General features: G+C 33.8%; 5 protein-coding genes and 1 long non-coding RNA gene across 12 annotated transcripts; 2 read left to right on the top strand and 4 right to left on the bottom strand.

Annotated features, from left to right (window-relative positions):
- Nucleotides 1–659: 659 nt before the first annotated feature.
- LOC125682531 (solute carrier family 52, riboflavin transporter, member 3-A-like) lies at nt 660–16,390 on the bottom strand. Of its 6 annotated transcripts, none has more exons than XM_056159454.1 (4): nt 16,068–16,390; nt 10,525–11,799; nt 6,316–6,386; nt 660–1,073 (listed from the first exon to the last, which is right to left on the bottom strand). In XM_056159454.1, exons 1-4 carry the CDS (start codon nt 16,143–16,145, stop codon nt 1,055–1,057), a joined length of 1,443 nt encoding a protein of 480 aa, XP_056015429.1. In that variant the 5' UTR covers nt 16,146–16,390; the 3' UTR covers nt 660–1,054. The 6 variants fall into 6 exon arrangements, with proteins under 6 accessions (XP_056015429.1, XP_056015433.1, XP_056015427.1 ...); XM_056159458.1 differs by having other exon boundaries at nt 16,206–16,368; XM_056159468.1 differs by lacking the exon at nt 6,316–6,386 and adding an exon at nt 4,551–4,599 and having other exon boundaries at nt 938–1,073.
- A 7,836-nt stretch (nt 16,391–24,226) lies between these two features.
- Nucleotides 24,227–29,526, top strand: LOC125675944 (uncharacterized). The gene is made up of 5 exons (XM_056159445.1): nt 24,227–24,481; nt 25,745–25,827; nt 26,878–27,607; nt 27,938–28,044; nt 28,433–29,526. Exons 1-5 carry the CDS (start codon nt 24,298–24,300, stop codon nt 28,817–28,819), a joined length of 1,491 nt encoding a protein of 496 aa, XP_056015420.1. The 5' UTR covers nt 24,227–24,297; the 3' UTR covers nt 28,820–29,526.
- A 109-nt stretch (nt 29,527–29,635) lies between these two features.
- On the bottom strand, nt 29,636–31,377 carry LOC130048108 (THAP domain-containing protein 1-like). The gene is made up of 3 exons (XM_056144291.1): nt 31,207–31,377; nt 30,800–31,041; nt 29,636–29,816 (listed from the first exon to the last, which is right to left on the bottom strand). The coding sequence occupies exons 1-3, from the start codon at nt 31,375–31,377 to the stop codon at nt 29,636–29,638; spliced, it is 594 nt and encodes a 197-aa protein (XP_056000266.1).
- Nucleotides 31,378–33,900: 2,523 nt separating this feature from the next.
- LOC125682720 (uncharacterized) lies at nt 33,901–63,544 on the top strand. The gene is made up of 7 exons (XM_056159436.1): nt 33,901–34,011; nt 38,493–38,578; nt 38,708–38,801; nt 49,887–50,063; nt 60,236–60,321; nt 60,463–60,556; nt 63,289–63,544. The coding sequence occupies exons 1-7, from the start codon at nt 33,933–33,935 to the stop codon at nt 63,528–63,530; spliced, it is 858 nt and encodes a 285-aa protein (XP_056015411.1). The 5' UTR covers nt 33,901–33,932; the 3' UTR covers nt 63,531–63,544.
- LOC130053015 (uncharacterized) lies at nt 40,847–44,376 on the bottom strand. Of its 2 annotated transcripts, XR_008801448.1 has the most exons (4): nt 44,191–44,376; nt 42,340–42,507; nt 41,827–42,013; nt 40,847–41,535 (listed from the first exon to the last, which is right to left on the bottom strand). It is a non-coding gene; the product is annotated as an uncharacterized LOC130053015 (long non-coding RNA). The 2 variants fall into 2 exon arrangements; XR_008801454.1 differs by having other exon boundaries at nt 41,827–42,507.
- A 4,521-nt stretch (nt 63,545–68,065) lies between the features above and the next one.
- LOC125682736 (A disintegrin and metalloproteinase with thrombospondin motifs 18-like) lies at nt 68,066–105,339 on the bottom strand. The gene is made up of 24 exons (XM_048923346.2): nt 104,710–105,339; nt 90,205–90,262; nt 84,405–84,745; nt 81,725–81,884; nt 80,926–81,149; nt 80,643–80,726; nt 80,265–80,424; nt 79,873–79,978; nt 77,857–77,994; nt 77,581–77,734; nt 77,335–77,430; nt 76,270–76,418; nt 76,028–76,091; nt 75,034–75,145; nt 74,612–74,739; nt 74,300–74,423; nt 73,855–74,099; nt 73,514–73,655; nt 73,272–73,398; nt 72,211–72,418; nt 71,768–71,953; nt 71,475–71,681; nt 70,232–70,379; nt 68,066–69,598 (listed from the first exon to the last, which is right to left on the bottom strand). The coding sequence occupies exons 1-24, from the start codon at nt 104,782–104,784 to the stop codon at nt 69,486–69,488; spliced, it is 3,549 nt and encodes a 1,182-aa protein (XP_048779303.2). The 5' UTR covers nt 104,785–105,339; the 3' UTR covers nt 68,066–69,485.
- Between the last annotated feature and the right edge of the window lie 15,219 nt (nt 105,340–120,558).

The following is a 120,558-nucleotide window of genomic DNA, read 5'->3' as shown; positions in this document are numbered from 1 at the left end:
ATGTCTGTAGACACCCAGACTGTAAATTAAATGTCTTTATACACACACCCTGTACATTTTAAAACAAGTCTTTTTAAAAACCTATCTTGGAATAAATAGATAAATTTAAAAGAAATAATGGGGTAAATGGTGTTTTTCAACATTAATATGAAAAAAACAAAATTGGCTATTTTTAGACATTTACCAGCATTTTAAAATGCTTTAGGCAATACATCTGAATCTTAATTATTTTGATCATGTTAGAATGCTTAAAATACAAAATATAAAGTCAAAAGCATTTTCATTTCATTTCTTTATACATGTAACAAATATGGGAGTTAGATATGCTATATTTTATGGAATTGAGCCTTTGAAAATGCTCATTATTAGATCAGGTCTGGTTACCATGGTAACGAGCACTCAAAATAATAAACTAACTTTGTTATTCACAATGAGATACACAAATATACTCATAATTAAAAAAAAAATGCATATCTGGGTGTCATGCGTTTGAACATCTTCTGATTCTTTGGTTTTTACAGAGAATAACTCTTAAATGTCTGTATACACACCCTGTACACAGTTTCTCTGTGGTGTATGTTATAGTTTTATTAATCAAAACATGTGTACAGTATGGAGAAAGTACATACTGTGCAAATAAAAGACAAGTCAACAAAATATTTAGCAAGCATTATCTTTTCAGATCTATATATCTAGACATAACAGGCAAACACAGTAGCACTCCAAAATATTCCAATCTGTAAACAAATATAAAAATGCAAATAATGTTGAGATTTCGATTTCTTATGGCAGAGAGTCCAAAAATGGTCCCGTTCATCACATTAACTGATTTGGTCTTTGATCATTTATAGGGGGAGGGGAGGTGTGTATGATCAACTTGAACAATAAGGAGCACTCTTGAACATCACCCACACGTTAATCAAAAGATAAAACAGTACTGCTCCAAAAAAAGACCCCACTTGCTGCATAACGCCAATCCACATCAATGCTCTCTGCCCATGTGATCTAAAGATGGTTGCTATGGCAACTTTGGAATATGTTAACAGCAGTCCTCCTAGAACCCATACAGTAACCTATAAAACAGATAACAATGAGTTGTAGAACTTACATCACAACTCCAACAGAATTTTAAGTACATGATGCATTTTCATTTCTGCAAAATTATTTTGTTATAATGCATTGGCGAATCCAGAGGGCGGGTTCCGGGGGTTGGAACTGCCCCCTTTCTCTGAGACATCTATATAGTTTTTTAACATCATAATGCTAATCTGTAAGCAATCATTTTTCATCTTCAAGTTAGATATTACAAGTCTCTTATTAACTAACACTGAATGATATACATGTACATATATTTTTTTATCAATTCAGTGCCGTTTTTAGATCATCTCTCTGGAAACCCCCTTTTCCAAATCGCTGGATCTGCCTCTGTAATGATTGTCAATTATACCTTCATACATTTCCTTAATTGGATTAAAATGGATTGCCACACTCATATGGATCTTTTTGCTCATGTATAAACAAAGGAATTGGATTTGAGGCAAATTCTGTGAATCACGCTAGCAATTCACAGGGAATTTGCCTCAAATCCAAATCCGCTCACATTGATCATGAACAGCTCAAAAGTGCTGTTCAATTCTTATATTTATATTAATTTACTAAATCACCGTTTGTTATATTTCTTCTATAAGTCATGAAATATTTTGCTGCATAAAACGAACTCCTAAGATCCGCCTATGTCACAGTCGTATGGTGACGTACCTCAAAACACAGACATGACGTCACATTTCGTCTCACCCTGCCTTTTATCAACATTGCACGGTGCACTGTATTTTGGAGCTAGGAGACCACAAGATTGGAATAATAATCAACATAAGTTCACAATCTTAATCCAAGGTGTGACTTTGCGAGATCTTTTTAACACATGTTGTATTTTTAGCTCTTCTGAGCCAAAGGCTCAAAGAGCTAATGCTATGGCCATTTGTGCGGTGTGCGTAAACTTTTTAGAAAAAGGGCTATAACTCAAGAACCCCTTGGCCAATTTTTTTCAAATTTGTTACAGGGTATCATTGGCCCAAGGGCTTTCATACATACTAAATAGAGGGATGTGACCCTTTAACAAGGGGAGATAATCAGGAAAATACAAACAAAAGTAGTGGTTGCTAAAAAATCTTCTTCTCAAGAACCACAGGGCAGATTATCACCAAACTTACACATAAGGATGAGGATATGTTGTAGATTAAAAATTGTTCAAGGCATTACCCTGGGGCAAAGGGCGTGGTCTCAAGGTCACTTCAAAGTTGACCTAAATTTAAATTTTTTTTAAAATTCCTTAAATCTTAGATATTTTAGTCATTATAAGGACTAGGATCATCAAATTTTGACAGTTGATGCATCTTAGGACCTTGTGTCAAGTTGTCTCAAAAGTAGGTCACGGTGACCTACTTTTTGAATTTTGCAGGTATTTATTTTAAAATTAATTTTGATGCATATCTTGGACACTTTGAAGCCTATGATCATCAAAACTTGTCAGTTGGTGGATCATGGGACCTTGAAATGCGTCAACTGAAAAATAGGTCACCGTGACCTACTTTCTGAATTTTATGGCTTATCATTTATAGATATATTTTAAGTTGTTATTTCAAATACCGAGAGGTTTAGAATCATCAAATCTTGTAAGTTGATGCATCTTGAGGCCTTGAAACATATTTATAAAAAAAAAGTAGGTCACAGTGACCTACTTTTTGAATTTTGAAGATATTCAAATTTCACATTTTCAATTTTAGATGCATATTTTGGGCACTGTAAAACCTTGGATCATCAAACTTTGTCAGTTGATGCGTCTTCAGTCTTCGGTTTGTGTCGACCAAAAAGTAGGTCACCATGACCTACTTTTGGTATTTGACAGCTAAATTACTATATTTCAGACACTATTTGACCTACAATCATCAAACTTTGTCAGTTGATGCATCTTGAGTCTTCGGAGTGTATCGACCAAAAAGTAGGTCACTGTGACCTACTTTTGGCATTTGACAGTTATATTTATATATTTCAGTCACTAATTGCCCTACAATCATCAAACCTTGACAGTTGATGCATCTTGAATAAACGGAGTGTGTCGACCAAAAGTAGGTCACCTTGACCTACTTTTGGAATTTGACGGCTATATTTATATATTTCAGATACTATTTGACCTACAGTCATCAAACTTTGTCAGTTGATGGGTCTTGCATGTTCGAAGGGTTTCTACCAAAAAGTAGGTCAACTTGACCTACTTTTGGAATTGGACACCTATATTTATATATTTCAGATACTATTTGACCTACAGTCATCAAACTTTGTCAGTTGATGCGTCTTGCATGTTCAAAGGGTGTTGACCAAAAAGTAGGTCACCTTGACCTACTTTTGGAATTGGACGGCTATATTTATATAATTCAGATACTATTTGACCTACAGTCATCAAACTTTGTCAGTTGTTGGGTCTTGCATGTTTGAAGGGTGTTGACGAAAAAGTAGGTCACCTTGACCTACTTTTGGAATTTGACGGCTATATTTATATATTTCAGATACTATTTGACCTACAGTCATCAAACTTTGTCAGTTGATGGGTCTTGCATGTTCGGAGTTCGCTGACCAAAAAGTAGGTCACCATGACCTACGATTGGAATTTGACAGCTATATTTCAATATTCAGATACTAATTGACTTAAAATCATCAAACTTTGTCAGTTGATATTTCTTGGGTTCTCAAAATGTGTAAACCTTTTTTTGAATTCTTAGGATTTAACTAAAGATTTAGAATACTAAGAGGCTAAGAATAGAAATGGTGGGGTTGTACAATTTATCAGAAGAGCGATTCTAGGCCCTTGGGCCTCTTGTTTGAAATCATTACGCTCTCTCAGTCACATGCCTTAAACTAGTTCATAATCCGCTCATAGTCAATATGAACGGATTGTGTCGCATGCTGAAATTGGTTGGTTCATAGAGAAAAATGCGATTTGTAATATAAATATATGTATACAGTAGACAAACAGCAAGTCAAGGCATATTGTTAACATAGCTAGCAGGTTTGGTGATTTCAAAAGTAAGCAAAAAGAAATCCTTGAGAAACACAATTTGGCTCAGTTTATGGTATTTATTCAATCTCATTTTAAATACAATATATAAAGAAAACAATGTATGCAATTAGTATTTAAGCAGAAACAAACAGCAATAGACGGTATTTGTTTTGGTATTGTAATTTATATCATTTGAAATAAGATTTTTCGTCTTCCTAGAAATAAGGCCAAAAAATGACTTTCAAAAATTTAGTTTGTCAACTGAGTTTTCTAGCTTTATAAGATGTTATCTCTTTGCAAGACCTGACCTCATGGACAAAGTTAAATATATTGTTGGATTTTCAGATTCCATGAAATGATGAGAAGAAGTACACTCTGGAAAAGCATCAAATAAATTCCAGAATTTAGTAAAAGCAGCAGGTCTTCAGTCCGTACACTTAATTTGCAGAATGCAATGTAAAACTGCTGCAAACTTCACACTTGATGATATATGTACCAGTATCAGAAGACTCACTCATGGTCAATGGTCATTCTCTACCAATTATCTAATGTATATAATGAACAATGAAAATTAAAACAAAACAGGAAATGTTTGTAAAACATATTTGCCCCCCCCCCCCCCCCCTTTTACTCCTTAGGATGTACCAGTGTACCAAGTTTGCTGTCAATAGAGCAAAAGATTCTTAAAATATACAATATATATAGTGTTGAAAAATTTCATAATCGATAATCGGTCATAATCGGAAGAACTGTATCGATCAATGATCGATGTAATCGGTATTTACATGTAGTTAATAAATGTTTATTATTTTTGGAGTTATTTCTATTTAGTTTTATGGATATGTGCAGTATACACACTAGCTGGTGTCACTGAATTCCCACTTTTCAATGTGGAGTCCACTCTGACTCTCCCCTGCACATGTCTCGATCGATATAAAAGTGAAATTTACAGTCAGACAAATCTCAGATTAGATATTAATTAGTGTACAGGCAACAATCGATTATGAAAAATAGAATTGACAACCTGAATCGAAGAGCCAAAAACGATTGACAATCAATTGTCGGCGACAATCGTTTCATCACTAATACAATATATTACTATTTCCGGTTTGACCCTTCTCCTTGTGATGTATGTACCAGTATATCAAGTTTAGTGTCTGTCAAGCAAAAGGTTCCTATGTCCAGAGTGGATTGACCTTTAACCTTTTGACCTGAAAGCCAATAGGGGTCCTCTACTAAAGTACTTATAAACAAACCACATATGAAATATCATTATGATCAAGTGAATGGTTCTCAAGATATTGAGTGGACATGTGGTCTTACTGACCAGCATACCGGCAGATCGACAGTACGTGCAAACCAATATGCTCATGGTATTGGAAGCTTTAACCTTGATAATTTGATGTTTACGTATAATATGGAACAATATCATTGGATTTTGCTTTAATGTGATGTCAGATGCCAACACTGTATAGTAATTATAGTTCACATAGTTAAAAGTGTAAGTGTAACTCAATCTGTATCGGCATTTCACTGGAATCTAGAGAAGGTTTATTAAAAAGAGTTTTTCCTGTATATATTCCTATGTTTAACTTTGCACCCCTCCTGCATGTCCTGTGGCCCCATTGTTGGTCCACTGTTCAGGGTCACAGTTCGAACAAACCTGAATCTAAATTATTAAATTAAATGGATGGATTGATAGATAGGTATTTAAGTAAATACCCGGTAAATAGATAATTCTATCTATCTGTATATCGTGCAGTGAAGAAATTAATCATAATACATGTTACATAGCTTTCTTACTGTAGTAAATAGGGCTATATGGATTGTGGATATCAGTCTGGATAGCTCAGTGGTTAGAGCATCTGACTAGTAATGCAGGGGTCCCGGATTCAATTCCTGGTCAAGCCAAAGATTTTCTCCTCTCTCCTATATACACTACACTTACAAAATGCTGGCAATTCTGAAGCAGTGGTTCTTAAGAAAAATCAATTTCAGACACCCACCCTATGTTTGGGAATGTTCATCTTTTAAAAATTATTTCCCCTTTAATGAGGGCATGGCCCTTCAACTGAACAATTTGAATCCTCTTTACCAAAGCTAAATTTGACTGAAATTTGTGAGAAAAGATTACCACAAAGACAGACATCATACAAAAATCCATCAGAAAGGCTCACTTGCCCTTGGATCAGATGAGCTAAAAATATCAGATGGACGGGTAAGTTACTTGCTGAAAATGCCTAGATGTTTAGTTGTTTTACTTATTTTTCTGCGATGTCGTCTGAAAATATTTCAATAGCCACAGTGAACTGTCAGGGGCTGGCAACTCCATCTAAACGTAAAGATGTTATTAATTACTTGAAACAAAAGCGTTTTTCTATTATATGTCTACAAGATACTCATTTTATTTCTGAATGTGAACCATATATTGAATCACAGTGGGGATACAAATGTATTTTTAATTCTTATATGTCAAACTCAAGGGGTGTGTGCATCTTGTTCAACAATAACTTTGAGTTTAAAATTCATGGTATAAAAAGGGATTGTGAAGGTAATTTACTTGCACTTGATATGACAATTGAAGAAAACAAAGTAACTCTTATTAATATATACGGGCCTAATACTGATAACCCTCAATTTTACGAAAATGTACGAAATATTTTCTTGGAATATGACAATGAGTATTTTATTCTATGTGGCGACTTTAACCTCACATTAAACCCTTCACTGGATACTTATAACTATTGTGGAATCAATAATCCCAAAGCACGTGCTAAAGTTCTAGAAATCATGAACGATCTACAACTTTTAGATTACTACAGAGTGCTAAATCCAGATAAAAAAGCTTATACATGGCGGAAAAAAAATCCCTTAAAACAAAGTCGCCTTGACTACTTTCTTGTATCTGATAGTTTGTCAAATTTGGTTGAAAACTGTACCATAAAGCCAGGATATAGATCTGATCATTCTGTTGTTATTCTTGAATTAAAATTTAATCCCTTTACAAGAGGGCGTGGCCTTTGGAAATTTAATAACAATTTATTAACAGACAAAAGATATGTTATGACGGTCAAAGAAACTATTCAATCTGTTACTAGCCAATATTTGGATAACATAGATAATATAAATTTTCAGTGCAAAAACGATATTGATGAAAGTTTATTTCTGGAGGTTTTAATGATGGAAATTAGGGGAATTACTATATCATACTCAGCATTTAAGAAAAGAGAAAAAGACATCAAAGAAAAGAAACTTTTAGATGAAATCGAAATTTTAGAGTCTGACTCTCCTATTGATTTTGATATTCTAGATGAGAAGAGAGCAGCTCTTGAAAACATTAGAAAAGAAAAGCTACAAGGTCACATGATAAGGTCTCGTGCACGTTGGATAGAGGAAGGGGAAAAACCTTCAAAATACTTTTGTAATTTAGAATCTCAAAATTATTTAAATAAAACTATCAAAAAAATTCAGTTGGATACTGGTACAATTTACAAACAGTCAGATATATTAGAAGGTGTCAAGAAATATTATGAAGCCTTATATACTAATAATGATTTTAACTTAATTAATGTCGACCTGGAAAGCATCATCTCAGATTACAATTCTCCCAAGTTAGATACACATGCAACCAAAAAACTGGAGGATGATATTGAAGAAGCAGAGGTTCTTAAAGTATTAAAAAATATGATAAACAACAAATCCCCGGGTAGTGATGGTTATACAACTGAATTCTTTAAAAAATTTTGGAATGACATTAAATATTATGTTGTTAGAGCTATTAATTGTATATATCATAAGAGGGAACTTCCTATTTCGCAAAGACTAGGAATCATTTCATGCTTACCTAAAGGGGATAAACCAAGACAGTTTTTAAAAAACTGGCGACCAATTACACTTTTAAATGTATTATACAAAATTATATCTGGTTGTCTCAGCTTTAGAATTAAACAAGTTTTGGATTATATAATATCCGATACACAGTCTGGTTTTTTAAAAGGTAGATATATAGGGGAGAATACTCGATTTATATATGATATTATGTCATACACTGAAAGAAATAATATCCCAGGCCTTCTAGTTCTCGTTGATTTCGAAAAGGCCTTCGACTCAATGTCATGGTCATTCATATATAAAGTTTTAAAGTATTTTGGTTTTGGGGAAAACTTTATTCAATGGATAAAAATCTTAAACACAAATTTCAGAGCCTCAGTTTTACAGAGTGGCTTTTTATCTGAACAGTTTGATATACAAAGGGGATGTAGGCAGGGTGATCCCATTGCACCTTATTTATTCATCCTATGTGCAGAAATTCTTGCAATATTAATTAAACAAAACAAAAGTATAAAAGGCATATGTATAAAAAACACAGAACACAAAATATCGCAATATGCAGATGATTCTTCACTAGCCCTTGGCCTTGACGGATCACCTGAATCGCTTTTAGCAGCTCTAGATACGATAGAATTTTTTTCCAGTTTTTCTGGTCTAAGGATTAATTCTTCTAAAACAAAAATTGTTTGGATTGGTTCAAAGAAATTTTCAGATCAAGTTTTTCACCATACAAGATGGAAATTAGATTGGGGATCAACAACTTTTAATTTATTGGGTATTAATTTTTCAGTTGACCTTACAGAAATTGAAGATATAAATTTCGGAATTCAAATACCAAAAATCGTTGCTCTTACTGAACAGTGGAAAAGAAGGATTCTTCCTCCCATTGGGCGGGCTACTGTCATTAAAACCTTGCTTATTCCAAAATTGAATCATTTGTTTATATCACTTCCTACTCCAAAGAAAGAAACAATCTCTTATTTATAAAAAATTATTTTTGAATTCCTATGGAAATCTAGTGTAGATAAAGTTAAGAGGTCTGTGATAACACAAGACTATCTATCGGGTGGTATCAAGATGGTTGATATAAGCAATTTTATTACATTATTGAAATGCTCTTGGATTAAAAGGCTTACTAGGTCCAACTGTCAGAAACCATGGATGAATATTTTTTTTGCCATGTATGGAAATGATATTTTAAAGAAATTATATGACTTTGGAGATAGTTCTATTGTGGAACAATTATGTGTTAAAAGCAATGTTTTTTGGAAGGATGTTTTTAATGCTTGGTTTTTTTATTTGAAGACTAGTCAAAATCTTCCAAATATTAAAAATAATTTTCATAATATTCCAGTGTGGTACAATTCTAATATTAGAATTGCGGGAAAACCTGTGTTTTATGAGAAATGGTATGAAAAGGGGATTAAAGCTGTTCAAGATTTTTTTGATACTGATTGTAACTTTCATACCATAGAAAAATTTCAGTGTTTATACAATCTTCAAGAAGTATGTGTAATGAAATACAATAGCATTATTACTGCAATTTCAAAATATTTAAAACGTCTGTCAATTGATAGACACTCAACCAAACAAAATGTTAATCCATGTATGCCTATATTTTTTGAACCAGTTTTATTACATGAAAGATGTTCTAATATTATTTACAATATTTTAAATGCAAAAGAAGATATCCCAACTTCTATGGGCAAGTGGAAAACTGAACTATCTTCATATGGAGTAGATGATATTTCAGTGCAAGATGTGTTTAAAATTTGTTTCAAAACATCTAGTGATTCTTCTGTTCAGTGGCTACAGTTTAGAATTTTACATAGAATTCTTCCTGTTGGTTATTATTTGAAAAACATTAGTGTTAAAACAGATGATCTCTGTAGATTTTGTACAAGTAATATTGAAACAATAACACATATTTTTACTTCATGTAATAAGACCCAAACATTGTGGAGTGAGTTAAGTTTTCATATATATAGAAAAATTTCCAGAAAGAATTGGTTTTAATGTGTCAAATATAATATTTGGTGAAATTCCACTGTCTTTAAATAATAAAGCTATAAACTTTATAATTCTATATGCTAAACAATACATATTTATCTGTTTAATGCAGAATAAAGAACCAAATCTTGTTGGATTACTATGTCACTTAAAGTTTAAATATCATGTAGAGAAATATGCTGCAATTCAAGCATTTAAAATACATAACTTTGATAAAATATGGATGAAGTGGGAAAATATTTTTGCAATTGATTAATTATTACTACATGTACTTATCATTATTTTTAGTACATGTATTATTGTTATTATTATTACTTTCACTATTGTACAGCAAGTAACCTAAACCACAGGGAGATGTATGCATGTATGAAAGGTATGTTTGTGTAAGTGTTTGATGTATTGTATGTAACCAAAAAAATAAATAAATTATAAAAAAAAAAAAAAAAAAAAAAAAAATATCAAAGGCAAGACGAAGGCTTGGTCATTCAGTATTACATGCTAGAAAAGGGTCACTGAAATGGTTTTTGTGACCAAAATTGAATTATTTTTTTTTCAAATTCTAAAACTGTCTAATTAGAAAATTATAAAAGTATGAAAATAACCAGTTATTGATGAGTTCATGGACTTACAATGAGAGCCTCTCCTGCCTGTGTTCCTACTAGTAAGGGAGTAGGACTAGCAGCCGCTGTGTACAGGATAATGGCTGCTGTCACAGACCCCAGGAAGGACAGGAAACTGATAAAAATGCTGGAGGAGGCTGAATGGAACATCGCAATAAAACAGGCCACAGGATTGGAAATGTTGAACAGAGCTGCTGTTAAGTGGTAGGCTGATATTCCATAAGGCATACATGAAAATGTCTGAATGGATGGTAAGATACTATTTGTGAGCGAATTTAGGAAGGCTGTCAAAATTAGGAAGTATGCATATTGTGATTTAGATATTGGCTGGATTTCTTTTATTGTTGTAACTTCATTATCTGATGTTCCGGATATGTCCACATTTTGACGTTTTCTGCCTTTCTTCACCAGTTTGGATGTTGATAACCCTATAGTCGCTGGGTCTGAAAAAGTTATCCTCCCCGAGTTTTCACCGTTGGTAAGTTCATAGCTGCTCTGAAATTTGTCATCCTCTGAGGATTCCTCTTCATCATCATCATCTGAAGCATACTCTTCCTTGTAATATGGAACATAATTCATAAGTGTAAATGCGATGCCACTGGACAGGACCATGGCAAACAAAAAGAAAAAGAAATCACGCACCGGGAAGTTTGGTGGGTTAGATTTAGGAAACACATGGTATGTTGTTATATTTGTTGTGGTGTTGGTGGAGGAAACGTTTACACAGGACACAGATCCGCTGCCCTGACCCAGTGCTACCAGACTAGGCAACATACCACTCATTCCCTCCCCAATGAAATAGGCTGTCATGTATTCCGACTTAAACTTCACCATGAAGGGCAGAAAGACAACCGATGTAGTGCAGTCCACTAAAGCTAAGAAAAATTGTAGCACGAGAAGCACTACGCTCCTGTTCTCCCCCGCTACATAAGCAGTGGTTTTCCAATAAAAAGCTAGAAACAAACATGCTAAACTCCCCACTCCAAGAATGACATAAGTCACAAGTTTGTTGCTTAGTTTGCCAGGTGCACACAAGTGAATAATGGTCACGAAGAGCGGTCCTATGTTAGCAATTTGTATTATGATGGACAAGTAAGAAGGCAGGTTCCAGCCCTCCGGAAGACCCTCTGTAATCATTACTGGAAGTTCTACCCATAATCCATTGATGTCTACCCATGATCCTATGCCAAAAATGATGACTGTAATATACACAATGACATCTATGTTTCTGCACTTGAACATCCTGGACTTTAGTTCCGGATTTTCTGTTTGTGGTATGCTGCTCTGAAAAATATCAAAAAAAAAGGTTATAAAATTGTATATATATACATGCAGTCCATGTAATTCATTTTTCAATAGTGAGAAATTCAACTGTTAATTTGTGGTAAATAAAAATTCACCTGTATACAAAAAATATGTATATAAAATCCAGTAACTTTTGTGTTTATGCACTGTGTTTTCTGACACAAAAAAATCAAGTATTTTACTTCCACACGTGTATAATACATTACATATACTGTACACCATCAACTCTCCTTTATCATGAACACCAAAATAACATTTGAAAATAAATAGATATATTTACGTAACCTGTCAAATGCCATGCACAATTGTGCCAAATAGTGAAAGATTCAAAACCATAACATGTACATGTAGCACAAGGCTGGGATCACAGTAGGTACATACTAAATATGTTTTGCATTAAAATAAAGCACATAGAAAAATTCTTAACAATTTCTTATGAAAATCAACTGTGTGAACAGAAAATTCATCAAATCAATACATGTAAACAAGCAATCTCATGTAGTGTACATTCAAGTTTGTATGTTACACCTCATGACACCAAATTTTGGTAGAGTGTATTTTGAAATAGAAGCCAGCTTCTAAATCCAGATTGTTCCTGTAAAGCCAGATTCTAAATCCAGACTGTTCCTGTAAAACCAGATTCTAAATCCAGACTGTTCCCATAAAACCTGGTTCTAAAACTAGACTGTTCCTGTAAAACCAGATTCTAAATTCAGACTGTTCCTGTAAATTTAAAGCCAGGTTCTAAATCCAGACTGTTCCTGTAAATTTAAAGCCAGGTTCTAAATCCAGACTGTTCCTGTAAATTTAAAGCCATATTCTAAATCCAGACTGTTCTTGTAAAACCAGATTCTAAATCCAGACTGTTCCTGTAAAGCTAGATTCTAAATCCAGACTGTTCCTGTAAAACCAGATTCTAAATCCAGACTGTTCCTGTAAATTTTAAGCCAGGTTCTAAATCAAGACTGTTCCCATAAAGCCAGATTCTAAATCCAGACTGTTCCTGTAAAACCAGGTTCTAAATCCAGACTGTTCCTGTAAAACCAGATTCTAAATCCAGACTGTTCCTGTAAAGCCAGATTCTAAATCCAGATTGTTCCTGTAAAACCAGATTCTAAATCCAGACTGTTCCTGTGAATTTTAAGCCAGGTTCTAAATCAAGACTGTTCCCATAAAGCCAGATTTTAAACCCAGACTGTTCCTGTAAAGCCGGGTTCTAAATCCTGACTATTCCCTGAGTCGTATCAACTTGTGTTGCCCTTTGAACTCAGGATCACAATTCACAAATGCAACATTTCAGGAGATCTAGATTTTTTTGTGTTAACTTTAATATAGCAGCATAACAAAACACAATGACAATATCTATTTAACAATTTGAAATATTTTGTTTAATCATTACTAAAACACATAAACATTTATTATGTGGATGTTGTATAACTACTTGCAGATTGCTGATCGATCTAGATTTAGATCATGTATAGATCTGTTGCTTAGCTGTTTTCTAGTAGAAAGCTCTACAGCATTGTATGGACATGTTTAATCATGTTATTTGCATTGTACAAGACAAATATTTTACTGCACATGTGAACATGCAGGTTATTCATGCATAGGAAGGGAGTGAAATTTTAGGGCACTTCTCTAGTGTGACTTGGGCTAAGAAATTGTTCAACCTAGACATGTAGACTCAGGATTTTTATAAAAGAAAACAAAGAGATCATGAGGTCAAACAATTTGACACTAAATGAAAGTTCTTGTCACAAGGAATAAACATGTGAAATATGAAAGCCCTAGCACCAAGCCTTCAAAGGTTATAGCTGAGATTAAAGTTTTTGTGGACAGACTGACAGACCAAAGAGCTATACTCCCCTCTGGCCTCATCTCTGATTAGGGGGGTGGGGGACATTTTCAACATATTTGCATTTGTTAATATTATTTTATACTTTTATTTCACCTTAAAAATTTAATATTGCCTATAGACAAGTTCTTTTGATAATTATGTTCTGTACAAATGAAGAACTTGTCCATGGGCAATTGAATTCTTTAGGTAAAATAAAAGTATAAAATAATATTAACTAATGCAAATATGTTGATATTGTCGATCATGAATAAACCAAAAGTAGGTCAGCATTTTTTAAACAGATACCCCTCTAGTGAGAAAGGACATTGATCACTAACATGCTTCAATTACAGCAAAGTTAAAATCGATAGCAAAGTGCCGAATCTAATCAGACGCATTGAATATGAAGAGCGAACGTGCAATGCCAGTGATGAATTGAAAGTTTGTGACATTCAGTGAGAAAAGAAAGTACTTTAACTGCAATGATAACGATAATAAGCAATCTGTATCTACAAAGCATGCAAAGTATCACAAAATGAAAAGAATCCAAAGGTATCTCAAATCATGGGAGGGAACTTGGTCATGGCTTTATTACGATAACCAAACAATATATTTGAATGAATGGATTGAATAATATAAAAGATATATAATTTCAAATAATTATGTCTTAATTAAGGTAGGGCAAGTGTATTTTATGGTAAGGCAAGTAAAATTGGTGTTTCTTCATACATGCCAACTTTTGATAATCCCCATGGGGGATTTTGCGCGCGACGACCTTTTTTCAACGCTCAAAATTCACGACATTTTACCATGAAAATAAATATTTGTCTTTTCAAATAAAATATCAATCTAATCATTATACATGTATCATACATTAACACAACATCAAATGTGTTTGACCATTAACTTTAACAAAACTATAAAAAAAAACAACACACACACACTTTGAAAGATATTCATATTAAAGTATTTTATTAAACATGCATGTTAAAAGCATCTATTCAGCAAAAAAATCCTCTCCAATAAGTCACATACATATTATCAAATAACTTAAAGTTGCATCCTTTTACACCATATACACATTGACTGGTCTATATATCAAAATTTTAATTAAAGCACATGCATTTAGGTACGACTACAAAGGCGATCTTGGTTGTCTGTGAACATGGGCTTGCAGAGTCTGGTGGAACAATCTGCATTGCAACCAGAAAAGGAGTGATCTGCCCTGCTATGAAGTTTGCGAACAAAACCTTTGCACCCATGACATCTGAAATAATTACCAGGAAAAAAACACATCAAAATATACGTTTTTACTTGTAAATTAAGGCTACTTGCTAATATAAAATTCAATACAGACTTGTGCGAATTACGCATCACAAAGTCTATTGAATACTACACTATATAGACTATGTAATACATCGCTATAGACAGATAGATTCGGATAGCCTATATTATTATAGTTGGAAAAACATATATTTGACGTACCTTATTGCATATTTTGGATGCTGTCTGCGAGAGGCAAAAATCGGGACTGTCCGATTGTTTGGTGGTGACACTATTACCGTTGACATTCACGTTTATGTAAAGGATATGTCAATTTGAAAACCATCTTCCCGATTAATTACTATCAAAACATGCTTCGCACTGTCCAATAAGCACCCCGACACAGGCAGACCAGGTAAATTACATCACCCCGATACCATGCGACACAGGTAAACAAGCAATGGCTGACTATTGTCCCGATTTCTGATTGGCCAGTTCAGAAATGACGCGGGATTTCAAATTCCGGTTGGAAATGGGGGTTTGTTGTGGTAAAATGGGAGATATTTTTAGAAAATCGGGATTTCGGGGTATTTTTGCAATCCCGATCGGGATTTGCCTTTTCAATTGCTTCAAATCGGGAGAATCCTGCACAAATCGGGAAAGTTGGCATGCATGTAAATTCTTCCTGTTTCAGAAATCTTATTTGTCTACCCCTATATATAGGAATTACGATAGCTTGGGTTGGGTAAGCTAACTAAGCTTGGGTAAAATATTCTCTGTCAAACCTATAGGAACTATAGTAATGGTCAGTGACACTCTTCTCCCTTTCCCTGAGATAAAATAATAACCTTCAGGCTAAATCAGACATGGAATATCTGTAAACATTTGGTTGTCAAATTTCTATTAGCTCGCTATGCTCGCGAAGCTCAGTGGTAGTATTTATGCCCATTTCTCATATATTTCTACTTTATTGATAAAATTGCCGACTCCTGTGATGAAACACAGGAACTTGTTAAACACATTCGCATTCATCGAATTGTACCAGTGATACTAATAATAAAACATTAAAACTCTACCTCCAACTACAAAATTGCTAATTCTCCTTCTACTAATTTCCCACCATGAATATGAAAGACAATCTACTCACAAAATATACGTCATTGTCTTGATCAAAGGTCATCTTATGATGCAATACTTTTATCGATTCTCTTCCTCTAATAGACATGTTCGTGGTTGTGTGGTCTCAATTGTTAAACTCAGTATGCAGTTTGATAGGCACACTTACCCAAGTGTAACATGTTTCACCACGCGATCTCATAATTTAAACCTCTGCTAAATCCGATTTTCACGTGTCCATGGCTGGCATAAGGTTGACATTTACATAACTTAATTTTTTTTTTAATCCAGGAAAATCGGAAACACGTCCTCGTCGTTTGCAGACAAATAAAGCCGGATCGGTCAGGCCAAATAATTCCGATATAATTCGTGTGGTAATGTATCTGTCTGATGCCACAGGTGCTTGGGTTTAGAACCACCACCACCTTCCCCTGAATAACCAATATGAGTTGATTTAATTATTTTTTGCTGAAAATCTCATTAATGCATGTCAACACCCCCCCCCCTTTTCAGGTTAAAATAATATGCACGAGGAAATTATACAACTTTTTGTTTCACATTTCTGAAAAATATTTAGAGATACTGAATTTTACACCTTTACCATAATTATACATGTTTTGCCAAACTTTAGATATACAAAAAACTTGGATATTTGCAAAACACCTGTCTGCTACCAACATTAAACACTGCACAGTACAATGGAACACCACCTAGGCTAACCTCATCGAATGTGTATGTTGATTTTTAAAAATCAGGGTGATATAAGAGACATATATCTCTGATGCTATACAATGCTACCATAGATAGAACATCGTCAAGCGAGGCATAGAATGCAGAAAAACTATTTCTAGAAGTAAAGCAGCGACTCGGTATTTTTGTAAATGCATGGATAATATTTACGTATAATAGTTTGTGATATAAAGCCTAGGTACCACCGATGTTCTTTAGTTACACTTTGATGGAGAGGGCTTATATATGGGCATTGTGTCTGCTGTCTAATCCTTTTTTTATGTATGTATTTCAGGGCCGTAAATTACATGGAGGCGGAGGAGGCAGCTGCCTCCTCCAACTTTTGAGCCAAAAAAAAATAAAATTTAAAGTTCATTAGAATTTATGTTGTTTCCAATAACTAAGAACATGATACCTCCCTTAAAAAGCATTCCAAATCTTTCTTTTAGAATGAGTTAGTCAAGTAACATCTTAGAAGGCCCTAGAATCAAGGATTTTGCACGAAACGTGTTCAGTGTGCACAAAATGTGCTCAGCGTCTGGGGGCCTGGGTGGCCCCCAGACCCCCGCCTAATTTCCTGCCTCCTCCAAATTGAAGGTTAATTTACGGCCCTGGTATTTTCTATATATACATACCTGAATAAAATATTCTTCAAATTCTAAAATTAGATGTTAGATATCCTTGCATACAGAGTGGATTTAACATCTAATTTCAATTAGATTGGGGTTTTGTTTTTGTTTTTGGTTGGTGTTTTTTTTTGGGGGGGGGTGATTTTTTTTTTTTTTTTTTTTTTTTTTTTTTTTGGTTTTTTGGTTTTTTTGGGTTTTTTTTGGTTTTTTTAAAATACGTAACCCCTAAAACTTGCGACAAGTAGTAAACAGATATAGGTTTCAAGTAAAAGATCATGATTTCTAGCTACATCCTGGAGACAAGGTAATTCAGTAAATGTCTGTTAAAACTGAGAATATATATTTTTGATGTACAACGCGTTGTACGTCTAACATCCCCCCCCCCCCCTTCCACCGAATAACATGTACATCATGGATGTAGATTTATTTCAAGTTGCCAGTTAAAATCAAGAATAATGACTTATACCACGGGCACTTGTTAAGGTCTTCCGTAAGAACGGAAGACCTTCTACTGATTGTGCTGGTTCTTATTATTCTTAGGGGTTTTTTTTTTTCTTTTTTCTTTTTCCTAGACGCTAACTTTGAAGCTTCACATCTCGCTCATTTCTTCATGGATTTTGCTCAAATTTTCAGGGTTTATAAACTTTACAGAACAATTTTAAAATCATGTACTACATGTCAGAAATTTCCTTCTGTTCACGAGTTATTCCCCTTTGAATGAAATTTTAGGGGCTTTGGTTTCCAGACAAAGGCTCCGAGACTGTATAAGCTTGAGCAGAAAATGCATTAAAAATGAAAAGTAGGAGTATTGTAGTTGTGTACATCGTTTTTGGTTTTTTGATTACAGCGTTCGAAATGGTGGTTGACAGGGTTAAAAAATTAGGACGCCTAAAGGAGCAAAAAATTACACATATTTTCCTTTGTATCTTTTAAACTAAAAATATTTTGTTAAGACGTGTAGAACAAAGGTTGTGCAAAATGTTAAGAGCTTTCTTTTGATATCCCTAAAAAGGGCCTGGACCTTTCAATTAGGGATCTGGGGATCTTCAAAGTTTTCGCTTTATAACTCAAAAACGGTAAATATTTCGATATGGCTTTCGCTGGAAAAGTTGTTCTTTAACATCTTATTGATCTCATACACATAATATTTTGCTCGAGTATTGTGTTATATATGAGTAAAAAGCTTGACCTGCAAACAGGTAACCGTATCATTGGGTAGGTGAAGGGGGAAAAATATGCGTATAACTTAAATAAACTTGATTTAATTGATAAATGTGACTTCATGAAATGCTAATATTCTTTTAAAATAAGGTTTTAACGTGATCTATGGTTCCTTTAAAAATCATCTATCGACAACTTTCTTTTTTATTATTTAGTAGCTTTAATATAAACAATCGTTCCAAAGAAAAAAAGAAGAAAAGGTTATCTCTTCTACGTTTGTTATTAAAACAACGATATATTTAATTGAAGAAACAAACTTTCAAGCATAGAATAACTCAGTCATTAACTACACGCATCTTACATACACCGCGGAGTTTGTTTTTGTTTACAATTACGTAACCGCCTCGAGGAACCATCGCGTGTGAACCAGGGCATGTACACAAAGTAAACATCAATTGTCGTCCTAAATATAACACAGAATGTTATGTTTTTTATCATATTGGATTTTTAGAATAATTCAGTCTTTCCGGGGATGTATATACTTGTTTATACGTCCCTGGTCTTACATTTGATTTGTTTTAAATTCAAAACTCTAGAGCATTGAGTCAGGCATCAATTTTAAAATCTGCAATTTAATATACAGTTCGTTTCTCAATCATGTCTAATTGAATGTGTGTTTAATAGCGGAGATTCATCGCTGCTGGACTAGCGATCTGTGATTTCACACTACTTTAACTGAACACACAAGCTTTACTCAAATTCTTCGTTGTGAAAAAGAAAATGAATACATTTTACAAACATAACGAATTATTTCTGAACATGTTTTGAAATCAATAGTTTATAATCATGATTAAACAAAATCTAAACATGCCTATAGAATATTCAGAGACCCATGGCCGACCAGTCTCATTTCAAATGATTTGTTGTTTTATTGATTAAAAACAATGACTTTGATTAAACATTGATTCAGAACTCCTGGTCCAAATTATGTAACTTCGACACGTGCCTCTGGCGTGAAATTCATACGCGACTTTTGTGCGCACTGTGTACATAATATACCTACATGTATTTACGCAGATAGATATTAAAGTTTAATAAAATATTCAAGATTTGAGAGCAATTTATTTGATTTGTATGTATAAATAATTCAAACTCGATGAATTATTCTCTTTAGTCTGAATATTATGCTATCATAATTTTGTTGTATGATAAAATATTGGTAACAGCAATAAACCTTTATTGTATGTCCTGAGCCATAAATTTCATAAATTTAAATAGCAATTTTTTCTTCATTATTGGGACTGAAAAGTTAAATGCTGAAAGAATTTAATACCACATACACGTGCGCCTCAAAAGACTGATTCGTGGAATGAGATCATACACGCATGTACTTGAGTAGTATAAATTTATTAAACACCTTGCGATAAAAAATTATAGGACACCTTTATTCAAAGTTCAAAGTTCAAGGTTTTTTTATGTCACACAGCTCCGACGGAAGACCTCTCGTTGCTTTGCAACGAGCTTTGCTCTAGTTTCTGTATATAAGTTATGACGTCTGTAAATTAATAATAACACTATCACAGATGTCATAACTTATACACAGAAACAAATGCCTGTGAGTTATACATAGGCATTTTGTCTATTTATTACATGCTCTAAAAAGTATATGATCCATTTAATAACATACATGTATATACTTGTACCAATTAAATCTAGAAAACAAATGCTTGCAATAATACTGAACCAATATAAATCGTACTGAGACAAAACTTGATATTTACGCATCAGATAGGAGCAATGAAAGATAACGGATGTTACCCACCATACGTACATGTAGTGTTATAGAGTAAAAATGACTTGTGTTCATATCCTCAAGTACTTAACAGTAGATAAATTGTCAATTAACAAGGACATTAATACGAACAATTCAAATCAGACAACAAACCAAGGAAAGGTAACAGATGTTTAAAAGGCTTCATTTTTTTATACAGAAAAAAGATATATCAGAGAAATATATTTTAAACAGAAATTGAAATCAAATGGTCAAAATTCAGAATTATTACGATTTTGAACCAAGCCCGATCGAAATTATAAAAAAAAAAAGGAGTCATTGAGAACATTGTAATCAAAAAACTAAATTCCCTTGATGTAAAATAGTTTAAAAATTAACTGAATTTACAAAGGAAACTAATTTCTTGATGAAAAGTGCATACAATTAACAACAATATGATTATTTTAGTAATTTCTATCAATTTTGATCGGGATCGGTACTTTTTTCTCTCATTTGAATATAGTGATATTATCTGAAATTTTGTCATTTCGTTTCAATTTCTTTTTAAAATATATTTCTTCAATATATCTCTTTTCTAACTGACATGTTCTTTTTTGAAGATTTTATCCGCAGATTTAAAATATATCAACATTTGAAATAATGTTTTCAATTTTCATAAATTATATTTTTTTCTAAAAAATTAGAACGTTTAATTATTTGAGTCTTTTAGGTATATATTTTTAGTAGTTCATATCATGCATCAAATCACAGCGAAATTTGGATTCTGGAATCTCTTATCTGCAAATAAAACACCTTTTTATAATTCCAGGAAAAATCACCAAAAAAAATCATATAAAATAATTGAGACCATGTATCACTCTTTCGATTATAAAACCATCCTTCATAAGGTGTGTTTTAACGAGTCATTAAAAACATTTGGTGTAATGAGCTACCTTAAGAATTTATCAAGCGCTATAATTGAAATATGTTGCGCTTTTCAAATGAATTGATGACATTAGCATTTGAATTGATGCACGCTTCAATTCAATTCAAGATAGCAATAATTTAAAGTAATACGTGCATCAATTCAAGATAGCAATAATTCAATTTAAAATACGTGCATCAATTCAAGTATTAATGTCCCTGTTATAGTGGTTCTGATGACTCATTCATTAAAGATTAAAAGCTTTCTTTCTCAAAATGCATGTTTATAACATGTGTGCAGCTAATTATAGATTAATTCATCTTTTCAAAACCAACACTTTAAAAATCAACGAACTAACATATTGATAAGAGTAAACAACCCCACCAACACAGAATACGTGTAAATAAATCATGTTTTACCTCACAGTCAGTTTCAGAATACGTGTAAATAAATCATGTTTTACCTCAAAGTCGGTTTCAATATCCATATAGATCAACTGTTATGGTTCCTACTTTTAAATGGCTTACTCGACCTTATGAAAGAAACCCACTTTCGTCAGGAGATGGTACAATCTGGGGGGTTGAACGTCCTCAGTCAGGTGGTTATTGCTTTAACATGTGTACACATACCTACTTAATGTGATGGACAGATCCTAGGAATGTTAAATACACACAAGAAATGATCAAGATTCTGACACCGTTAAGTGAGGTCAAATTCAGAGAGAAGTCGTAATTCCGAGACTTAATTTCTTTTGTTGTAATAATGAGATAACATATATCGTAAATGATGTGACTTTGTCGAGTCGCATTTTAACGAGATAAAAAGTCGTAAATGCGATTTTTTAAAAGTCGTAAATTTAACAAAATGAGAGAAACGAGATTACTGTCGTAATTACTATATAAAAGTCGCTATATCCACCCAGGAAAAGTAATTATTACGATATGAAAAGTCGTTATTAGGACTATAAAAGTCGTAATAACGAGATCAAAAAACGCTCGTTTTCCATGATAACTGACTGCCCCCACTTTATTGAGAGTATATCTAAGAAATTTGTATTGAACCAAGGTTAGAATAGATCCTCAGTACCCCTTGCTTGTCGTATGAGGATACTAAATGGGTCGGTCCTTCGGATAAGACCGAGTCACAGCAGGTATGGCACGTTAAAGCCCTTCTGCTCAAAGGTTGTAAGCACCGAGAATAGGCTTAAATGGAGCCCTCCACCGGCAATAGTAACATCTCCATGTGAGTGAAAAATTTTGGAGAAGGACGTTAAACAACATAAAATTAATGAATCATATGTAATAAATTTAAATTTGTGTGTGTTTGTGTGTGTACACGAGGGCATGCATTACGACGCTTCACGCCAGCATAAAACCCAGGAAGCACGATCAGTTACATTTGTGTGTGTACACGAGGGCATGCATTACGACGCTTCACGCCAGCATATCCCAGGAAGGTCGATCAGTTCCATTTGTAATTACATGTACCTCATGTATTTTCTAAAAATGAAACATGTACATACAATGTATATATATGTTTTATATTTACATTTTACTTTCATTTCTGTCAAACTTATCAGTCATTAAAATAAACGTATTATATTTATTTTTTACAAATCCAATTCTGGGCCTTTTCGGGCATACAGAAATATAGTATATGTATAACAGTATTGTATTATATATAAATTAATTTCTAGAATCTATGATATATAATGAACATTTGTAGAATAAGCATCTGAGTTCTACCTGGTACATCTTGTCTCATTGTAGAATATATATGGTATACATGTACATTATTTTATAGAAACTTATATATCTTTACCTCTTACATTGTATATTATTGTTTCTCATTTCAAAAATGCTGATTAGAAATTGACCCAACTTGGTTAACAACATGATATCTTCGTTTGACACAAGCCACAGAAATTTTTCTTACTTGACAAATTCAAAAAGTTTGTATCCATCATAATTAGAAATATTATAATAAAAGGTCTGCCTTTCACTTGTATATAAAGGACAACAATCATTGAGTGTATCTCATCTTTCACACAATTCGTGTGACTTATATTGCAACTTCTTTTGTTTCTCTCTAAGTATAACTTTTTTACCTTCAGTGTTAGTTATTTTTTCATCCCCCACCCACTCTAAATTCTGAGATTGTACAATTTAGATTCATATGCGCATCGTTCTTAACTTCAACGCATTCATGAGGAAATGGCCATCGTTAGAATTGGTAAAAATATCAAAGGCAAAAACATTGGAAATGTAAATACATACAGCATTAAATGGTATCAATTGTTGAATTGAACTCAGGCAATGAAGGAGGAGAGCCATCCAACCGACCCTGATTTAGAATTTTGGGCAAAAACCATCTCCTACGTTCCTTCTTTTTCGTGTTTATGATGCACCGAAATAGATATAACATGTTTTGTGACCAGTGGTCATTGCATGATGTTTATTATACCCCAATGGAAAATCGAATTTTTGTCAGGGGATCACGCTACGTATTTACGCCCGTCTTATGACGATCCCTCCGTCTGTTTTTTAAGTCCGAACTATATATTGTACACGCAATGAGATCTAGGACCACCCATCTTCCCCAAAGCGGAGTGGACCGAAAACCCTTGGCTAACGAAGATGAGGACCACCAAACATGGACAATTGATGTATCTTGGGGTGGGAGATAGAGGTAATGCAAATCAAAAGCAGGTCACTATGGCTTCATTTTGGAATATCATACAAATTGTGTCCGGGTCATATCTTTCACACTGGAAAGACCAAGACCATCAGACTAGGTCAGTTGATGCACATGTATCTAATTTTAATTAGTAAATAGACATGAATGGAAAAAAGACTATATCTATATATGAATACACATTTACACACACACAAACACACGCGCGCGCACACACACGCACGCGCGCGCACGCCGTATAGCCAAAGCTCTTTGGAATGAAAATACTAATACTCCTTTCTTAATGAGATGCTCATAAATATGCATACCGCATCGAAAACGAGGCTACCGTCGGTTTCGACGCACAACAAACATGTCGGATTTAGCGGAATGTACGAAGTCGGTTGGTTGCGCAACGCGAGATCTCAGTATTGTCCCCCTCATTACCTTCGGTTTTGTTGAAGAAACAATAAAAACTTTAAACAAGAGTGAAGGATGCAAAGAAGTTTCCAAGGGATACAAATATTTCAGCGAGAAATACATCTCGGATATCAGAGGTAGGTCAAATCGTCTATCAGCTGATCAGTTTGACAGATACTATCAACTGATCGATCTTGAATCGTTTTGTGGCTGTAACTTACACCATATCAGCATGTAACAAAGATGTCTACTGAAGAGATGATCTTACATAATAATTAGTTATATGAATTAAATATGATGATTGTTGGTAAAACTGATCGATCGTACATGTATACATGTCCAAGTACCCCCCCCCCCCCCCCCCCCCTCAGAAAAAAAAGTTTTAGGCCTATAGCATCCCAGCCTGCTGAAAAACCATATATTTTTGTTGAATGATAAATAATCTAGTAGTTTCAATGAGTTAATTTATGACAAACTAGCATCATTTTATCAATTTATAGCCCCTGCATATATATATCATATGATTTATTTATTCCAAATTAGGGCCCTCCTGGGCATACATCACTATTATTAATACATATATATTCTCAATAAGATATGTTTAAATCATAATGCATTTGACAGATTTCAGTATGTAATGTTTATGAGAAGAAGAAAAAAAAAGTGCATTGTAATTTAGTATTATGAGCTACAAACAATGTTCATAACATGAGACATTTTGAACATGGTATTAATACTTAACGTATTACATGCAATTAACTTGTGCCGTAAAGTTTCAACTTTGCATTTGATGTGTGATTTCACCGCAACACCTACAGATAACATTATATTGAAATCACATGAAGAAACTACAAACAGTGCATATGTGCAAACATGGTTTCTCATGGTTCATACATAATACACTGTATTACTAGTAGTATGTGCTTAGACAATGTAAACCACATGAGACATTACATCATACATGTAACCATAACATGCATATATCATGGTATACATATGTATATTGTATCATGTAGTTATAATGTTCAATTGTTAAAATTGTATACTATAGATAAGCTGTTTCGAATACTTAGGGTACAAGACTAGTCGACATGACACATGCAGGCACTGTCCCTTGGTACCCCCTGTGTTCAGAACAACAACTCCCCATATATCATCCTTCTTATACAGTGCATTTTCAATAAGTATTGTTACATTGTATGAGCCAACTCTAGACCAATGTCAATATAGAAATTCTTAACATGTGTATTTAAGGTATACATGTGTATCATTATCATGTAGTCATAATGTAATTGTTAAATATAGTATATGTGTTATATATATATATATATATATATATATATATATATATATATATATACACTTGTAATAAAATTTTAATCAAACATTTCTTATTGTAGTGTATAAATTGGATGATGGCTGTGTTGTTAAAGCTAGATCCTACCGATCACAGAAGAAAAATGAGTCTCCACACACAATTGAGGTAATATTCAATTTGATTGTTTATGATGTTTTATCAGTCATATGTATCATAATGATTAATTATTCTATTTACATTTTTGAGATACCATCTAATATGTACTACTTAACCTGTAAGTTATAGTCACAAATACCAGTATACAAAAATTATTGGTTAAAGCATATGCTTCCTTAGAACTCGGGTTTCCCCTCTGAAATTTGGGATTGAGTCCAACTTGATAGGGTGGTCACTCACCCATACATGCATGTGGGGGGTTCCTCCCTCCAGATGAACCCATTCATATCAACATCTGTACCAATGTATTGATCACTGCATTGAAGTTGTATAATTCATTTTTAGCTCACCTGAGCTGAAAGCTTAAATGAGCTTTTCTGATTGTCCGTTGTCTGTCGTCTGTCTGTAAAATTTTCATACTAACGACTGCTTCTCCGGAACCAATGGGCCAATTTCAACCAAACTTGAAACAAATCATCATTGGGTGAAGGAGATTCCAGTTTGTTCAAATGAAAGGCCATGCCCCCTTCAAAGGGGAGATAATCACAAAAATGCAAAACTAGGGTAAGGTCTTCTCAAGAACCACTGAGCCAGAATAAAGCAGAAATTTACATGAAAGCTTCCTGACATAGTGGAAATTCAAATTTGTTAAAATCATGACCCCTGGGGGTAGGGTGGGGTCACAATTGGGGATCAAATTTTTTCCTGTTGGGATATTGGGAAAATCTTTAAAAGTCTTCTTCTCAAGAACCACTGGGCCAGAAAAGTTAACATTTACATAAAAGCTTCCTGACATAGTGTAGATTCAAGTTTGTTAACATACGGCACCCAGAGTTAGGGTGGGGGCACAATAGGGAAACAAAGATTTACATACAAATTTATAGGGAAAATCTTTAAATATGGGCCAAGGTGAGCAATGTGGCCCATGGACCACTTGTTGTTAAACACTGTACAATAAATGAATTGACTATTAAATTATTACCTAAATCCAACTATACTTGTTTTAAAATATTTAAATTTACATTAATTTACTTAATGTTTTTAAATTTGTCTTTACAGATACATCTAAAATCAGGACCAATATTTGAGAGAGATGACAGCAGTTGCTCCTGTCCAATTGGAACCTCTGGTGCATGTGGTCACATTACAGGTCTTTTGTATACTCTTGCTCATATGGAAACAACTGGAATGCTGGTTATTCCAACAGATGTAGCAAAAACCTCACTTCCACAAACATGGCATGTACCAAGAGGGGAAAAGGTAGCAGGGAGCTCCATTGACAACGTTCGAGTGTTAGGTTTTGATATGAGGAACCCATATGTGCCACCTAGAGGAATTCGAACAACATTATACAACCCTATTGAAAATGTGTCCGAACTACCTTTACAGGAATTGTGTGATAACCTTGAAGAAGTTGACGACACCTGTATGCTTTTGAGTGTGGTAAATTTAGAACGTCAGGAGAAAGTTGTAGACACGAAGTTTGGCAAATTCCCCAAGGGGAGTCCACTTGCAGTGCAGCAAAAAATGAACAGTAATTTAATTCTGAATATATTGGATGCTGATGACTTTCCTAAATTACCATCTCAAAATGTGATGATTAACAATATATCTACTGTGTTATCTGAAACAAAACACTTGAAAACTGACTCATTAAGTGTCACTACTGATGAGGCTTCAGAGATAGAATCTCTGACTCAGTTACAGTCCCAGGATCCCAAATGGCACAGGATTAGGCTTGATAGGATAACGGCATCTATTGCTGGTTCCATTGTCAAAAGGAGAAAAGGTAATTATGTGAAAAATGTATCGGCTTGATACATGTAATGAACATTACTACATTTCAAATAAGATTCTGCATTTTTAATTTGATATGTACACTTAAAATACAACATGTTTAATTCAACGAAATAGACAAGATCATGAATTATTATTCTAGAGAACAATTGTATATATAGTACAATGTAAAGTTCAATTTTTCTTGTATGTCTTAAATTTGTAGCCCTCAGTGGTGCCTTAGCTTAGCTTGTTTAGTTAATTGACCAATAGCTACAAATTAAAGACATTGAACAACTTCTTTTCAAAAACAAATTTTCAAACAATGCTGTTTTTGGTATAGACTATGACCCCTTGGTGGAGCGACTAAGGACTTCCAGATCTGTGGTGACAGCCAATATGAGACATGGGATAGCATGTGAGCCTACAGCAGCTGAAGCATTTGTAGCAGTAAGAACTCTTACAATATATGTTTTCATGTATTTGATAATAAATGCAGGCACAAATATTTGTTAGAATAACTAGTCCACTTATTATATGTCCAGTTGTAAATACCTTAGGCATTTAACCCAAAGAAAACTAAATGCATAGGTCTATACATGTATATCAATTTGATAAATACATAAATTATAAATAAATACACAAAATTTACAAGATCTTTTGAATATAAATAATATTGTCATAATTTGAGGTCTTTGGATATGTGTTTTGAATAAAGCACCAATGTATTGATGAAAGATTTCATGTAAAAAAAAAAAAAATTCATACAAATAAATAAAACATATATAAGAGTCAGCAATATTTTAAAACTATGTTCTACTACTTTCTGTATTTTCAGAGGATGAATGACAATGTCAACATTTATCCCTGTGGAATATGTGTCAGTCCATGGTCACCTTGGTTGGCAGCAAGCCCAGACAGAAAGGTGTATTGCCCTGCCCTTACTCCATGTTATGGTTTACTGGAAATCAAGTGTCCTGTCAACCCCCTATCACAATGTGTTTACCTCAACAAGGATGAAAATGGGTTTAAACTGAATAGGACACATAACTATTTTCATCAGATTATGATGCAGCTTGCGGTAACAGGACTAGAGTGGTGTTACTTGTTTGTTTGGACTTCAGATGAATCTCATCTTGAGCTTATAACATTTGACTCAAGTAGATGGCAAGAAATGAAAGACAAGCTTGATATGTTTTATTTTGACCATTACTTGAAAGGCTGATCAATATTTGATATAGATCATTTTCATTTGAAGGAATGTTTTCATTACTTAAAGTAGCATTTTCTATATCTATTCAAGATTTGCTAATTATTTCCATTCAGCTTCAACATGTTTATGCCAAAGTAACCTGGTCAACGGTCATGTTATTAAATGCAAAGTCTTACCATAAGAAATCTATATACAAAATATGAAAGCATGCCTTAAATAATTCAGGAGATATTTTCTTAAAAGAAGATCAATCTTCAAGGTCATGAGGTCAGAAACTTTGGTACCAAATCAAATTTTCTCACATATGAAGACTGAGAGCTTTATCACTTACCATTTAAAATTATGTGCCAGGTTAATTTTTTGGATAGACAGGACAAATTTAATATTCCTCCAACATTAGTTGCAAGGGGGAGGGGGGGGGGGGCTTAAAAACTTTCCTAATGAAAGTTACTTCTAAATATGGTTGTGTAATTAACTAGAGTTATTGTTATTAATTATAAAACAACCAACACACAGGTAATATGTGTCGTGAATTACATGTCATGAAATTTATAGATCTTGTAATATGTTACTTTAATTTCTGGTACAATTCTGATACAATTTTTATATTCTGATAATTGTATATATTTATCTCATTTTCCTGATTGATTTCATCTTCAATTTACTTCCATTCCTTGACAAGAGGACCCTTGAATAAAGTTAGCATGTTTGCCACTGTCCATAATTGATTTATTGTTCCTACCATACTTAAGGGAATGACACCATCAAAAAGGTGGTACTCCTTGACTCTGCGGATATGCCTCTCAATATGTATCCTTAGTTTTGCTATCACCTGGGTTTGCTCCACTTCTTGCCTTGAAAATTGACCTTGACTTTGGAGGAATGGGGGCGTGTTAACTGAAATACCTGTCGTTGCTGTAATTTTTGAATTTCCCCTTCCTTCTTCTTCAGCATATCCTCTAACTCATTCACCCTATTTGTCTCAGGCTGCACTTCTTCATACATACTGCTGCAATATATAATTCACATCCATACTGTATAAATAATTGGAAAGTTAGTCAAACAATTTCATCATAGCCAGTTACAGACTGATCACCCCCCCCCCCCCTATCTTTTATAAAGGATCTCTGTTGTGTCAGTAATAAGTATTTGTGTACTTCGATGTATTCATTTATTTATATATTACAAAATTATGCATATCTCTGATGAATGTGAAATTTATAGGAGGACGCTCTATACCTTTTCGAAGTTGGTAGATATTTTAAATTACATGCATATTAAATCATTACATAAGAATATCATTTTCTCAAAATTAACATGGTGGTGTAAAGAACAGCATTCATACTATGAATTAAGAGAAGAAGAAATATACATAAGCACAGGTGATTTTCAAGTTATATAGAGCATGTTACTTTAACAAAGTGCAAAACATACAGTATTTTTTATTATTATAGACCATCATTTAATATAGTGAAAATATTTCAATACAATTTCTAAGTCTGAATGAATAATACAAAATTTCATACCTCACAAAGATCTTGATGATCCAGCATCCTACTGTCCAGCAGCAGTTGATCTTGTTGTAAGTTGAATTATTCAAAATAGTTTAATACAATTGCAAACCAGCATGAATAAAACTAGTTTGACAATTGATTAATCATTCTGAGAATAATTCATGAACAATAAGTAAAACCAATTTCACATTGAAAGTCCCAATGACATGCAGCAGCACTGAAGAAACTTAAATCATACTTATTGCTAAATTATATTTGCCTTGATTCTCCTAGTATTTTCAACTGTTTATAGAAATAGTAATTCGAAGGTAGAAAAAGAAACATCGTTTCGATTATTACATGTGCTTCTTGTAAAATTAGTCAGACCTTCTGTTAAATAAAATGACACACACATAGACCTATATAATGTTATGGATATAACCTGATTCATTCTGATTGACTATCACATAAATTATAGAGATTTTTAAAATGCCATTACCTCTCCACATTCAAATTTAAATTTTCATTTGAGACCGGGTTGTTGTTATTCTCATCAGTGTCAAATCTAGGCATTTTCTCTGGAACAGGATGCTTAAAAATTTCCCGTCGCGCAGCTTTTTCGTCAGATTTCCAGTTGAATATGGAAGGAACACTTTCTTTCTTGAGTGTCTTCCTTACTGGGGTCCATTTGAAGTCGTCCCTCTTAAAATGACGTGAGCAAACAACTGTTTGATCACAGATCTGTTAGAAAGATTATAACCCGTTAAGACTTGTTTGAAGTCATTTCATTAAACACACACTGACGTACACACGTGCAAGGACCAACCTATTTCGAGGCCTACTTAATTCTATGATATAAGGGGGTCATCTCTCCGTATTATTTGGAACAAAGTTACATAAACATACTCTGAATAATGGACCAGGATCCCTCCGAATAGCATGTATCCAAGCCTTGCGAAGCTCCAATCTTTGTGGGATTTGATGAAAAGAGAGCTCTGGGTTGCGGCGTCCATTTCCATTACAGTTCGGCACGCAACAATGCCTGTCGTTCTTGCCTCCGTCTAAGGTCGACGCCATACTTGTTTATACTTGGATACGACGGTAGCCTCGTTTTCGATTTAGAAGCGCGGTTTATGAATATTCTGCGAAAAGGGAGTATACCGCCTCTAGTATACATGATTATTCATCAGGTTTATTAAAGCTATACGAGTATATACGCCGCATTGAATGGATATTGGTACTGACTAAAACCTGGTCTTTTGTCTAGGTCCCATAACTAAAACCTCGTCCTCGGCCCTGGTCCCAGATTTTTTCATTCGATGAAAACAATATATCAGAATATTTGATATATGAGCCTCATATCTCATTGATATAGATATGACATCCCATGTCTGCATTCTGATAGTTGTTTGGTCATATATTTTTTTCTTTCGTAATATCTAAATGTCGTATTGAAGGTCACAACAAGATATTTTTTTCTCCTCACGTAGATGTTTTTGAATAAATTCTGCTTTATAAGAATATAAAAACATGTCAGCTAAGAAGTGAGCACAAATTGTGCCCATGGGAGTTCCAAAAGACACAACCATTATTTATTTAAAATCTGCGTCCCGATATTTTTTTTTATCAAGTGAACATTAGTTTCTCCGACATAAGTTTAGTTACAGAGGTTATACTCGATAGCTTAGACATCGTTAGAAGATTTACAGGTCAAATTCTCAAAAGTTTTGGTACAGAAACTACGTCCATTGAGATTACTAATAAATGAATTTCTAGTAATGAATATATCAGAAGTTTTAGGTCGAGCATATGAGATCTCCAAAATATATTTTAATGGAACATGACAATCTTTAATTTAGGCATACGAATTTTCATTTCTCTACCAGAGCTGACAATTTGACGACTGTACATATGACAAATGTTTGATATCTCGAGGGATAATCCGAGGGACACCAATCATTCTGTTAAAGCCTGTGTCCCTTAAAGACTCCACTGAGCGAACCCTTTTTATACTGGGCGACGTATCAGCCAGGTTTGTCTCATCAATGTGTATATTCATAGATGAACATATATCGAGCGACAAGTATCCTCGGGGACAGAGTGACCACAAGCTGAAATGTATAAATGAAAGGTGAAGATAATACCTTCTTTAAGGAACATAAAAAGGGAGTTCGGCAAACACGGACCCCTTGACACGCCAGAGGTGGGATCATGTGCCTATGATGAGTAAGCATCCCCCGTTTACCTGTCACACCCGCCATAAACCCTATATCATGATCAGGTAAACGAAGTAATCCGTAGCCAAAATCAGTGTGCCAAGAACGGTCTGGAACATGTCAGACAGACTTTAACCTAATGATAAACTAGATCATCATAACGACCATAGAATTTGCAAAATGCTTTCTTTAAAGGGTAGAAGGTTGAAAGTGATGGAAACCCATTCCTCTCAAAACATCCTAATGGCATATATATTACAGACTAATAAAAACATTTGTTAAAAAAAACAAGAGAAACTTAATAAAAATACGTTAGATAACCGCTTTTAGTGTAAAGAATAACATAAGGAAGAATTATTGTCTTGCAAAACAATTATTATTTAATCCCCCGAATTACATATTCATGTGCTTGCTTTAAGGTGAAAAGGTGTTTCAAAATAATAAAATACTGGTGTTATTACTGAAATATATAATATAGAGAAATTTTCATTGCATTAAACTTTTGGTGACAAAATGACAGCTAATGCCCTTGAAACCCCTGCAACATCAGCTTGTTTGTCTGTAGCCTGCATCGATTTCAAAAGTGATCGCACGCAGAACAAGCTCTTGCGTATCGAATCAGTTGAGAGAACACCATATGCAGGTGAAATGGATAAAGTTCTTATTTTCTTGTACTTAGCATCTATACAGTATGTTTCATTGAATGTTTTTATGCCAAAATCACTCGGTCCATTTAAAAGAATATATGATACGATAAAAAAAAAAAAGAAAGATCGTTGTCTATGAATTTTTTTTAACCCCTACTGTATTATTTCATATGCACAGTTGACTTCAATATTTGTATTCCACGAAAACGTCATAGACTATCACATCTTTATTCAAGATTTATTATAGAATGTGAACATTGCTACGGAAATCCATTTAGGAATTTTAAAGTTTGAAATAACGAATTCAAATCGAAATAACGAATTCTGAAATTTCAAAGTAGAAATATATTTTGATAGGTCCTAAATGGGCCTCCGTACATTTCTGATCAGTGCTTTTTATTTCCCAAAGAGTTGAACCAGAAAGGACTTTTCAAAGTGGTTATTACTGTTTTGATTTCATAAGACGGACAAACATAAAACTGGTTTTTTAAAAAGAATAATTTGGGAGCAATATACAAGTAAAATTTTCTTTGGAAACAATCTTTTGCATAATGAGAGTGTAGTCTTTTAATAGAGGAAAGTTTCATATGATAAATTTCTTGAAAAAAATAACACCGTTGTAGTTACAAGGAATATATAGTTTTCTAAGCCATGATAATGAATTATTTACGTGCCATCACGTAAACGCGATGTAACTTAATCTGTTGTATTGAATTTTACTTATAAATATAACTGGTCGCAGGTGTCATTCCCAAGCTAAATCAGACGGATGTTCAAAATGACCATCGGGCTTTATTTTTTGTGTTGGTTGTGTGGTACAATTGTACTGGCCTGTTCGGACAAGAAAGGTGAGTGACATTTACTGTATCAGTATTGATAATCCAATCATTCAATTTCATAAGAAAGCTTGCCCCAAAAAGTTCTCGTTGAGACTTATCTAAGATATTAAACTATCATATTTCACAGGCAATAAATAGCTGGTGGGTTTTGTACTCATGGCATCATTTTGTAGAGTGTATAAATAAAAATAATTCACAACAGGTAATTACAAAAGTTTGATTAGTTTTAGATTTATTTCACCTATAATTCTACATTGAACTCGATGGGAAGAACATGTTTTCTAAACATATCTTAAAAATAAATTATCTTTTCATACAAATATTTTGTAAAGTTACATAAACCTTCATATACGAAATAGAATTAGATCATATTGAACGGGGAATAACTCAGGAATTCCTCCTCTATTTGTGTTCATTTTAAAATGTAACTGCTGTGATTATTGATTATTTACGTACTCTGTTTACTAGTATCTACTAACCAGGTTGAGGTGACTAACCTTCTTCCTGATCTTTGTGAAAGCAAGACGTGGAAAGACCGTCTAATGCTTACTCTTTATGAAGTAAATGTTTGAAAATGCATTATTTACTTTAAAAGCATCATCTTAATGTGAATTGTTTATCGTTTAAAGTATTTTAATTCATGATTGCGCATTTCAAACCATCTCTTATTCCTTGCATAAGCTTTAAAACTTCTCCCTCATAGATATAACTCATCTATAATTCTGATCTGTGATATTGAGCTCTGATTGGTTACAGTTTCTCACCGATTCTGATCAGATTTAGCCTCTACAATCTTGTCATCTTCATCATTTCACGGTGAAAAGCACATTTACCACTAGATATACCATCTTATATTATCTATGTATTGCTATTATTTCCTTTTAACTGCTTTATTTTACATCATTTACCATGCTAGTCATGGTATTAACCAGTAACGTGAAAAATTATTCTTCTAGTTTTATCGTATAATAGTGTATGCAAATTGAAAATATTTGCATCGTTATTGCCTATATTGATCAATGATTTAAAAAAGAGAACTTCAGTGCAGTAAATATTGAACGTGGAGTACTAAATCACACCACATTAATTATCAATTTATCCTGAGTCATTTCATTTTTGATCTGTGACACAAAATTAAAATTGGATCCGACTTGATGAAAACAATTCCTTACGTAGAACAATTTAATATCAATTGGCGTTATAATAAAAGCGATTTGGTTTTTACGTCAAATAAAAGCTGTGAAATCCTTATTAGCTAGCTGCAATAATGTAGCCCTATCGGATTTTTTTTATTCTGACGTTTTCGGGACAGGGCTACAATTCCATAGGATCTCCGTAATGGTGCAAAATAATTTCATGAATAACCGATAATAATATAAGCTCCGTGTATTAGTCCCAATTGTTGTTTACACTAAAAGGAGTACCAACTTTGTGCTTGGGCATGTCCAATTAAGGTTTTTTTTTCATTAAACATCATGTACAGCATACAAAATTCTTCGTCTGCTCAGCCATGCTTGTTATCGCGAGATCTCGTAAGTGGATCTACTGAAAAACCTAAACACTGACAATCTGCGCGTAGTAATTACATGTACTCGAGCCACTCCGACAAAGAAAGGAAAATCATATGATTGCAAAAAGAATTTACTCTATGCTTTTCGTTTTTTAACTTAAATTTACATCTAAACCTTTTTAATACCGACGAAATAGCTTTCTACCCGGTACTTGTCCATTGATAAGAAAGATGAGTGATATTTACTGTATCGGTATTGATAATTCAATAATTCAATTTCATAAGAAAGCTTGCCCCAAAAAGTTCTCGTTGAGACTTATCTAAGACATTAAACTATCATATTTCACAGGCAATAAATAGCTGATGGGTTTTGTAATCATGGCATTATTTTGTAGAGGGTATTAATAAAAATAATTCACAACAGGTAATTACAAAAGTTTGATTAGTTTTAGATTTATTTCACCTATAATTCTACATTGAACTCGATGGGAAGAACATGTTTTCTAAACATATCTTAAAAATAAATTATCTTTTCATACAAATATTTTGTAAAGTTATATAAACCTTCATATACGAAATAGAATTAGATCATATTGAACGGGGAATAACTCAGGAATTTCTCCTCTATTTGTGTTCATTTTAAAATGTAACTGCTGTGAGTATTGATTATTCACGTACTCTGTTTACTAGTATCTACTAACCAGGTTGAGGTGACTAACCTTCTTCCTGATCTTTGTGAAAGCAAGACGTGGAAAGACCGTCTAATGCTTACTCTTTATGAAGTAAATGTTTGAAAATGCATTATTTACTTTAAAAGCATCATCTTAATGTGAATTGTTTATCGTTTAAAGTATTTTAATTCATGATTGCGCATTTCAAACCATCTCTTATTCCTTGCATAAGCTTTAAAACTTCTCCCTCATAGATATAACTCATCTATAATTCTGATCTGTGATATTGAGCTCTGATTGGTTACAGTTTCTCACCGATTCTGATCAGATTTAGCCTCTACAATCTTGTCATCTTCATCATTTCACGGTGAAAAGCACATTTACCACTAGATATACCATCTTATATTATCTATGTATTGCTATTATTACCTTTTAACTGCTTTATTTTACATCATTTACCATGTTAGTCACGGTATTAACCAGTAACGAGAAAATTTATTCTTCTAGTTCTATTGTATAATAGTGTATGCAAATTGAAAATATTTGCATCGTTATTGCCTATATTGATCAATGATTTAAAACAAAAAAACTTCAGAGCAGTAAATATTGAACGAGAAGTACTAAATCACACCACATTAATTATCAATTTATCCTGAGTCATTTCATTTTTGATCTGTGACACAAAATTAAAATTTGGATCCGACTTGATGGAAACAATTCCTTACGTAAAACAATTTAATACCAATTGGAGTTATAATAAAGGCGATTTGGTTTTTATGTCAAATAAAAACTGTAAAATCCTTATTAGCTAGCTGCAATAATGTAGCCCTATCCGATTTTTTTTTATTCTGACGTTTTCGAGATAGGGCTACAATTCCATAGGATCTCCGTAATGGCCATGGTGCAAAATAATTTTATGAATAACCGATAATAATATAAGCTCCGTGTATTAGTCCCAAATGTTGTTTACACTAAAAGGAGTACCAACTTTGTGCTTGGGCATGTCCAATAAAGGTGTTTTTCATTAAACATCATGCATGTACAGCATGCAAAATTCTTCGTCTGCTCAGCCATGCTGGTTACATGTATCGCGAGATCTCGTAAGTGGATCTACTGAAAAATCTAAACACTGACAATCTGCGTGTAGTAATTACATGTACTCGAGCCACTCCGACAAAGAAAGGAAAATCATGATTGCAAAAAGAATTTACTCTATGCTGTTCGTTTTTTCAACTTAAAATTACATCTTAACCTTTTTAAAACCATTGATGTAAATACTACCTTATATGGCATATGCAAATAACTAGACAATCGGAAGTTGAAACTTCAGTACATCAAACATGGCACACAAATATGAATCGAGAACTTGGAATATATCGAAATTGTTGAAAACGGTAGAATAGAGCCTCACAAATCGCAAGTTGCAGGTTGTAAATTTATATTGACTAAGAAACATAGATAATCATTTTATTTACATAAAGAAAGTCGGCAAATGTTTAGAATGATCGAAAATACGGAGATCCTAAGGAGTTGTAGCCCTCCCCCCTCAAAAAAAACAAAACAAAACAAAACCGGAGAGGGCTACATTATTACAGCTACTTATCAGCCAGCAAGGGAAGGGATATGTCTAATTTTGGCAACACTTATTTTCATAAAATTTTAGAATTCTATCATCAAAATATATCTGAAGTTTCTAAGTTTTCAACGCATTATGTAACTATTAATCAAAACCTGCCAAAATTCCAATTGCTAGTCATGTAATGTTTGTTTTTCTATTAATCATATCCGTTATATCAATATAAGCAGAGCCCCATTAGAAATAAGCTTATTTAAGGTTTCATGGTTATCCTTAGGTTATTATACCATATCATATGTCATATTATTCATACAGTTACTTTTTCTTTAACTGTTATAACTGCATAGTGCTATGATTATGCCAGGTTTCAATTTGTTATTGTAAATTACAATCATGACATGTTGCAATATTTCATACATGAATAAAATGAAATGGAAAAAACCAAACGACACTTTTTGGGAAGAATTGAAGACTAATTGTAAGATCAAATATCTATCGAGATGTGCAACGTTTGTGATACTGGAACTGTCTGATATATCAATCTTCAGTGATTGTTTGTGAGATTGTTTTCGTTTCTTCTTGGATTGGGACATAAATTATTGGATTGGTTCATACTTGGAAAGTTTCTAATTAGTTAAGCTGTAAACTTGCTGAGATTATCAATATTAGCGAAAAAGAAGTCACCTCAATTAATGTTCAAGTGCTAAATTGTGTTGTTTTGTTTCATTTATAGCTGACAAATGCAAGCCTCCATTTCATATTTATGAGAAAAATTGTTATTACATCAGCAGAGACAAAGTTTCCGCAGACGAAGCATTTGTAAGTTATATTTCTATCAATCTCCCAGATTCAATCAGGCGTATTTTCTTAATGTTTTTGTTTCTTCTGGCAACCCCCCCTTTGGTTTCAACTCGTATGGTCCTGCTTGTATTCTACTTCCTTGTTCAGGCTCGCTGTAGCCGTATGGGGGCGTATCTGGCTAACTTCGAAACACTAGAGGAAGCGATGTTGATGAAACAGAAATTGAAGAGGATGAATTCAGGTAAAGTCAAATTCACAATGTACAAGTTTAACATTTTAAGGAAAACGATTATGTCAAAAATGTTTTATCCTTAACTGTTCTTAAAAATTTCTAATAATTTTTAAATTCTTAATGTTCTATACAATAGTGATTAAATATTATCATTAGATGCCATTGACTGAAGTGGACAGTAAATCTCTAAGAGAATAAGTTGTAAATTTTGGGGGTTATACCTTGTTTTATTTCCATGGTAGTTTACGATCCATTCAGATTCACTTATGTATTGATACATGACGTTTAAGGCCATAGCAGCGAATATTTATTTGGTAAAGAAAATTATTTTAACACTCCTTACGAGGGAAGGGTGTGTTTTGTTTGAATACTCAAGCGGTGCCGGGAAAGACGGGTCATTCTACACGGTAGTGCAGATGAAAAACATGTATTCATGAAGCGCTGCTGTTCATACCCTCAGATGTGTTAAAAAATGAAATTCATTTATAATGTTTACATTTTACTTTCATTTCTGTCAGTTTATCTACAGCAGTTTAAATAATCATACTATTTTTATACAATCATGTAATTCATCATGTACATTCTTCACATGCTCTTTAAACAATTCGACATTTCGATATACATATATCGATGACGTTTTGTCTATTAACAATAATAACTTTCATTCATGTGTCGATTTGATATATCCCTGTGAGCTCGAAATAAAGGACACCACAGAGTCCTCCAGTTCTGCTTCATACTTAGATATTTTATTGAAAGTAGACATTAACGACAAACTGACAACTCAACTGTATGACAAACGGGATGATTTCAGCTTCTCCATCGCCAACTTCCCATATTTATGTAGCAATATTCCATTATCACCTGCATATGGTGTTTAAATATCTCAACTGATTCGATATTCAAGAGCTTGTTCTGCATATAGTCACTTTTTAAATCGAGGTAAGCTACTGACAAACAAGTTGATGGTACAGGGGTTTCAACAGTCTCGATTGAAGTGAGCATTTTGCAAATTCTATGGTCGTTATCAAGATTTAGTTCGTCAATACAACCTATCATTGGATAAAATGCTGTCTGACGTGTTTCATACCGATTGTTAAGCCGTTCTTGGCACACTGATTTTGACTGCGGATAACTCCGTTTACCTGATCAGGATATAGGGCTCACGGCGGGTGTGACCGGTCAACAGGGGATGCTTGCTCCTCCTAGGCACCTGATCCCACCTCTGGTGTGTCCAGGGGTCCGTGTTTGCCCAACTATCTATTTTGTATTGCTTATAGGAGTTATGAGATTGATCGCTGTTCGTTATCTTCACCTTGCATTCATTAGGAAATATCTATCATTTCAACTGATAAAATGTCAAAGATATAAACATTGGATATGTTAATATTGTAATATGAAAACTGAGGTTTACAGCTACGTAAAGTTGCATTGTTGATGATTTTTAGATGTTAGACATTGTCTTGGATATTTTAAAATAGTCTTTTGATACCTCTATTTATTTCCCACTCTAGACAACATGACTTTGATAATTGTCCTATATTGTAGGATTCTACGTTTCAGTCTCCCCATAAAGATGCTGGCACAGGATGGCGCCATTTTTATTTCCATATCAGTGTCACTAATTTGCAGGTAGTGTTCACCGTTGAACATGAAATTATTAAAGTTGAGGACGTCTAGAACCTGAATGAGTGATTCAGTTACTCTTTATTGCTTAACCCTTTCTCTACCGGCACATTTTAGAGGTTTTTGAAGACTAAATGACAGTATTTTTAAATCGATTTAAATCTGCATGGATCACGATTTTGGGGTAGGCATATGATATGTAATTTTGTTAGGAATTGGACAGGGAACAATTTCTTATAAAATTTGTCAATGTATCCCATGACCTCAAATAGGTCTACGGGGTCAAAGGTCATATAAGTGCACATTTTTGCAATCTTTTTTCTCTGATATATATATATTACGACCCCTCTCACTAGATTAGAGTCAAAAATAGGAAATTCTAAATGTATGAGCTAATGTGCCTTTTAATATACTACAAAAAGAACAAAATCAAACTAATCAATTTTATTGACAAACAAATATTTTTGGTTGCTAAGTAACAACATTCATAGTACAATTTTGACCATAATTTGCCTTTCTGCATCCATTCGACACAATTTAAACGTAATTACAATCCATGATGACTCGTAAATGTCATATTATTTTAAAAATATAATCTTTAAATAGATCTTCATCATTTTAAAAGGTTTTTAACAAAAAATATAATCAAGAGAATTAAGGTCAAAGGTCATCAAATGGAAACTTCGTACTTTATATACTTGTCCATCATTTTCTAATAATATGATGTTTTGCCATTTTGTTCCATTAAATAGAATAAGTATTGCAACATTAAAACAAAGATCTTTCAATTATTGTTAATCTAAAATAATCTATTTTTTTTATTCAATTATATTTGGTTGCTAAGCAACAACACCTTATCAAATGTTATCAAAAAGTACTAACCATTTTTCCTCTCTAAGTTCAACATAAACGAATGTTCAAGTACTTACTTTCAATCACTAGATTTAAATGTACTTGCATCATATTTAACAAAAATGTTCTTATATTAAACCTCTTGAAACCTATTTCTAGACATAATTTTTGATAACGAGTTGTTCCGACAGGGGCATGCGTTGACCAATATCTGTCTATCGACTGGAACTTCACAGCAGGCGTGTATAAGATAATGTACAAAAATCTGGAAAAAAAGTATTTCTTAATACTTAATCCTAAATACTAATGTATTGTCAAAGCTTTTGAATACTCAAATTGGCTCTGTAAATGTTTTCGATAATCAAGTCCCTCTGAAAAGTATGCATTTAATTACTTATGAAATTTTATCAGAGGTAATTGTAGTACACATTTAATAAATGAGTTACATTCACAGCCAGATTAATTTTGGTAAAGGTAATCTTTTTACTATGCATTTTATTATTCTTTTGAAACTGGAAATCACTGTCACAATATCGGTTTTTAAAACTAGTAATACCTGTACAGTTCCTTCTTCAGTGAGAGGCTGCACACTTCCTTGGGAAGTATATGGCAACCCTTCCCCCTAGATATGACTATCTCAGCATAATGGTTGGTGGCAACACAGATGGAGAAAACCAAATCTTCTGTCAAAGACAGCTTCATAAAATCTGCAGTTCTGCGAATAATAGAGTCCCATATGATATCTGAAAGAAAATTGCAAATAAAATCAGTATTGGCCACCATACCTTAAAACGTGTCATATCTTATAATTAAAAACTAATTAGAAATTGTCTCATTTTGTATGTATATGATCCCTAGTTATGCAGAAAAAAAAATTAAATAAAAGAAAAAAAAACAAAAGAAAAAACAAAACACAAAAACAAAACAAAAAACCCCCAGTAAAATGGTACACACATATCAGTGTACCATAATGCCATGATTCCAATTGTGAATGTATTATCTGGATTTATTTGAATGTTAATCAAATTTATACTGATTAAACCCTATATTCAACCTCAAAGAGTCATACCAACTGAAAGCCAGGTTGTCACCCCGAATGAAATGCCACAGTTCTGGGATCAGGTGTTCCTGTGCCCTCCACATCAGCATCCTTCCAATGCATGTCTGGATTTGCAGTAGACTGTCGCTAGCGGATGATACCTGGGAACTTCCCACTAAATATTGGGATGTCAATACCCTTTTTAAAGAAGAAAAGAAATTACAATTAAGAATTGTTGGTTTATGTTTAAAAAGCAAAATCTAAGTTTCACAGTAGCATGGAACAGTTTCGCACTTAAATTTATTTACTCAAATTTATTTAAAGATAAGGTAAGGGATTGCATACATGTGTTAGAAATTAATCGAATATTTTATTATACATTTCGAGAGTAGCAGAGTGGGTAATGAAAAAAAAATATGTATCATGTAGGTATCTGCATTATGCCTAGCATATATTATACACGAGGGTAAATACTGAAGAAATTCGGGTTAAAATCTACAGGGTCCAGCGAAAATACTGAAACTCTGAGGGAAAGTGAATGACCCCAGATATAAAAGTTGAATTGAATTGCTTCTTAATGGTACCCAGTGTCTAAATCCCCTTGTATGGTACTCTGATGGGCTGTGGATTTAGTCGAAATTAGAGAAAATCTAGGCAAGAAGGGGATTGATTGATTGATGTTTTCTGCCAAACTCAACAATTTTTCAGTTATCTGGTGGCACCCAGTTTTTTTTATTGGTGGAAGAGAGAATCCAGATACCTGGGGAGAGACCACCGATCTTTCGAAAGTAAACTGGGAAAACTTTCTCACTTACCGGCCAGGGCCGTAAGTAGGGTTCTAAATCAGGGGAGGCAGGGGATTGGGGGCCGCCGATTGACTTTACGACTGAAAATGACACTTTTTAAATCCCAATTTATCATGTTTGTGTTTCATTTGTACTATGTAAAGAATCGTAATATGGTGTCAAAGACAAAGGTGCTTGTCTTCATTTTAAACATATATCCTATAATATAACATTTATATAATTTTATTTTCTTTTTTGCCAAAAAATCAGACGAGGCAGTTGCCTCGTCTGCCTCATCGGCAGTTACGGCCCTGCCGGCGCGAACGGGATTCGAACCCGCGCCGACAGAGGTGAGAGGCCGTGTGATTTTGAGCGCAATGCTCTAACCACTCGGCCATGGAGGAGGCCGACAAGAAGGGGACACGTACCCATCAGGTCATAGCATACAAGTACCAGCATGTATGGATCACATGTAATTTATGGTCATAAGCTACTAAGTGTATATAAAATACATGCATTTGGATAAAAGAGAAATCAATATGATTTTTTATTAACCTATCATAATCAGACTTTGATTGATGTTAATCCACCCCCATTTTGGCCCAAACACACATTTTGTTTTTATTTCTGTTACAGAATAAAGAAAATAATTCAAATTATGATAATAAATTCTATCATTACAATAATGCAAATTGTGTTTTCCTAACAGATTGTGTTTTCTTTTCATAGAAAGACAATTTCTTTTATAAACATGGAAAAAACTTGGAAAATAGCCTTCTCACCAGCGGTCGTGAATGCCCAGTCTGATTAAAACCACCCCATCCCATTATACACTAAACACAACCCCTTCTTACACTCGCGCGTCAGGTAAGGAGATAATTCTGGGGGAAAGGGGGGGGGGTGTTAATCACACTGCCGGACCCGGACAGGGTGTTATTCACTTGTTTTAGATATCATAAAATATAAATATTTTCTTTCATGAAACGACAAAGTATGGCATCAAATCGCGGTTAATTAATCGTGAATTTTTCATAACAAAACCGCATCCCCCCCCCCCTCCCCTTTTTAATCGGCCTATGTGGCTACATCAACTTACATGTACGTATTTATACTGAATGCATGATCGTTTGGGTCATCCTGCAACAGGGGATCCAGGGCATCTTCTTCTTCTGACATCAGGTCGTTTTAAAGATGTAAAATACAAGCGTTCGCTGTGACAGTCACGGTGAAGCTGTGTTTGTTTGTTTTCGTTGAAACGGAAACACGCGTGTTCTCCGTGCACACTTTCAGAAAACCCCGCGAAGCCCGCGATCCGGATCATGGAAAAATAAAAATATACAGGCTATATATAGGCGAACTTCTTTTTTGTTTTCTTTCTTTGACAGAGAAAAAAATTATTGCTATTCCGAACAAATATAACGTTTATATCTGAATTTGAAGTACTTTATTAATCTTTTTTAAATTCAATCTGCCAATGTAACATTCTCAATAGGTGTTTTATGAAGTTACATGTATGTTGTGTAACTGTTATAAACCAATATTGGTTTTATGCTCTCTTTTTTTTTAAAAAAAAGCAGAGATACCAGGCTGATTATTGCATACATGTATGTATGTTGTTTTTGTGTATCAACAGGTACTGAATTTACTAAAAAAGGACAATACAAATAGTTTTCACCACTTTATTGTGCGACGCGCGTCGATTTGCTGTTAGCAACGTCGATTTGTCGCTAATTTTTAAGAAAACCGCGCAGCATGTCCCAATTTCATTTTATCGTAATATAAAAACTACTGAGAATTATAATACGAATAAGGGTCCATCAAAAAGAACATTTCCTCTACTTTTACAGGATGTATTTACTTTTCCCTATTTCCATATATAAATATAGACAAAACGCCGATCTGTTTAAACATTGAGAAATAAAATCGTAAAACAACGTATATGTGCAAAAAATTGCTATTTTCTTATAACTTTGCCAGGCATTAAAAATAATTTTTATATGTACTGAAAGCAGGGAATATATGCTTCTCAAAAATATAAAAAATATTGCATTCATAGGGAAAATAAAAAAAATCATAGCGAGGGGGAAAATGGCCTTGCGACAAAGTGTTGCGTCATATTTAGACGAAGTCATCTTTCATTTTAAATGCTTTTTTTAATTTAATGGCTTTATTTATTCAATTGATTTTTGCATAGTTAAAAAATATAGAAAATTTCCAAAAATATGATATATAAAACATATTTATTACGTCCGTAGTTTCAAAGATTTATAGACACTCCTTTTGCGTAGCTCTGTTTTTACGCGCTATCGGTCATATTGACCGATACGGTAGAGAGAGGGTTAAGACATATGTTTTATCACATCAATTTCATAGATACATAAAAATCACATTGTATGGCGGTTTACAAATTCAAGCAAGCAACAGAGAATAAAATTTAAACAAGGTTTTCTCGCAACTTAAGGTAGGTAAATACTATTAGAAATTTCTGTCAATCAAATTTTTTTTTCATTTAAATAACTTTAACAACTCATAAACTAACTAAAAAGCCCATATAAGACATACCTTTGCAGGTTTATTTTTATGCTATGTGCTACAGAGCACATATACCCCCAAATGCAAAAGCCAAATTCTAACACAAGAATGCATTATCTCATGTTTTATTAAAAATATGCACCAAAGCACATCATATTAAGCTATAATATATAAAAACCAATAGCTATTCATTTACTGAGAGAATTTTTAAAGATATTCAATTGAAAACATACACAATTGCTGTTTAATCTGCTCACATCCTTCAGAAAAAAATCACAGAATATCGCAATTTTGAAAAATTCTCAAAATCTAAATTGTTTACATGCCAGTTTTTCTTTAAAAATATTTAGAATTATATCTAAGGTTAACAAAAAAACATATTTTACCATAGTTGACCAGAGATATTTTGCAAAATGGTCTCTTGAATATGTAAACCCCCATTTTTAAATTTAAGTTTTACAATTATTCTTTGCACACTTTGAACATAGTAAATTGTAACAGCAAATACAGTCTTAAAATCAAGATTAACAGAATATGACAATATATATATATGTAAAACATACTGAAAATTTTGTCCTACCAGACAATTAGAACACAAGGAGTGGGGGGGTGCACCCCCTACCCTTCCTTTTTCTCACAATTTTTTTGATGTGTGTGTTATTCTTTTTTTGTTTGGCTATCAATCATATAATACATAAAAATGCATACATGCTATCTCATACTTATAGAAAAAATAAATATAGTGTAACATATATGTACATTCTAGCAACTACAGCTCATGTACAAATAATTTTGTTTCTTGAAAGTACTTGTGAAGAAGAGTTCAAATATTCAACAACTTTGCTGATGATTTTCTGAGGATTTATAATTCTGGGTTTCTTTGAACCAAACACACTCCCTAAAATTCAGTGTGAATTCCTCTGTGAGGACCACGCCTATGTATGATTTTTAACTTGTTCAGGCTTAGATTGCAAGCTATGAGCCTTTTAAGCCTATGAGCCTTTCAATGTAGATATTACATTGCTTTGTACCATTGGAGCTAGTGAGGACTTCACACTATAATAATTCATGGTAAATATATCTAAGATTCACATTTGAATGCTAAATTTGACTCGTACAGTTCTCGTAAACTACAAACATCAAACAAAGAAGTTATAACTGCATGGAACTTTCTAGTCGGTGTTTAAAATTTAAAACCGGATACGTAAAAGCACGGACTTTCCTTAAGTGCAAGACATAGGTATTTCCCTAAATTACAAATTTCGTGTACATTATGAACACTTAATAATTGTACAAATTTGAAAACAAATGGGGTTTACCAATAATACGTTTTGATATATTTATGTCGAAATTCCTCGTAATGAGGCCAAATTAATATAAAGTGGTATTCGTCCTCTATGTCATTTTTACAAACTTTACATACTCTATTTTCTCTAAGTATATTGTTATGGCGACCTGTTTCAATTTCAAGATTGTGAGAGGATAGTCTAATTAGACAAATGTGCCTTTTATACATATTAGGTATAGGTTTACAAAGGTAATACTGTAACGAAAAGTGATCAATAGCATGTTTGTAAATAATACACTTTGACGAACAAGTAATTTGTTCAACTAAACTGTGAACACACATATCAGTCAACCTCTGTTTTATAATAGGAAAGAAAAAATTAGAAGTTGCATTCTCCTGATCACACCAAATATATCCTAACCCTATATCGTACATTTTTTGTTTAATGCAATAGGCCCAATTTTTGCTACAATTTTCCATTCCAACACAGTTGTAATATAATTCATCGTAACAATTTCTAATTATACAATTTTCATTACGCAACACTTTCAACCAAAATTTGAACATTCTGAAGAATCGAATGATTTTCATAGGTAACCTCCCAGTTTTAAAATAAACCGAGGCAGAATTTATGTTCTTTCGCCTACCTAAAACAGATTTTATAAACTTTAACTGTATCTTTTCTACATATCTGACATTACAAGATGTATGGCTACCCCATACTTCACAACCATAATTCAGAATACTTGCCACATTTGTGTCAAAAAGTGTCAATAGTGTTTCTGTGTTAAGGCACATATTCTTAACTTTTGATTTTAATGAGAACAGAGCTTTTCTACTTTGACAGGCTAATTGTTTTTGCGTAAATTGTAGTCACCGTTAAAGTTAAATAAAATACCAAGGCATATAAATTTATCAACAAATTCAATTGGCTGACCATTCAGGTTCCATTTTTCTGTATGCTTGATTTTACCCCCACTCCTAAAAATAAAATTTTTTGTTTTATCAACATTAATAGTGAGATCCCAGTCAGTTGTATATTCATATAACTCATCTAACATATTTTGAAGCTCGTGTACGCTTTCAGCAAAAATGACCATATCATCTGCATACATCAAAACATACAAGTTTAGTTCTCACAAATGTAATGGCACACTATCGTGTTTTAAAAATTGTACTTCAAAATCATTCACAGATAACGAAAAAAGTATAGGAGATAACATCTCTCCTTGTAATAGTCCTACGTTACTTTTAAAACATTCTGACATCATGCCTGCATATTTACCAATAGATTTCATGTTTTGATACATTACCCGGATAATGCGTAGTAATTTACCTCTAATACCATACGTGCTGAGATTTTTCCACAATTTAATTCCATCAGCAGTGTCAAATGCTTTCTTGCAATCTATGAAACAACAATAGATTCTTTTTAATTATTATTAAAAAGCGTTGAAGGGCATTGAATTGCCCTATTGTTCCAAACTCTCTACAAGCCTCGATACCCTCATCATGTGGAATGTTAGTGTAAAGTGAAGTAACATCACATCCATATCGCAAGGAGGGTATGGTCTGGCAGACCCGATGAAGGAGTTTTATTAATTCATTAATGTAATCAGTCGTCTCCTTCAAGTATGATGGTAAATCTTCTACATACTGACGGAGATGTAAATCAACTAATTCATATTTTCTCCATGAGATGTCCAATGGATATAGGACGCCCTGGCATGCCTCATCGTGGATTTTCGGCAGTAAATAACATTTTCCTGGTCTACAGTCGTTAAGACAAAGCGCTCCCAAAACATTTTCTTGAGGGTTGCGGTGATACTAGTAGAGAACTCTTTAGTAGGGTGGGACGATAACTTTTTAAAAGCTTTCGTCCTGTTCGCTGTTGATGAGCCTCTGTTAAGTACTTGTCTTTGTCCATAACAACAACAGTAGAACCTTTGTCTGCCTTTTTAAATGACTACATTATCCTGATTTTTGAATATTTGCAATGTCAATTTTTCTTTTTTGTTGAGAGTAAAATCTGTGTTTGAAAGAATTTTTTCGATTTCCACCTCAACTGCATCAATGTAAGACTCCAAAGCTCCAATTTTGACTTAAAGTGGTTCCCAAATGTTTTCGGTTTGCATAGAGGGGCTTCTCTAAAACATCAGTTACATCTTGGTGTTGAGAGACACTGTTATCTTTGGAGTCCTTGCGGAAAAAATGTCCCTTAAGCCGCAGTCGGCGAAAAATGTTTTATTGTCCTCTATTATTTGTTGATCATTGACTTCATGTGGAGTAGATCAAACTTTAAGGGCTTGGAAAGAAGTGAAGTCTCAGAATCCGAGAGAGTGACACTGCAAACATTCGAAAGGAGACATATATCAGTTGTGTTTTTGTCGTTGGTTGTGATAGTTTTCCTACGTTTGAAGCGTCTAGAACGCGTCTTCTTGATGGTAGTAGGAGATCATTCAATATGGCTCTTTAGAGCTTCATTATCACTATCATGGATACCCCTGCACAGGAATTTCTTTTTCCGGACCTTTAACAGGTCGGTAGTTAAAACCGTGTTATAGGTAGTGACAATTTTAAAGGCTTCTTAAAAATCTATTGGAATGATTTCAAATCCAAGAGATTATAAAGAAAGGCTGGAACCCACAGCTGTCTAAAACTCCTATCCCCACCACGTCTCAATGAAGTATAGGTTCCCTACAATTCTGCAATTCTAAAGATATCCTCATTAACAAATTTTTAAAATTTGGGAAATCATATTCAAATTTAAAATAAAAGGTGTTTTCCTCTTTAAGAGTTGGCCTACAGTAGAAATCCAATGATTTTTTCAAACAGCAACAATATTATATCACTGTCATCTACAATGAAAAGCTGTTTCACCCACGAGTCTGCATTGTCCAATTATCTCGATATATGTAATAATTTGAACTATTATTTTGTAATCAAACAAAGACTATCCTTGCTTATTCCAGGTCTCCATTTCTACGTCGGTGGGAGAAACATAAACAGGAGGAAACCAGGAGGAGGAGATTGGAGGTGGATCAGAAACGGAAAAATGATGAAGATGACGTATCATGCGTTTGGTGCCGGAGAACCTAGCGGAAGTGACAGATCTCCAGAAGACTGCATGTTCTTTTACGCAGGAAATCGCTACACATTCCATAACATTTACTGCGACAATGTCTCTCACCATGGTGGATACATTTGTGAAAAATAAAATTTTGAAATGAGCTCCTTGTTACAGTCTTGAGAGTGAAAATTAGGAAATATTAATCAATGTTATACAAAACTTGAAAATACTAGTACCACCTGTAATATAAAAGGTGAAGATAACTAATCCAATGATTCTTACGAATAGCAAATAAATCGTATCACTGTCATCTACTATATGAAAGGTGAAGATAACGAACAGTAATTAATCTCATAACTCCTATAAACATTACAAAATAGAGAGTTGGGCAAACACGGACCCCAGAATATACCAGAGGTGGGATCAGGTGCATAGGAGGAGTAAGCATCTCCTGTGGATCGGGCACACTCACCGTGAGCCCTACATCTTGATCAGGTAAACGAAGTTATCCGTAGTCAAAATCAGTGTGCCAAGAACGGCTTTACAGTCGGTATGAAACAGGTCAGACAGCATTTGATGCAATGATAGGTTGTATTCGCAAACTATATCGTTATAACGACCATAAAATTGGTAAAATATGACTTTAAACGAGGCTGTTAAACCCCTGCACCATCAACTTGTTTGTCAGTAGCCTACCTTGATTAAAAAAAAAGACCATACGCAGAACAAGCTCTTAAGTATCGAATCAGTTGAGAGATATAAACACCATATGTAGGTGATAATGGAATATTGCTACATAAATAGGGGAAGATGGTGATGGGAAGGTAACATGATCCCGTTTATCATAAAGTTGAATGGTTGGTTTGCCGTTTAAAAATATCTACTTTCAATAAAGTATTTAAGTACAAAGCAGAAGTGTCTTTTAGGTCGAGTTCACAGGGATATATCGAATCGACATCAGAATGAAAATCATTCTTACTGCCAATAGACAAAACGACGTCGATATACATGTATCTACATGTATGGAAGGTGAAGATAACGAACAGTGATCAATCTCATAACTCCTACAAGCAATACAAAATAGATAGTTGGGCAAACATGGACCCCTGGGCACACCAGAGGTGGGATCACGTGCCTAGGAGGAGTAAGCATCCCCTGTCGACCGGTCATACCCGCCGTGAGCCCTATATCCTGTTCAGGTAAACGGAGTTATCCGCAGTCAAAATCAGTGTGCCAAGAACGGCTTAACAATCGGTATGAAACACGTCAGACAGCATTTGACCCAATGATAGGTTGTATTGACGAACTAGATCGTTATAACGACCATAGAATTTGCGAAATGCTGACTTAAATCGAGACTGTTGAAACCCCTGTACCATCAACTTGTTTGTCAGTAGCTTACCTCGATTTTAAAACAACGATTTAGAGGTAAGCTACTGACAAATAAGTTGATGGTACAAGGGTTTCAACAGTCTCGATTGCGTATCAAATCAGTTTAGATATATAAACATCATATGCAGGTGATAATGGAATATTGCTACATAAATATGGGAAGTTGACGATGGAGAAGCTGAAATCATCCCGTTTGTCATACAGCTGAGTTGTCAGTTTGCCGTTAATGTCTACTTTCAATAAAATATCTAAGTATGAAGCATAAGTGGACGACTCTGTGGTGTCCTTTATTTCGACCTCACAGGGATATATCAAATCGACATATGAATGAAAGTTATTATTGTTCATAGACAAAACGTCATCGATATAACGAAATGTCGAATTGAAGGCTACAGCAAGAGATTATTCCTTCTCACGTAGAAGTTTTTAAATAAATTCTGCATTATAGGAATATAAAAACAGGTCAGCTAACAAAGGAGGACAGCCCAGAATGGGAAAGTTAGCTATTACAATTGTATTAACCAGCTACTATTACATGTAACGAGCTACATAAAGTGAGAAAAGATATATTTGGGGTGGGGTGGTTTTAGGTGGGGTAACTTTGTGAGGGGCGAGTTCCCAATGGGTTGAGAAGTAGCCAGCTACTTGAAGGAATAAAGGCTGTAACCAATGATAGCCAGCCACAAAAACAGGTTAATGGGTTTGAAAATAATTATCTATCAAGTTCATTAAATTTGAGTTTTGAAAATACACAAGGGCATCAACTGCGGCTCTGCATATCAGCATATTTCATCAATTTCTGTAAGAATTCAAATTTGAAATCACCATTAATTCAATTGTTGCACGCATAATTTATAATTGATAAAGATGTAATATTTTGGGGGAAGGCCAAATCAATTAGTTTGTTACGCACATTAAATGAACATGTCTTCAAATGCCGTAATCAATTAAATCTTAATTATTTAAGTCATTGTTGATTTAGCGCTCGATACATTTCATTGCATATACCGGTTCATAGCCACATGCAAATAAATTCTAAGAAATATTGTTTTTTTCAATTTGTACCATCAGGTGATGTCATAAACGTCTGCAAAATGTTTTATCAAAACTACATATTCAATTGAAATTTGTCAATGTTTTTTAATAGGTGACAAACAAAATAAGTTGGTTTAGTAAAAGACTTTGAAAAGTCAATACTTTCTATACTTAACCACTTATTTATTCTTTTAAAAGCCATTAAAAATTCAATAATTCTTACTTATGAAAGGCAAAGATTACGAACAGTGATCAATCTCATAACTCCTATAAGCAACACAAACCAGAGAGTTGGGCAAACACGAACCCCTGGATATACCAGAGGTGGGATCAGATGCCTTGGAGGAGTAAGCATCTACTGTCCTATGATCGAAAATAAAATTTACATATGTGTACAATTTACAGATTAAAGTCTAACAATTTTACAGATGACTGTGTAAACTTTAAAGATCAAAGTACAAATTTTACAGATTAAAGTATAAATTTTACAGATTAAAGTGTGAAGAATAAAATATGTCAATGTGGCACCAATACACTTCCGTGCTTGCTTACTATGACATATGTGCTCTGTCCGATACACTCTTGTCTTCCTTTTCCAATACAGGACACTTGGCGAAGGAACAGTCACTATATATGTAAAAGTATCAATTTTAACGCGGCCGCCGGGATAGACTGTCAAATATGGAACCTCGTGGTTGCAAAGCGAGCGCCCAAACCACTTGTAAGATCATGGGTAGAGACGGAAGAACTATGGGTGTGTAGGTTTTAGAGGTGTTTCTAGGTTTGGAACTATGGGTCTGTAGGTTTTAGAGGTGTTTCTAGGTTTGGAACTATGGGTCTGTAGGTTTTAGAGGTGTTTCTAGGTTTGGAACTATGGGTCTGTAGGTTTTAGAGGTGTTTCTAGGTTTGGAACGCCCTTTGTAGATAGGGATACATTTATATCTTTTTCCAGAATGAGGGAAATTGTCTGGTCTCTAAAAATCATCGAAATTGTTAGTGATGCATCTATCTATTTGAATATCAGCAGAGATGAAATGTTAATTAAAAATATAACAATGTTTTGGAGTTTTCTACACTTGAAATGACAAACAATTTTACCTAGCTTGTTGATGAGTATTTAAGATCTTTCTGATTGCACCATCGGAGCTTTTGACTTAATTGTACTGTAATGCAAAGCATTGAATTTTCGGTTAAAAGGCTTTTACTTTTACAATAGATATTATTATTAACAATTTGTTGATCTAACATGTTCTACCTGGCTAGTGGTCTTTTATCAAAGCTATATTGATTTTTTCTTGGACACAACTATACAGGTACAGTCAAAGAAAGCGGATAATTCAATAATGGATAGTAATCGACAACTTTGACAGTTTTTAAAGATATATACATGTTTACTAGCACTGGTGGAATTCCCCGTGAAGGTGCACAGAAATAGGGATTAAAGTGGTGAAATTCCGCGGAATTGTTTTTCTTTTAAAATAATTTTTTTGCTAATACTCTGAACATTACAATGTCCCAATACTTGACAAAACTTTAATATAAAATTTTAACTACCTTAGCGCTTTCACTGTCTTTCTAATATTTTTCAGTAATATTATGACAATGCTGCAGATGACTAGAAAGGAATACTTTATAATGATTCCATTTTAGCACAACCAGCCGAATGTCAATGTGGGTCATTGCCATCACGTGACGTAGACCTGTCGGTGGCTTCTGTAAAGACATTGATGACAAGAATGACATTGTTATCTCCTCAAGAATGGCTGCATAACCAGTCATCATAGTTTGTGCTAATGTTCATAATACAGGCCCTGCAGAAATACTCTTACTTTTTGGAGATTAAAAGCATGTAATATTGTTTTCAAATGTGCGGGGTGGGTTGGCAGCCGGCTTGACTTCACATTGTCTGACAATTCTGCAAACGCAAATAGACCTAAACTAAACAAACTAAACACCAATAACTCCTATAACGGAAAATGTACGTTGTTAAAAAAGGGGCAGGTTCCGTAATACTACGTGCTTGAGAAATTCGAATTTCGATACGGTCAGTCGGAACCAATCACCATGACTTTTAATTAATTGACTTCCTCTCCATCACGGCTGCATCTCTAGTCACCGTACTTGGTAAAGATGTTTGCGTAGAGTAACCACGGAAATGTTGTCACATTTTGGACCTATTCAAATTCCAATATGGCCGGCATGGCTCTTATTCAGCGAGGGCATTAGTATATTTCACATTGATGTTATATACCCGGTACAAAATCTTTAATTTGGGTATACATACTAAAGCTGACTACTGTAGATTCTTAAATATACGCGATAAATTTATCATCGCACAATTTCGCGATAGGCATCCCTCGCAAAATGATGTTCGATTTTAATTTTATGTAGCTAAAATACATGCAAGAACTCTTGATAAACATTTGGCGACTGTACATATGACAAATGTTTGATAACTCTAAGGATAATTCGAAGGACATCAACCATTCTGTTAGAGCCTGTTTCCCTTAAAGACTCCACAGAGCGAACCCTTTTTATACTGGGCGACGTATCAGCCAGGTTTGTCTCATTATTGTTTATTTTCATAGATTAACATATATCGAGCGACAAGTATCCTCGTTCGATGGTTAAATGAAAGGTGAAGATAATGAACAGTTATCAATCCTCATAACTCCTTTAAGGAATACAAAAAAATAGTTGTGCAAACACGGACCACTGGATATACCAGAGATGGGATCATATGCTTAGGAGGATTAAGCATCCCCTGTTGACCGGATACAATCGCCGTGAGCCATATATCTTGACCAGGTAAACGGGGTAATCCGTAGTCAAAATTAGTGTGCCAAGAACGGTCTAACAATCGGTATGAAACACGTCACACGGCATTTGGCCCATTGATGGGTTGTATTAACAAGCTAGATCTCAATACCGATCATAGAATTTGCGGAATGCTAACTTTAAACGAGACTGTTGAAATCTTTGTAACTTTAACTAGTTTTTCACCTGCCTCGATTTAACAACTGATCACACGCATTACAAGATCTTGCTTATCGAATCAGTTGAGAGATATAAATACCATATGCAGGTGATAATGGAGTATTGGTACATGAATGTGGTACATGTAAGTTGACGATAGAGAAGCCGAAATCATCCCGTTTGTCAAAAAGGTGAGTTGATAGTAGGCCGTTAATCTCTACTTTCAATAAAATATCTAAGTTTGAAGCAAACGTGGACGACTCTGTGGTGTCTTTTATTTCGAGTTCACAGGGATATATCGAAACGACATATGAATGAAATTTATTATTGTTAAAAGATAAAACGAAGTCGATATATCTAAATGTCGAATGGAAGGCCAGAACTGGATATTTTTTCTTCTCACATAGAAGTTTTTTTTAATAAATTTTGCTTCAGATGAATACAAAACAGTTCAGCTAACAAAGGAGCACAATTCGTGCCCATAGGAATTTCAGACTATTGGGAAACCTGATCACCAAATACCCCAAAGATATTGGCAATGAGGAACTCTAGAATATTTTTTGATTTCAACTTCAGAGTAGTTGTGCAAGGAATCAGAGTGGTGTTTAACAAAATAATTTGTTTAGATGACTGATCACTAGATATGAATATTTCCGTTTTCTATTTCTCCTTAAGAAGCAATTGTCTATGATGTCAAAAAGTCTCGTCTTTAATTTATCGTGTACAGTGTTGAAAAGTCATACGTTTTGATGTTGTTAATTTGAGAAAAATTTGCGATTTCAAGTTTACTAAAATTCTTTAGAATTTTTTAGAATTCACATTTGATTTACACCACTTCTGGCATATGTAGAGACACAGTAAGTTTGAGGTTTCTCCTTCACAGCTGTTAATATTCTCGTGAAGAGCAAAGATATGGGCTTGTTAGAGAACTTGCTGGACCCAGCAATATATATTTGTAAGGTTTTGTATGTAGTTTAGGAATCCAGTATAGTTACGGTAATTCATATTTATCCGACCCATTCACTGGGATATTAAATGTGCTTAAAACTGAAGCATGGTTTTGAGGAATTTCATCTTTTGAAAGGGCAGTTGGAGTATAAGTACGATTACCAAAAGTGGAATTAAAACCAAGTTCGTGTAAAATACAGTTGTAATAATGAGCCTTACAAACAAGTAAAATGTTACAAGCTTTGTCGGCTGGAACCAAACCATATTCCTCAAGTAACCTATTTAATTCTTTTATCACTTCTGGTTTACTGAACACAGAAGGATAGATGGTACATACTTTTGTTTTAATGTATATTTATGTGTCAAAATCATATCGGACCATATCTGATACGATATAACAAACGTTGACTATGAAAATTTGTTAACCCCTGCTGTATTATTTCCTACACACAGCTGACTTCAATATTCGTATTCCACGAAAACGTCCAACAAAGTCATGGTTATCCTGTCATATTTACAATACATTTTATTGCGTATTTATCATATGAAGTCTTCAGAGTGCAGCTTTCAATCGTTTTTAGTTTTAACCAGGACATCAGTCTTTGTAAATTAAAAAAAAATCAATTGTTTCTCGCAAGACAGGCTATCACATTTTTATTCAAAATTTATTATAGAATGTGAACATTTCTATGGAAAGTCATTTAGGAATTTTAAAGTTTGATATAAGAAATTAAAATGGAAATAAAGAATTCTGAAATTCGTTAATTCAAAGTAGAAATATATTTTGATAGACTTAAACGTGCTTCCGTACATTTCTGATTTTATTTTATCAAAACTTGAACTAGAACGACTTTTGAAGGTGGAAATTACTGAATTTGGGAGGAATATGTAAGGAACATTTTCTTTGGGACCTAAAGAGAGTGTTGTCTTTTAATAGAGGGAAGTTTCATATGATAAATGGGGGAAAAAACCTGTTGTAGTTACAAGGAATATATAGTTTTGTAAGCCAAGATAATGAATTATTTACGTGCCATCACGCGGAGTAAACGCAATGTAACTTAATCTGTTGTGTTGAATTTTACTTATAAATATAACTGGTCGCAGATGTCATTCCCAACCTAGATCAGACGGATGTTCAAGATGACCATCGGGCTTTATTTTTTGTGTTGGTTGTGTGCTACAATTGTACTGGCCTGTTCGGATAAGAAAGGTGAGTGGCATTTACTGTATCAGTATTGATAATTCAATCATAAGAAAGCTTGCCCCAAAAAGGTCTCGTTTAGACTTATCTAAGATATTAAACGATCATCTTTTACCGTTAATAAATCGCTTGTGGGATTTTTGGTAATCATGGTATCATTTTGAAGAGTGTATTAATAAAAAAATAATTCACTACAGGAAATTTCAAAATTTTGATTATTGTTGGAATGATTTCACTTTAAATCTTACATTGAAATCGATGGGAAGAACATGTTTTATCAAAATATCTTAAAAAGAAATCTTTTTATACAGATATATTGGTAAAGTTACATAAACCTTCATATACGAAATAGAATTAAATCATATTGAACGGGGAAGAACTCGGGGAAGTCCTCCTCTATTTGGATTCGTTTAAAACGTAACTGCTGTGATTATTGATTATTTACGACTCTGTGTACTAGTTCTCCTAACTAGGTGACTAACCTTCTTCCTAACATTTGTAAAGGCAAGACGTGGAAAGACCGTCTAATGGTTACCCTTTTTGAAGTTACTTTTGAAATTGCATTATTTACTTTAAAAGTATAATCTTGATATATAATGTTTATCTTTTAAAGTATTTTAATTCATAATTGCGCATTCAAACCATCTCTTATTCCTTGTATTATCTTTAAAACTTTTCCTTCATAGATATAACTTATCTATAATTCTGATCTGTGATATTGAGCTCTGATTTGTTACAGCTTCTCACCGATTCTATCAGATTTAGCCACTACAACCTCGTCATCTTCATCACTTCACGGTGAAAAGCACATTTAGTACTAGATATACCATCTTATATTAGGCCAATTCAACTTAATTGATAGATTATCATCTCGCCCGCCCTTCAAAAATTGCCCCCCCCCCCAATTTTTTTTATTTTGTGAAACTTGCGATTTCCGGAATATTATCATGTCCGACTCTGGTATTTACACTTCTTGTTTACATTTCCGGTATAGCAACGTGAAAAGCCACGTGAAGAAAATAGATCAATATGATTTTCTTAATTTCTCACGTTCTTACAGGCGTAAATCTTGAAGAAGTTAGGTATATTTCTGTTTGAAATTAAAGCTTAACCTGGAATGATGTCTGTGAAAATAGCATAGATTAATATACACCTGGCATTAAATGATGCGCATCTGTTGAAAAAAAAATCATGTCTTTAATATTTTTCTCAGAAAATAAGAATTAAAAAATAAAATCCTCCCACCCGCCCCATACGTTTTGTTGACCCTGGATGATAATATACTAATTAAGTTGAATTGGCCTTATCCATATCATCTTATATTATATTCACTTTTCATTATCCATCCATTGTTATTATTTTCTTTTAATTGTTTTATTTTACATCATTTACCATGTTAGTCGTATCTATTTAACCAGTAACGAGATAATTTGTTCTTCGCTATAATACTGTAGATTCATTTAAATTGGTGTGGGCCAATTTTCGTGTTTTGCTGAATTTTTACAGGTTCGTGGGGATGTAATTTCGCAGATTTAATATATTTGTTAGAAAGATAACTCTGGAATGTAATTATGATTCTTCATTCGTTGAGGATGTAAATTCGTGGGCGAGGGGTACCCACGAATTCCACGAAAATTGAGCCACCACGAATTCTAATGATTCCACAGTAGTGTTAATGAAATTGAAAGTATTTGCATAGTCATTGCCTATATTGATCAATGATTTTGAAAAATAATTCAGTTCAGTAAATCTCCAACTTGAAGTACTAAATCACACCACATTAATTATCAATTGATGCAGGGGGGCTTTCATTTTTGATCTGTGACACAAAATTAAAATTTCGATCCAACTCGATGAAAACAACTCCTTATGTATCACAATTTAATATCAATTGGCGATATAATAAAGGCGATTTGTTGTTGACGTCAAATAAAAGCTGTGAAGTCCTTTTTAGCGAGCAAGGCAAGAGATATGATAAGATAACTTGTCCAATTTTGGCAATATTTTTTTAAAAGAAATTTTAGAATTCTATCATAAAAATATGTCTGAAGCTTGAAAGTTTTCAACGCACTATGCAAATATTAATCAAATTCCAATTGCTAGTCACGTAAGTTTAATTTTTTTCTTCTTCTTCTGTTTAAGCATATGTATTATACTATAGCAAGATAGGAGTCCCATTGGAAATAAGCTTATTTAAGGTTTCGTGGTTATCCATAGGTTATTATATCATCATATGTCATGTTATTCATACAGTTATTCATTCTTTAACTGTTATAACTGCATTGTGCTATATATTATGTCAGGTTTCAATTTGTTATTTTAGATTTATAGTCATGACATTTTGTAATAGCTTATACCTGAATAGAATGAAACGGAAATACCCAACGGCACTTTGGGGGAAGAATTGAAGACTAATTACAAGATTATCAAATATCTATCGAGATGTGCAACGTTTGTGATACTGAAACTGTATGATATATCAATCTATTAATCTTCAGTGATTGTTTGTGAGATTGTTTTCGTTTCTTCTTGGATTAGGACATAAATTCTTGGATTGGTTCATACTTGGAAGGTTTCTAATTAGTTAAGCTATAAACTTGCTGAGGTTATCAATATTAGCGAAAAAGAAGTCACCTCAACTAATGACGATTCTACAGCAAGTTCAAGTGCTAAATTGTGTTGCTTTGTTTCATTTATAGCTGACAAATGCAAGCCTCCGTTTCATATTTATGAGACAAACTGTTATTACATCAGCAGAGACAAAGTTTCCGCAGACGAAGCATTTGTAAGTTATATTTCTATCAATCTCCAAAATTCAATCAGGCGCGTTTTCTCATTTATTTATTTATTGTTCCTGCCGGTAAATCTCCATTTTTTGGATTAAACTTGCATGGTCCTTCTGTTTATATCTTACTTCCTTGTTCAGGCTCGCTGTAGCCGTATGGGGGCGTATCTGGCTAACTTCGAAACACTAGAGGAAGCGATGTTGATGAAACAGAAATTGAAGAGGATGAATTCAGGTAATGTCAAATTCACAATGGTAAAAGTTTAACATTTTTAGAAAAACGATTAAGTCAAACATGTTTTATCCTTATCTGTTCTTAAAGATTTCTAATTATTTTTAAATTCTTGATGTTCTGTACATTTGTGATTAAATTTTATCATTAAATGCCGTGGACTGAAGAAGACGTCAGTCTATTACTAGTAAATCTTCAAAAGAATTCTTTGTCAATCTTCGGAACTCTAAATTGTTTTATTTCCATGGCATTTTACGACCCATTTAGATTCACTCATGTATTGATACATGACGTTCAGGGAATATTTGTTTGGTAAAGAAAATATACCTCTTAGGAGGGAGGATGTGTTCTGTTGAATACTCACGCGGTGCCGGGAACGACGGGTCATTCTACACGGTAGCGCTGATGAAAAGCATGTATGCATGAATCGTTGCCGTTCATACCCTCAGGTGTGTTAAAAATGTTATTCATTTATAATGTTTACAGTTTACTTTCATTTCTGTCAGCTTATCCGCAGCCGTTAGAATAGTCATACTATTTTTATCATTGATTATGCACATTGTTCACATTCCTGAGGAAATGGCTATCATTTGAACTGGTAAAGATGTCGAAGATATAAAGTTTGGAAACGTAAATATTGTAATATGAAAACTGAGATTTGCACCGACGTAAAGTTGCATTGTTGATGATTTTTAAATGTTAGTCGTTGTCTTGGATTTTTTAAAGATAGTTTTTCGGAGACCTCCATTTATTTCCCAGGTTAGACAACACGACTTTGATCAATTGTCCTATATTGTAGGATTCTACTTTTCAGTCTCCCCATAAAGATGTTGGCATAGGGTGGTGTCATTTTTGTTTCCATATCTGTCCCACTAATTTGCAGGTAGTGTTCACCGTTGATCATGAGGTTATTAAATTTGAGGACATGTATAAAAACCTGAATGAGGGATTCAGTTGAAGGACATTGAATTACCCTATTGTTCCATACCTGTGTACAAGCCTCAATACCCTCATCAAATGAATGTTAGTGTAAAATGAAATAACGTCATAGACATGTCTCAAGGAAGGGCGTTTATTAATGTAATTAGTCGTGTCCTTTAAGTATGACGGTAAATCTTCTACACACTGACGGAGATGGAAATCAATGAATTCAGAGATTTTCTCCATGCAATGTCCAATGGTACTGACTATAGGACGGCCTGGCATGCCTTCTTCGTGGATTTTCAACAGTAAAAAACATTTTCCTGGTGTACAGTCGTTAGGAAAAAACGCTCCCAAAACATTGTTAACGATCTAATTTTTGTTGTACGATTTGTTGAGGGTTGCGGTGATATTGGTATAGAACTCTTTGGTGGGGTCAGACGATAACTTTGTAAAAGCTTTCGTCCTGTTCGCTGTTAATGAGCCTCTGTTAAGTACTTGTCTTTGTCCATAACAACAATAGAACCTTTGTATCCCTTCCTGCTCAATGGCCATAAGCGCCGAGCATAGGCCTAAATTTTGCAGCCCTTCACCGCCAGTGGCATCTTCGCTAGCTCCACCGTGGAGCGTCACCCTTGGCTAGCGAAGATGCGGCAGTGGTGACTTCTCCATATGAGTGAAATATTCTTGAGAGGGACGTTAAACAATATCCAATCAATCAATCAATCTGCCTTTTTAATGACATTATCCTGATTTTTTAATATTCGTAATGTCAATTTTTCTTTTTGTTGAGGGTAAAATATGTCTTTGAAAGAATTTTTTCGATTTCCTCCTCAGCTGCATCAATGTAAGACTCCAAAGCTCCACTTTTGCCGTAAAGTGGTTCTCAAGTGTTTTCGGTATGTACAGAGGTGCTTCTCTAAAACATCAATTACATCTTGGTGTTGACTGACACTGTTATCTTTGGAGTCCTTGCGGAAAAAATGTCCCTTAAGCCGCAGTCGGCGAAAAATGTTTTATTGTCCTCTATTATTTGTTGATCATTGACTTCATGTGGAGTAGAGCAAACTTTAAGGGCCTTGGAAAGAAATGTCTCAGAATCTGAGAAAGTGACACTGCAAACATTCAAATGCGGGCTTATATCAGTTGTGTTTTTGTCGTTGGTTGTGATAGTTTTCCTACGTTTGAAGCGTCTAGAGCGAGTAGGAGATCGCTCAATATGGCTCTTTAGAGCTTCATAATCACTATCATGGATACCCTCGCACAGGAATTTCTTTTTCCGGACCTTTAACAGGTTGGTAGTTGAGACCGTGTTATAGTTTGTGAAAATTTTGAAAGACTTTTAAAAAATCTGTTGGAATGATTTCAAATCGAAGAGATCATTATAAAGAAAGGCTGTAACACTCAATTTGCCCTAGCTTGTGTTGATCCCAAGAAAGACAGAGTAACATGAGTTGCACAGAACATCTCATCAAAAGAGAGCCCCAAACTCTCTCTCTCTCTCTCTCTCTCTCTCTCTATATATATATATATATATATATATATATATATATTCTGAAATTCTGAAGATAACATGGCTATACAATTTGGGAAATCATATTCAAATCTAAAATAAAAGATGTTTTCCTCAGTAAGAGTTGGCCTACAGTAGAAATCCAATATTTTTTTTCAAACAGCAAGAATATTATATCACTGTCATCTACAATGAAAGGATGTTTCACCCACGAGTCTACATTGTCCAATTTTGTTCGATATATGTAATAATTTATACTATTATATTGAAATCAAACGAAGACTAAACTTGCTTATTTCAGGTCTCCAATTCTACGTCGGTGGGAGGAACATAAACAGGAGGATACCAGGAGGAGATTGGAGGTGGATCAGGAATGGAAAAATGATTAAGATGACGTACCATGCGTTTGGTGGCGGACAACCTGACGGAAGTGACAGATCTCCACAAGACTGCATGATCTTTTACGCAGGAGAGCGCTACGCATTCCATGACATGTACTGCGACAATGGCTCTTACCATGGTGGATACATTTGTGAAAAATAAAATTTTGAAATGCGCTCCTTGTTACATTCTTTGAGAGTGTAAATTAGGAAATATTGATCAATGTTACACAAGACTTGAAAATACTAGTACCATTTGTAATATCAAAGGCGAAGATAACGAATCCAATATTCTTTCAAACAACAAGTAAATCATATCACTGTCATCTACTGTGTGAAAGGTGAAGATAACGAACAATCAATCTCATAACTCCTATACGCATAACAAAACAGATAGTTTGGCAAACACGGACCCCTGGACACACCAGAGGTGGGATCAGGTGCATAGGAGGAGTAAGCATCAGCTGTGGACCGGACACAGCCGCCGTGAACCTTATATCTTGATCAGGTAAACGAAGTTATCCGTAGTCAAATTTAGTGTGCCAAGAACGGCTTAACAATCGGTATGAAACACGTCAGACAGCATTTGATCCAATAACAGGTTGTATTTGCAATCTAGATCGTTATAACGACCATAGAATTGGCAAAATGATGACTTTAAACGAGGCTGTTGAAACCCCTACACCATCAACTTGTTTGTCAGTAGCCTGCCTTGATTAAAAAAAAAATGATCATACGCAGAACAAGCTCTTGGGTATCGAATCAGTTGAGAGATATAAGCACCATATCCAGGTGATAATGGAATATTGCTACATAAATATGGGAAGTTGGCGATGAAGAAGCTGAAATCATCCCGTTTCTCATAAAGTTGAATTGTGAGTTGGCCGTTAATATCTACTTTTAATATAGTATTTAAGTATAACGCAGAAGTGGACGACTCTCTGGTGTATTTTATGTCGAGTTCACAGGGATATATCGAATGGACAAATTAATGAAAATTATTATTGTTTTAAAATAGATTAAACGTCGTCGATATATCTACATGTCGAATTAAAGGCCACCGCAAGAGATTATTCCTTCTCACGTAGAAGTTTTTAAATAAATTCTGCATAATAGGAATATAAAAAAACGGGTCAGCTAACAAAGGAGGACAACTCAGAATGGGAAAAGTAGCTACTACAATTGTATTAACCAGCTATTAGTACATGTAACGACCTTTATAAAGTGAGAAAAGATATATTTGGGGTGGGTTGGTTTTTAGGTGGGGTAACTTTGTGAGGGGCGAGTTCCCAGTGGGTTGAGAAGTAGCCAGCTACTTGAAGGAATAAAGGATGTAACTAATGATAGCCAGCCACAAAAACAGGTTAATGGGTTTGAAGATAATTATCTATCAGGTTCATGAAGTTTGAGTTTTGAAAATACACAAGAGCATCAAGTGTGGCTCTGCACATCAGCATATTTTATCAATTTCTGTAGGAATTCAAATTTGAAATTTGAAAATACAATTAACTCAGTTGTTGCACGCATTAATTGAAATGTTGCTCTCAATAACTGAATTAAATTGTTGCTTGCATCTAATGAATTCATGTGCACATTGAATTGAATGAATTATAGTTTATAATGGATAAAGATGTAATATTTTGGGGGAAGGCCAAATCCATTAGCACATTAAATGAACATGTCTTCAATTAAATCTTAATTATATAAGTCATCGTTGATTTAGCGCCCCATACATTTCAGTGCATATAGCGGTACATGGTCACATGTAACTAAATTCTTAGAAATAATCTTCCATTTTGTACCTTCAGGTGATGTCATAAATGTCTATAATTTTTTTAAAACTACATATTCAATTGAAATTTGTCAGATTGCTTTTCAATAAGTGAGAAACCAAATAACTTGGTTGAGTAAAAGACTTTTAAAAGTCAATATTTTCTGATTTATTCCTTTTAAAGTCATAGAAATTTAATAATTCTTACTTATGTTCGAAAGTAAAATTTACATGTGTGTAAATATTACAAATTAAAGTGTAGAATTTACAAATTAAAATATAACAATTTTATAGATGAATGTGTAAACTTTAAATATCAAAGTGTAAATTTTACAGATTAAAGTATAAATTTTACAGATTAAAGTGTGAAGAATAAAAAATGGCAATGTGGCACAAATACACTCCCGTACATGCTGACTATGAAACGTATGCTCTGTCCGATAAACTCTTGTCTTCCTCTTCCAATACAGGATACTTGGCGAAGGAACAGTCATCTAAGAACTTACATGAAATTGAATTTACGTTGAATCATGATCTTCAATTCGTGTTCTAGATGAATGGTCTAAACAATGGTTGTTAAAATTTAACCCCTCTAAAACAAAAGCTGTATTTTTTACATTGAATAAGGATATTGATCCTCCTAATTATTTTTTCAAAATTGTCAGTTGGAATATGTGCCAGTGCACAAACATTTAGGGTTGTTGATTTCACGTGATTTGGGTTGGTCACATTATATAAATACAATAACAGTAAGGCTTACAAAAATTTAGGACTTCTTAAAAAGCTAAAAATTTACTTAAGGAAGAAACACTCTATTAAAAATGTACACTACTTTCATTAGACCAGCTTTAGAATATGCCTCAGTGGTTTGGTATGGTTGTAATGCATATGATAGTGATTTGTTAGAAAAGGTCCAACTATGTGCAGCGCGAATAATTACTGGCCTTCCTATATTAGCATCTAGAGATTCTTTATATTTAGAAACTGGCTTAGAGCCTTTGTCTTTTAGACGAACAACCGTTAAATTCGTTACCATGTTCAGAGTTCATAATAATGATGTTCCTGAGTATCTACAAGAAACGATCCCAAGAAAAATAAATAATACATCCAAGTACGATCTCCGTTATGGAGACAATTATAAAATACCAACATGCCGACTTGAACTTTATAAGAAATCATTTGTACCTGATGCTTTATCAAAATGGAATTCACTTGATATAGAATCAAGACAAGCTACTTCAGCTGAGCAATTTCGTAAAAGTGTTAGCTCCAAAAATATCAACAATCCCAAACCACCGGCATATTTTTCCAATGGTACTCGTTTTCTGAATATAATTCATACCAAACTTAGACACACCTGTATTTTGAATTACGATCTATATAGACGCAATATTGTTGATTCTCCGTTATTATCTTGTGGTATGAAAGAAGACGCTTATCATTTCTTCTTTATTTGCAGTAAATATTCAAATGCTAGATATAAGTTAATGGATAATTTGCTGAGTTTAAATGATCTAGTTATTATCGATGTCCACCTTCTACTTTGGGGTAATAATGCATTATCTTCTGAGTTAAACAAGTGTGTTTTTTCTTATGTTCAGTCGTTTATTCATGAAACAAAAAGAATCAATTGATGTTCAATTTATATTTTTTGTACATTAATTTTCTACAATAATATATTGTTATATTTTTAAGGAGAAGAACTCGTAAGTTATTTGAACTTGTTTCTGATCCTTTTGTATATCATATATGTACAATGAAATATGTTCAAAACCAAGGAACAGTCACTATGTAAAAGTATTACGTTTAACGCGGCCGCCGGGATAGGCTGTCAAATATGGAACCTCGCGGTTGCAAAGCGAGCGCCCAAACCACTTGTAAGATCATGGGTAGAGACGGAAGAACTATGGGTGTGTAGGTTTTAGAGGTGTTTCTAGGTTTGGAACTATGGGTCTGTAGGTTTTATAGGTGTTTCTAGGTTTGGAACTATTGGTCTGTGGGTTTTAGAGGTGTTTCTAGGTTTGGAACTATGGGTCTGTAAGTTTTGGAGGTGTTTCTAGGTTTGGAACTATGGGTCTGTAGGTTTTAGAGATGTTTCTAGGTTTGGAACTATGGGTCTGTAAGTTTTGGAGGTGTTTCTAGGTTTGGAACTATGGGTCTGTAGGTTTTAGAGGTGTTTCTAGGTTTAGAACTATGGGTCTGTAGGTTTTATAGGTGTTTCTAGGTTTGGAACTATGGGTCTGTAGGTTTTATAGGTGTTTCTAGGTTTGGAACTATTGGTCTGTGGGTTTTAGAGGTGTTTCTAGGTTTGGAACTATGGGTCTGTAAGTTTTGGAGGTGTTTCTAGGTTTGGAACTATGGGTCTGTAGGTTTTAGAGATGTTTCTAGGTTTGGAACGACCTTTGTAAATAGGGATACATATATATCTTTTTCCAGAATGAGGGAAATTGTCTGGTCTCTAAAAATAATCGAAATTGTTAGTGGTGCATCTATCTAATTGAATATCAGCAGAGATGAAATGTTAATTCAAAATATAGCAATGTTTTGGAGTTTTACATACATACATACATACATACATATATATATATATATATATATATATATATATATATACACAGAGAGAGAGAGAGAGAGAGAGTTTCTTTTTTTTTAAAACTAGATTTACATACTAAAATATCATATGGTTGACCCTTTCCTTATGTTATTGTTCCATATTTATATTCACTGAATCTTTTCTCTTATATTTCTTTTGAAATTGACATTGTTCCCTTATTTGACTTTCCTGAATAATTACACAATAAAAATCAAATAATGAAGTGCTCCATAAACCTAAAGACAAAACACGAGGCAATAAACCTAAAGACAAAACACGAGGCAATAAACCTAAAGACAAAACACGAAGCAATAAACCTAAAGACTAAACAGGAAGCAATAAAGCTGGTTTATTCACATTTCAAAATCTTTAAAATGTTCATAAAGTGAGATCAAAATACATAATACATGCATAAAACATAACAATTCTGAATAAAGCATCTCTGATGCTCTGCTTGTAACAGGGGATACTGACATTCATTGTCAGGACAGAATACGTACATGTAGTCTTTTTAAAATTACAAACACATGAATGCTGAATATTTCTTTCAAATGCCAATCAAAACACCCAACAAATGATGGGGATTTATTCAACATATTTGTATTGATATCATTATCAATATTCTCATTATTACATATACAATATGCATGCCCTGTAAAATTATTTTACCATAGCTAAGTTATGAAAGAAAAATTCAGGTTACGCAGGTAAATTTTCAAATTTGAGTTTTAAAGGTATATGCAGCTCTACATAGTGTGTGTTCATTATGGAATAAAAAGAATATACTTGGAATAAATTGAACTGCAAAATGCAAATACAAAATGTAAGAATCAAAAACAAAGTAGGGGGCCTATCATTGTACATAAACGTACAGTTCATCTAGCCCAATACAAATAAATAAAATCACTGTATACACAAAACTTAACAGGACCATGTAATATAATGCTGCATTATTCAAATTTAAAGCACTCACAATTCAACAGTTTAATAACAAATCCTTGTAAAATGAAAGATGACAATACACATGTCATGACTTCTTTTTCAAAATGCCAAAACACATATACATGTACAAAATTTGACACTGATGTAAGAAAACTGCTATGTACAGTTAAGAGCTGTAACAATGGACAATCTGGTAAAGAAATCTTCACAAAAAATAGCTATGATATGTATATTTAGTATAATCAAGAATATAAATAAATCGTGTGTTGTTAGACAATATGGAATGATCTGTAGAAATGAAGAGGGAATGACAGCAATGGAATAACTCATAAAACTTCTGGATTGGAATTACATGGATCTGTTGTATAATTGAGGATATTTATTGCAAAGTCTTGATGAATGGCTGGCAAAATTGCATGGAAGAACTTAGTATACGCATGTATTGCTGAATAACTGTACTTGTGGAATGCTTATGCATCACATAATCTTTGAAATACATTACAGTGGTCTAATTCATGTATTTATAACCTCCACTGGCACCAGGAAATACAACAGTAAAATGTATAACACGATTGTCTTTCTTGTCATCACATTCCATTTGCACTCACTATTTCCAGTTATCCACAACAGAAGATTATCTACAACTTCCATTAATGAAAAAAACATCTGAACTGTAATAAAAACCGTGATTCACTTTGCAGTTTCTGGAATAACTTCCTTGTTGAAGAAAACTCTGGTCACCGTGGGAACAATATACGGACAGGTTTTATCACAGTAGGATGCTTCGTCGCACGTTCCTTCGGCAGCGGCGGTCACCGGTGCGTTTTGCATGATAAACAACAGTGAGAACCATAGAATTCATGGTCACAAACTTTATGCTCAGGAACAAGATGGCACCACGTGTACCTGTCGAAGCAGTCTGTGTCTACAACAAAGATTCAATCACTCAATGACACTGCTTAGAGAAGTTCACTATACGCAAGCTTATGTTGAAGCTTTCTAAGACAGAAAAACCATTCAAATTATAATGCTGAAACAGACCATTTTATCACAGGATGATTGATCTAAAACTACATGTAAAATGCTCTATTAAAGGACAATGAATTGGGCCAAAATAAATACAAGTTGGAATGGAATGCCACCTGTCTGTTAACGATGGCCCAATGATAAAATCATATTATAGAAAATCTAAAGGAAGTAATATGAACCAACTTTTATTCATGTTCGAGAAATTTTTGTGATGTTGCTGTGAACCTCGTTGTCACAAATATTTCTGGCTTTAATGTCTCTCGTATTTCTTAAAGTCTTATCTCGGTCACAAAAATTAGTTGCCACAAACCAGCTTACCACTTATAAATTGTGAAATACAGTGGTGAATATTTTACAGTTATTTTCTCCATTTTGGTCTGATCAATATTGCTCAACTTTGTAACTGTGAAACAAGATTGCAGAAGCCATTGTTTTGGGTTGTGTTTTTTTATGATGGCATACACTGTTTTGTAATAATTCTACTTCTAAGAGTATTATCATGAAGTTAAATACATAACTAATACCCTACCGCTGCTATTAGCAGGACAAGCTCCATTGCTACACAGCTGTGAGGTAGTGGGACGTTTAACAAGGTCACATCCTAGTGTTTGCTGGCCAGTATCATCCACACACTTTATATCTCGACTCTTCTGACCCTCTCCACAAGATGCAGAACACTATAAAAGTACATCATTTACAATAAAAAAGAAATACAAGTAGTTATCACAGACAGTTATTTTACTACATCTACCAGAAAATGGAACTTATCACTTTACGACAAAAATTAATAATTCTCCTTTCACAGGTAAACATTTCCCTTCAATTGTAGAAAAATCAGAAAATGGAGAAATTTCTTACCAAAGATTGTCTAAGGATTTTAACAAGAATCCTTTATATATATATATATAAATTGATTTTTATCAATTTATGTAGCTCTGTGAGGCCACGTCGAGCACTCTAGAAGATTATATCGGAGATTTATCCCACTATATATATATATATATATATAGTAACTCAATCCAAAGAGTCGGATCACGTCAAGTTGACAGGCGCTGATCATTAAATCACACGAGACACGAAACATCGAGTTTGATCTGATGATCCACGCCTGTCCACGAGACATGAACCAATTCTTCAAATCAAGTTACTGTAGTAATGATAAATATATCATATCCCCTTCTATATATTTTTCAAGAATCCACATTAATCAGATAATAAATGTAATCCAAATTATTTAAAACACAAACATACAGTGAAATTATATTTTGTATACAGAGTTTTGTTTGTGATGCGGTCAATATTTTCCACAAAAACGTTGCGGTGATGCATTGTGACATCATCAGTTTCAGAAGATACTGATATGGAATCAGAAAACCAGTGTGGTGATCCAGAAAATTGGATCTCATTCTGTGAAAACAACAGTATCAAAAAACAAAACATTGATGGGTGTATAATAAAATCTACTTTCATTTTCTATTATTATCATCAAATTCCAACAATATAAATAATGTTTATGCTGGCTCTGAGACACTGCAATCTGCGAAGGGTTAACCTACACCCCTTCCTTTGTAAGCTGATGATTATTGCATCCTTTGAAATAATTTACATTATGATGTAATACAAATTTCTTTGTAAATGATTATTTTAGGACCTCACTCTTATATTCAACAGAATTAAAGAAAATTACCAACTATTCCAAATTCAAAGCAATAGCTTTTAAAAACAGCAGTAGAATAATAAGTAAGAATATGCCAGTCAATATCAAGACGAACCTGTGACCAGGGCGAGACCTTCCACTTTGGTCGGTGGACGACTTTGTGAGAACAGACCATCAGTTTACAGGACTCCTCCGTGGGTACTTTGGGACGAGCAGACTTCTTGCAATATTTATCTCTAGTGGCGATAGTGTTTCCACGATAATCAACTCTTTTACACACCAAGTATCTCTGTCTCACTCCTGAACCACAAGTCTGGGAACACTGGTGCATAGAAAATTTATTTTATTCAATAAGTATTAAATCTCCACAAAAATTACCCAAAACACAAAAACACATATCAAACTTACAGGTCCCCATGGTGATAAGTGCCACTCAAAATTTGAGTCTTGTGGACACAGTGACCGCTTACAGGGACGGACAATGGGAGGTTTAGGTCCACTACACATGTGGTCGGGATGCTTTTTGGCCTTCTTTCCTTTGCTTTTACAAAACACTTTCCTGGCTTGGGTGCCCGTGCCACAACTGACAGAACACTGCAATGAAATTTACGTGCCTGTGATTTTGTTTTACAAACTGAATAGTCGATCATCAGCACCTCTTCTGTTAGGTATACAATATAATTATCATTTGACTAAATTCAACAATTTATTCAACAACAAATCTTAGTTATTGTTTTCCTAGTACAATTTTGGACAAGTCTTTTTCTTCAAACTGGATTTCCAGCAGTTTTTTGATTCCAGTCAGTAAATACAACAATATAGGAAAGTGTATGGAAGATTTGATTCCTAACCTTGTGCCACTTCCCAATCCTCCAGACAGGTGGACAGTCCTGCATGTTGCATCTCCTGGTTCGCACAGGTTTAGGCAAAATCTTACAGTTCGACTTTTTAATTTTTTTATCAATAGTCTTAGATACTCTTTGTCGACAAAAGATTTTCCTCCTCTGTTTTCCCCTGCCACACGTCTTGGAACAAGAATTCCACTCGCCTGGCACCCATCTGAAAAAATTCAAACATACAGGTAAACCTTGGTATTTCGGAAGTCGAAGAGACAATGACTTAACTTCCGAGATAACGTAGGGTTCAACATAGCAAGGGTCATTCTACGAATATATGTCACTCTCATTGGGACCGTAAACATACTTTGAGATATCCCAGGTATTAGAGATATCAGTTTGAGATACTGAAGGTGAACTGTAATTAAGATTATATAATATTTTGTAAAATCCACCTGTATTCCTTTATAGACATTATACAAAAAATATAAGCCACCCATTTGATGATTTCCACATCATGTTTTAGGTTAAATATCATTACAATATTTTTGTAATATCTTTAAATATAAAACCTAGTGTGTGGAAAATAGTACCACTAGTACTTTTCAGTGTTCAAGATGTGAGAAAACTTTGTATATTCATAAAAATATACATACTAAGCCTCTATTGAATTTAACAATTTAATAAGGGCTAAAAAAAATAAATTTCACTTTTGAAAACACATGAGGGTATGGCTTTTCCTAAAAAGCATGCCAGCATGAAGCATTGCAGTTCATACTCTCATGTATTTTTCAAAACTGAAATTTATTTTTTTTAAATTTATATTCTATTTTCATTTCTGTTGGAAATCCCAACCATTGAAATAGACGTACTATATTATCAAGATTCATATGTGCACTGTTCACAACTGCAACACATTAGTGAGGAAATGGCTGTCATTACAAAATGTAAAGATTTCAAACGTAAAAGCATTGGAAATGTAAATATATTGTAATTACATACTGTGACAGAAAAAAAGGAGGAACTTAAATTCAAAAAGAAGCTGATCAGTTGTTAATGATCAGCCTGCTAATTACCTTGGGGGACATGGTTTCTCGTTACAGGGAATTAGTCCCGTGTCAGGCTTCTTGGTTTGGTTACACAGGGACTCATTTACTTCCTGTTGAAGGTTTTTCATACATTTGACAGCAACACTCTTTTTACCTGTAACAAAAGCTCAATTATAAAACAGCTAAAACCCCTACAAGAAATAATTTTGAACATACAAATAATTAACTAAATATCTATAACTTTTCCACTTAAAAGAAAGATGCTGTACCTCCAGCACAGGGCTCAGTGCATGCAGATTCAAACACACTCCAGGTAAAATTGTCTACTGGGGTGTGGCTTCTGAGCTGAGAAATCAGCTGTGGTATGGCATATCTATACTGTACTCCTGGGTTCTTATCCTGTACAAGTATCTGAAATTATCCCAACAAATTTATCCTCAAAATGTTCTGATGAAAACGAAGCAGTTTAAGAAAATTACAGAACTATACATGTCAAAATGATCTGGTTTTTGTGGCAAACGTTTGAAATATATTTCCCTTAAAATCATTGCATTTTGCCATTAAACTTGACTTGTCCATCAATTTTGAGAATCTACATGTTGACCTTTACCTCTAAAACTAAGTCTTCTTTCAATGGTCCAATGCTTTCCAGAGTTTCTGGTTCATTGTAGGGTCTGTTGTAGATAAACTTTGCTCCCCCAAGCAAGTACTCCCCTGGCCAAGCCACTCGCTGTCGGCCATTCAGGTAGTAATTGCCAAAAATGTCACGGATCGCCAGATAGTTTGATGAGAGATTCTTCTCAACAATTTTAATTGATCTGGCTGTTTTTGGTATTATGGCCACTGGGAAGTAAGCTGCAAAATATGAAACACTTTTTGAAAGTTAATCTCTCTTGCCATATTTATGATATTACACAGAGCCATTTAACAAAAAGTATCTTTGACATGCTGATGTTTTAAAAAAAAATTAAAAGTGGAGGAAAGTTTACGTTCAATAAAATTTTTGTGTTACAATTCATCCTTTTCAAATTTAACTTCATTTCAACAATCCTTACTGTTAAGTTTTGGCTGCTCAACATATTCTCCCTGAATGATTCTACAGGAAGAGTTATCCCCCTTACACACTCCACATACATCATTTTCTGCTGTTGACCCGACAATCATATCACATCCAATTGGCTACAGAATACATAAGAAAACTTCTTTAAACAAAATCACACCATAGCTTTGAATTTGCAGAGCATCTACAGAGGGTTAAAACTGAACTCTGTCTATAATCCAGAATTTCAGTTACAATACAACACAACTAGGAGTAGAGAGCTGAAAGTTCCTACATGACTTTTCCTTCAGTTTTTTTAAAAACTTACTTTGCAGGTGCCCTCCACACAGATGTCTTTATTTCTCATACATTTCGTTCCATCTGTGGCTGTGTGTTTTATGGTAAATACATAGCTGCTGGTCTCTGCTAAACAATATAAAGTACATGGCTCTTGCGCTACAATAAATCAGAAAGAACCCGTATCAAGATTTTTAAGAGCAAACAAGATACAACAAATTTTTTATATACTGTGGATTCATTTACATTCACGGGGACCAATTATAGTGGACTACCGATATTTTACAGCTTTGTTGCCATTTGTGAATATGTTTCCTGTACATTAAAACGATATAAATTTTGTAATTCAATATGGTAAAATTCATGGGATAAAGCTACCCAAAGATATTGATCATCCACAAAATGATGAATTCATTTATAAATTTATATAACGAAAATAAGTGAGTAAGCTACCATTATAAAGCTTTTGGTTTGGCCTCCAATCTAACAGCCAGCCTCTGAAGGGCTTGACATTGTAGGTTTGGCATTGTTTATTGTGAAAATCTTCATCCCCTTCTGAACAAGGCTGCAACAAAAAAAAAAATTATTTGCTATACTCCTTACCAGTGTATCATACATATATATATCAGTGGGTGTACTATTATATACACTAGAAGTGTCTTAGTGAGACAATACTTACCAGTGTATCAATCATACATATATGTATAAGTGGGTCAGGGCTCGAAATTAACATCTGTCCGTCAGTCTGTGACTGGCTAAAAGTCTGGCGGACTGACTGATATTTGTTTTAGTCAGTCCGATGGGACTTACGGGTTAATTTTCTAAAGCATCATTTTGGAAAATATACTTAATATGAAATTTCATACACATTTGGCATGCTTCAATCTGTTTGATCAATCGGACGAATCTAATTCGTAAATAATAAATCCCACATTTAAGTGTTACAATATTGTCTAAGGCATATTATGAGTTAAATTTCATTTTAATGATATCAACAAAATATATTTGATTATTTCTGGAAAACTCTGTTGGACTGGCAATTTTTTCTGCGGACTGGTTAAAATTATACCCCATCAGTCAGGCTGGACTGGTGACATAAAAAGTTAGCTTCAAGCCCTGTGGGTGTGATATACACTACAACCTAGTGGGACAATACTTGACCTTGACTTCCATAAAAGTGATCTCCTTCAGTCATGACAATAGCAGGTGTGAACTACCATTAGTTTAGATCAAAAGACCACCACTGGCTCAGAGTCATAAACCACTTTTTAAATACCATTTTAATTCAGTCCTGATCTACTAAACCTGAAGCTCTCTAACCACTATGTGTGTGGAATATCATCAGACTACAGTTTTAAAAACTACCTTTATCCTTAGATAGACAAATATAGTGAAACTTGCACACTCCCTGTAACTTCATGGTGCGGTGTACATTGACAATACATACCTCCGAATTGCACAGTTTATGAACCTTTGCTTCTCCATCACAATTTTTCCCTCCATATTGTGGTCTGAAAAAGAATCATGTATTGAATCACAAAGCACATTTTCCCAATCCTGGGGCCATAGATCTACAGAAGTTCTCTAACAATGTGAGCTCTACGTACTTCATATGACATCTAATGCTTTCATATTATCATTGCAAATTACCTCTATGTCTCATGAATATTAGAGTCTTATAACACTCACAGGGGTTTATTACACTGCCTTTCTCTCATAGTGACCCCTCCTCCACACGTCCGACTACAGTCTGTCCAGTGTGTCCACTGGGACCAGCTTCCATCAATCGGGGAGGGTCCATCCTGACCAAACTCCACACATTCTCCCCTCCTACACCACTATAACAGAAATGTCACTTAATAAATAGGCTCACTTTTCCAGCTCAAACATATTCTTGTTTGAGCCAAATTTAAAGGATGCTGATAAAGTAGACTTCTAGCTATCATTAGCTACCAAGCATTTCTTCAAAGGAATTCACTTTATGATATTTATAGGGAAATGCCACATTTTGACACACAAAGTCTTATGCTATATTGTTAAACCTCAATCCAAAAATTAAACAAATTTCAGAAAAATAAAAATATCTTTAAAAGTTTGTTATTTTGAATGATGTACTTTGTGACCTCATAATGTGAAAATTTCATGACAGTCATGGATGTTCAATCATGACACATTTTCATAATATTTTGTAAGCCAAAAAGCAAAATCAGCAACTGGGCATTTTTTAAATCTTAATTATATCACAGTCAATATACCAATGTAAATGTCCAGCTGGAAAAAAATTTGCTTGCTGTCCCAAGACAAATACATATCAGTTTATTCATAATAAGATGGGAGGATTTATATGTTTGAATTTTGCACTTAGCAGTATAAAGTTATTGATTGGGTTTTCAGACAACAGCAGTTTTGATTGACCCAAAAATGGATCTGTTGCCCAAAACCACAAGCAACGGATTCATTCTTGGGTCCACAAATTTGCTATAGTCTGAGAACCTTGTCTGTACATGTAACATCTTTATTTTTCAGGGCTTTTATAAAATCATGCGACTTACTCAACCAATGAAATTAAGGCAAAACATCAACAAATCGATTGAAGGGCAACAATTCTCGAGACTGTTAACTGCTGGACAATCAACACTTACTTAACAGTTGAAATGATGTTTTAAAAAAAATGATTTTATTTACCAAAAACTAAAGGTACTTTATAAAATATGCAAAACTCTGCTTTTATACAAGCTTTATGTACTTCCTTACCTTTCCATAACCACAAGAGGTCCCTTCTGCTGCTGGTAGGAACTTAGTCTCACATCTCTTCTTCCCTCTATAACACCACAATGACTTACAAATATCCTGCAACGATAAACCAAACAGTTAGTTCCCTGCATTACACTAATCTAGAGAAGACTTAAAACAGATTTTCATCTTTATTAATTTGTAAATGCTTTCTTAATTAGTGTTACCCTGCTGGATCAATTAGTGACATAATAAAAAAGGACTCACTTTACCAAAGTCATATGTACAGAGTTGGGCTCGCCTCCCAAACTGCCATTTACACTGAATGTCTGCATCGTATAGCTCCCCAGGCAATTTGACAGGAAACTGGAGCTCGGTCACCTTCGTAGGTTTGTCTGTCAGACATTCTGATTGTGGAGTACTGGAAAATGATGTCAAACTCTGAATGTACATGTATGTGATCTTTATTGTGTCATCTGCTGACATAAACTTAAACATGCAGAAACCTGTGGATAACACTTTCATATTAAAATCTAAACTTACTTCATAAATTTCATCAGGTAGGTTTTACTGCAGAGTGACCAATGGAACTGACCATCTTTGCTGACCAGGGTGGGAGACATCAGTGTTCCAGTTGTTTTCGTGCAGCGGTTTCCCTCTCCATCATGAAACATTCCAAAACTGAAACAGACATCATCATCATCATCATCAAAATCTTCATCATCATCACCACCACCACCATCATCATCATCATCTTCATCATCATCACCACCACCATCATCATCAACATCTTCATCATCACCACCACCATCATCATCATCAAAATCTTTATCATCATCATCAAAATCTTCATCATCATCAACATCATCATCACCATCACCACCATCATCATCAACATCTTCATCAACAACAAAAACATCATCATCAACATCCTCCTCCTCCTCCTCCTCCATCTATCCATCTACAGATGTATGTACATACAAGAGGCCTACGGACCTTATAGGTCACCTGAATAGCAGTTAAAAAAGTATCACTTATAAGTCCCAAAGGCTGCAAGATCTATAATAATTTCTGTTCTGCCTATCTATAAAGCTAAATTCTAATATTCAGCTGCAGTATAAAACAAGATGTATTCTATAATCAAAAATGTCCCGAAGGTGCCCATACTGAAAAAAGACTTTTCATAACACAATACACACTTAAACACTATATTGGACCTGCCCTAGAGTCAGAACCCTGGGATTTCAAAATTCACAATCTTGGTACATGTACATCCCTTTCTACTTTTCCTTAATTAATATGCATTTAGTTTTCATATAGTATCAACAAAATCAAAAAAAGAAATCTTAAAAATGATAAAGATGTTTAATCACAATAACCATTTTGGCCACACCCTGGTACCAAAATCCTTATCCCCGGGATCATGAAATTTACAATTTTAGTAAAGGGTTACCTGTTCCTTCATTTATTTAATTTCCATTTAACATCAATAGCATTAAAGGTGTTATCTAGATGGTTTACAAATAAACACCCTATGTCAAATTTAGCCCTGCCCTGGAGCAAGAACCTCTACCCTGAGGATCTTGAAATTTTCAATTTTTGGAAGAGGCCTTTCTGCCAAAGTAACTTATTTTTCTTACAAATCTGCAGTTGTAGAGAAGATTTTTGAAAATTGGCCAATATATGGCAGTTTTTGATGCAAGAATCCTGATATTTACAATTTATGTCCCCCTTGTCCTAGGGATGATTAATACCAAATTTGAAAAGAATTGGAAGGGTAGTTATAAAAAAGAAATTAAAAATATTAAACTGACAGACAACATAACAGATGACTGACAATGGATGACACATGACGAAGGACACCAACCAATAGCAAGAGGTCACCCCAAGTGACTCAGGTGAACTAAAAATTCTAACCAAAATAATACTCAAGTGGTACAATGTGACGATGCAATATTCAGTTTAATGCATATCTCCTTAAAACATCTAGCAAAGTTGTGTCAACATTTTTAACATCACCAATGTCATTTGTCAAGGTAAATCTTTTGAGTATGACCCAAATCTGTTTTTCATATATATTTGTGAAATACATCATTAACTCACATACTACTGCCAGTATTTTGTTTCTAAAACATAAACCAGACACGATGAAAATACAAAACCTTGTCAGAAACTAGACGGAAAACAGTTTACAGAAAAATGACAAGTCATCACATAAATGTCAGTTTCATATCCAAATTCAACTCTAGTCTCTTTATCATTTTTGTTACAATGTTGATAGCATAAGATTACGTTAATTTATAAACACCAACGTTCTATAACCGTCAGCACTATAAGACCTGGCTTCTTGAGACGAAAATAAGCACTTTGCATGTGAAACCATTTGTTGTGAGGTTTTTTATGAAGTACTTAGTGGTGGCTTTTAAAGCAACTGGAGAACCACAGTAACACTATCATGTGAGAAAACTTCTGACCGAATTTAGAAACTGCACAGCAGCTTACTTGTGACCCATTTCATGGGCTATTGTGAATTTAAAAAATGCACAGATCGAAGCTTACTTGTGACCCATTTCATGGGCTATTGTGAATGCTGTTGAAAGTCCGGTGTCCTCATTGATTGTACAACTTCGGATTCTATTGCACATACCCTCTATTGGAGCAAACCCTACAAACAAATCATACATGTAGAATAAAATTTGGAATAACCCAATTGCTAAATTTTGACTAAAAAAATTCAATGCATAGTAAACTTATGTGCAAGAATATATATATACTACACAAAACATATTTCTTGCACATTTAGCGTAATTAAATGACAAATTTTGAAGTTTACAGTAGAAACATTAATTCCCTTGCATTGACACAAAAACAACCTATATATAAAACATATTAGTATCTTAAACACACACACACATTTCTCAACATATGCACTATTTTCCTTCTTCTATTACCTAGTGTATCACAGGGAGCATTTTTGTAGGAGCACAGGTCCAGCCCTGTCAGCAGTATGGCGTGGTCATGTTGTCGGCCACTGGCTCCCACTAAGACAGATTGCCATGAGCAGAAGCTGTTCAGGGTATTGTCCGCATGGTATCCTATCGACAAGCCAGGCTTGTGGAATGAAACAGGTCAACAGCTCATTTATCAAAATGTGCAGACATTTTGTTTTATGGTACTATACCTCATATAATTTCTGGAGCAATCTATATCCATGCAGTAAATCATTTATAACTACATTGTAAAAGCACATTTCATTTTAGGAGGATTATTTTTTATTATCTGAGTGTGTTGCAGTACTCATCTTAAAATCTGTAGTTAAAAATATCTACCTCATCCCCCTCCAATACAATGAGCCCCACGAGTACAATATTCAAGTTGTCTCCCAGACTAGGATCGGTGAACAATTCAGAAACCTGAATTAAAAGGAATAAAACACTCTTAGAAATTAGAAACACTACGCGTTACATGTATAAAAAACACTTGTGCATTTATTTTGAAAAAAGAAAAGTGTATTCATTTTTTTTAAAAAAGTGTTTTTAATTGATACTCATCATTTTCCTTTCTAACTGTGCCACAGAAGTTCATGTATATGCATATGATTTTATTCCTTACCATATTAAACAGAGTGAGAGTGAATGTGGTGATGTTCTCTTTGCCGTGTTTGTAGTACATTGTCTTGTCTACCACCACCAACGTTTCCACAGTCCGCTCCTCGTGCTCTGTGATAGCCCTCTGGTACTTTTTCCACAGCGGTTCATCATCCTCTTTTTTTGTCAGAGTTGTCTCCGATACTTTGAAGTCACTATCACTATTGACTAAGGATGTGCTTCTTTTATCTGGGAAAGAGTATGAACAAGATGTGTTGGTGAAACTATTATCCTCAGCATGGGCACATTTAATTGTGGCAAATTAACTTTGAAATTGATGAATGACCTTGTCTATATAGCTTTGACCTTGACCTTTCAGTTCAGCAAGTGTAAAGTCCCTTATCTTTTATGGCTTAAAAGTTATGACCAAGGGTTGAAGTTTCAGAATTTTAGCTAAGTGGGAAGACACCAAAGTTTCAGATAGATGTAGACAGATTGACCAAAAACAAAATGTTTCCTTCCCAAATCTTCAATCTGAGAAGCAAAAACCTATACAGATTCTAATTTCATTTTAAATCATTGGTAAGCAGAACAAAAATCACTGTAAACGTGTGATATTTAGCAGCGAATCATTTAATTTTGTTACACATGACTTCTGTCAAATCAAGTATACATTTCACATTGTTTACTAAGAGATATAGAATATCTCTGGTAACTTTCTTTTACTGGTTTTAACAATTAGTCCTTTGAAGGGTCTGAACAATACTCCAATGAGGCAGACATTTTTCTATCAGATGAAATGGACCTGTTATTATATAACAAACCTCGGGCAGATTTTCCACAGTATTGTGTCTGTCTGGTGTTGAGTGTGGACCTTCTGTAAAGTTTGTGTGGGCCTGAGAGGTGATCAAATGTAGGTCTGACTCTGTGCTGTTTGTATGGCTCTATGATGTAGTCCTCTTCTGCTATTCTTATAATACCATTCTGAAATTACAATAAATCCCCCTGTGTTACAGGCACATTTGAAATTACAATGAACCCCATGTATTGCAGGCACGTCCTCTATTGGTCATAGTTACAAAGCGCTAGAAATTCCATTCAAACTACCCGATACAGGAAAACCATCATTTAGTGGGTGATTGCATTGGTAGGGGTTCTAATTTTGGCTACTTTTTCTGAATCAATAAAATTATAATCATTAAGACCTAACTTTAGTAAAGTGAAGAAAATCAAGATTCACATCTGCCAATACAGTGCTAGAAACCATGCATTCAGCATTACATAGCTACAGAGTGCATACATTTCCTTGCAACAGTGCTTCAGATTCTTTAATGAATGAAAGAGAAGGGTTTCAGTTGTGTCTTAAAAATATCTGCTATGAACATTACGGTATTTAGTTTTGAGCATTTGCAAAGAGTGACTTAGGGTTCCGAGCAATTGCAAAAATTGACCTCAGGTTCTGAGCAGTTGTAAAGAGTGACCTTTGGTTCTGAGCAGTTGCAAAGAGTGAACTTTAGTTCTGAACAGTTGCAAAGAGTGACAGTCTGTTGAGTTTGCATGGTCTTGTGAGATAATAAAATGTAGGTCTGCCTGTGCTGTTTGCACAGTGACCACACTCTAACTGCAATGTATTTAGTAAAAATTCAACAATTAAAGACATTCTTTAAAATTCATCTCATGGAACCATAAATCTATAATAAGCCATCAACAATATGAAGAAACTTAGTGAATTATTATCAAATTTGGCCTGTTACAACTTGGCCGCCCTTCGTGAGTCACAACATACGACACCTTTACCCATAAAAGTCTGACCATTTCAAACAAGACGTAGATATATAGCACTGTCATAAGAAACCAATGTTTGTCCTTTGTAGAAAATGACACCCTATCTAAAGTTCGTACAAGACAGAACAGACTCACAAGACATTAATGTCCCTCTTAAATGCCTTTTTTATCCCAAACCTCTTTCTGATCTGCCAATCCAAACATCTGTTACTTGTATATGTAAGACAGCAAAAATTAAAAATAATGAGTCAAACTCTGTGAATTATGAATCTTCAAATTTCAGAGCTTATGTCACTATAGGATAAAAAATAGCAATAAATGCCGACATCTACACACATATACACATTCATTATGTATATAGGGCAGAAGTTTTTAACCATTATTAATATAACTGCTCACATATTTTGACAAGATTACACAGAACACATCTGGTGACTTTTTCACCCACACTTTCTCATTCATGTTTAACAACTATGAAAGAGAAAAAGATTTCATTTCAAACTCTTTTTATAACCCTTACCGGTATTTTGCTCCAAGTCATATTCAAGCCAATATTTATCTCCCTGTATGAGACGCAACCTTGACTGGTTTCAGACACTTGCACTCCCCATAACCCATAATTACTTCAGACTCGAGTAAAACGATACAGAGATAGATGTTACTTAGAACTGTTCATTTACCTTCATTTTTATTCTTCATGCTCTAACCATCAGTATATTAAATTTACTCCACATGTAGCAAAAAAGAAAAAAAAGGTGGGGTGGTCTTAAATCTTTCAAACTGTTTTTATCTCTAATCATTTACCATCTATAAATTAAAGTACATGTACAACAAGCAATGCACCTTTTTTGCACTCAAAATTATTTTGAAGGAGGAAATTTTACACTTTTTATGATGGATCCCTTAAACATAATATATACAGCCCCCCCCCCCCCCCCCCCAAAAAAAAATTCTGCATCATTTCCAATACTTAGCTGCTCATTATCAATGTAAATTCATTTTTGAAAAAAAAGGTTTCACAACTTAAAACTTTGTCATGTGGTAAAGGTTGAAATCATATGGGAATTTTCTATCAGAATAAAGCATGTACATGCAATTTTCAGAAGAGATTCTCAAAAATTAACTGAAGTAAATGTTCATATGTACACAGAAAAATACAAGTCATCCAACTCGACCAACTGAGAAATAAAATTGCACAGGTCTATCATGTATGTACATACACATATTCCCCAATTTCTACAGAACCATGCAATTTCTTTGAATCCATTTACTCTAGTATCTCTCAAACCACAAATTAAATTTCAATGATTTTTTTCTGACAAAAACATGAAAATTATATACATTGTAGTCCAAGTCTACTACCTTTTCCTGACCTTTGCATTTCCTTTCAAAAGGACCTACAAAAACCGAAAGTGGCCAAGTATACTGTGGAATATTCAATCTTTGACCTTGAAATGACCTTCATCTACCCTGGGTAAAAGCTAGACCAGTTTCTGAAATCTACTGCTCTGAAAGTTTTGACCACTAAAAACTTCCTTTTGACTAGTAAAAGGTAACAGCCCATTTCATTGTTTGGACTGGTAAAATCATTAAAATGTAAAAAACATAATTTTAGAAACTTGTCTTGACTTCACTTAAAATATAATGTTGTAGACAGACAGGCCAAAATAATTATATGCCTCTAATTTCAAAAACTTCACTTCTATTTTTAATACTGACCAAACCATCACAAATTGACAAAGCCGCTTTTCCTCCATGAGAATGCACATTTCCCGAGTAGTGACAACTCGCAGTTTGAAGATGATCACTGGCAGCTTCTTCGGTTTCCATGACTTTCCCGGATAGTCTGCTCTTTTTCCTGTGATATACTTTAAATCCTGGAGCCAAAAGGTTATCATTTTCAGTCAATTGAATTTCAAATGTATGACCTTGACCTGTGATATTGAGGTATAATATGTTTCTTCTTGAGGAGTCTCGCTTGAATCTGTTGCCATGGAAATTATCATGTGAGACAGGGTTTCCTGAAGTGTCTGATATGAATGGATGAACAATTTCAAAGTCTGCAAAAAAAGAGAAAATAAATTTTCAATTATACAAATACATGTACACACATATAAACACATTTTTAATTCCTTTTTTTTTTTTATTTTTATTTCTTTTTTTTTTTGAATGACCATGGGGGGGGGGGGGGGTGCACTACAGGACAACATTTTCCCATGGTGTACTTTGGAGTACTCAGCATGTTGGCTTAGTGTTGTATTGTAAAGAGATGATCCCTACATCACAGCATCATCGCAAGTCGCACCTGAAACCTACGCTCCTTTCCCCTCTGACGAGGGTACGTTTGAGCTGTAGCTTGTGATGATGACATCACAGTTAAAATTGGGATGTGGAAATCGACTAGTTTCATTTCAACAGTATTCTATTCATGTATATACAGAAAATACATACATAAATAGGATTAGGCAGCAGGCATAATGCCTATATAAGCCCTCTCCATAGGTCAAAGGTCAATTATGACAGAATAAAATTAATATATAGTACATGAAAATATAACAAAATGATTGAAGAAGAAATTTACAAATATGAGAAAAAAATAAACAATTATAAAAAAGGGGAGGATATGACTATGTGCCGGTTAAGTTAAGAATATAACAATTAATATATATAATATTTAGGATTCAGAAGTATGTTTAGCTATACTATAAATTGACTAGTTCATCCAAAGAGATTATATAAACCAAAGTCCTGTGTCAGGATAGTCATGCTTTTAAGTGGGTCAGTTGTGTAGGTCAATCTTTATAGAACTGTACCTAAACCAAGTGCCCAAAGAATATGAATGAAATATACTGTAAAAAGTGTTGAAATATTCTTAAAGGGACTGGTTCACGATTTTTGATAAAAATATTTTTCATTTTTGATGTTAAACATTAGAAATATAGCTCATTCAATGTAAACAGCCAAAATTTTGACCTACTGAATGCAAGAATAAAAGTAATACTTTAGCCTTAAATATGTGTTATGTAAACAAACAAGTGAAATATTGATTATGCAATATAATGCATCTTAATTTTGCATAGTAACAAATTTTAACTTTTAGATGACATATTTCACCCCAAAAATTATTGAAATATGAAAGATACTTAGATCGATATCCATTTCTTTTGAAAAGTTCGTAAACAATAGCATACCGCAACCTTTGTTTACAAAACAAATATACTAAAATGAGATTCTGTGATGATGTATCACCTTAATTTTCATGTGAAATCTTTCAAACACATTAGACAGTAGATTTTGATCAATAAAAGTGAAAAACAAAATTTTGGGTAAAATCGTGAGTCAGTCCCTTTAAAAGTGACGTAAAACGAACAAGTATAGCCTATGTTTTCTAATATTGTTACTTTTGTTCAAAATGATAGGATCCAAAGCTGAGATTAAATGGTTGAATTTAGAAGGAAGGTCTAATTCTTTAACTTTGCTCCTTTTATGCTATTGATAATGACTATTCAATGGGTACTAAGCAGCAAGACACCCCACATTAATTCTCCCACAGAGTTGCTCAAATATTAGTGGTAATTAAACCAAAAAGAAAGGATGGGATCATTGATAAGGCTGTCACTCCATGGATTAACAAACAATATAATCTTAGATGGTGTCAAGAAATACAATCACCTGAGGCTCAGGTCAAATTTCTCTCATGCTGAGATTGACTTAAAGGAAAAAATAAAATATAAACATTGTGCAGGGCATTTCATAGGAGCACATTGAGAATCTAAATAATTTCTATGGACAAAGGTTTTTTAATTCTTTTTTAATTTGTACACAGTGATCGGAGGTCAAAACATTTCTCATGACCTCTCTAAATCTTTCTGCCAAATTTTATTGTGATTTATGCACGAGATGATAACATGGTTTTGCCCCGCTTAACTACTACATAAAAGTTTTTATGAATGAACAAGGGATGAAATAAAAATGTCACAAAGAATCATTAAACAGATACTCAGTAAACTGTTTTGCAAGTCTAGTTAAAGAAAATTGCCACAAGATCTTACACCTCCAATAGTTATATACAACCATAAATTCTGACCTTTTTGATCTGAAAATCAATAGGGGTCATCTACTAGACCACTGCACCCAGTTAAGGTGGAAAATTTATGCGAAAATGCCTACATTTTGCACCCTGAATTCTATACCACATCTTCACATTTATTTGCAGTATTCACTTTTGTAAAAGAAAATTGAGTGCCTGTTTGAACTTATTAAGTGGGTCAACAACAAAATTCATAAGCTAAAATAATTCCAAGCTTTCTGATTGGCTGTCGAGATTCAACAATCTAGAAGATACAGAACATAATATTCACCTTCATATACCTTTGAGGTATATACAACATTTGATTTTTCCAATATTGGACCAAATTAAATAAGAATTCTCAAATTCATACAATCAGCTCTGAATTTTTAGTCATCCAATGAGAACCTGCACCTTTAATTGCTTTTGACCATGTCTTGCACTTTAGTGTTCAATCCATGATATGATAAAACAATCATTGACATTTTCTTGGTCAATATTATACATTTATTGCATGATAGTGAGGGAGATATGAAGAAAAATCATATTCCCCGAGGGCAAAGCCCGATGGGAATATGATTTTTCTTGGGTGAATAAATCTTCATATCTCCCAAACATTCATGCAATAAATTGTTTATTATACCGAAACAAAACTACAAAAGTGCATGTGAAATTGGAGTCCGCTCATCTATACATTGTATGTAGCTGAGATCGTCCTAACGGTAACACCGCGCCGTCAACATATTACGGTAGAGGGTACAAACAACGAAATACAGTGATATGATAACCAGTTTTTGTATTTCCATTCTCCTTAAATGTTAATTTACTTACTTGTTTTTGTATCAATCAAAACCATGCGATTCAACTGTGTATCAGAGACCAGCATATTTTCTGCCTTACGAACTATGAAAGTAGAATGACTTATTGTGACGTCACAATACACTTCATTTACCTTGACGTTAAATTTATGGAAATTGCACGAGGCTGCCTAAGGGGTAAATATGATAGGGAGATATGATGTTTGAGAGGGAGATATGAAGTTTTGTCAACCCTGGCACGTGACCGTCTAGACCAATCAGATTGCACGTTGCATAGAATTCTCATACTGAGGTATAATAAAATGTTTTAGCCACCCTAACGGTACAATAGTCTACTTCTCAGGTAACTAAATCATTGTATTGATCTAAAAAATGTCAATAATTGTATTTAATGCAAGGACATACCCTGAATAAAATATACATTTTGAGGTTTTAGCTTTAAAATTCTAACTCTGCATATGAAAATTTGAATATATCTTTTTATTTTCAGATACAGTCAAGCCTCGTTATCTCAAACTCGATGGAAACTTTGAGATATCTAAGAATTTGAGATATCGAGGGTAAAATACTTAAAAGAATAAGTAGTTGGGACTTCCGAATCACTTTGGCATATCCATGGTATTCGAAATATTGGTGTTCGAAATACTGAAGTTCAACTGTACAATAAAGCAACCATAGTGCAATAATGCCCCCCCCCCCCCCCCCCCTTCTCAACTTCATGCCCTGTGGAGATCCAGGTTAGAATAGGTCCTCATTACCCCTTGCTTGTCGTAAGAGGCAACTAAATGGGGCAGTCCTTTGGATGAGACCACAAAAACCAAGGTTTCGTGTCACAGCAGATGTGGCACGATAAAGATCCCTCCCTGCTCAAAGGCCGTAAGCGCTGAGCATATATAGGTCTAAATTTTGCAGCCCTTCCACAGTAATGGTGATGTCTCCATGTGAGTGAAAGATTCTCTAGAGGGACTTTAAACAATATTCAATCAATCAATCAACTTTATGAAGTATTTATAGATCTCTCCTGAAAGTAGATCAATTTAAGTGAACTTATACACTTAGTCTGCAACTTATCAATATACATCTATATAACAAAAATCAGCAGCTCACTATCTGCCAGCATAGTACATAGAAAAAAGTCTGGAAATCTACCACCATGACAGAAGATGGAACAAGAGGTACTGTGAGCAATGCTCACTAAGAATATCCCCCGCTTACCCCAATCTCCCAAAGGGTGTTGTTAATAGGTATAAATTACCTCTTTCCTGAGTGTAAAAATATGGTATGCCTTTGTAGAAGAAAATGGAAGATATAGACCGAACACAAATCCATGGCATAAATCTATAATTTTGACCTTGAGATCAAAGGTCAAGGTCATAAAGAGGTCATGAATGTACATGACACATAGTCTCATGGTGATACACTCATGTCTTATGGTATGACTATGTCAAAACCCTATAATCAATTTTGACCTTCAGGTCAAAGTTCAAGGTCATATAGAGGTCATGAAGGTACTTGACACATCGTCTCATGGTGTCAAATATGGTATGCTTAAGTCAAAGAACAAAGAAGTTATGGCCAGGACACGAATCTGCACAGACAGACAGACAGACAGACAGAGTGATTCCTATATACCCCCTAGAACTTCGTTCGGGGGGTATAAAAATGGCAAGAGGAGGGAGGAACCTTGTATGCCCCCGACCGCTTTAGGACGGGATATAAAAAAAATTCAGGTCCTCAGGTATGCTCCTATGTTTATCTTTAATCTGTTCATTTAATTATGTGAAAATAACTTCTCCGATAACCTACACCATGAGTTTGCATAAATTGCTAACAGTCATGTCTTTTTGTTTCAAATACAGTAAAGGGAACTTTATTAATTATGAAACCTCATATTTCATCGATTACAATTCATTGTCAGCCAAATATATAGAAATAATTTAGTTACAATACGGAGTAATATAATTCAAGTGATTACCCGGTGTACATACTATAGTATCAGTTAAAATAGACATCTACAGCCATTCAAATAAGTGCATTTATCTCGCAAATGTAGAACAGCCATAAAACAGATGTTTTGACAAAAAGTTAAATTATTGCAGTAGTAAAAGAAAGCCATCAAAGGTCATCTGTCTTCTTATAAATCACTGCATCAACTTCTTCACAAAAGCTTTATTGACCAGACTCCTGAGCTCCTTAGAGATTCTAAATAACTCTCCAATGAAAGCCTACTGCAAAGAGGTGTTAAAATATATATCCTGTTACTCATAAACTGGTTCTCTCACTTAGAACTAGTGATTTATGATTGCAGCCATTACAGGGTGGGGTGTCATCCTAACTTAATCTAGTTTTTGTGGTAGCAAAGTCAACTTCCAAAAATTTATGAACGGACTGAGAAATAGGCTTGTTCAAATAGTCAAATACTGACACTATTTAGTGAGATTAATTATCGCAGAGGTTACCTGATTGCTATAAAGTAAATCAAGCGTGTAACAGTTGCTGCATTTCTTGACAAATATAACTATAACCTTAGATCTGATTCAGCAATAAGGGTTTCTGTTTATGATGACTATCATTCCAAGAAATGTTAGCATGTTCTTCTGCTTGCTTAAAACTTTTGATTTTTATATTTTACCTGATACACCATGGCTATGCAATTCTTCTGAAATCACAAGAATGGAATATATCACCATCTGCAAATAAACAAAGCAAAAGTAAAATAGTGAAACATTTCAACTCTGAAACAGACAGACAGACACGATAGTTAAAGCTCCAACATTAATAAAAATCTACAACCATGATCAAAGGAAAAAATGCATATTTTAATTAATTGATCCTCCTCAACATTATCATAGTAAACACGGTGTTTGTGATATCGAATTGTCGGCAAACAAAATAAACATGAGATACGGTACAATACAAAGTTATAATCACCAATTCAAAAGACAGTCACAGGAAATTTGAAACGAGTTACTTTAAGTTTCAAATATTGTAATAAAATCACAGACATATCATTATTCCTCGGTCTACTTTTTCATGTGTCAGTTGCAGATAAGATTTATTTACCACAGATAATAAATTAATGATTTCTGGACATGCATAATAGAAGGTATTGTTCAATCCCATAGATGATGTCACCGAAATACATTAAAACCAGGTTTTATTGCTCATCAAATTAACCAAATTGTGTTCTTTTAGAGATTCTAATGTGTAATGGATGCCTTTAGTTTAATATTAGTGTCACAGCCGAGATATCCATCATTATCTACCTCCCCCCTCTCTCTCTTTGTAAACTTGCTATCTGACACACTGGGACCATCCCTCACGTTTCTCACCAATCTTTATGAATGAAATTCTAACAATAACAACTTTTAAAAAACCGTTCTTGGACTGGTGACAAACTTCTGTAACCAAATCCTTCTACCCGACACCTCCTAATGCTGATGTATTTATATACATGTTTCTGCAATTGAAGACCTTTTGATAGTCATCTACCTACACAGTCAAAAGACCCTTTCTGATCAATTTAAGCAGAAAATGTATTAATGCTATTGCATCTAATGCTACACGCACTCCTTTATCGCCACCTTTGCATTTCCTTAAATTTCCCATACTTTTAACCATGCCAGTGAGCTATCCATGCAGACTTTGTCCTACAACAACTTCAAAGATAAGCTCATTAAAAGTACAAAATCTGTATTCCAAATCTGTTAAAGGTACAGTCCTACTATCAATTCTGTTTGAAATCATTGAGGAATTTTATTCAGAATTTGTTGAGTTTATGTCCAATCATTTGAAATGGTCTCAGATAACCAACCTCGATAACTAACTAGATTAGCTTTCAACTGTATCTAGACAGGGCAAGGTTCTGTCATGCAACTTCAACATTTTACCATCTCTGTTAGCAATAAGCATAATACAAAACTTATTTTGAATATACATTTGTTCATTTAGTATTTAGTCCCGTTTGAATTTGTAAATATCATATATGCATAATCAACTGTAAATTATTTCCATATTCCCAAACAATGTTGTCCATATGACCCATAGCTAGGCCAGGGAATTTCTCCTCCAATCCTGAATTAAATTTCAGGCTGTCTAGATTTTTGCTTAGTCTGACAAAAAATGAGTGAATTAAAAGATCCTCTTCTACTTTTCAAATATCACTCCCTACTTCATATATCTTAGGGGCAATCCTATCTAAAACAAATATGCTCTAAAGTTTATATCAAATAATAGTAATTTTGGATTTATACATTTAAATCGACATATTCCTAAATGGAAACTCAAGATTCAACTTAGAAATATTCCATACCCTAACTTTATCTTTAACAGCTAGACGCAAAACAAGAAATCAACTTGATGCAAGCGTCAAAGATATCAGGCTGCAGAAGATGAAAGAAATCATTCTGACGATATCATTGCATTTTGTACATCTCTCCAGGACGAAGAGTTGATTGGGAAGTCATACTCTAATTAAGATATAGTAACAGAATTAGTAAAACAATTTTACGTAGAAGGATAACGACTTTAAAAGGCATTTAATGCACATGTATATATGTTCGGAGTTTTTGCTTGTCTGGACTTAACTCTCCTTATCATTTCAAGACCCCTTGAAAATATATTACAATAGTTGTTCTCTTTTTCTTACTTATCTCCCCTTGAAAGAAGGTGTGGTCCTTCATCTGAACAAACTTACAAAGCTGATTGAATCCTGCACTTACCTATAAAGGATGTTTTGTGGTAAGTTTAGTCAAAAATGGCTTAGTGGCTCTTGAGAAGTAGAAACTGTGAAAAGTTCACAAAAACAGATGCCAGGCAAATGAGACAGATTATAGACAAACTTCAATAAAAACAACTCACCTAAGCTTTCATTTCAGGTGAGATAAAATTTATGTATTTTATGCTTATATTTTATAACTGATCTAGCACTGCATTCACATTTCATAATGGAGCATATCTTACAAGTGACTGCCAGCCAGGAAAACTGATCATTTCTTTGTTTATACACAATAAATTAAAACTGCTTAAAACTTAATATCTTATACTTTTTTAAATAGAAAACTAAATAAATTCTTCCAAGAATAAAATTGGAATGAACTGACTTTATCATTCAATAACTGTGCACAAGACATTTCATCTTGGAAGGCGTTTATTTATCTTATTTATATACAGTAATTATAGTTTTATAGTACATGTATTTGAAATGATAAGTGAATTGATAGATTTATTGTTACAGTGGATGGTTCTTTAATAAAACAAAAATTAGATTTTAAAACCCAATGTGCTCATTCATTCCTTAACTAACAGATGTTTACGATTTATCTAAAATACATAATATTTGATGCTTCAAACTGAAATATGGGAAAATAGAATTCACTAGATTTTATACACCTATTGTCAAAATCAGCAAATCCATTAAAAGATAAAGAAAGTCAATATCCAAAGAATTTATAGTGAGCGAAGCTAGCGTCGCAACAATCTAGCTCCAATTACACATTTGAGTCATATGATTTGCTCTTCATCAGCTGAAAAGTGATGAGGATTACCTATAGTGCTCTGGAAAAATTCACTGAAGTATATTTCATTCTAAATAAATTGTTTGGACTAAGTACAGTACCACAAATGGTTTTAAATTTCAGACAACCTTTCTCATACTTTCATACCTTTTGTTGTTGATAATTACTGGGTTTGAAGAAAAATACTGCAGCTAACATAACGTAACAATGCACTGTTTACATCAACTGCGCTATATTTCCCGCGTTAAATGGATAGGTATAAAAATGTCTAGATGTTACGGATCTTTGCTAATTGTCTCACAGTCACACCATAAAAAATATTATTTCAATAGTATCAGTTTTTGTCAAAGAAAGTGTTAATTTTTTTTATATGTTTTAGTATTTCATTAATTCTGAAATTGACAACATACATCATCATCAACTTATATATCTATTATGATTTTTTGTTGCAGTTTTTCATCACACATAAGGTCAGTGTGACATTCTTCAGCAAATGCAGATCGAGGCCCATTTCTCTGATCTTGTAGCATATCATATGTGTAGCATAGCTGTAGCATATCATATGTGTAGCATAGCTGTAGCATATCATATGTGTAGCATATCATACAAGTAGCATAGCTGTAGCATATCATATGTGTAGCATAGCTGTAGCATATCATGTATAGCATAGCTGTATCATACCATATGTGTAGCATAGCTATAGCATAGCATACATCATTATAAGTAAAATATCTTTAAGCATGACATAGAATAGTCATATCATTACCATACAAATATAACATGGCACAGAAATGTAAAATGCAAGCATGAAACTGCATCATTGTATGTGGACTTGGAAAGTTACTGTCATTTGTTTTGTACATTCTTAGCATGACAAATGAAATTGTCTACATCCTTCAGAATTCTACCCGTTATAAATAAACACCATATGATATTAGTTCTTATACCTTCCTTAATCCCTATATTTGATGACAGCAAATTTCCTCATGAATGGTAGAAATGTTAATGCTTTATCATATGACAGAAAAGTTAATATTCTTTTAATGACCCGCACCTTGTGCTCTCCCAATACAATGGTACAAAAAGTTGGCTAATCCTTGTTTATTGTGACATTTCCTCAGATAAGCATTAATCCAAAGAGAGGCATAGACAGATACTTTTTATAAATATATCTTTATCTGTTGCATTAAATTTGTTCTCAAAACCCTTGTCAAAAGGGTATAGTGATAAAGCTGCATTTATATCAAAATGAGAAAATAATTCCACCTTATCACGTTGTAGAATATGAAGCACTGAGAGAGTTTGCATCAAGTTGTCCAGTTACTGACAAAGTTCTCTCGATTTTTAAATGAGGCAAAACAGATAACACTCCTTGAAGAAATCATCACATAATCCTAGGGCTCAAAATACTTCATTATATTATTCAACAATTCCAAGCAACCTCGGTATTAACCAAATTTATTATGACCAAAGTCCTCCATTCTTTAGTCAACTTGCAACTAAGGTTATGTAGCAGGTGAAACTTGATAGGATTCACAAAGATTATATTTAAAGATTAATTTTTAAAAGTTATACCCATCTAAAACCAGGGGATTTTGGTGTCATTTAAGTGTGTGCATACATGTACCATTCCATTTCTTGAGAAAACTTTTCATATGAAATTCTGATTACTGTTCATCGCAAACAGCTTTCATGTTGCATTGAAAAGTCCCATGTGTGTCACCGTGCCTTATTCATCAAAAAATGTCCAGACAATGAAACTGCAAAAGATTAATTATTAGACGAAATTGGTGAATGTAAATATTGTAACATAGATATTAATGATTAAATTACATTTTTTCAATTTCAAATCAGAATTATGCATCTAAATCTGAGGCATTGATCCAATTGTACAAGAAATATACATGTACTTAAGATCATTTCTGTAACTTCTTTGGGATTGCATCATATTTTTAAATTAGGGCATTACAGTATTTGATCATGTGACCAACTAAAATACAATATCCCAATAAAGTTGTCGTATTGAGTACGGCAACCTTGAAATAACTCTTGAGGACCATGAGTACAACGTACATCGTCTTTATTCCACGAAAAATGGTGAAGCATTTGATTGTAATCAGTAAGACATTAATAATTGTAATTTTCTAAGGCTCGGTGTAATGTACCGTCAGCAGAGCAAACTTAATTATGACACATTTATGACCCTTCTTATGTACTCATACAAGGAAGAGGAAGCAAGGCATTGATACAAATTATCTACTGAATCAAAATTACATATTCTTCGTTTCTGAATTAAAGAATAGCTCTTTGTTATGTGACCTCTCTATTTGGTCATTGTTCCATAAGCTTCGGTCATCGGTCTTCATGGGGCTTTATTCAAAATGAAAATACAATTAAAGTATTAGAATTTTATACATCATTACAAAAAGAATTGAAAAAAAAAATTACATGAGTGTCCAATATTCTACTTAAACCTGATATTAAAAATTGCAGCAATACCCATTTCATATGAGGTCTGAATGTTTTATTAGTCTGAATACTCTCAGAAATTCAAAAATGTGCTTGCAATCTGGCCACAGCAGGGAAAATAATTGTTAGTTAGTGGGTACGAACAGAAAATGAGCTTTTTCTTCTGGATAAATAAATACAATAAAAGTCCCAGCTGGAAGAAAATCTAGTAGCTTTGACTAAAAAAAAACCCCTGTAATTAATGCAGTACCCACTGCGAGCACATTCAGGAAAGTCATATTGAGGTCATACCCATATTCATAATACTTCATTTTGATGTCATAAAATATATCTCATCTCCTTTTTGTAAAATAAATTTACTTTACTTTCATATCTTTTTTCGAAGGTCAAAAGTATGAATCAAAAATTAAAAACAGATATTCATTGACAAGATAAATTAGAGGATTTACATGGCTTTTGATCTTTCAAAACTTCTGGATTACTCAATCTACCCTAAAAAGCAGCCATGAAAGTAATACAACACTTAATTTACATGATTCTCAAAAGATAAACTTTAATTATTTGTTAGTAATAATATTCATCTGGGTGTGTTCTGGGGGGAATATAAAACGACATTGACACTCTTGTCAATTTTTTCACCCTTCCACAATACACATTCATATTACTCAGGGTTTTCTTTAAAAAATAATGTATATCTTGGTGCATCATATGCATTTAATCAGTGTAAAGGCATATATAGTACGAGTACTAATGCATTGATGTTGGTAAAGACATAAAGTGTCAGTTGTTAATGGCATTGCACATTTACTTCTCAGTAGGAATTTAGCGCAATGCCGATCTGCAGCCTAATACATGTACTAGCACTGGCTGTATCTAGTACTAAGTTTAATTGATTACTTTGACTCTGCGCCCAATAATGCTAAATTTAGTTGACTGGCTTTGCTGTTTAGCACTAATTTATCTCCTTCAGTTGAAGATCATGCATCCCCCTCTTGCACACACTCAACAAAATGTGTAAATGTGGCCTTTAATTCTTAACACCCAGTAAATAACAGCACCTAAGACATCTATTATTCACAAGACAAAAAGTGAGGTTACATAAATAATGGCTCTCTCACTCTCTAAATCACTCCCTCTTCTTCATATGGCAATGTGTGATGTACAATACATAATTAGGCATGAAAACTGCGTCCTTAAGAAAATGGGACAGTAGACACACTGTATACATGTATAAGGAGTTCCATTGATCTTATTCCTGACTGGTCTGCAGGTGGTAAGAGGTGTCCTATTGGGAAATAGACGTTGGTTGTTTTTTTTTCATGAATTAAGGCATGAATTCATTACCGTCTAATATACTTCATCCTAACCTCATTATCATAGAGAAGTCAACCTAACAAAGGAACAAGACTTTGGATCATCTAAAATATTGACCTCAGGGTCACACAAGGTCACTGTTTGGAAATTGACACTGTCTGTGAGCCAAATTGTATGCACAAATACTTGTTATTTCAATATACATGTATAAGAACTTGTTGTTATCCAAACATTTACATATGAACTATATCTTTTACATGACCTGTTCATCTTTGCAATGCTAAAAATTGCGTAATTATAGTTATAAAGTGGAAAAATGAAGAGAAAATATATTTGGATATCATTTTATTAATTGACAAAAAAGATCTAAAGATATAAAATGGCTAAATGACAAAATGATTTTGTATCTAAATATAAAAATACCCAATGGAGGTATACAATGTTGTAAATGTCAGGAAATCTCAGCAAATTATCAATAGGAGAATTTGCAATTCAATACGACCTTGCATGAATTTATGACTGCATGTACGTCAAGGTCATAACTGATCCTCAATTTCAACTTTCTCCACTATTTCTTCAGTGTATATCGTGCACTTTCAGAATACACATTATCAACAAAGTAGGCCATCGAGAACTTGTCCTTGATTTCAGATTTGAAAATTTTCAAAACTCATAAATGAGTCACCAAGTGTGACCTACTCACTACAGAACTGAATATCATTTAAAGATAAGCAAATATTGACATATCTAACGAGCACGGAGAAATTGGACATTATATCAATCAAATGGTTAACCTTTACAAACACTGTGTCACTGTAAGTCTACAAGTCTAAAAACAAAGTGAACACTCTTTTAAGTACAGGTTGTCACAATACGATGACCTTCAAACTTTGGTGGTAAACAATCAATTAAAACTTGTTTAAGTAACCAGTAGTTTTTCTATAAGTACCAATAATCAAATCTTGCTAACAAGCTAACTCTAATGACTAATTTCTGCCAGTTAAATTCTTTTTAGTGTCAATATTTGTTTTTCTCCATCTTAAGCCATCCCAAGAGAAGTAAAAGTAAATACTTAAATAGGGTTAATGGTCTTTCAATTGAAACCTATATCTAACTCAAATATCAAAATCATTATCCATATATTCAAAGCCAGCCCTTACTCAGATCCGTCTCATTCACTTAGTGTTTGCAGTGAACGTGGACATAGAAGAAATCTAGTCACAATCTTTTATGAATGAAAAAATGTGTAATTGAAACAGCATAGTAATCCCTTGCCACAAACTGGCAAAATATTCCATGCAATTTGTTGATTGATTTGGTACTTCAAATATATCAATTAAATATAGGTTAATTTTCTTGAATTACATATTTCTGGCTGAGTTAAATCAATGACAAACATGCCTATGAATATCAAATGGGTAAGTATAAGTCTGCAAAAAAAAAAAAAAAAAAAAAAAATTGCACTCATGTCTCCAAATAGCAAATCTAATATGAGAAATTTATTGATATATGTAAATATTAGTGAAAATCTTTTTAAAATATGACATTCTGGGAATTCTTTGTTTTGCGATGTGATCTATTTCTAAGGTAGGAATACATACTGATCAGTCTAGAATACATTAGCACAATTATCAAGAAAATGTTTAATTAAAAAAAGTCATTTGATTCAACTTACACATATCATTAATTCAGGAAATGGACAGAAACTTCATCATATTATCATAATATAAAATAAATCAACACATGAACATATATCCACCAACAATTTAATAGTGAACCTATAACGCAACTCTGAACTGGTATTAAATGATTGTCTTCCGTATTGGATTGGTGAAATTAAGAAGCTGTAATAGTGATACACTATCAGCTCTAATGTTTTTGATTCTATAGAGATTGCTGCGATTTCAAGACCTTTCGAGACCTTTATTTGCCTCATTTCCAACTGCAGTGAATATGAATGAAGGTTGATCTGGTGCTTATGTGGAACCCAACACCCAAATAAAGAAAAAAAAATCCCACAAAGAATGAGGACAAGAGACCTGTTGGCTACAATGCTCACCAATAGTTTAACACAATAAGCCATCTTTGCTAGGGTTTTTATTTGTCCCCATTTATCCCCATGGGAAGCAGAGTGGACCGAAAACCCTTGGCTAGCTAAGATGACAATAAGCTTAATATGTACTACATTTGTACCAAAATCTGTTGATGATTTGGCATCCTGATGTTCTGGAGACATCAAATCTATTTCAATCCATTAGAAACCACTTTTGTCATGTCAGATTCCTTCAGGGGTCTACTGGGGCACATTAATGTCTTGTTCGATGTCATCGCATGCGAACATTTTAGTAAAAAAAAAAAATAAAAAGCCATGATGGAATTTACCATAAATACTGCTTCTGACCACGACCAAGTTCTAATGTGGATTTTTCAATGTTCTATGTTTAAAAACAGAGGCCTAGACACAAACTCGTGCAGAAAAGCTTCTCATCAAATCAACCCATGGTGCAAACATGAACATTTTTAGTCCAAACTCTTTTCATATTATTGCCAAGATACAAAATATCTATTTTTATTTATAAGTGACATGTCCTTTGACAACACAAACTACACACAAAGCCAAGATTTTTGATACTCTATACAGCTGTTATTTTCGCCTTTCTACACTTGCTGACGGTTTCGCTCTGTTTTAAATTAGCCCTGACACAGTTGTGTTAAAAGAGAGGTAAGAGTAAAAACAGTTTCACCCATGCAGTCTTAAATTCGCCCACTGACAACGAGAGCAAAAGGAATGAAAATAAAACGGGGGGGGGGGGGGGGGGGGGGGGGGGGGGCGCAAATATTTCCCTGTGTTATACAGGTACATGTAGATCTACCTACGGTGCAAAATAATATGAAGCCTCGGTCTCATACAGTTCAAAAGCTATAGCCAATATCCATGCAGAAACTCTATTAAACCATAATGAGGTTATGATTAATTTTGACTTCTCTGAACACGTAATTACGCTCCCATTTCAGAACCATTGCTTTGTTTGGTAACTTGTAGCTGTTCTACAGAAGAAAAATCTATGCTACACAGAGAGGAAGACAGACTACAGACGTCTGTCAGGACAGGCAAGACTTTGACTCAGGTGAGCAACACAAATGTTCATTCTTTTGGATATGCAATTTACACCTGACATAAAACTAGGCTAATGTGCACTTTTTTCTATGAAGATTTATGTTAATATTCTTTTTATGCAGTCTAAACCAGATGATATCATTAAGAAATTGAGTATGAATAATCATAACCTCTTTATCTACTTTGGTTCAAATTTCAAGCATTTGAAAAAAAATCCTGTCAATGAATCTTTTTAGTATGAATGGCTACATTCATATCCTGGATACACATACTACATTGTGTGTATCTAGTCAGTCTATGTTGAACTTTTCCATGAAAAAGAACCCAATAGGTGATTCATAATTTACAAAATATCATAAATGAATCTTATTTTAATGAAATACACAAAAACCATAAACAACATCGCTTCCATTCATCAACAGCTTGTTAGTCATTGCCCACAGACAAGCTTAACATACTACACTTATCTGTATTCAAAGTCTCTTTGCATAAAAAAAATTGACAAAGTTGATTGAAAATGATTTGTTTGGAATCACACTGGGGCTCTTTTTCATATCCTCGTTTTGATCATCGAAGCAAGGAACGCACCTTCTCATTGAAGAAACGGAGCAACAATACATAACACCAGGACCCCCCTACATATATCATTCATCTATCAAAAAGCCTTATGTTACGTTTGAAATTACATCTCGACAGTTTTACGCATTTTATATCATTATACATGACACTAATAATTTCCATGAACGACTTTTTCCCAGTAGTTTATGTTATATAAAAAGATTCGTTTGTTGAACTGATGTGAACACCGTAAGCAAACCATTGAATTTGTTCACAGGTTAATAGTTTGGATTAGATTCACAAAACATTTCTAATGGCAGTATAGGTGAATATTGGAAAATGTAGGGGATCTGCAGCTTATCAAATCATCAGTTAACCATGAAGGACCGTGTTACTAAGATAACTTACAGATGATCAACGCCATTTGATTAAAAAAAAAACACCCAACAAAACAAACTCCCAAGTTTCAAGTTTTGGCTTTATGATTATCACATTATAAAATTTTATCATTTCTCAAACTGCGCATTATAGTTTGCTGGTCGTTAACCTTTTAAAAGTATAATTTATTACATGTAGATTAATATTTCGACTTCTTCAATAATTATTTATCTATACATGCACTTATTTATGGATAGCTACCAATATTGACTCTTATTACAGTTCCTAATAAACATCACTGATAATTCAGTTTCAAATCATTAACATATTCACCAAATACTTTCCATCTATTATGATACTGATGTATTATATACTCCCAAATAATTTATAATCCCCCCTCCTACCTCATAAATACCTTTTAATCCCCAACCCCCCAACATATAAAACAATTCAACCTTAAGATATATTGCTCACTCTACATTTATTTTCAAAGAACAAATTCATTATTATTATTGTTAATGCTGTGATCAATCTTAATTCCTCCTAAACACTTAAAAGTTAGGAATATACTTAGCCTGCAGCATTTTTTTTTTCACCTTGGGTGTGACCTTGAACTGCATCAGGTGTCACATCTTACTGTGATGGATATTTACAAGAAGTTTGATGAACATGTTTGGGAGACAAAAAGAAAAAAGAAAAGTTTTTTGTGTACTAGTGGGGCTCAATCCACTTAAAGCTTGAATGAATGGATGGACTGATGCCTTATAAACTGATAACAATTCCTCTTTACCATAGGCTGCATGCAACATTGATATCAAACTCTACTACAAACAAACGCCAGGTTTTCATTCACAGATTTTACATTGAATTGAAAACTAGTCTGCAAATTGACACAAGATTTTTATAGAAGGGTCTTCCCTGGAGAATGTTTGCATGTATTCAATATCTCATACACCCTTGCCTTAATGAATTGTATGAAGTTTAATACATTGCTAATAAGAGTAACATACTGGACACATGTATACACAGAATAAATACACAATGCTATAATAATAACATTTTTGTATACATCTTTTTAACTTAATATCACTTTTAGCTTTACAATTATTGTTACTAAACAATTTGTTTTCTCCCACAAACAGTATCATGAAGTTTTGAAAAGAATGAAAAACATATGATACATGGATTTTTCTCCCTTTTTATAGTTTTGAAATCATGAACTCAACTGAACCATTTCACATTATGACCCAATAACTTTTAATTTCAACAGATCAAGGTGCCTAGTTTAAGTCCATCTCAGCGTATTCACTGTTGACAGTTATAGAGATATATATTGTTTGTCAATGAATGTGATTTAGTGATTTCTGTCCTTCATGGTGCCTTATAGGTTATCCTAATTCATCATATAAAGATAGAAACTTTCTGATAACTATAGTTTCACATACCAGCATTGCAATGATTAATACCACAAGCATTTTTATTTCTATTTACAAAGAAAAATAAAAATTTGCACTTTCTAAAATGTCAGAAAGGTTGAATGCTGTAACATGAAGCCAAAAGGTGCAAGTTCCTTTCAAAAACCGAAAGAATCAGAACTCTTTAATTATGAAATCTTGACAATTATGAACAGTAAATAATTCAGAAGAGTTTCTAAAATTATTATATACCCTTGAATGACATCCCTAGAGATTTTTGATTGAGATAAAATTCTCTGTAAGATGCCAATAAGGTTACACAGTGCTAAAAGTTAGGAGGGGGTATTACAATTCCCAATTTCATCCCTGACAACCTGAAGTTCCCTCTAGCTGGAGTTTACTTAGTTCAAATGACTGCATGATCAAAACTTTCAAATTAGCTGAAAAATGTTCCTTTCCAAAATAGCGAAAGTCTGAAAAAGGTCAAAAGTGTTAATACACTACAAGTTACCACCAAGCACCTAATTACTGGTTCCCTGCCAGGATATACCGTTTTACTCCATCACAGTGTAACCTTGTCGAAAAAAATACAACACAAATGTCACCATTAAATCTTATCAATTTCTTTGAAGTGACATCCATTGTCAAAAACCAATCACTTACAAACAATTCCGAAAGTCTATATTTTCCCTCCATTGGTGTTGAATACTTTAATTACTTGTAATTTTAAGTTGTGATGGTCCTATCTCCAAAATTTGCTAATGCGCAATCTTCTTACTATAAACCACAGGAGTACATATAACAAGAAAATTAATATAAAAAAAAATGTATAAAATGTCCAATGGAGAAATTCAATGCTTGGACTCCCGTAATGGTTTTTAGCATGAAAAGCTATCATTACAAGAATGATGAAGACTTTTTTTCCCCTTGTGTTCAGAAACTTCTCCATTTAAAAACATCAAACCCCTGAAGTTTTATCACAAAGACAGGAGGATTAAGGTTGTGTTACAAAATAGGAACTTTCAACCTTATTCGCTTCCTCATTTATGGTTAATTAATTTTCAAGAAAAAACCTAGTTGAAATTTCTTAAATCATTTGCTACAGCATTCCAGTTTAATGATTCATAATTAATGCAATGAGACTGCACAACTAAATTTTGGTCAAAGATCCTTTCAAAATTTTCACCCATTACTTTCACTACATATAAATTCAGACTTTTGCAAAACTTGAAGAAAAAAATATTCAAATAATATGAATAAATTCATGAAAATCCCCCAAACTTTCATACTGTCTAAAATGACCCTGGGCTAGCTAGTTCATGTATTTCAACTTATCTGAAATTAAAAATCATTAGCATTGTGTTTTTCAATAGGTATTCATCATTACGCTCCTATCTCTCTAGTATCTGTTATCAGATAATCACATTTTTTTTCTTCAATGAATTGGACCCTACTACAACAGAAGGACCTGGTACCTAGCCCAAACGTCGCCATCAGAATAGATGTCCATCTGCCAGAACCATGAAAAACATGGCTTGATAATGACCACCTGGGCTAGAAGTGGTGTCCAAAAGACGAGAATTGTCACCAATTGTACGGAAGTTTTTCGTCCTCTCTTGAAGCATATGATCAATTCAACTCTTAAGCCCGCTTTTAAAAGGACTGCCAGGCCAGGTGATGAGAACTGTCAATGAAATCTAAGCAGTGCTACATTCTCCGCATCCGATGAACAGATTTCATATATTTATCACCAACATATATAAACTCCATTATATGGACCCGTTTTGGTCCGTACTCTTTTTGATTCCTTATCACAAGCTCAATATAAACAAGGTTCCAGATTCCTATAAATAACTTATGTACATGGACCCCACCTTGACTTCATCACTGCAGATCACATTATCTGCACATACTAAGGTCTCTTTAAAAAAAAACAACCTACACACCTCATCAGAATGTTTTAATTGTGCTGCTAAATCATCCATGTTACTGCAGAAAATAAATGTGAGCATTCTGACACCCTGACTAGTCTAAGCCCTGTCACATGTAAAGGCACTGTATAAACAACTTAATATTGCCGAGCTGCAAAGTCTCTCGTTTCCTCTTTCAATAAAAATTTATCTCTTGATGAATTTCTCTTTCTTAACAATACCGGTATGCAGATAGACACAAATTCATGCATCTTTACACAACCGGCAAATGAATTACTCACATTTTTGTTTTTATGTACATTTATACCATTAAAGCCCATCGAAAAACAGACATAACTGATATGACATAATGAACCAATTACAAAAGCAAATTTCTCTTGACCTTTAACTCAGAAGTGTAACTGAAATAATTTATATATGAAACTTAAAATACATTACCATTTGTAAGAGTATCGACTGAATAAATCCATTTTGAAAAAATCCACCAGGAAAAGTCCTCCAGCAGGTCCCCATTTTTGGAGTCTTATTCAGTTCCTTCCCAATTTCATTAATTATGCAATCACTTTTATAATTATCACATATTGGATAAAAAACGCAAGAATTCTTCTTTTAAAGTTCACTATGTCAAAAAATAAATCTGCAGTTAAAAACTCTTAATAAAAGTACAGTCACTCACGTAATTAGGAATTCCACTAAATATTAAATTCATTTTTCCATCATGAAATTTAAAAAATAAAAGAATTTAAAAAAATAAAAAGTTCCAGAACAAAATATTTCAGTTCAAATTCTGTCCACTTTCATGTTAATTGACCGTCTGCAGTTTACTATAGCCTGCCTGAGGTAACATGGTGCTTAAATCGTCTTCATTGACAAAACTACTTGTGGCTGGAACTCCATACAAACAAGGCAAGCTGTGTCTCTACCGTGTTTTCTAACAAGTGTTTTGCTTGAGTAACATTAACAATAAATAGTTATTGCTGAATGGAGAGGGCTCGTGGATTACAGAATTGATGTTTATGAAGCAGAAGATCCTCACAATCTACCTACACTTTTTATTGGTGTCAATTCAGATGGGAGATGGTATTTATATATGTATGTGTATACTATGGCATTGTCTAAATTCTGGATACAAATACTAAGATGCCCTCTATCTTGAAATAATACAAGATATTCAACACAATCATATCATAATACATGTACCCTCTGATTGAAATAATCTTCTATTTTAAACACTACATTTTCAACATCACAACAAATATTGTAACATTTTGATACTTATACTGTACCAACTAAAGAACAAGGTACGATTGTCTACATAAAAAGGCCCAAAAATTTTCTCTCTATAAAATGTGTCTGGAATTAAACTTAATCAGGGTTTTAAGAAAGTAAAATATATGTCAACAAAATCAGAATGATATTCCTAAATGGATAGCATTATGACATCACGAACAAGACATTTCCCGCCTTTTTCTCAAAATAAGCCTGAAAACTGTCAAATGTTATACAGATTATTGCTCAGGAAAAGATGTGCGCATTTGTTGAGCAAAATGAAAATTATATATATTGTGTATTATTTTAAGATGAAAAACATGCTTGAATATGAATTTGCTCGACGCATACGCTGTATGTTTTCTGAAAGAAAAACCACATGAATTTGTGGATATTTTCATTGAAAATGGCATTTTTGCAATTTTATGCCAACTTCAAGTTTTTGTCATTTGACACAATTCATGTTGCTGATCAAATGGAGCAAATTTTGGGTTTGCTAATCTTTTCCTTATTTGAATGCCAGGGTTTGAGCTCCAAGTGAAATCATCGATATTTTGGGCCAGATGACTTTAGAAACTGTACCTACTTCTTTAACATCTTTCTCTAATGCTGCTGAGTTTATGAACACCACTGAAAGGCACACTGTGATGGGAAAATACTTTGATTACTTGTAATATACTCAGTAAAGCTGATCAACAGACCCCCCCCCCCCCCCCCCCCCACACACACACACATACATGCAAGTTACTACATGCATGCACAGTCCATTTTAGTTATGAGGTTCATGAGGTATGTAATACACCCGTGAGGTTATATAGGGTGTTTTTATTTGTGACATATGAGACAGAAACAAAAAACTCCACACAAACAGATGCACAGACATGGCTGTACAAATTCTGAAACCTTATTGCATATCTAGAAGACACCACCAATTGTATTCCAAATGATGATTTGGCTACTGTGTAAAATGTTAAAGGATTTCTGGGAACATAATTAATGTAGAAAACATCATTCTTCAGTCCCCAATCCCCAAATTGCCTCTTTTATGAAAAAATTTCGAAACCCTATTGCACATCTACAGAACACCACTAATCAAACTCCAAAAGATGTAAAATGTAAGAGGAGTTCTGGGAACATGGTTTTGGTAGAAAGAAATGTAATAGCCCCCCCCCCCTTAATTTGGCTCCTGAATGAAAATTCTGAAACATTACTGCACATCTACAAAACACTACCAATTCCATTCCAAAAGATAAATCGTCTAATGTGTAAGATGTAAGAAGTTTCGGAAGAAACAGTGACATATAAAAAGATCAGAATAAGCACAAAATCCCTGAATTTTCTTTCAACAGTGCAAGTACAAATACTGCAATATAACAGAGCAAGCCCCAATCTTACCTTATTTATTTTCACTACAGACGTAATGAGAAGATGTCATCTGTCACAGGAGGAACAATCCATTCCTAAATAGAAGTCTCCATAACCAGGGTGTTGAACAGTACAAGTACATATCCATTTGCTGCACATGCCACACAGGGCAAATCTCCTCTCAATTTCAAATACAAGCATAAATTCACTTGCATCATATCTTCTTTCTACAAAAAAAAATAAATAATACTACTATGGAGTTTTTGATTGTTCCTGGTTGTGGCAAGTAAAAAGTAAGAAGTCAACCTTTACCTATTATAGAAGGTTGTATGGACATTACCAAGTTAATGAAGCAAAGAAGGGGAGAAAAATCTTTGGATCAACCAGAAATCAAATTAAGGACCTTTGCATTACTACATTAGTTAGGTGATCTAACCACCGAACTACCCAGGCCGATATACAAAGTATGGTAATATTAGTACAATACAAAATCTGATTGTATTTTGGAAATCATACAAGAATTCTTTATATTGATGAAATGAAAAAAAGAAATGCTTTAGAAAAATGACAAAAACATCACATATGACCATAAGTCAAATGTTTCACTGAATGTACATAAAAAAATTCCCTATACAATCATTTGTAAACCAATTCAGAGAAAACATGCTTTAGACTATTGATCTAGAAAATATACTCATGTGTCCATCCTGTTTAGGTCTGTGGTATATGTAGATAAGACTCTGAAGCTGATATTGGAATAATTCAACTAATCTGTCAAAATTCCCCATACCAAGGTAGACCTTCACCTTTAAACTTTCATACAATTCTTTCAAAAAGTCTCAAAATGTTATCTTATCACAAAGAAGGGATGTTAACCAGAAACCAATAAAATGTGTGACAGATGGATAGACAGACCCAAAATAATCCTATTTTCATGAATGTGGGGGAATAAGTCTCTGAAAGAAGAGCACCACAAGGTGGGGCATATCCCCCTGCAATTGATGTCTAAAAGCTTTTTCTAATAAGTACAATAGTGACCTTGACCTTGTAACCCTAAAATCAATAGTGTTCTTCCTCTTTTGACAACAAAGGTACTTGTGAAGTATCAAATCAATTGAGCAAATTAATGTGACCTTAAAGAGTGTTGAAAAGCTTTTTCTATGAAGTCCTATAGCAACCTTGGCCTTTGACCTTTTGACTCCCAAAATCAATTAGGTTCTCCTGTTTTTGATAACAAAGCTATATTGAATATCAATTCAATCGAGCAAAAGATGTGGCCTGTGGAGTGTCTACAAGTTCAGTATTACACATAATAACACACTCACACACATACTCACCCACACACAAACGGTCCCATTATTATATTCCCTTTCGATATGAATTGTGAAGGTATATATTAATAAGATTTTAACCCCCTGCAACGAAAAAAACACCAATACATTACATTTACCACATATGCATAATTAGTTTATCATTTTCAATTCATGGCAATTAATTGGAAAAATTAATTTTCATAATATGCAATTTTTTTAATATGTTCAGTATGTGTATTTCACATTTAGTTTCCCTTTTATTTGCAGGTGTACAAAATAAATGTATTCAATATACTTGGTACAGTAGAATTGGTTATTTATGCGGGGGGTTACGTGCGTTTTTCCACGTCTAGCATTACGTGTGAGGAAAAATTATGCAGTAATTGAATATAATATATATTATATCAAATATTTATAACTACATGTATTATATGTGTGGGGAAATTTATGTGCCTATTATGTGACCCTGTAATTAACGTAAATTCCCCCCCCCCCCCCCCCCCCCCCTGTGTAAATAAGCACTTTTACAGTAAATGCATTCATATTTCCAATTAAATCTTATGAATCTTTTTATCTTAATGACACCTTACAGAGCTTAAATTATGTGACAGTTTGTAACAATTGCTAACTGCATGCCCAGTTAACGGTGCTCTCTAAAAATACCCTTACCAAGCAAGACAAGTGACACAGTATTTGTTTTAGATACTGCCCTGTCTGGCAAATTCAGTCACAAACAGGTGTGATTATACCTGTGTTAAGGTGCCCCACACTACACAATATCTGAGGGAGCAGCACACAAACCTTATCTGACAATGACCTCAAGCGACCTCCAATGTTCTGCCATTGCATGCACATTATTGATCTAGGGCAGTCGGAATGGGTGTATCTTACCTCAGTGACCCAATACACACTACACTGCACAGAACGCGACAGTCACTGTCGCTTATTAAGAAAAACTACCATTGATTATTTGCCCCAAATTTCACTTGGACGTGTAGAAGACAGATAATAGAGCAGGTAAAGAACTTAAGCCCCTCCAATTAGACTTAAGCCAATAAAGACCCATGTTGATCTTGGTGGAGACATTGGAAACTCGTAATTTTGTTCCTTCCCATCAAACTTGATGCTCCACTTAAAATTTGACAAGTGTGTGAAATTTACACTCTAAACAGGTAAAAAGAAAAGGAATAATAAGTAAATAGATGAATTAAGTTTCTGTGTGGCAGGATTTACAGTTGAAGAGAAAAATTAATGGGGTAACACTGTATGACTCACGATACTTCAAACTTCTTTTTTCAAGATCATTCAAGGATGAGCGCATGCTCAAGGTAACACTTCCTCAATCAAAGGAGTATGGTGATAATAAAATCACTAAAATACATGGTATCGTAATTTCATATAAATTCCAATTTCTATCAAGGTTCTCAGAATATCACAATTACAAATAATCTGTCAAGAAAACTTCAATACATTTCTGATTTGGTACCAGTGTCACCACAAAAGAACAGCATAATCTTATGAGATTTGCATTTCCACTTCAAAATTATTGACAAATTAGGTAAGTTTGAACTACACTCATTAATTCTAATAACAATATTTTCTTTTCATCTATAGACCAGTCTCTCCCCCTCATTTCATTCAAATAACTGCAAAGATGGGTTGAAAATAATAGTTTATTCCCTAAAATAGACCTTGGTGACAAGGAGCTGATTGACAATGAAAAATTTATTGCATGTACTTTCATTTTTCTCCAATTTTAATGGAGGAAGCTCCCCAGTGGCTGAATTCAATCAAATTTTGTCAATGGTGAAATTTAGACCATCCTGCATAAAGGTCATGAGCAATAACTTCAAGAATGGTTCAACTATCAAATCTGTATACATTCATTTCATACACTCCTGGATTTTTTTTTTTAATTTGCGCATGTTCATCCAACTTCCCAGGAATCCCCTGGCAATCCTTCTTTACAGTAAATCAATCCTTCTTCATAGCAGCACATGCAATATATACCTTTGATCAGATTTGATAAATAAAATAATTCATATCTAATATCTCATAAATGACAATCTCCCAACTTTTTGGAAAAGATTTACCTAATGACTTGTATCAGTCATTAAATATTTAAACAGATGTAGTTTGACCAAACTAGGAACAAAATCATGAAATTACATGTATATATACATTAATGTAGTAATAAAATTTGTTGTGCTTCTATTTTTTCTTCTTCACCCTGCATGTTGCAATGACACGTAATTTGTCATTTTGTCACAAAAAATCTAATTTAATGAAAATTGCCCCATCCCATATATTTCAGTAATAATGCAAGTATTTAATGATTTCAAATGCTTTATACCCTCCAAACAGGCACATGAATATGTGATTTTGGTGATTAAATAATTATTGCCTTGCAAGCCAATTTTTCCTTTACACTAAAAGTGGTTATCTAACATAGTTTTATTGTTTCTCTTCTTTTTGTACATGGTAAATATTTTCATTAGTCATTAATATATATTCCCATGCCATTTAAGAGAATTTGAAAAAAAAAAAATGGTTGCCATCACTTTCATGGCCCCTTTAAAAGACTAACGGTTGTTCAAGCTATGTTTGATATGTACCTGCTATTCCTTGCATTGTATTAGTTCTTACCATGAACCATACCGACATAGGTTTAATGTATATGCATGAAATAATTTGTACCAAAATACATAATCATTTTCATTGTGACTTATAAATATATATGGCAAAACAGGATCGTTATAAATCATAAGCACAGCCTTCAAACATGGCCAAACATGATTGCATCCCATAAACCTACTAACATTAATTACAATTAAAAACCTACTTAATTATTCTCAATCAACTGCTTCTTTCAATGCAGTTTCCCTCCATAACTTATATCTCTCTTTTTCTTTGTTTGTAGCTATAGTATGTACCTTTCTTGAGGTTTTTTTTAATTCATATTTTTTTCTATTGACGATTCATTAAGGCATTAATTCATCATTATCATTTATTATCTATTGTACCTCAAGTACCACTGATTGATGGGATGAGCAAAATAAAGTACCTTAATTATTTTCTTAAGTGATATTTAAGAAATTAATTTCAGTTTTTTAAAATATACATGTGGGTGTTGCTTTACGCTTGCATACTTCATGAAGCGCATTAGTGCTTTATGAAAAGTATGTTGTCATAAAGTATTGTTTGTTCATTCCACCAACTCTGTTAAAATCATCTCATTCACAACAGTCTGATAGTGTTCAGTCCGGCCTGCCCAATGATGTCATTCACAGATTTCCTGAATAAATACAAAGGTCAGTTTCCTGACAGATTGGTCTAACATTATCAATGAAAATGTCAGTTATTTTACTTTTCTATCAAAAAATCTAATTTTCTTCCCATAAAATTTACATCTGAAAATTGCTGTTTTCAATTTGCGGACACCTCCTGCAGCCCCCTCTACCTTACAATGTCACAAAAGAGCAACGGACTCAGTTCTCACTCAACATAAAAGTCAGATCTAAGTTAGATCTCAATTACAAAATCCCTCTTAAGGTTCTGACCTATTCTTATTTTAGACGAGGGCACTGATCCTGGTAAATCAATAAATTAACCACACAATATACATACAAATGAATGGAGCTGTCATTTATTGCAGATACTGATCTCCTTTTATGGCAAGCAGCACCTTATGTTGTCATCTGGAGACAAGCTCCTGCCAAACTTGAAATCTACTACATCAGCTGTTTAATAGACTGGACACCTATAATAGAATAAAACTTGTAAAAAATCCGGTCACAGAAAACATTAATGCAGAACAGAAAGATGACTTTTTTGTCTCCTCGTGAAATGTCAAGTTTCCTTCTTATCAATGACATTTACTGACTTTGAACATTCATTCAATATGCTTAAAATAGTTTATTCATTTACAAAATATTACTCTTTAACACCAAATATTACTCTTCTAACTGAATGAAAATGTGCTCGCTGACCCCTCTCTCGAGGAAGCAAATTCGTACTTGACCTTTACCTCATAATCCTGTGACCTTGACATCATTCAGGGACACAAGTTTTTGTCTGTGGTATATATTTCTATCTTTACTGTTACATTTGTAATAATACAAATGTTAAATTAATGTAAAAGTTGAATTGTGGACAGACAGACAAAACAGACATGCAAAGTTGCCAAACACACAAACTAAAAAAAATTTCCCCCCCAAATTTCAGTCTCAGAGGAATAAAAAACAAAATGACGAACTGATGACAGTTTTGTCATGTTTGTGCAGTTTCTATGGAATAAAGGAGTATAAAAGCACTACTGGCATGGAAACAGGAATAACATCTGTATCTTGGGCTATTTGTAGGAAAGTAAATGACATCTTTAATCAGCAGGTATAAATCTGCCCCAATCTAGACAAGACATGTTTATACAGGGATGTATGGAGAAACAAGGACCAGCAATACTTTATTGCAAGCCAGCGGTAAATTTTAAGATTTTCTTATTCCATTTTGATCAAAGAAATATATTATCTGCACTTTTGATATAAATCCCCATGTTTGCCATCCTGCTCAAACATAATACTCAACAGAAAATGTCACTTCAAGCTGCAATCATTTTAACTCTTTTGCACATATCTGCCCAGAAGCACTGTGTACAGATACGAAATCCACACTTTCTGTTAAATTCTATAGCTTATTACACTTCCAATCAATAGAGTTAGGCAAATGTATTTAGCTTAAGGTTAATATTTATTTTTCAAGAAGCTGTCTCTTTTTTATCTTTTCAAAATTTAAAGTTCTCTCTAAATTAATTTATGGAAATACCCGGTGTATATCATAGCCATAGAAATAGATATTTGTACCATAAATCTTGAATTGCTACAGGGTAAACACCTGGCTATTTCACTGCAACAGATGATCATTCAGAGTCTAAAAAAGATTTCACAAAACACAAATAAAGAAAACATAACAATCTTTTACAACAGCAAACCATAATACTTTAATATCATGGTACATTATCCATTTAGGACCTTTATGTAATCTCATCTTATGCTTGTCTGCACAGCTTTCAAGTGATATTATTTGCATATTTTTAATTACTTCTCTAATACAAATATTCATGTGCAGCATCTCATGACATGCACTCACACATCCTCATCCATTACTTATCACTGTCACTGGTAAATTCATACATACATTAAACTTTTTTCAGTCTGAAATACAATAAGTTCATAAAGTAAAATTACACATCATTTAGTTTACAAATTACTGCTCTACAACATGCAACAAAATATTTTTCTATTCAAATACAAGTTTAATCTAGTTTAACCAGTTTATCACAAACTTTAATGCAGCATATCCGTCTCAAAAGGCTTGAAACCCCAAGCAGACATGAATTACAAAAACATTTGATATGGGTGGAAAGTGGAGGATATGTACAATATTTCAAAATTGAAAACTTTTAAATCTACCTTATTCAGTTAAAAATGCAGTTTTAGTAGAAAATTATCTGGAAAAAAAAGATTAAAATCTCTGCAAGACTGGAACAATTAGCAGTCAACTGAGCTGTCCATAAAGGCAATAAAATAAAAAAGGACAAGGAATATATTCCCCGATATTCATTTTGCTTATTTTGTGTTTCAAATTGAAGCAAGTCCTTAAAACGATATGTTATTCCTCGTCTCCATTTCATAACGAAATTCTTACTTTTTTGTTGTCAGGTCAGATATTTTATCATATCACTTTTAATTTCAATTTAAAAAGTTTAATCTGATTTGTGTTAAATACAAAGAACATGACTTTATAGTATAAGAATGACCCAATTTTGAATTTCAGTTTCATGATGTTCTTTGCATGTAATGCAACACAATATTACAAACACCAAAAACCTATTGATAATTAAATTTGTTTTAAATTTTGATTTAACCCAAGGAAAAAGTACTAACCCTATCAAAATTGATAGAAAATAAACAAATTGTTGTTTTATATTTGATTAAGAAATTAGTTTGATTCATAAATTCCTGTAATCTGCAACTTATGTCCAGGGATCCGTGTTTGCCCAAGTCTTTATTTTGCATTAATTTTAGGAATTATGAGATTGATCTCTGTTCGTTATCTTCACCTTTCATACAACAAAGGAAAGTACTTTTCTGATTAAAATGTGATTTATCAAAATTCTGATTGCAGGGTTTGGATAAAATGTGAAAAATTACAATTTTTCTGAATTTCGACAATTTTATTTCAGTTTCTTTTTAAAATATTTGTTTTATTAATAAATATATCTTCTTTTTTTTTTCCCCGACACGTTTCTTGAAGATTTTCAAACTAAATTTAAAAAATATCAACGAGTAACATATTCTTTTTCATAACTATTTTTTTTATTTCAAAACGTAGATCATCTATCATCTTAGCATGTTTATATAGATATTTATATCATGAATCAAATCACAGTGAAATTTGCAAATAAAACACCTGTTCTATATTATTCTGGAAAAACCACAAAAAATTAGCTTCTTTGTAACAAACATGTGGCCTGTACAAATATTTTTTCTTTTAAATTGTGACCTTAACTTCAACAAAATGACCTCAGTCAAGGTTACACCGTAAGGCCATTTGTAAACTTTAATTGTGCCAAACATACATGTATGTCTTAACTTGTGTTTATTAGTGATCTTGACCTAGGCCAAAGTGATATTCAATTTGGCCTAAGTAGTGATGCATTAATTTTTTGGTGTTAAGCAACCCTAGTGTACGAGCTGGATGTTCAGAACCTCCTGACCCTGGGTATCAATAACTGGGTAGAGATCGAGACCCCCCAACCTTGTAATAATCATGTATTCAGATTTAAGCTAGATATTCAGGAGCAACATTTAAAAAGCACCACCTTAAAAGACTGATCCACGGGGCATGAATTTCACAATTTAAGCAAAGGTCTTCATGTTCATTGTCACTAAGCACTCAGTTTATGTGTCAGATGTTAATCAGCATTTTTTCTTCTATTTAATGCATTTTTATCCGGTGATCTACATTAACCCTCTCCTGGAGAATGGAGTCTGAACCCCTAGCTAGTATTTTTCACAATTCCATGCTCAATCTAACTACATACCCAATTCAAGAGTAAAGAGGATTTTTAAAAAAACATTTATTGCATTTTCACTATGCCATCCTCCTGCCCTGGAGTCTGACCCCTAACCCTGGGGTCTCAAGGATTACATATGACAAATTGTACTCGTGCAGTTCTAGAATTAATGTCTAAAAGGTATTGTGTTTCTTGTATACTCCAAAGTTAATCATTAAACTCTTAATTTGGCCCCATCCTGGCACCCGGGTCCATGGTTTGAACAAACTTCAATTTATACTACAAGAGGATGCTTGCATATTCATTGTAGTAAATATCCTTTCCAAAGCTATAGTGAAAAAAATGTGTAATGGCCAAAAACAGAAATTGTGACTGAACCCTGCCCAACATATTTGAAATAGAGAAAAAAAGAAAACCAAAAAGAAGTCTTTCGCGCATACAGGCTTTCAAGTGACATCTTGCAAAAAATAAGGGCCATTTTTAGGGCAAAATTATCAAAAAATGAGGGCCCTTTTTAGGATTTTTAAGGGCTTTTTAGACAAAAATAAGGATTAAATTTACAAATCAATAGGAAAGAAAAAATGTTTTACTCACCATTTGCAAGAGCAATAATACAAAAACCAGTGGTCATCAACAGCCATATTCGGCATTCAGCACAAACCACGATATAATTCAGGTGGACTCCCATGGCTCACAATCAATGCTGAATATATCTGATAACCATCAAGATGTCTTCTGAGATGTACATTTAATCAACATATTCATTTTCTGAAAGTATACTAAGACTGAATTTAATAAATTCCAACACTTAATACTTTATGTAAAATTTATTTAAACTTTCAAAATGTAGGAATTTCAAAAAAAAAATAGGGCTTTTTTAAGATTCTAAAGCTCAAATAAGGAAAATAAGGGCTGTTGTAGAAAAATAAGGACCCGCGCTTGAAAGCCTTTGCATACTTCTTATGGGAGTAACCCCTGTGCCAAGGCCATTGGACACCAGAGGACCGATCCAATTCTGTAGGATATAAAACATACTTTTCCTTGATGCAGAGTATGTATTGATACAGTGGTTAATAAATTTTTTTAAGGATATTTTTTCTAACCCCCCCCCCCCCTTTAGCTGAACATTCTTCAAAATCTCCTGCCTTTGAAAGGATATACATGTATTGTGTGGTGTGTTTTTTTAAAGAAGATTTCAAAATCAAATTCAGATCTCCGATTGTGGCTTGATCCAGCTTCAGAAGTCACAACTTGAACAAACATCAGTAAATAAGGAAGCTTTCACGCAAGTTATAGTTTATCTGATCCAGTGGTTCTTGAGAAGACTGTTCATACAGCACATCCTGTTTTGGAATCATTCCCTCTTGTAAGGGGTATGACCCTTCATTTGTTTAATGGCCAACACCCTAGAATGAAAATAATCTACATGTAATTGTATTGTGGAGAAGAATTGTAAACAGCAACGATGACAGCTAGCAGACAAATTTTCATGAGAAAAGATCATTTTGAGCCTTCAACCTGAATTAACAAGAGTCTTACTTACATAGTATAGTACATGTACATTGCTTAACTACATCTCCAATATTCTACATCATGGTGAGGGAGATCTTGTACCATGCAACCTGAAAATTAATCATTTAATGACTGCCCTAAACAAAGATACAATGAACACATATACTGAAGACAATCCATTGTTTTATAACTATCCCTTGCAAAAGGTGCACTGGTGCATAATTAAAATGACACCAAAATATCTTCCAGTTTCAAAAAACAATTTTCCAATGAAAGAAACCTTCCATAAATGAACTTGAACTAAAGGTCAAGGGTAACTGATCACCATGCACGATTTGGCATAAATTCAGTTGATTGAAACCAGACACAATGATTTTTCTTCTTTCTCAATTGTCATACATTTACTTACACTAATATCAAGTGAAACAAGATTCTAGAAGCTAAGAAAGAGATTCTAGAGAAATATTAAACCCCATGCATAATCACCTTGAACATGTAGAAAAGATTTTAATAATATGAACAAATCTTAATACCCCTTTTCAAACGAAAGTAAGAAACCAGTCTCCAATATGATATAGAGTAACCTTGATGCATAACCCATAGTGCTAACACACAATCCTATGATTAATCATCATGCTCAATGGCTATCTATCATATCACTTAATACAACACAATATCTCCTCTTTCAATGTGACACAATTCATTTATAATTATGGTTTGAAGTTTGTGGGATATGAGATCTAGAATTTAACAGTCAGAATACTTGGATACCATGTAACGCTTCTAAAAGAGATAATAGATTCAAAGAAAATATCTATTTTCTTTTTAAATCACATGCTAACTAGGTGTTAAGTTACATGGCCATTCTTCATATAGTAACATGCATTACATATAACAACAAGAGGCCCAGGGGCCTTATAGGTCACCTGAGTATCATGTAACAACCTTCCAATGTTTGAATTAGGTTTGTGTTTAAATATAAAAATCTTACTTTTGGATGGAAGAAAAATTGAATAGCTATGTGGTCAGCCCTGCCTTTATACCAGAACCCCTCACCCAGGGGCCATAAACTTCAGTTTTGAAAGAAGCATCCTTGATCATCATTATCATACTATTAGTTTATCTACTTAATACCCAGCAGCAGAGGAGAAGATTTTCAAAGAAATAAAATGCATTTTCACTATATGATCAATAGGGCCCCACCCTAATACCAGAACCCCTGACCCAGGGGCCATGAATTTCACAATTTTGAAAGAGGCATCCTTGCTCATCATAACCATGCTATTGGTTTGTCTACTTAATACCCAAGGACAGAGAAGAAGATTTTCAAAGAAATAATGCATTTTCACTATATGACTTATAGAGCCCCACCCTAGTACCAGAACCCCTGATCCAGGGGGCCATGAATTTCACAATTTTTAACAAGAGGTACTGTGAGCAATGCTCACTAAGAATACCCCCCGCTTAACCCAATCTCCCAAAGGGTGTTGGTAATCGGTATAAACTACCTCTTTTCTGAGTGTTGCTACTTCGATGTCCAGTGCGCATGACCTTTGACCTTTTGACCCCAAAATCGATAGGGAACATCTTCATCCCATGGGTAGTCCATATGTATGATATGGTGACTGTAGGTGGAAAGGATAACGTTTTAGAGCCCGGAAACCATATTGCTACTTCAATGTCCAGTGTGCTTGACCTTTGACCTTTTGACCCCAAAATCGATAGGGAACATCTTCATCCATGGGTAGTCCATATATATGATATGGTGACGGTAGGTGGAAAGGATAATGCTTTAGAGCCCGGAAACCATTGCGTCTACAGACGGACGGACAGCCCGATTCCAGTATACCCTCCCACAACTTGTTGTGGGGGTTATAAAGAGGCATCCTTGCTCATCATTACCATGCTATTAATTTGTCTACTTAATACCCAGAGACAGAGAAGAAGATTTTCAAAGAATTTCTACATTTTCACTATATGACCAATAGAGCCCCACCCTAACACAAGAACCCCTGCCCCAGGGGCCATGAATTTCACAATTTTGGTAGAGGGCTCAACGCTCATTATAATTATGCCCACAGTTTGGCTTCTTGATGTCCAGGAGTAAAGAAGATTTTTTAAAATTACACTCATTTTGATGGTTTTTGCCCCACCCCTCAGGCCCCAGGGGGGCAGGGACCACGAATTTCACAATTTTTGTTCCCCTCCACCCACAGATGCTATATGCCAAAATTGGTTGAAATTGGTTCAGGGGTTTCAGAGAAGAAGCTGAAAATGTTCAAATGTTAACGCACGACGCACGTCGCACGACGACGGACAAAAACAGATAGCAATAGGTCACCTGAATGAATTCAGGTGACCTAATAAATGTGGACTCTTCGACTCTATAATTACTATGCGTGGTTTCCCATCCTTTTAACAGTCCAATATTTGTTATTTACCCTCTGAAGCTAATGCACTTTACGGCATATACATTGTATATATAGTACCAGATATGCTTTACTAATAAATTTCCATTTTAAAGGCAATTAACAAATTATTGAAAGCAGCAGAAACACTTATAGTTACTGCATAAAGTTACATGCAGTTGCAAAAGGAAAACAAGTTTCTTCAATACAGAAACCATTCAAAAACAATTTTGATAATTCAAATATCAATTCTTCCAAGACAAAGCCATGGTGTTTGTGTGTGTGACCACTTTCATGTCATTTTTTGAAGATGTCACATTCAATGTTTTTGCAAAAACATTGTGCACATGAGAGAACATGATTTATTTTTCTATTATTAACCAATTTTTGACAGATACATATAATTATGCATTAACAATAATAATTAATCTTTATATTTATACCAAAATGTGCAATTCTTCATCAAAAGTCATTCATTGATTATGTCACATCACTTTCTCTAACTGTGCACCAAAACTCTTCATAAAAAATGCATACTTGGCTTTGAAACATTTTCAGTGCATGAATTTTCAGAAGTTTTCAAAAAGTATTTCATATTTTGGAACATAATTTCTTTAGAAATAATGGGCAACTTAAGAGAGAAGGCATAACTGTCAATTTATGTCATAAGAACTGTTTTGAATTCACAAACAATATACAACACTTATATATATAATTATGGAAATTATTGACTTCGTTCAAATATTTCCAAATATGTGCATGCTATTTTTCATAATTTCAGTGTGCCATTATAATATAAGCAAATTTTCAATGAGTCATTCAAAACTATTTTACAAAGTGGAAACCTGCTCAACTTTTATGTTTATTTCAATTAAATAAAAAAGGAAAATAAAAAACATCAAAAAGAAATACTGAAGATGTAGACCTATATACTCTGAATAATGGGAAAATTAATCAGCATAGAGTCAAATGTTATCTTTAAAACAAAATGTTCCAGATCACCTTGTGAAACCGAACAACATATATTGTACAACTGCCTTAACAATAAACTGACATGTTATTGCAATGAGATTAAAAGCAGATGCATATATTAAATTCCCTGGTGTCCTCGTCTCTACCTGATACAAAAATTGTGATGTAGTGCATACGTTTCACACATGCATTGTACTTTTTATTGTTTATCCTACAAACATCAATAGAGACACCACATAAATCAGATAGAGTGCACTTTTCCAAATTAATGGTGACAAGTTACTGCACATTGCCCCTTGTGAATCATGCACAATTTGGTAAAACAACCCAATTATATTCAGAATGCATGTATAATTGTCAGGCAATTTCATCT

The sequence above is a fragment of the Ostrea edulis genome, chromosome 1 (genome assembly GCF_947568905.1).
Source record: "Ostrea edulis chromosome 1, xbOstEdul1.1, whole genome shotgun sequence".
Taxonomy (NCBI): Eukaryota; Metazoa; Mollusca; class Bivalvia; order Ostreida; family Ostreidae; genus Ostrea; species Ostrea edulis.
The sequence above is the reverse complement of the archived record's forward strand: the minus strand, read 5'-3'. Positions and strand labels throughout refer to the sequence as shown.

Coding starts and splice junctions, on each gene's coding strand:
- LOC125682531 (XM_056159452.1), bottom strand. CDS start 16,145: ATGTCTATTAGAGGAAGAGAATCGATAAAAGTATTGCATCATAAGATG. Junction 11,800..16,067: donor AAGACAATGACGTATATTTT/GTGAGTAGATTG, acceptor GATATTTTTCAG/AGCAGCATACCACAAACAGA. Junction 1,074..10,524: donor AGGCAGGAGAGGCTCTCATT/GTAAGTCCATGA, acceptor TCTGTTTTATAG/GTTACTGTATGGGTTCTAGG.
- LOC125675944 (XM_056159445.1), top strand. CDS start 24,298: ATGTCGGATTTAGCGGAATGTACGAAGTCGGTTGGTTGCGCAACGCGA. Junction 25,828..26,877: donor AGTCTCCACACACAATTGAG/GTAATATTCAAT, acceptor TTGTCTTTACAG/ATACATCTAAAATCAGGACC. Junction 27,608..27,937: donor CATTGTCAAAAGGAGAAAAG/GTAATTATGTGA, acceptor TTTTTGGTATAG/ACTATGACCCCTTGGTGGAG.
- LOC130048108 (XM_056144291.1), bottom strand. CDS start 31,377: ATGGCGTCGACCTTAGACGGAGGCAAGAACGACAGGCATTGTTGCGTG. Junction 31,042..31,206: donor ATCCTGGTCCATTATTCAGA/GTATGTTTATGT, acceptor TCTTTCTAACAG/ATCTGTGATCAAACAGTTGT. Junction 29,817..30,799: donor TTAAATTTGAATGTGGAGAG/GTAATGGCATTT, acceptor TATATATTGCAG/CAGTATGTATGAAGAAGTGC.
- LOC125682720 (XM_056159436.1), top strand. CDS start 33,933: ATGTTCAAAATGACCATCGGGCTTTATTTTTTGTGTTGGTTGTGTGGT. Junction 38,579..38,707: donor TTTCCGCAGACGAAGCATTT/GTAAGTTATATT, acceptor TTCCTTGTTCAG/GCTCGCTGTAGCCGTATGGG. Junction 60,322..60,462: donor TTTCCGCAGACGAAGCATTT/GTAAGTTATATT, acceptor TTCCTTGTTCAG/GCTCGCTGTAGCCGTATGGG.
- LOC125682736 (XM_048923346.2), bottom strand. CDS start 104,784: ATGGGGACCTGCTGGAGGACTTTTCCTGGTGGATTTTTTCAAAATGGA. Junction 74,740..75,033: donor AAACCAAAAGCTTTATAATG/GTAGCTTACTCA, acceptor GATTTATTGTAG/CGCAAGAGCCATGTACTTTA. Junction 70,380..71,474: donor AGGTCTCGCCCTGGTCACAG/GTTCGTCTTGAT, acceptor GTACTTTTATAG/TGTTCTGCATCTTGTGGAGA.